This window comes from Cnephaeus nilssonii, assembly GCF_951640355.1.
Source record: "Cnephaeus nilssonii genome assembly, chromosome: 22".
Lineage (NCBI taxonomy): Eukaryota > Metazoa > Chordata > Mammalia > Chiroptera > Vespertilionidae > Cnephaeus > Cnephaeus nilssonii.
The window spans coordinates 28,364,543-28,484,539 of record NC_137093.1 but is presented as its reverse complement, the minus strand read 5'-3'; the positions used below and the strand labels follow the sequence as shown (position 1 = coordinate 28,484,539).

Below are 119,997 nucleotides of genomic sequence, written 5' to 3'. Positions count from 1 at the left end.
GTGCAAAATATTGGAATAATGTAAGGTCCTGCTGAGTAAGAAAATCCAGAGGAAAATGACAGGATGGCTGCCTCTTTTTTTTTTTTTTAATTCTAACTAAATAATTCAAGGACGGTTGGGTAAAATGTACGATACAAAATAAAACGACCCGGAAATCGTTCAAGGCCGTCCACGATCGCAGACCAACGTCTGTGAATTCTGAAGAATGTCGTGAGCTTGTGCCAGGCGGGGTCTGTTCCCACGCGGTCACTGATGAAAACGGGCGTCAAAGGCGCCGAGAATCGAATGAATAAATCCTTCGCCGGAAATTCTTGACCGGACCTTCCTCCTCTCGGGGGGAGAGCGGGAGCCAAGGATGCTGGGCAGTGAGGGGGGACGCCAGCTGGGAGCTCGGACTCCTCCCTCCCTCCTGCACCTGCGTGCAGGCTCAATAAGCGTCATTAACCAGACAAGCAGAGCCAGGAACACACGCGAGAGTTTTCTCCCCGTTTCTGTATTTCTCGTGTCTTCCCGGGCTCTTGGGAACCTCAGAAGTCATTAGGGCTGGAGGTAGGGTTAGGGCTGGGGCTGGGGCTGGGGCTAGGGCCAGGCTTAGGGTTAGGGCAGTGGTTGGCAAACTGCGGCTCTCGAGCCGAGGTTTGCCGCTCTGTTGACGAATGAGTTTGCCAACCACTGACCTAGACTCTCGATTCCAGTAATTACAGGCTGTTGTTGTTCCTTGTGATTAAGCCCCTATCCCAGTGGTCGGCAAGCTCATTAGTCAACAGAGCGGCAAACCGAGGCCTGCGAGCCGCATGGGGCTCGTGAGCCGCAGTTTGCCGACTACTGGGTTAGGGTTAGGTTAGGGTTAGGGTTAGGATAAGTTTGGGGTTAGGGTTAGGTTAGGGTTAGGGTTAGGGTTAGGGTTGGGACTGGGGCTAGGGGTAGGGTTATGGTTAGGTTAGGATTAAGGTTAGGTAGGGTTAGGGTTTGTTTGGGGTTAGGTTAGGGTAGGTTAGGGTTAGTGTTATGTTTAAGGTTATGGTTAGGTTTATAGTGAAGGCACCAGGAGCTCAGAGGTGGCCCGGCCAGGGGGGTGCTGGTGCCGAGGGTGAAGGCTGTAGCTGGTTGAGACCGCTCAGGGCTCGGTTAGGGTTAGGGTTAGGGTTAGGGTTAGGGTTAGGGCTCAGGGCTGGGGACAGCTGAGCCTGGCCTGGTCGACCTGGTTCCCCCTGGTGGGTGGGCTCCAGGCTGACTCCAGAAGATTAGGGTGGTGCCCTAGCCGATGCGTCTGAAACGCCTCCCCAGGTGGTCTTAGGCAGGTGAGCAGCTGATCCATGTTCCTCTCTCCCTCTCTCTCCCTCTTGCTCTAAAATCAATTAAAAAAAACATGTCCGGCCCTGACCAGTGTGGCTCAGTGGATACAGCATCGGCCTGTGGACTGAAGGGTCCCGGTTCGATTCCGGTCAAGGGCATGTACCTTGGTTGCGGGCACATCCCCAGTGGGGAGTGTGCAGGAGGCAGCTGGTCGATGTTTCTCTCTCATCGATGTTTCTAACTCTCGATCCCTCTCCCTTCCTCTCTGTGAAAAATCAATAAAATATATATTTTTTAAAAAAAAACAGGTCCTGGGTGAGGATTCTTTTTAAAGGCTCCCCAGGGGTTCTCGCTCCAGAGCAGCTGAGCTGGGTCCCGTGGGGAAGGTGAAGCCTCATCCGTCTGAGTCCCTGTGCCCAGAGGCCCGCAGGAGCTCAGGGTGAGGCGTCCCTGTGGACGAAGGAGGAGGCTCCGGGCTCTGCGGGAGGAGGGCGCTGGCGGGGGAGTGGGGAGGGGTGGAGGGGAGGGGTCATTTGCTTGTTAGTAATGGGTCCGTGGAGTCCCCAGGAATTTGCACACGGGTCCGCGGAGGGAAGTCCGGAACACCGTCGCCCCCTGCTGTTGAACCCGAGAAAGTGTCTTCCTGCTTCACACGCCGAGCGCTGGGATGGTAACACCTGATTTGAAATGACCCCAACCTGTAACCGCCGATACCCTCGCTCCTAGGGAAGGTCCATGCCCTGCCGGCCGGGCTCAGTGGAGAGAGCGTCCGCCTGCGGCCTGAAGAGTCCCGGGTTCGATTCCAGTCAAGGACACATGCCCGGGTTGTGGGCTCCATCCCTAATAGGGGGCGTGCAGGAGGCAGCTGATCCATGATTCTCTCTCATCACGGATGCTGCTCTCTCTCGCCCCCTCTCCCTTCCTCTGCACGGTGTTCAAAGCTAAATGGAGCCAGTCATCTGTGTGTAAAAATAGGGAAACGTAACTCGAATTCCAGGTCTCTGGCCTGAAGAAACCGGGATTCCCATGACGGGGCGACGGGAGCCCCCCCACCCACCCACCCCCCCGCCCCGTGTCCTGGAAAAGTGGGGGAGGAGGATGACAGTCGGAGGCAGAGGCCGAGAGGGCGGCTTTAAGAACTCTGAGTTCTTTCTAATCTCCTGCGACCTTTCCCATCGATCCCCTGTCCCAGGTGGCTGGGCAAACGCTGCGCCCCGAAGTGAAATTTGGGGTACTCAGACCCCCCCCCCCCCACGCCGCCTAAATCCGCCGTGAGCGTGAGCGGGTGCAATAAACGCGCGGCCCTTGGCATTTCATGATCTCAGGACTTTTATTGAACTGGCTGTTTTCACAGTTTATCTGCTAAGCTGTGTGTGTGTGTGTTTTCTTGATATTTTGCGTGAGCTTCTGGCCACGGGAGGATTACCCAAACCTTTGGATCTGGGAACAGGACTGAAGCTTCCTGACCTCGGTTACACGTACATCACATGAGGGTTTTCGTTCTTTTTGTTTTCAAAATCGCTTCCCTTTAAACATGATGCTTCTGACCGAGAATGTGCTGCTGAGAAATCCTTTAGCAGCACCACTGGGCACGAAGCATCCGAAGGAGCCCTGACCGCGTAAACTTCTTCTTGCAAAAATGTTTAAAGATAAATTTTACCGTCGTATTCGCTTAACGGCCGTTACTACGCGGGCAGAGGACGCACACAGAGGATCCATAAAAGAAGAACAAAACACAGGGAGGACACCGCTACGCGGATCCGTCTCATTAGCAGTCACATCCCTGTGTTTTTTAAATGATCTTTTCCCGAGTGACCCTTGGTACGTCATAGGCGTCTATAACGTGTGGAGATGGTTTCCGTTTTGGATTCGTGGCAGTTAACGGGTTAAATCCGTGGTCGGCAAACTGCGGCTCTTTGGCCCCTGGCGTGTGGCTCTTCCACAAAATACCACGGCCTGGGCGAGTCTATGTTAAAGAAGTGGCGTTAGAAATTTATGTTTAAAAAATGTGTCTCTCCAAAGAAATTTCAATCGTGGTCCTGTTGGTATTTGGCTCTGTGGACTCATGAGTTTGCCGACCACTGGGTTAAATAAATTAAAAAAAAAACATTTAAAAATAAATGCTGTTTTTCAATTGTTCATCACGGCTGTGAGAAAATAGCAACTATATATATAAAAGCCAGCCGAAACCGGTGTGGCTCCGTGGATGGAGCGTCGGCCTGCGGACTGAAGGGTCCCGGGTTCGATTCCGGTCAAGGGCATGTGCCTTGGTTGTGGGCACATCCCCAGTGGGGGGTGTGCAGGAGGCAGGTGATCGATGTTCCTCTCTCATCGATGTTTCTAACTCTCTGTCCCTCTCCCTTCCTCTCTGTAAAAAATCAATAAAATATATTAAAAAATAAAAATAAAAATAAATAAATAAAAGCCAGGCCCCGGGAACGGTGGAACAACCAGAATGACTGGAACGCCTGGTCACATGACACACGCTGTGGTGGCCAACCGGCCCTATTGGAGCCCTGATCACCCCCCCACACACCCCGCAACCTCCCGAGGCCCCTCCCCCTGGCTGGCCCGGCCCCATCAGCCCCCATCGGGGTGGGCCGGCTGGACCCCATCCATGCACGAACTCGTGCACCGGGCCCCTCGTGCAATAATAATGACCATGTCAACCCCTTACCAGGTCCCGGGCTCTTTCCTGCATTCCGAGCTCTCTCTGCAGCCGCTCTCGTCCTCGGTGCCCCGGCCCCTGAGAACTCCGGCCGCCTTCAGCCTGGGTGTCCATCGGTGCGAGCTACGCGAGAGCTGCTCGCCGCGTGTGGGGCGCCAGGGTGCTTCCTGTCGTGAAACTTGAAAACGCCGTCCACCCTGGGAAGCGGGGATACCCGGGAAGGAGAGGTCACCCCTGCTGTCTCTGGGGGGGACGGTCCACTAACACTTCGAAGGAGGAGGTTTCACTGCACGCGGGTCTCCTACATTCCTGTAACCAGCCGGCTGACGGCGTGGTAAAGGCTTTTAAAATATTATTGGTCCGTATCGAACCTGTCGTAAATCTGCCCGCACGTTGGAACGAAGCCCAGCAGCTCATTTTGCCTCGCTCCCTGCCAACGACCCGTAATTCACGGTTATCCTCGCCTGAACTACAACAAGGTAATAAGTCCTGTTAAGCGCAAGTTTGTTGGGATAAAAAATGATTCCCCTTTAATTATAAGTGTTGATTAAGCTGATTTCACAAATTGCCGTGCCGTCGGCTGCAACACTTTTTTTTTTTTTTTTAATGAATGTGGGTGAGGAGGGCCTTTTTTTTTTTTTATCCTCACCTGAAGATATCTTCCCATTGATTTTTTTGGGAGAGAGGAAGAGAGGGGGAAAGACAGAGAGAAACATCGATGTGAGAGAAACACGTCGATGGGTTGCCCCCTGCACGAGCCCTGACCAGGGCCCTGGCCGGGGAGGAGCCTGCAACTGAGGGTACGTGCCCTTGACCAGAATCGAACCCGGGACCCTTCGGTCCGCAGACTGACGCTCTATCCACTTAGCCCAGTGGTCAGCAAACTCAAATATCAACAGGACAACAATTGAAATTTCTTTTGAGAGCCAAATTTTTTAAACTTAAACTTCTTCTAACGCCACTTCTTCAACAGAGACTCGCCCAGGCCGTGGTATTTTGTGGAAGAGCCACACTCCAGGGGCCAAAGAGCCGCATGTGGCTCGCGAGCCGCGGTTTGCCGACCACTGACTTAGCCAATCCGGCTAGGGCTCTCTCACCTTTTTTTTTTTTTTTTAAAGAGAAATACCAAGGCCAGTTAGCAGAAACTGTGGAGTATTGATTGCAAATATTGACATTTTTCTAAGTAAATATTGGCAACCCTTGCAAAAGCATCGTGATGTAATGGAACCGGTCACGAGATAATTGTGGCATTTTTTCAAAACGTTGCTTGGACAGCCAGTGCAGGCGTATCCTGGAGTCGTGAGCGACGTAAGCGTAGAGCCCTCTTCCCGCCGTTCGGTGGGCTCTTCCGTGGTGTCACAGCTTCCTTGACCTTAAAAGTAAAAGTTCTCTTGCCCTCGCTCAGTGGTCGGCAAACTGCGGCTCGCGAGCCTCATGCGGCTCTTTGGCCCCTTGAGTGTTCAGCAAAGGCCAGCTCAGGAGGGCCCTAATTAAGTTAATAACCATGTACCTGCCTATATAGTTTAAGTTTAAAAAATGTGGCTCTCCAAAGAAATTTCCATCATTGTCCTGTTGATAGTTGGCTCTGTGGACGAATGAGTTTGCTGACCACCGCCCTAGCTGGTTTTGCTCAGTGGTTAGAGCGTCGGCCTGCAGACTGAAGGGTCCCAGGTTCGATTCCGGTCAAGGGCACAGGCCTGGGTTGCCGGCTTGATCCCCCATGGGTTGGGGGGGTGTGCAGGAGGCAACCGATCAATGACTCATTCTCATCATTGATGTTTCTACCTCGCTCTTCCTCTCCCTTCCTCTCTGAAATCAATAAAAATATACTTAAAAAATAAATAAATAAAAGTTATCTTACCAGCCAAAATGGGCGTACGCAGGAAGAGGAAAGAATTAGAGTTGGGAACATGTGAACTAAGGCAAAACCAGGCCAAGTCCAGAGAGCCCAGGAGAGGAACTTGGTTTCGTAGAAGAAAGGGGGAGTTAGGAGGAGCTGTTGTAAACAGAGTCCGGTTCAGGAACCTGGGAGTTCATAGTATATGTCAGAGTGGCTTTTCATTGGCTGGGCTGTGACCGTCTCTCATTGGCTGGGCTGTTGCCAGGGGAAGAGAAAATCTTCCTCCTGCTGGGATGAGCCCACAGGCACAAGAGCTCCCCCTGCAGGCCCTCCACACTGCAGTCTGGGTTGAGGTCTCCTTTAGTTTCTCAACGATGCTGAAGGCATACACCTGAGGCCCTTGGGGGACGAGGGCGGAGTCAAAAGGGTCCTGCCTCCCGCACACGTCCCCCTCACACACGCATTTACCCGCATCCCATGGGACGACCCCGTGATCAGTCGGTCGTCAGGGTGACCAGCAGGCCTTCGGAGTCAGAGGACTGAGTCTCGTTCCCGACTCTGAGCCTTTCCAGGGAAATGCTTGTGTCCTCAAGGGGAACGTGGAGATTTCAGCCCCTGGTCCACTGGATTGTTGGGAGAATATAGGAGATTCGGGGGGTAATTAACACCACCAATGTCTCTTCCGTATACTTCCCGGTAACCGCTCTCATTACTATAAAACGGTAGTATTAAAACTGTTCCAGCAGTCAGAGTCATTATTAAAAACTAGAGGCGCGGTGCACAAAATTCGTGCACAGGTAGGGTTCCTAGGCCTGGCCGGCGATCAGGGCCGATCGGGGCCTTCCTTTGTTCTGCACCGCCCCCTGGTGGTCAGCACACGTCACAGCGAGCGATCGAACTCCCGGTCGAACTCCTGAGGGGACACTTTGCATATTAGCCTTTTATATACAGAGATGACTTCTGCTCTGCGCTTTGCCTGTGAGTGTCAGAGGGTAAAGGGCTGGTTTTGTCTTCATTGCTGGTCCCGGCCCAGCACTGTAGGTGGTATCGGAAACTTGCGATCCGAGAGCAAAGCATACCAGCACACCCAGCATAGTATGTCTCTAAAAATAGTTACGTGGCAAACAAAAATCTTCTAATTATCTAATCAAAATATGTACCAAAATGTGAGTAAATCCCCACCCCAGACTGAGCTCACGTGGTAGTTACGGCTGACGGCAGGACTGGAAAACCGTTATTATTTCATTGTCAAATATAATGCCTCTCGCTTTGTTCAACCACATAGGCGATCATCATTCCTATTGGTTTGTTTTGGTTTGGTTTTTTTTTATTTTTATTGATTTCAGAGGAGAAGGGAGAGGGGGAGAGAGAGAAAGAAAACATCAGTGATGAGAATCGATGGGCTGCCTCCTGCACAGCCCACCCTGGGGATCGAGCCCGCAACCCAGGCACGTGCCCTGACTGGGATTCAAACTGTGACCTCCTGGTTCGTAGGTCGATGCTCAACCACTGAGCCATGCTGGCCGGGCCATGGATCCTTTTTTTAAAAACTAGAGTGCATTGGGATTCTTTAGGGTTTTTTTTTTTGGGGGGGGGGGGGAGGTGTTAAGTCTGGGGAGGATGCCAATGCAGTGGGCAGATCGAAGGAGGAAAAGGGGGTGTATTCTGGGCGCTATCCTTCCCAGCAGAGCCTGTTGAACGACATGGTCTCTGCGTCCCCAGCGCCCACGCGGCTAACGGTGCGGGGAACGCGGCGGAGCTGGGGCTGGCCGGGGCCTACGCCCTCCCTCTGTGTCCGGGTTCCTGTCCGTAGCAGAGGACACCGGGGCTGCAAACGCTGAGGTTGGGAAGGAGAGGCTGGATGTGGGGGTGTAGGCATGTTGTAGCCTCGGATGCATCAGTTTTTGTATAAGGACGTCTCCGATGTTGCTTTGGGGATGCTTTTATTAAAATTACTAGGGGCCCAGTGCACGAAATTCATGCACATTCAAAGGGGATTAATTAGAGGAAATATTTTAATATTGCTATTTGCCCTTTCTCTGTAATAGAAGTGTCAGAGATGAAAGAAAATTAGTAAAATGTATATGAAAATCTCCCTCCTGTCAGAGTCTGGGGTGTGCCGCAGGACCCAGAGTCAAGTCCCTGCCCACCCACATGTGCCTCAAAATTCCTCGAGACCCAGACCCAACCCCCCCCGCAATTGGGCTAGATCTAGACCTGGCCGGTCCCACCCTTGTCAAACCCCGCTGGGGGGGGTGCAGCCTCAGGTCCCCTGGCCCGGTGCCGGGGTGGGGGGCATGGCCTGAGGTCCCCCATCAAGCCCTGCCAGGCAGGGGGAGCAGCCTGAGGTCCCCTAGCCCAGCATCGGGGTGGGTGCACACCTTGAGGTCCCCTGTCAAGCCCTGCTGGGTGGGGGGCACAGCCTGAGGTCCCCCTGCCTGGCACCGGGGCAGGGAGGGGAGGTGTGGCCTAAGGTCCCCTGTTAAGCCCCACAGGGGTGGGTATGGGGTTCGAGCAGCCTCAAATCCCTGCTGGTTGCTCGTTAAGGCTCGTTACGGGAACTAGGCCTTCGCTGTGGTTGCAGCCGTCTTTGTGGTGGAGTGATGGTCAATTTGCATATTCCCTCTTTCTTAGTTAGGATTGCTTCTTGCCCGGCTGCCATGGCTCACTGGTTGAGCATCCACGTATGAACCAGGAGGTCACGGTTCAATTCCTGGTCAGGGCACATGCCCGGATTGCAACCAATGATTCTCATCATTGATGTTTCTCTCTCTCTCCCTCTCCCTTCCTCTCTGAAAGCTATATATATATATATATATATATATATTTTTTTTTTTTTTTTAATTATTGATTCTTGCCCTAACCAGTTTGGCTCAGTGGATAGAGCGTTGGCCTGCAGACTGAAGGGTCCCAGGTTCAATTCTGGTCAAGGGCATGTACCTTGGTTGCGGGCACATCCCCAGGAGGGGGTGTGTGGGAGGCAGCTGATCGATGTTTCTCTCTCATCAATGTTTCTGACTCTCTATCCCTCTCCCTTCCTCTCTGTAAAAAATCAATAAAATCTATTTTTAAAAATTGATTCTTTATCTGACATTTAAAGTGATTGATTACTGATCAATTATTTACATTTCACGGGGGCCCTGCATTGTTATTGGGTAAATCCCATTCACATACTCACAACCCACCTCTCCCTCCTCCTCCTCCTCCTCTTCCTCCTCCACCTCTTCCCTCTCCGCCTCTTCTTCTTCCTCCTCCTCCTCCTCCTCTCCCAGGCCTGCACAGCCTCTACATAATTATCCTCATTTTACAAATTGATGCAGGCAGGAAAAGCTGGGGGGAAGGTTTTAAATAATTCCTTACTACATTTTTTACTCACGCCTCCAGTCCCAAAGGGGAGAGAGAAATCAAACTGTACAGTTAACGCGTCTTCCAAACGCCGGACGCAGAATTGCGCTCGCTTCCTTTCATAAAGGCCGCTGTGAGCGAGGGGTTTGCCGGGAGGGAATGTGTTTTTGAAGGCCCTGAGAGTCAATGCCGGGTTTGATATTTGCAGCTTCGAGCAATGACGTTCAGAAAGGACGAGACAAAGGCAGGCGCCTATTGTGAGCGACAGAACAGGACGCCCCTCATCAAAGTGCCTACAAAGTGCCTACGAGGCCGCGCTAAAGGACAGAGCCGGAGGGGGGACAGGGAAGGGGGGGGACTGTCAGTACCTCCCGCTCCTTAATCGCTCTCCCCGATTTCTGAAGCCGCTCAGTTACAGCAAAGGGAGCAGCGATGAGCGTGCCCGCAGGCGCCAGGCTGCGGGCGGCTCCCCCGGGCAGGGGGAATACACAGGGAGGGGAGGCCGGCTCGGTTCCCTCAGAAGATGAAGAACTGGAGTTGTTTTCCCCCTGAAGGGAACAGACAGGCCAACGGGGCCGCTCGGCCTCCTCCCTACAGAGTTGGGGGGAAGGAGGGGGAACAAGCCGCGTCCCGGGCGGGCGGGAAGGAAGCCCAGCCCGCATACTGATGCGCTTTTTTTTTTTTTAATATATTTTTATTGATTTCAGAGAGGAAGGGAGAGGGAGAGACAGGTAGCAACATCCATGATGAGAGAGAGTCATGGACCGGCTGCCTCCTGCACGCCCCTTACTGGGGATCGAGCCCGCAACCCTGGCCTGTGCCCTTGACCGGGAATCGAACCCGGGACCCTTCAGTCCGCAGGCAGATGCTCTATCCACTGAGCCACACCAGCCATGGCCATACTGACTCTTTAAACCAGTGGCCGGCAAACCACGGCTCGCGAGCCACATGCGGCTCTTTGGCCCCTGGAGTGTGGCTCTTCCACAAAATACCACCACGGCCTGGGCGAGTCTATGTTGAAGAAGTGGCGTGAGAAGAAGCTTAAGTTTAAAAAATGTGGCTCTCCAAAGAAATTTCAATCATTGCCCTATTGACATTTGGCTCTGTGGACTCATGAGTCTGCCGACCACGGCTTTAAACAAACACCCCCCTGGCCACAGGTCCCTCACGTCATTACGTCATTATGGGGGAAAGGTCCCTGGCCTTGCTGAGTGGAGATGTCTGATTGGGGTGAACAGCTGTCAGTCACACCCAGGCCAGCCCTCGGGAACTGCCCCAGGAGGGGAGTCAGCAGAGACCAGGATGAGCTGCAGGAGCGGAGCCTGGGGGCATCTGTTTTGGTTAATTCTCACCCCGGATGTTTTCCTATTGACTTTTTTTCTTTCTCTTTTTTTTTAGAGAGAGTGGAAGCGAAGGGGGAGGGAGGGAGGGAGGGAGGGAGAGAAACACCAATGAGAGAGAGCCGCATTGCCTCCCACACGTGCCCCCGCCAGGCGGGCAATGGAACTGCAAGCCAGGTAAGTGCCCTTGACCAGGAATGGCAGGGGCCAACGCTCTAACCGCTGAGCCACACCAGCCAGGGCTGGGGTCAGCCTCATTTTGGAAAGCTTTGTCCTCCTAGTCTGTCCGCACAGTAAAGCCCAACATCCTAAAGCGCCAGGACTTCACAGGGAGTTCTGGGGCCCAGGCGGCGTGGCTCAGGGGCTGAGCGTCGACCTAGGAACCAGGAGGTCAGGGTTCGATTCCCGGTCCGGGCACCTGCCCCGGGGTTATAGGCTCGATCCCCTGCAGGGGGCGTGCAGGAGGCAGCCCATCCGCGATTCTCCCTCATCATGGATGCTTCTCCCTTCCTCTCTGAAATCAATGAAATAACATAAGTTTAAAGTGTTCCTTCTGTGAAGGAAAATGCGTGTAAAGTTGTTTGACGACATCTCTCTGCAGACAAACGAGTGAGAACACGCACCGTGTGGGGAGGGGGGTGTCCTCGGGGCGGCGTCCTCCTGGGGACACCCGTGGGAACGCAGAGGCGAGGGTCCCGTTTCCCAGCAGCCCCCGCGGCCTCCCCGGGGACCAGGCTGCAGGCGCCCGTGCTGGTGGAGGAGGAAGGAGAGAATCCCATTCAGACCTGCAGGGGCCCTGGGAGCCCACAGGACCGCCCTTCTCCCGGTCCTCAGAGGAGGAGCGAGCAGGAAGGCAGGGTCTGGGTGCCCGCGGCGCCGACGTAAAAAATAAAATAAAATAAATAACGTAAAAAACACGCCCCGCGTTTGGACGCATCAGCTGTGATCCCAAGTGTGGGCGCCAGCAAAGGGCGGCTCTCAGAGGCAGGCGGTTCTGCGGAGCTTCCCACCCCCTGGAGCCGGCCGGGCTTCCTGCATTAAAGCCTTTTAATAAAAACACCATTAAAGCCTTTTAACAAAAACACCTGCGGGCGGCTCTCCCAACGCAACTCAGTAACCAAAAGGCATCGCCTCCCCGGAGCGGAGCGCGCACACCCTCTGCACACCCAGGGAGGCCCCGGCTCCGGCCACGGTCCTTTCCTCCCCCAGCGTCACATGCAAAAGCAAAGGCAGGCCCTGGCCGGTGCGGCTCAGTGCATGGAGCATTGGCCGGTGGGCTGAAGGGTCCCGGGTTCGAATCCCAGTCAAGGGTACAGGCCCGGGTTGCGGGCTCCATCCCCAGTGAGGGGCGTGCAGGAGGCAGCTGATCCAGGATTCTCTCTCATCAGGGATGTTTCTCTCTCTCTCTCCCTCTCCCTTCCTCTCTGAAGTAAAAAATACATTTTTTTTTAAAAGAAAAGGCATAGTGTGTACAAGTGGCTTTCATGAAAGAGGGTATTTTCCTGCTGAACGTGGGCCTGAGGGAGAGGAAATAAATGGAGACGTGTAGCTGCTGGGTTCCCCGTCGCTGCTCCTTCTCGGGGCTTCGGCGTGGCCTGTGTTGGGAGCAGCAGGGGCGCCGGAACCTTCTGGGGGTACAAGCTCAGCGCTGAGCCCCCGCGGCGAACTCCTGGGCGGGGGGTGCGCTGGCGTCCCCCCAGCTTCCTCTCCGGGCACAGAGCCTCCCGCCAAGTTCCTGAAGTGGCTCATCTCCCACATAAACGGGCTTTGATCAGGGTTTTGTTCCTAATTCTTCTCTGTCTGACGGGCCCCACTGACTCCCCCCCCCGCCCCCCCAACCCTCCCGGGGCTCACTCCCGAGGGGCCTGTGGGCTGGCTTCCCTGACCCCACAGCTGAGTGTCGGCCGCAGGGAGCCCGCGGGGTCGGGTGGGAGGGAGGCGGCTGCTCTAAGGTCACTCCATCCACATCCCCAACGTCTCACCACCTCGGGACCTTTATTCCCCCAAAACGCTGACGAGGCTGCGACACAGCGGAACCTGCTTTTTATTTATTTATCCTCGCCCGAGGATACTTTTTATTGATGTTTAGAGAGAATAGAAGGGAGGGATGGGGGGGGGGGAGAGAGAGAGAGAGAGAGAGAGAGAGAGAGAGAGAGAGAAACATCGATGTGAAAGACATACTAGTATATGCATTGCCTCCCACACGCTCCCCAACCGGGCCAAGGATCGAACCTGCAACCCAGGTATGTGCCCTTGTCCGTACCTGGTGACCTGGACAGCCGTGATCGAACCAGCCACCCCTCGGTGCTCGGGCAGACACTCTAACCACCTAGAGCCGCATGCGGCTCTCGAGCCGGGGTTTGCCGCTCTGTTGACTAATGACTTTGCCGGCCACGGACCTAGACTCTCGATTCCAATCACTACAGGCTGTTGTTGTTCCTTGTGATTAAGCCCCTACCCGGTAAACTCATTAGTGGTCGGTAAACTCATTAAGCCCCTATCCGGTAAACTCATTAGTGGTCGGTAAACTCATTAGTCAACAGAGCGGCAAACCGCGGCCGCAGTTTGCCGACCACTGACACGCGGGCCAGGGCCTAACCTGCATTGCTAACGGGATCGCTGGAATAAGCCACGCCTGCCGTCCTCCAGGTGCTCGATGAAGTGTGTTAGGGCCCTAATCAGTGAGACAAAAATAAGCAAATCGTGAAATAATAAAGAATTCAGTCATTGCCCGGCCGGCGTGGCTCAGTGGTTGAGCACGGACCTATGAACCTGGAGGTCACAGTCGGATTCCCGGTCAGGGCACAGGCCCGGGTTGCGGGCTCCATCCCCAGTGGGGGGGCGTGCAGGAGGCAGCCGATCCGTGATTCTCTCGCATCATGAATGTTCCTCTCTCTCATCCTCTCTGAAATCAATAAAAATATATATTTTTTAAAAAGGTAAAGGTGTGTTTTCTTTCAACTTGGGAGCAACGTTTTCCTTTGGTTCCCAGGTGCTGCTGTACGAAAGGACTGAAAACCTCGGCTAGAAATAAAATAAAATAGACCCATGGGCCCATCACACAGACGCTGAGGCTGAGAAGGCAGCACGCGGGCAGAACAAGGCAACAAGAAGGTTTCCATGTTTATTTGCGTGTTAAAAAGGAAGCGTTACCCTGTGGTTAGAATATAGCTTGATGCTGGAAAATGGAGTCACTTTATTTCTGAAATAGTTCCGGAAAAAAAGAAAAAGGAAAAAAAAAAAAAACACCCCAAAAGTCATGACGAGGGAGATGAAGATGTCCCGGCAGGTCCCAGTAACCGTATGGGCGAGCCACGCCCTCCCCAGCGCCTCCCGGATGCCCCGCCCCTCGCCTGCACCTGGAGGCGCTACAGCTCTGCATGCTTTTGACATGCATGTATCCCGGCACGCCTGGCGGTGCTCCCAGGGGCTGCTCATGTTACATACAAACATCTCTGCTGTCCGTGCGTCCGCACAGCCCCGCCCACGGTCCCTCTCCACAGCCGGGACAGGGGGCACCGCACACGTGGGCGCTGCGGGAGCCCCTGGGGTGCGTGGACGGAGACCAGGACGGAGAAGGGAGACCGTTTTTGAAATGATCAGAGCAGAAAACCCGGGAGGAGGGGGGGGGGGGCGACACGCAGGACCCACCGAGGGCAGACGGAATGGCCCCCGCTGACAGACAGACAGACGGACAGAGCCTGGGCTGGGGCCAGCACCCCAACATCGCAGACGCGGCTCTAACACGTTGGACGAGACAGCGGAGCGACACCCACAGAAGCGGACTTTGTGGGCCTTGCACATGAGCGAGGCGCCCCCTCGGCGGACAGGCGTGGGGGACAGGCGTGGGGGACAGGCGTGAACCCCGCTTCCCTGCGTGCGGGTCTGTGAACAGAAACCCCGCCCGGAGCCGAAGGGTGGTCAGGGGACCCAGCCGGCCAGTGGGTGAGACAGGACAGCCGGGTGGGCAGGTTCCCTCCTGGGGCGCGCAGCTCTCTGGGGTTCACTGGGGGACCCCGGTCCGCCCAGGGGGGCTGCTTCTGCTTCTCTCAAAGGCCACACCCCGGGGCGGTCCAGGTCACCTGGGCTTCGGGGAGCACGTGCGCCCCCCCCAACCCCCAGGACTCAGGGTCCACAGCTGGGGTGGGGGGTTGGGGGGGCGCGCGAGGCAGGGCTGCGCCCACGTTGCTTCCTTCGGGCCATCGGCTCCGCTCCCCGGGGCGTCTGGGCCGGAAAACCCTGGAAAACCGGGGCGCTGTGCTTCAGGCGAAGGATCCTCTCGTCCCGTCTCTGCTGTGGGGCTGGTTTCCTGCTGGTTTTTAACGGAACCGCTGGGCGACACGCGGACAGAACCGGACAGAACCGCGGCTTCTGCTCCTCGGGGCTCCGCTGCCCACGCCGCGCACGTGGGGACCCGCAGGTGCGCCTTGTGTGGCCAGGGGACCCCCCCTCCTCCATCGCGCACTTGGCCTTCATTTCGTACCGTCTCCGCCTCGAGGTCAAGCCAGAGGGGACCGCACGCCCGTGTCCCATGGGAGGCCGGGGGGGCGGGGGGGGGGGAACCTCGCCGGCCCGGGGTGTCCTCTCCACGTGGCCCTGCGCGCCCTGCTCCGCACCTGCAGCCCCGCAGCATTCTGGGGGTTTCCATGAGCACGTGACCTTCGCCCCGCCCCTCCCACCGAGCAGCAGGGACCCCGCCCTTCGTTCGCCACCGGAGCAGCTGGTCCGGCCGGGGTGTCCCGGCTGCATTCTCCCATCCCCGCTCCGCTCCCGCACCCCCATGTTCAACGCGGGACCAGCGGCCTCGGGGCGCAGGCTGACGTCATCGGTGACGTCATCGGTGGCCTCCGCCCCGGGGTCCGCTGTGTCGCGAGCGGGTGGGGCTGTGCGGTCACGGGCCAACCTCAGTCCAGCGCCTCCCTTTGCACAGTCAGTCCTCGGCCGCTTGGGGTCCAGCCCCCCCCCCCCCCGCCCCCGGGTCTCCCGCAGGTGCGCCCCCCGCAGGGGCCAGGTGCGAGCTGTTCCCGCCTTTAAACTTGCATTTCTCCGGGGTGCACGTGGCTCAGGACGGTGGGGAATGAGACCTCGCAGTCCAGTGTCCAGTGTCCGGGGACCCCGCCTTCGTCCGTGAAACCGTTGCCATGGTTTCCACCCTGGAATTCCTGGTTGACGTCAGACGCCTCGCTGCCCCGGGGGAGCCGCTTTTCTTTGAAATGAGGCAGGATCCTGCTCCCGGGCGCTGCCGCCTGGGTTTCCACCGCGGCTGCTCCTGAGCTCCGTAGTCGTCATTTGTTGGCATGAATTTGGGGGGGCCCGTGGCTGTTCCCCGTCAGGGCGCACCCTGTCGGGTCTTCTCTCCACCAGAGTCATTTCTGGGGAATCGTTTGGGGGAGGATCATCCTATGGGGGGGGGTTCTAGGTATTATGTATTGCTAAGTGAAAACTCATCCTACCTTTTAAAAAATGGGTTTGTTCTGGGGAAATGGGGCGTTTAGTCTGAGGCGCGTCCCTAGGCAGCTGCCGCTGTGTCTGTCCGTCTTACATCGGGGGTCGGCGTGGCCAACACGCCGTGTGTGGCCCAGCACGGTGCGCCCACAGCCATCCGAGCTCTTTTTGCCCCAGAGATGCGCTCGGGGGCCCCCCGCGACCCCCCGACGGGCAGGAGACAGAAGAGCTGTTTGCGGGTCAGGACTATTCTGCAAAGCGTTCCAGTTCCGTGTAGAAAACCGGAAAGGAACGCCCGCCCCCCCCCTCACGGTACCGTCACCGTTTCGTAGAACCCCGTGTCCCCAGGCGGCCGACACGAGAGGGTTCGACAACAAAACGGAGGGAAGACGAGGGAGGGAGAGCGGGCTGGCGGCTCCCAGGACGGGGAGGGCGCGTGGGGGACGGCGAGACCGTAAACCAGACGAGGGGGACCTCCCGGGACCCCCGGGGAAGCACGGCGTGACTGAGACGCGTGGAAATGGAACGGATGTCAGAGGGAAAAGACGTTTCTGTTCTTCATGTCTCCGAAAGGCCGGCCGGCCGAGGGCGGAGGCGGCTGTGAAGGCGGATAGAAAGCGCGCAGGCCCCGGGCCCAGGGCCGCACAGTCAGCGTCTTCGGGGCGCCCACCCCAGGCCAGGGCAGCAGGCGCCGCTGTGCTTCAGGTTCCAGGGCCGGGAAGGTCAACACCCAGTCCTTCCCGAGTCCGGTGGCCCCGCGTGCGTCCCGGGACGACGAGCCATGTCCTTCGGGCGGGTTTGTCCCAGCGGCACGGCGCCGGGACCGGGCAGCGGTGAGACTCGTGGGAGCGTTTCTCCGGGACCCACAGGCCTGTTTCAGGGACATTTCCCAATGTACACACCCTTCACGGTGCGATTCCCCGTCAGGGCACAGGCCCGGGTTGCGGGTTCGATCCCCAGTGGGGGGCGTGCAGGAGGCAGCCGATCCATGATTCTCTCTCATCATGGATGTTTCTCTCTCTCTCTCTCTCTCTCTCTCTCTCTCCCCCTTCCTCTCTGAAATCAATAAAAATTTATTTTTAAAAAAAAAACAAAAACAAAAAACACCCCAGCGGCTCTCCTCCCCGCGCTCTGACCTGCTCCGGGTGGGACCCGGCGGACTGGCCCCCCAGACACCGCGCTGTGCCACCTGGCGCCCCGCGCCCTCCCCGCTCCCCCGCCGCGAAGACAGAAGGCATAACGGTGAATCCCGGCGCCCCGCGGCTCACATCTGGTCCCGCAGCCTCTCCATGTAGTCCCGGAAGTCCCGGGGGTCCCCCCGCCCCAGGTCCGGGCACACCCACTTGACGCTGTCCTCGCCGTGGAAGAGGATGGAGTCGGTGTAGGCGCCGCCCTCCTCGGGCAGGATGGTGGTGTAGGACGTGAACTTGACCCGCTTCCTCTTGGGGCCCGCGGGGGTGGCCGGCGGGCGCCGCGGGTCCGTCTCGTAGACGTAGTCGGGGGGTCGGAGCAGCTGGCTGGGGAGCGCCTCCTGGGAGCCCCCGTTCAGCAGGAAGTTCCTCTCCTCGAAGGGCAGCCCCCGGTCGAGCGCGGCGCCCTCCTCCGACGGCAGCGTGATGTCCACGGGGCTCTCCAGCAGCTCCACCTCGTGGCCCAGCCACACCCAGTCGTGCGAGTGCGGGAGGGCGCCCTGCTCGCTCACTGCCAGCCGCTTGTGCCGGTACTTCCAGGCGAACGCCACGCAGTTGGCCAGGAAGACGAGGATGGCCAGGCAGAAGACGCCCAGCAGCGCGTACATGCCGATCTCCAGGTCGGTGAGCCCCCGCGCGGTCACCGTCAGGTCGCCGGCGGCGGGGTGGGGTCCCTGCGACCGCCCTTGCGCGGGGAAGCTCGTGGAGGCGTCGGGGGGGCCGCCGCCGCCCTGGGGTCGCTTCGTGTCCTTCCTCCCCAGGGGCCACGGCGGCAGCGGGGTGGCGCTCCGGTTGGCGCTGTCCTCGGGGCCGTGGCCGGAGGGGGCGCCGTGGGGGGGCCGCCCGGGGGCCGCCCTCTCCCGGCCTCCCCCGCGCGGGATGGAGTTGCTCAGCGGGTCCTGGTACTCCCGGCTCACGCCCTCGATGTCGTTGGTGCCTCCGTGGCCCCGGTCGACGTGGGGGTCGAACTTGACCTTGACGTTGCCCTTGCCCGCGGCGAGCACGCTCTTCCTCTTGGACTTCTGGCAGGGCTCGCTGATGAGCAGCTCCAGCTTCACCAGGGGGCCCTGGCCCTCGCCCTCCGCGGCCACCGCCGGCCACTGGGGCTGCGGGCTCGGCCGCACGGACGCCACCATTTCGTCCAGCGACGAGAGGGACACGGAGAAGTCCTGGGGGTCGTAGATGTCCAGGGGGGTCACCGCGCCGTCGCTGAACAGGATCCACGAGCTGACGATCGCCTCCTGGGGGAAACGAGACCAGAGCGCCCGTGGGGGTAAGCGGGTCCCTTCGGGTCGCGACCGGGAATGAGAGTCCCTGCCTCGTGCGGAGGAAAGGGGACGTCCTGAGGGTGTTTTGGGGTTGGTTTTTATGAATCCTCACCCGAGAGTATTTTTTTTAATATATTTTTATTGCTTTCAGAGAGGAAGGGAGAGGGAGAGAGAGAGAGAAACATCCATGATGAGAGAGAGGCATGGATCGGCTGCCTCCTGCACGCCCCCTACTGGGGATCGAGCCCGCAACCCGGGCCTGTGCCCTTGACCGGAATCAAACCCGGGACCCGGTCTGTCCACTGAGCCACACCAGCTGGGGCATGAGGGTAATTTTTTTTTTCAATCATTTTCAGAGAGAGTGCAAGGGAGGCAGGAGGGGGAGGGAGAGAGAGATCGACGTGAGAGAGACACGTGGGTTGGCTGCCTCCGGAATGCAGCCGCGGGTCAAACCTGCCGCCAGGGACGTGCCTGTGACGGGGATCGAACCTGCCGCCCTTTGGCGGAAGAGCCAACGCTCTAACCACTGGGCCACGCTGACCGGGGAGAAACCTCTCTATTTTCTCGCTTTGCACAGCCCTGGGCACGCCCGGCCCACTGGCGTGCAGAGCGAACGCCATGCTCTCGTTAGCACGTGAGGCACATGCTAATTCACGCGTCCGGGCCGCGGGATTCGGCTTTGACCTTTCGGAAAACACTCGGAAAGGTCGGGCGATGGATCTGAGCCAAACTCAGGCGCAGCCCATCAGCCTCCTGGGCAGCCAACACCGCCTCCCCCCACCCCACCCCCCCGCCCCAACCTTCCTTCTCAGGAGGCCGCGCGGCGGGCTGAAGGGGGTGTTGGGTGGAGGAGCCGGGAAGAGGCTCCGATGCCCACGGGGCCCGGGTGCTCTCGCCGGTGACGCGGGCGGTTTAAAGGCGGGAGACTGTCAGAGGTGGCGATACGGTAAAGACGTGAGGTGCTGCCCTGGCCGGTGTGGCTCAGTGGATAGAGCATCAGCCTGTGGACTGAAGGCTCCCAGGTTCGATTCCTGGTCAGGGCACAGGCCCGGGTTGCGGGCTCGATCCCCAGTAGGGGGCGTGCAGGAGGCAGCTAATCAATGATTCTCTCTCATCACTGATGTTTCTATCTCTCTCTCCCTTTCTCTCTGAAATCAATAAAAATATATTTTTTTAAAAAAAGGCGTGAGGCACGGGGTGGCGGGCGGCTCCGGGTCGCCGTGCTCGCTCAGGAAGCTGCCGGGGAACGTCCGCGCAGACAACCACGGGCTTTAGCAGTGGGCAGAGCTGATGGCACCCGGGCACAGGGCCGACGGATAGAAACAGATTCGAGGAGGCCCGGCCGGCGTGGCTTCGGGGCTGAGTGTCGACCTCTGAACCAGGAGGTCAGGGTTCGATTCCCGGTCAGGGCGCAGACCCGGGCTGCAGGCTCCATCCCCAGTGGGGGGCGTGCAGGAGGCGGCCGGTCCATGACTCTCTCTCATCACGGATGTTTTTCTCTCTCTCCTCCCGCTCCCTTCCTCTCTGAAAAATCAATAAAAACATGTTTTTTAACAAACGACGTAGGACAAACGCGTCCGCTCCCCCGAGCGCTGCGAGACGGCACGGACGGGTGCCGAGCAGGAGGCGCCCGAGAGCCCGGCCCGGATCCGAGAGCTGTGCTGACCGCCCGGGGGCACGGCGGGGGGGCAGGGGGGACAGGGAAGGGGTCTCCGCTGACCGAGGACAAACGGACTCCGGCCTCACCTGCCCAGGGGCCTGGAGGACATCCTGGGCCGTCACCGTGGAGACGATGGCTCTGCGGTCGGCCGGGTGCGGCTGCAGGGACAGCGACAGCCCGGCCACCAGCTGCACGCCCAGGTCGGCGATGGCCACGCGGTCCTCCAGCACCGTCACCGTCTTCTCGGCCAGGATGGAGTCCGACAGGGGCGAGAGGACCTGCGGCGGCGGCGGGAGAGCGGCCGTGGGGGCCCCACGCTCCACGTTCACACCGCCCCCCGCGGCCCCACCCCCACGCTCTCTGCCAACGGAGAAGGCTGGTGGGACCCTGTGCAGCTCGGCGCTCACCCGCCTGCCGCCTGCGAGCCTGAGAGGCATCGCCCTGGTCCGCGTTCCTCCCTTTCCTCCAGCCCCTGGCAGCAGCAGGGTGTCCCCCAGGGGGGGGGGCCTGCGTGAACTGGAAGGCAGCAAGTAGCCCTGGCCGCGTGGCTCAGTGGTTAGAGCGTCGGCCGGTGCACCAAAGGGTCAAGGGTTAGAACCCCCAGGTCGGGCGCATGCAGGAGGTAACCAATCTCTCTCCCTCTCTCTCTCCCTCCCTCTCTCTCTCCCTTCCTCTCTGTAAAAAATCAATAGAATATATTTTAAAAATAAATAAATAAATAAAATGTTCAAGAGTTGTTTTAAAAAAAATAAAAATAAAAAGCTGGTGAGCACGGAGCAGAATCTCGGGGGGGGGGGGGCGGGGGAGGGTGTGTGGGCGGGAGGTGATCCACCAAGGCCCTGTGTGCATACATGCATCCCCCGCGGACACGGACGACAGGGAGGGGAAGGCCGGGGAGGGGAGGGCCTGGAGGGGGTCCATGGGGAGAAGGGGGGACATAAAAAAAATAAAACAAATGGGTGACTGCACCTGAGCCGGTGGCTCTCACAGGTGCGTGCACACACACACACACGCACGTACACACACGCACACACGCACGTACACACACACACACGTACACATGCACGTACACACACACACACGCACGTACACACTCACACACATGCACATGCACACACACACTCACACACACACACACACACATGCACATGCACACACACACCCCTGCCCCCCTGCACCTGCCAGGCGGGGCCGGCAGGGGGCGCGCGTACCTGCACGGAGGTGATGCCCGGCTCGCGGCCCGCCAGGGTCCGGCCGCCCTGCAGCTGCGCGACCCGCGGCTCCTCCACCTTCAGGAAGTCCAGCACCAGGTCGGTGACGTCCAGCTGCCAGTCGGGGCCCAGCAGGTGGCTCAGCCGGCCCGGGTCGGGCGCCTCGGCCACGAACTGGGTGAGGACGCGCACCAGGGCGTGCTGGTACTGCAGCGAGCACCCCCGCCCCCGCCGCTCCTCGTCCTCCTCGTCCTCGCTCTCCCGCGTGGGCCTGGGCACGAGCAGACCACCGAGGGGTCACCGGGCGGAGGCGGCACGGGCCTGGTGTCCCCCCCAACCCTGCCCTCCCGGCTCCCTGGCCCCTCAGACCGCCTGCCCCATGCTGCCCCCTGCGAGGAACACGGGAGGCGAGCGCAGGCCCGGCCCCGCCCGCCCTCACCGGTGGCGCCTCTCTCCGACCTGCGGCTTCGAAAGCCTCCCCCACGCCGCGCCCGGGGCGGGGAGCCCGAGGTCGGGGTCAGGAAGCGCCGTTGGCCGCCGATGTCCACGCCTGTGGCCGCGAGCGGGTGCCCGGGCCCCTCACCTGGAGGTGGGCAGCACGGCTGCCCCGGGCCTGGCCGGTGTGGCTCAGTGGTTAGAGCAGCGGCCTGTGCACCAGAGGGTCTCGGGTTCGATTCCCAGTCAAGGGCTCCTGCCTGGGCGGCAGGTTCCATCCCCGGCCCCAGGCAAGAGTCACACTGATGTTTCCCTCTCTCTCTCTCTCTCTCTCTCTCTCCCCTCCCGCCCTCCCACTCTCTCTAAAAATCATTAGGAAAATATCCTCGGGTGAGAATTAACAACAACAAGGAGAATGACTGCCCTGCCCTGGCCGGTGTGGCTCAGTGGACAGAGCGTCGGCCTGAGGACTGAAGGGCCCAGGTTCGATTCTGGTCAAGGGCACGGACCCGGGTTGCAGGCTTGACCCCCGACCCTGGTTGGGGCGCAAGTGGGAGGCAACCAATGGATGAGCCGCTCCCACAGCGATGACTCTCTCTCTCTCTCTCTCTCTCTCTCTCTCTCTCTCACTCCCTCCCTCCCCCACTCCTGTCCTCTCTCCCTAAAATTCAATGGGAAAACATCCTCGGGCGAGGCTGAACAAAAACAAGTAAATAAATAAACAAATAAAGAGAATGGCTGCCCCTCGCCTCCCCCAGGTGCGTGGGGCTCGGGCGGGTCCCGGCGTGAGGCCGACGCCCCCTCCGCTCGCTCGGCCCTGCCCTGGGGCTGTGACCACCGGGGCTGCCAGAGGACAGGACGTGTGTCCGCAGGGGGGGCAGCCACGTAGGCGTTGTTTTTAATGTTTTCTTTTTTAAGAAATACGTGTTTTATTGATCTTTGAGAGAGAGAGGAAGGGAGAGGGGGAGGGAGGGACAGAGCCATCCGGCAGCTGCCTCCTGCACGCGACCCAGGCATGTGTCCCGCCCGGGAACCGAACCCCGACCTCGTGGTTCCGGGGCCGATGCTCGACCCCTGAGGCCGGCCGGCCGCCGCGTCCGTCCAGGGCATTTTCCCGTTTCATTTCCTGTCCCGCAGGCTGTGTCACCGGGAGGTCTCCGTCTGCCTCCCGCCAGGATGGGCCCCAGACCAGGACCCCCGTCCTGCCTGCCGGCCGCCCCCCCCGGGCGCCTCACCTCCTGTTGGGGGCCACGGGGACCCTCCAGCCCTTGACCTGGCTCAGCTCCGTGTCCGAGATCTCGATCTGCAGGGGCAGCCGCGGCGCCCACACCGTGAGCTCCAGCTGGGCGGTGAAGTGCTGGTGCGTGAAGCTCACGGGCGTGTCCACCCGGCCCCGCATCTCCTTCCCGTTCACAAACACGGCGTCGCAGCGCTCGGAGACCTGGGGGGGGGGGGACCCCGAGACGTATCAGCGGGAAGGACAGTGAATGCTGGGGACCCTGACAGAAAAGGGGGCCCCAAGGAGCCGAACCCCAAAGGGCCGGGCTGCGGGGAGAGCCGGGGGAACGCGGGCAGCACCTTAACGACGTCCTCGTCCGCGGACCGGCACTCCAGCGCCTCGGCCACGGCCACCACGGAGCCGTCCTCCTGCACGGCCACCACCCGGACGGGCACCGAGACAGCCGTGCCGGTCAGGATGGCCGTGTTCAGGATCTCCGTGTCCTGCGGGGGAGGGGCGCGTGTCAGCAGGCGGGACGCCGGGCGCGGGGGCGTGCGCAGGGGCACGGAGCGGGTCCCCTCCCCCCGAGGTCTCCTTCTGCGACTCCCACCGTCCGTGCCCCTGAGGCTCACCTCACACGGCCCAGGGCCCCCCCCTGCTCCCCAGTGTTCATCAGGCCCCCCCCGCCCCCCCCCAATGTTCATCAGGGCCCCCCCGCCCCCCATGTTCATCAGGCCCCCCCCCTGCCCCCCATGTTCATCAGGGCACGGGCTCAGTGGGTGAGCGGCTTAATGGTTTTTCGCTGAGATTAAGTCTGAATAGAACAGCTCTGGGCCATAGAAAACATCAACTTCGTAATGAATGTTTGAAAACAATCTAAATACATTAAAAAAAAAATAAAGCCCGGCCGGTGTGGCTCAGGGGCTGAGCGTTGACCTAGGAACCAGGAGGTCAGGGTTCGATTCCCGGTCAGGGCACAGGCCAGGGTTGTGGGCTCGATCCCCAGTAGGAGGCGTGCAGGAGGCAGCTGATCCATGATTCTCTCTCATCATCAATGTTTCTCTCTCCCTCTCCCTCCCTCTCTGAAATCAATGAAAACATTTCTTTTCTAAAAGAAGTAAAACATGACCAGCCCGTTGTCAATGAGACGCCGGGAGAGACGCTGGAGACAGCCTGTGGCCTCGGGGCGGGGAAGGCGGGGAGACGTGTTCCGTTCTCTTCTGTGTCTGTCTGTGTGTACCCAACGCTCCGCGCGGAGAACACGTGTTTGGGGGAGGGGTTCATCCGCCCGCGTGGCTGTCCCCATCCCTGGCCGGGAGGGCACGAGGCCGCCTTCGAGGCCAGGAGCGCCGGAGCGGAGCGGGAGGGGACGCGGGCGGGAGGGAGAGCTTGGGGTCCGGCCCCCGGGCAGGGATCCACATGGCCAGCCAGTCCCCTGTGATTCTGAAGCCAATGAGTAAGGCTCTCCGGTTTAAATGATCAAAAAATAAATTGTTTTTAAAAAAGAAGAAGAAGAAGGGCTCCAATCCGCGGCCTGCTTTCACCACAAACCCCCCCCCCCGCCGCCCCCCCCCCCGCCTCGGCGCGGTGTGTTAAACACCAGTGTCCCGTGCAGCCAGTCATGGTTTCCCAGGTTTGAAAATTCCAGGCGAGAACTTGGTCTTCCCTGTGTCGGAGGGAAGGGGGGTTCCTGCTTAGGAAGCGGCGCGCGGTGTGGCCTCTTGTCACAGAGTCTGGGGTCGTCAGCTCTCGGTCCAGCCGGCTCTCCGCACACGTGTGGGCTTAGAACACGTGTGGGCTTAGAATACGTGTGGGCTTAGAACACGTGTGGGCTTAGAACACGTGTGGACTAGGTGCAGGCACAGGTTCCAGGTGCAGGTGCAGGAGCAGGTGCTGGGAGGAGTCCTGGGCAGGGCAGCACTTCCGTCCAGCGGTGGTTCTACAATACTGCTCAGTCCTATTGGGGCTGCTGGGGTTTTTATTTCTCCTCACGTTGTTTAACATTTTTATAATAAACGTACATCCTTTTCGATGAAAACTATAAAACATTTCAAGGGGGGAAAGGCACACGCAGGCATCCATCCAGCTGCAGGGCAGGCAGAGGTGTTGGCTGAGGGAGGCTGCACCTTTCCAAGCGGCCAGGAGCAGATGCAGGAGCAGGAGCAGGAGCAGGTGCACAGGAGCAGGTGCAGGTGCAGGAGCAGGAGCAGGTGCAGGTGCAGGTGCAGGTGCAGGAGCAGGTGCAGGAGCAGGTGCAGGAACAGGTGCAGGAGCAGGAGCACAGGAGCAGGAGCAGGTGCAGGAGCAGGAGCACAGGAGCAGGAGCAGGAGCAGGTGCAGGAGCAGGTGCAGGTGCAGGAGCAGGAGCACAGGAGCAGGTGCAGGAGCAGGAGCAGGTGCAGGAGCAGGAGCAGGTGCAGGAGTAGGAGCAGGTGCAGGAGCAGGTGCAGGAGCAGGAGCAGGAGCAGGTGCAGGTGCAGGAGCAGGAGCAGGAGCAGGTGCAGGAACAGGTGCAGGAGCAGGTGCACAGGAGCAGGTGCAGGTGCAGGTGCAGGAGCAGGAGCAGGTGCAGGTGCAGGAACAGGTGCAGGAGCAGGTGCACAGGAGCAGGTGCACAGGAGCAGGTGCAGGTGCAGGTGCAGGTGCAGGTGCAGGAGCAGGAGCAGGAGCAGGTGCAGGAACAGGTGCAGGAGCAGGAGCACAGGAGCAGGAGCAGGAGCAGGAACAGGTGCAGGAACAGGAGCAGGTGCAGGAGCAGGAGCAGGAGCAGGTGCAGGAGCAGGTGCAGGTGCAGGTGCAGGAGCAGGTGCAGGAGCAGGAGCAGGTGCAGGAGCAGGTGCAGGTGCAGGAGCAGGTGCAGGAGCAGGTGCAGGTGCTGGAGCAGGTGCAGGAGCAGGTGCAGGAGCAGGTGCAGGTGCAGGAGCAGGTGCAGGAGCAGGTGCAGGTGCAGGAGCAGGTGCTGGGAGGAGTCCGAGCCTCGATTCTTCACACGTGGAGGAGTTGGGAACCACAGGTGAATAAAGGGCTTGATGCATATGGTTTGATGGGCAGCCAGTTAACTGGGGACAGGACGGGCCAGAGGCAGGTGTCCAGGGAGCCCTCTGGGGAGGGGAGCCCAAGGCAAGTATGGCCACAAGCTGGTCTGTGCGCGCCACCTAGTGGGCGCCCCAGGAGGAGTCGCCTGTGAGTCCCTCTCCCATGAAGAGGAAGCTCCAGTCAGTGCTGCTCCCGCCCCAATCAGCCGGGGTCTTGGCGCCTGGAATTCGTGAAGACGAGGTCACACTGGGTGAGGCGAGGGTGGGCCCTACGTCCAGAGGCTGGTGTCTGGCTGGTGTCCTCACACAGAGCGGAGACAGAGGCAGGCGCCCAGGGTCAGCTGGTCACTCAGCGTCGAGCGGCTCTGTCCTGGGAGCCACTTCGGAACCACGCTTCAGAGCGGCCCAAGTTACATTGTAACCAACAACCTCACTCAGCCGATCCGAGAGTTACATTGTGACACACGACCTCACTCAGCCGACCCAAGAGTTACATTGTGACACACGACCTCACTCAGCCGACCCAAGAGTTACATTGTGACACACGACCTCACTCAGCCGACCCAAGAGTTACATTGTGACACACGACCTCACTCAGCCGACCCAAGAGTTACATTGTGACACACGACCTCACTCAGCCGACCCAAGAGTTACATTGTGACACACGACCTCACTCAGCCGACCCAAGAGTTACATTGTGACACACGACCTCACTCAGCCGACCCAAGAGTTACATTGTAACACACGACCTCACTCAGCCGACCCAAGAGTTACATTGTAACACACGACCTCACTCAGCCGACCCAAGAGTTACATTGTGACACACGACCTCACTCAGCCGATCCGAGAGTTACACTGTGACACACGACCCATCAACCAATCCAACCCTGGCACTTTCCCGCCAATGGGAATTAAACCCAAATGCAAGAAGCCACGCCCACGTGCAGCACAGCCAGCCGGGGGGACGCTAACAGTCAGGAGTGTGCAGTGTGCACAGCACACACACCCACCTCAGGGCACAGGCCCGGCTGTGGGCTCGATCCCCCGTGGGGGGCGTGCAGGAGGCAGCTGATCCATGACTCTCTCATCATTGATGTTTCTCTCTCTCTCCCTCTCCCTTCTTCTCTGACATCAATAAAAAAACACAACGTACTATTTAAAGCGCGCAAAGAAAACTCCGCGACGCCTCCCCGGAGCCGGCCTTGCTCACCATCGCGAGGGGGACGATGCCCACGAAGCTGGTCTGGCTGACGAAGATCTCCGAGACCACGAGCTCGCTCGCTGCATCCTCCGCCGGGTACTCCACCTGCCACGTGACGGGCTGGGCCCCGGCCAGGTCGCTGCTGTTGTCCACCCCCAGGTCCACCTGCAGGATCTCCGAGAGGGAGCCGTTCACCCTGGAACAGAGACGCGTGTCAAAGGGCCACCCACCCCCGGGAACAAGCGTGCGATGAACGGCCACGTCCCCTCGGTCAGCACGAAGAATGGCCGCCACCCGACCTCACTCAGCCGACCCAAGAGTTACATTGTGACACACGACCTCACTCAGCCGACCCAAGAGTTACATTGTAACACACGACCTCACTCAGCCGATCCAAGAGTTACATTGTGACACGACCTCACTCAGCCGACCCAAGAGTTACATTGTGACACACGACCTCACTCAGCCGATCCAAGAGTTACATTGTGATAAACGACCCATCAACCAATCCAACCCTGGCACTTTCCAGCCAATGGGAATTAAACCCAAATGCAAGAAACCACCCCCTGCAGTGGATAGAGCCTCGTCCTGTACACCGAAGGGTCCCGGGTTCGATTCCGGTCAAGGGCACAGGCCCAGGGTGCAGGCTGGATCCCCAGTAGGGGGCGTGCAGGAGGCAGCCGATCCGTGAGTCTCCCTCATCACTGATGTTCCTCTCTCTCTCTCCCTCTCCCTTCCCCTCTGAGATCAATAAAAATATTTTAAAGAAATAAAGAAAGGAGTATCACACACACAGCCAACTGGAATCACTTCTTCTCCAAGAGTCCGCTCTGTCCCGCTCTCTCCTGTGCCGGGAAAGGGCCTCATTAGACGGGGACCTGCCGCTGCCTGGCGGGCTGCTCGGCGCCCCGGTGAGAGCGGCTGCTAATGAAGCCGGGGTCCCGGGGTCGCGCCCGTGCACGCTGGCCGGCTGGGCTCCCCCGGGGGCCCGCAGAGTCCTGCCGGCGCCTGGTCACCGGGGGTCAGCGATGCCTGTCATTATCCCAGTTTATTCCCGTCCCCGCGTTCCCCTGCTGAGATGCGGGAGCAAGGTCCTCGCCAAGGACACAGCGGCCGTCCGCCGAGGGGCTGTCCACCCATGTATGTGTGTGTGCACGCTCACATGTGCATGCATGCAAACACACGTGTGTGTGCGCGCGCAGTCACACATATGTGCTGCGCACGTATGACTCCTGGCTTACGCGGTGCCCCCTCTCCCTGCACACTCGGCCTGAACAGGCCCCGGTGAGCGCTGAGCCGGGAGAGGGAGGCAGGGGGGCCCACGCTGCGCTTCCTCTCCTTCCAGACGCGGCCGTGTCCGCCCGCACCGTCCGCACCGTGCCCGTCGCCGCCTGCTGCTGGCAGCGGAACCCTGGCGCCCTCCCAGGCCTGGCGGGCACCGCGGCCGCAGCCGGAGCCGCCCCGAGCTCCGAGGAGCCCTGGGTGAAAGCGCCATTCAGCGCCCGGCCACGTGCGGCAGCCGACCGTCGCCCAGGCAGCCGGGACAAGGGCGGCTTCTGTGGGGCCTGGCCCCGCGCCCGGGGCGGGGGGTTCCGACAAGCTGCCCAGACCGTGCCCGACGAGGCCGGGCGGCCCCGAGGCAGCGTGACTGGCCGCACGGGGGCGGGGGGGGGGGGGGGGCGGGGGGCGGTCACCTGTCCCAGGACCCGCAGAGCCGAAGAGGCGACTTGCCCATGGCATCTCCGGGGCAGCGTGGAGGAGAGGACACCAGAGAAGGCGTTTCCCCGCTCGGCCCCCGCCGGACGCCGTCTCAGCCTCCAGACAGACGCTGTCCGTGACCTTCGGGAAGGGGTCACGCTGGGGAAGCTTTTCAATAACGCGGGTTTTAGTTGGTTTGTGTTTATTGTTGTTTTTTTAGATCCTCACCCGGGGATGTTTTTCCCACTGATTTTCCTTTCTTTTCTTTTCTTTTTTTTTTTAATATATTTTTATTGATTCATTGATTTCAGAGAGGAAGGGAGAGGGAGAGAGAGAGAGAGAAACATCCGTGATGAGAGAGAATCATGGACCGGCTGCCTCCTGCACGGCCCCCACTGGGGAGTGAGCCCGAAACCTGGGCCTGTGCCCTGACCGGGAATCGAACCCTGACCTCCTGGTTCAAAGGTCAACACTCGACCACTGAGTCACCCCGGCCGGGCAGGAACGTGTATTTTTAAGTCAAATCTCCTGATGGGTTCAGTGGTGGCCCACAATGAAGGGGGGGGAACGGGGGGGGGGACACTCTCCAAGTCAAACAAAACGGGCTCGTGGGCCACCCATGAGCCGCCTGGACACAGGGGACCCGCCCGCCCCGGGCCGGGCCGCGGCCGCTCTGCGGTGACGCAGGTCGGAGCCTGGGGCTCGGGGAACACGCCGTCCTCCTCGGCGTCTCACCGAGGGCAGCGCAGGGTCCCCGCCTCCCTGGGAACCACGAGGGACGCGCTCGGCGTCAAGCTGCCCCCCACTCGTCGCCGCCGCTGTTAGGTTTTGAAAATAATTAAATCGCATTTTCCTCCCCTTTCCAGCGAGAGGCCGGTGACAGCCGATCCGTCAGCTCATCGGCCGGCGTTTAACCACAGCCCCTGGCGTTCCTCATTTCCGACTGCAGTCGCCCCGTTCAGGGAGCGGTGGCTCCATCCCGCCTCGTGACAGCAGAGAGATTAACACCGGGGGTTCGTGACGAGCCCTCCTCCGGCTCACACCACACACACACACACACACACACACACCCGCAGGACGTCCGCCCAGCCCGGCCGGCCGGGCTCAGGGGCAGAGCGTCCACCTGGGAACCAGGAGGTCAGGGTTCGATTCCTGGTCAGGGCACAGGCCAGGCTGCGGACTCCATCCCCAGTGGGGGGCGTGCAGGAGGCAGCCGATCCATGGTTCTCTCTCATCCATGTTTCTAACTCTCTATCCCTCTCCCTTCCTCTCTGTAAAAAATGAATAAAATATATATTTTAAATAAATAAATAAAATTTAAAAATAAAGGATAAGAAAAGAAATAAAAAACTTAAAAATAGGCCTGTCCCAGGGTTTTAGCCCGTGAGTCCCTCTGAGCTTCCCTCCACCTCTGTTCCGGCGGACAACGCCCTCCTGGCAGCCGACAACAAACGGGGTCGCAGCTCATTTCTCTGAGGTCGGGGTCCCCCCACCCCCGCGCCCCGCCCGGCGGGAACCCTTCCACGCACAACCTCGCCCCGAGCCCTCGGGCCACACGTGGCCTCGAGGCAAATCGCCCACCGCCGTCTCGCCCTCCTCCCCCGCGGTTCCGTGCTATCTGTTGGGAACACGTTCCCATTTGCTTATGTTCCTAAGCGCCTCTCCTCGTGCGTGCGGCAGCGCCAGGCCTTATCGGCCGGCTCTCATCTCCCCCCTCACGTGCCCTCTCGCGGCGCGCTCATTAAAATGCTCCAAATTAAGACCTTCCCCGCCTCGCCCGCCGAGCGCGTCGGGGCTGCCCGTACATCACATTTTCAATCCTTATCGCAGGGTGTCAGGCGGTGGGTACATTGTATTCTGTGAAAAGGCCGATGCCGCCCGAGGTTGTCACAACCCGGAGACGGCCGCTCTCCGCCGCGGGGTTTGGGAGGGATACATTCACAGGGCGGCGCGGCGAGCCCGTATTTCACACCTCATTTGATAGCACAATCCAACAGAAGAGTGTCTAAAGATGCAATTGTTTATGCAGATGACGGAGCGGGTGTTGGAGGGACAGGAGGGGAGCATAAATCCCCGTGCATCCCCGTGGGCCCCGGGGAGGTCAGGGACGGAAGGAGACTGAGCGAGCGCGGGGAGGCGAGCTGTCCAGGAATTATGTAACCACTTATGCAGCCACTTTGCTTCTCTTGTAGCCTTTTCATCGCTTCTGCAAAACCCAACGTGGTAGCCACGGCCCGCACAGCCCCCCTGGGAACGGCAGGCCCCACCCGGTCTCCCCATTCCTCATGCTCCCAGCCCCCACCTCGTCCCTCATTCATTCATTCATTCATTCATTCCCTCTGTGCCTGGCATGATGACTTCAAAGAGTTTAGATCATCAAGAAGAAGAGAGAGAGAGCCAGGTACGAGAGTGGGTGATGAGCGACAGACAGTTAAGGGGCAAAGACACTGCAGAGGGGAGCCCGGCTGGCATGGCGGAGCGTCCACCTGGGAACCGGGAGGTCAGGGTTCGATTCCCGGCCAGGGCACAGGCCCGGGTTGCGGGCTCCATCCCCAGTAGGAGGCGTGCAGGAGGCAGCTGATCCATGATTCTCATCCTTGATGTTTCTCTCTCTCTCTCCCTCTCCCTTCCTCTCTGAAATCCAAAAAAATATTTTTTTATTTTTTTAAAAAAGCGAAGGCTGGAGAAGACCGGTGCCGGCCATCAACGCCCAGTTCACCCAGCTCAGCGTTCCGAAGCCGTAGGCCCGTACCCAGGGGTGACGTCCAGGAAAGGACAGCACTGATGCACCCAGAGACGGTGACCCAGCGGCCGTCCCCCCATCTCGTCCTTCGACCGTCAGGGCAAACGGCAGCGATCACGAAAACAATTGCTTTCACACTTTTTGTGGGTGAATCCTCAGCCAAGGAGATTTCTCCATCGGTTTTTAGGGCGAGTGGGAGGGAGGGGGAGAGACACAGAGAGAGACACGCCGATTGGTTTCCCCACGAGTGGGCCCATTGATCGAGCCCGCAGCCAAGCTACATGCCCTTGACCGGAATCGAACCCGGGACCCTTCAGTCCGCAGGCCGACGCTCCATCCACTGAGCAACACTGGCCGGGGCCCCATAATACCACGAAATTCTTCAGCGGCGGTTGTCAACGCCGGCGCGGTGGCCAGGGGGGCTCAGGGCATTTCTGAGACTGTCACTCCGGGGACCGAGCGCAGAGAGGATACACGCCGCCCCGCGAGGCGTCCCTGCAGCCGCCGGGCCGCTCGAGGCTGCGGCTGGGGTCGGCCCCGAGGAGCGCGTCCCTCATCACAGGCGGGCGTGGCTGCGCATGCACACCTGTTAGCCGCCCCCAGCTTCTGCAGCCACGCCCGCCCCCCGCCCCCACCCCCGCCCCCCCTGCCCAGGCAGCCGGTGGCCCTCGGCAGGCACGTACCTGCCCTGCGGGCCCAGGCGGGGACCCGCACAGGTGAGCGTGGCCGTGGCTTGAGCGCCGCTGTTGTCGATCTCCTCCTGGACGGCCCACTGCTCCTCGCTGCTGACCCTCACGGCCACGATTTTCACGCCCGCAGCCGCCTTGATCCTGTGGGAGGAGGGGGAGTGAGCACTTCCGCCCGAAGCAGATGGCGAGAACGTGCCGGTAGAGCCCGGCAGGCGTGGCTCAGGGGTTGAGCGTCGACCTCTGAACCAGGAGGTCAGGGTTCGATTCCCGGTCAAGGGCACAGGCCCGGGTTGCGGGCTCCATCCCCAGTGTGGGGCGTGCAGGAGGCAGCCGATCCATGATTCTCTCTCATCACTGATGTTTCTATCTCTCCCTTCCTCTCTGAAATCAATAAAAATATATTTTTTAAAAAGAAACATCATTGATGAGAATCATGGACCGGCTGCCTCCTGCACGCCCCCCACGGAGGATCGAGCCCACAATTCGGGCCTGTGCCCTGACCGGGAATCAAACCGTGACCTCCTGGTTCCTAGGTTGATGCTCAACCCCTGAGCCGCACTGGCCGGGGCACGAAGACTAGTTGTACCAGTTACTAATGCGGATTTTTTCCAGTACATGGAGTCACACGTATGCTGACATACATGCGATTTGATGTGTGTGCTGTTCTGTTGTATTGCTCCTCCAGACGACCACGTGTCCCGATCGATGGCACACGCACTGTCTGAGCGGCACTTCAACACGGACTAATCTGCACTTTTAACTGGTTGACAGCTAATCCACGTACCGGTTAAAAGTGCGGATACCGGTTAAAAGTGCGAATTAGCTATTAACTGGTTAAAAATGCAGATTTTGTAATCAAAGAAAACATGATAATTTCAAGAGAAACATCAAACGTGCTTTCTTCAAAGTACTGTCCATCGCTGGCCACACATTTCCCCCATCTTTCGGGTGATTTGTGGGTACCGTCCCAATAGGACTTTTCTTGTTTTGAGGCAGACCATTCAGAGACCCCATTTCCCACGTCTGCGTCCGTGTTGAAGTGCTGCTCAGACAGTGCGTGTGCCGTCGATCGGAACACGTGGTCATCTGAAGGAGCAATACAACCGAACAGCACACACATCACATCACATGTAAATCGACATACGTGTGACTCCATGTATTGGGGGGGAAAACCCGCATTAGTACCCGGTCCCCCTGGCACGGTTCCACGTGCTGCGAAGCCCGGAGCCAGATGGAGCCCAGCCCGGGAGCCGCCCGTGTGAGCTCCGATTTGCCGGAACAATGGAGCCCAGAGGCTCCGGCCCGGAATACTCGCTCCGCGTGTGCGGGGCTATTTTTAGGCCGGGATATTCTGGACGCCTGTTCCTTTGAAAGCGCAGCGTGTTTGAAAGCCGTGTGACCGTGGTCACGGCCTCAGCACCCGCCGGGGCGGGAGGGACTCGGGGGCCGAGCCAGGAACCGCCGTGGCCACCGGGGGGCCGTGCCCGCAGCGAGCGTTCGCTGACAGGCTTGCGGGAGGGGGAGTCCCTCCCGAATGAACGCAATGGCGGGCGGCCACCACCCAGAAGGGCCGAGGGCCAGGCAGTGTGGGGAGGAGGAGGGTCGGACAGGGGGCTCCCGGGTCCAGAACGGTCTCTCTGCCCACAGTGGGGGGGGGGGGGGGTCCCCGGGTCAGAGAACCCCAAAATGCAGCTGTGGCTGGGGGAGGGGGGGTCTTAGAGCTCCAGGACACATGGTCTCTTTAGAGGGCCCCCCCCAGGCGTCGCTGAAGGGCGGCTTGGCCCTGGGTTCGAGGAGCAGACACTTCTCCCGGAGGCTCAGCTCCCGCCTCGGAGCGCCCGCCGCGGATTTTAACGAGCCCGGCCACGGCGATGGATGGCCGGGCCGATGCCGCGTGGGAGATGGCGTTTCTCACGGGACGCAGCCGCGCGCTGGTGATGTATTCGCGCGTCCGCCCCCGGAAGCGGCTTTTCTCTTGTATCAGATGCTCCGCTCTCCGCTGCCATTTCCATAATCGCACATTTCCATGCGGATGGCACATCCATAACCCCTCGCCGCCGGCGGGCCTGCGCGCTGGGGGCCAGCGAATCCTATTAGGGGCTTGGGGCGCCCGCCGCGCCGCGATGGAGACGTCCTGCCTGATCTATGGGCCCTCCCGCCCCCCCCCCCCCCCGGGCAGCGCTAGAGACAGCCAGCTCCTCGCGCATCGCATCCCGTCCCCGAGGCCTCCTCCTCCGCTGCGTGCTTTCCAAAGGCACGAGATTGCAATTAGCCACCGAGCCCGAGAAGGGCCTGTTGGCCAACACATACGATGGCCGAGCAGCAGAAAAGACTCCTCGGCCCCCCAAGGAAGAAAGAGAAATCTGCCCCCGCCTCCTCAGCGTGGCTCAGGGGTTGAGCATCGGCCTATGAACCAGGAGGTCACGGTTCCATTCCTGGTCAGTCAGGGCACACGCCTGGGTTTTGGGCTCCATCCCCAATAGGGCAGGAGGCAGCGAATCCATGATTCTCTCTCATCATGGGTGTTTCATCTCTCTCTCTCCTCTCCCCTCTCCCTTTCTCTCTGAAATCAATTATATATATGTATATTAGAGGCCCGGTGCATGAATTCGTGCATGGGTGGGGTCCGGCCAGTCTGGCCAGGGGGAGGGGACATGAGCGGTTGGCCGGCCTGCCTGCTGGTCGAACTCCTGGTCTAAGGGACAATTTGCATTTTAGCCTTTTATTCAATAGGCTATACACGGAGTGGCCAGGTGATTATGCATTTAGAGATCATCATCTGGCCACTCTGTGTATATATTTTCTTTTATTTTTATTTTTTATATATATATATCTTATTGATTTTTTACAGAGAGGAAGGGAAAGGGATAGAGAGTTAGAAACATCGATGAGAGAGAAACATCAACCAGCTGCCTCCTGCACACCCCCCACCGGGGATGTGGCTGCAACCAAGGCACATGCCCTTGACCGGAATCGAACCTGGGACCCTTCAGTCCACAGGCCGATGCTCTATCCACTGAGCCAAACCGTTTTCGGCTTTCTTTTATTTTTTAAAGAAGAAGAAGAAGAAAATACAGGTGCCCCCCCCCAAAAAAAATAATAATAATAATAAAACAGCCTGCCTGCCTCCATCTGGGCCCCTGTGTCTGTTTCTTGCTTGAACGTGTCCTCACCCCCCTGGCCACTCAGCACACGGTCCCCACCCGCTGAGCCCCCGCCCGCCCGCGCCCCGCGCCGCTCACCTGAGAGTGAAGTGCTCGGCCTCGGCGCCGCTGGCCAGCGAGACCAGGAAGGTGGCGGTGTCCCCTTGGCGGACGAGGTTCAGGGGGACGGAGAGGACCACGTTGCGGTCCAGGCTCCGCGGCGACCAGCGCAGGTCGTCCTGGGTGGGGTAGACCACCACGCTGCCGATGCGCTGGCGGGCGGGCGGCGCGGGCGGGGGCGCCCCGGGGCCGGCGTGGATGTGGTTGGCCCACTTGCCCTCGTCCTCCAGCGGGCAGCGGCCGGCCGGGTCGGCGGGGAAGAGCGAGAAGAACAGCTCCATGGCGGTGCCGCCCAGCTGGGCCGGGATCTCCTCCGCGGGCTCCAGGTCCAGGCCCGAGCTGAACCACTCGGGCAGCAGCTCCAGCTCGGCCACGCACAGCCCCGGCGCCCCCCGCAGGCGGCAGCTGGCCGCCACCTCCCGGGCCTCGGGGAAGGCGAACATCTTGACGCAGGGCAGGCCGTCCGCGGGGCCGCCGGCGCCCCAGTCCATGCCCGTCACGTAGAACAGCGTCTGCACCTTGGGCCGGTTCGCGTAGATGGAGCCGCCCAGCACGTGGGCCCGCAGCCTCCAGTTCAAGGGGAAGCCGTCGGGGGCGGGCACGGCCGGGGCGGGCAGCAGCAGCTCCCGCGGGACGGGCCGCGCGGCGGAGAACGGGCCGTAGCTGGCGTTGACGGCCGGGGCCGACCGGGCGCGGAACACGAAGAAGGGCTCCACGCGCGCCCGCAGGCTGGCGTTGCCCGTGACGTCCTGCTGGGCCTCTCTGAGGAAGAACGCCTGGTCCGCGCCCGCCAGCCGGACGCGCGCCGGGAGGTAGGCGGGCAGCGAGGAGAACCTGTGCGGGCCGTCCGCCAGCCCGCGGCCCTCCGTCTCTGCGGACAAGCACAGCGGAGGGAGAGTGAAGGCCGAGTCCCCACGGGGAAGGAAATAAGCGTCACACCACCTCCCCTGCCCCCCTTCCCCCCCCCCACCCCCGGCATCCAGGGCAACTGGAGGAGCCCCCTCTGCCACGGATCCAGGGGTCCTGTGGCTGCCCCGGCCGGTGTGGCTCAGTGGATAGAGCGTCGGCCTGTGGGCTGAAGGGTCCCGGGTTCGATTCCCGGTCAGGGTTGCAGGCTCCATCCCCAGTAGGGGGCGTGCAGGAGGCAGCCGATCCATGATTCCCTCTCATCATGGATGTTTCTATCTCTCTGTCTCTCTCTCCCCCTTCCTCTCTGACATCAATAAAAATATATTTAGAAATAAAAGAGAATATATCCGTGGTCTGAAAAGCTCACACCCCTCCCTTTCGTCCCCCGTCATGCGCCCACACGCCCCCCCCCCGCCCCCCCACGGCCGGAGGACCCGCTGGCCCGCTCTTACCACGTCCCGGAACCCTTTCCCATCCCGACAGCGCCTCCCGGTGCCCAAGTCGGCATCCCAGGCCCCCCCCCGCCCCCGCCCGCCCCCTCAGGAACCATTTCCCTTTATCGAGGTCCCTCTGAGGAAACAGCTCCAGTGATCTCTGGTTTATTGGCCGCCGCCTGGTCCCGCCAGCCCGCCGCTAATCACTTCATCCCGTTACATTTCCCCAAAGCCGCCCTCGCGGCTGAAACAGCCTTTGTGGTTTCGCTTGTTTACACATCAACTCTCCACTTCCTCTACTGACATCCCCGTTCTGGGAGAGCCAGCCGGATCGATGGCGGCTTAGGGCCGAGGCTCCAGCCGCCCCGGGGGCGGGGAAGAGACCAAACAAACTGGCGGGAAGAACATCTGCCCGTTAAGAGGCCGCGCTTTAACGCCCGCCCGAGGGGATAAACCTCCCGGTGCCTCTCAGCCTCCCCGTGGCCTCTCCCTTCCCCGGGTTGTGACAGAGGCTGTGAATGTGAACAAGTCCTGTGCCCGTCCCACGCTCGCTCCGTTCACCTCCTCCTCGGAGTCGCATCGCCGCGGCCACGCGCCGGTTGCTAGGTTTGCTGAGCCAAGCCCTGGACCTCGCACACGGGAGGAGGAAATACCTCTTCAAGGGGAAACACGCCGCCCCATCGCACTGCTGTGTGTCCGTCCGCACACCGGGGCCGCCGGCGTGGCTCTGGCGGCCGAGGAGTTAGCTCAGTGCCCACGGGGCCCGGTTCCGGACACCCAGCGAGGTTCCCATCGCTCTGCGGTCACGGGTGACTCTGCCCCCCATCCCGGCTCAGCCCGGGTTCCCAAGTGGAACAAGAAAATGGGTTCTCAGGGCCTCTCAGCCCCGTCTGCCAAGACAGCCAGCGACCCACACCTTTTAGGTAGTGAGTGATGAATAGGGAAAGAATAGGATCATGGTCGTCATCGTCACCATCATCACTGCAATCACCACCTTCACCGTCGTCTCCATCACCACCACCATCATCATCATCATCATCATCTCCATCACCACCATCATCACTGCAATCACCACCTTCACCATCGTCTCCATCACCACCACCACCACCATCATCACTACAATCATCGCCATCACCACCATCACATCATCATTATCACCATCACCACTATCATCACTACAATCACCACCTTCACATCATCTCCATCACCACCACCACTGTCATCATTATCATCATCATCTCCATCACCACCACCATCATCATCATCATCTCCATCACCACCACCATCACTGCAATCACCACCTTCACCATCGTCTCCATCACCACCACCACCACCACCATCATCATCATCATCTCTGTCATCACCATCATCACCATCATCACTATAATAATCACCATCATCCTCATCACCATTATCACCACCATCACTATCATCCTCATCTCTATCACCACCATCATCCTCATCACCATCACCATCACCATCTCTGTCACCACCACCGTCATCGTCATTTCTAGAATCCTATGGAACACCAAGCTCTATTCTGAGCGTGGTACAGGTAGTCGCTCTCTTAACCTTCACAATGTTCTTGACCCTGAGGAGACGATGATTACCGCCGCGCACAGATAACCTGAGGCACAGGAGGCTCCGTGGCGGCCGACCGCCCCACAGTGCGCGAGGGGCGGGGGTGGAATTCACGCCACGCCCTCCAGCTCCCGGCCACGATGACCTGCTGCCCGAGGGAGCCTCAGCCAGCCACGTCCCTCTCGTCAGCGCTCAGACAACGACCCTCGGAGACGGCCAACGTGCCTCCGAATGGCCCGGCTCTCAGAGCCCACGATGAGGTCACCGCTGGACACCGGCCACGCGGTGAACGCAAGTCGCAGACGCTGCTCCTGGCTCTGAGAGCAGCCCCTCGGGCGGGCGCTCCGGGGAGGGGGGGCCTGGGGACACAGCCTCCCTACAGTGCGTCTATCCGCGTCCTTCCCACCCACCCCTCCTCCCCCTGCAAGGCCCGACAGAACAACAGAAACCAGCAAGAGCCGTTCTGCCGAGGACGGAGGAGTGGCAGCCAGGACAGCGGGCGGCTCGTGGAAGGTCCGTCCTGGCAGAGAAATAAAATCCGGAAGGCGATCCCAAAGGTTCTCCACAGACAATCCAGGCCCGGGCACAAGACTGAAAACATAACAAAGAGCCCGGCCGCGTGGCTCAGTGGTTGGGCGTCGACCTGTGAACCAGGAGGTCAGGGTTCGATTCCCGGTCAGGACACAGGCCCGGGTTTCAGGCTGGATCCCCGGTGGGGGGCGTGCAGGAGGCAGCCGGTCCATGATTCTCTCTCATCATCCATGTTTCTCTCTCTCCCCCCTCTCCCTTCCTCTCTCTCTCTCTCTCTCTCTCTCATCAATAAAAAGTTATTTGCAAAATTCTATGAGTTTCGTCTTGCCTCTCTGTGTCCAGGTGGACTTCACAGTTGTTAAGTTGGCCACGCCTTCGAAACCCAGCCGGCCCCGCCCCTGAAGGCCAGCGTCCGCCGGTCGGGGTTAACGGATGCCTTTCACCTTCCGCCGTGTCCTTCCCGGCGTTCTCTACTTCTCCAGAAAACACGCGTCTTGCTTATTCCATCGAAGAGAAATACTGACATTTCTCCCTTCACAAGGGAGACTCGGAATTTGATCTTAAGTGGCGGCCTGAGAACATCCATCTCCTCGCTTCGCCACAGAAATGAAAGCATAAAACGCAAACAGGAATAACGCCGTTATCCCCACAAGTGGGAGAAAACGGGTGGATGGAAAGTGTGTTGATGGGCACGGCGGGCGGAGGAAACCTAGAGCAAGAACACGCTGTGCGCGCCAGGCAGAGAGGGTCGGGGGCGGCTCTGCCCACGGGGGCCCCGGACAATCCGCCTCGATGGCGAGGACCGAGCCCAGAGCCGGGGGGAGTGACTGCAGTCTGTAGGAGGGAGACGGGACACCGCCTCCAGGCCGGCCTCCTCCCCACGCCCCCGTCTGTCTGAGTGACAGGCAGAACGCGTGGTATTTGCGCCCCAGTCAGAGCTCAACCCTTCTCTGAGGAGCTTGAATTCACCCGGGTGCTCACGTGCGGGTGCGGGTCCTCACGTCGCGAGAGAGGGGGTGGACGTGGAACAGCCACGTGGGACCGCGGGGACCCACACGTCACCCACCGAGAAAGGAACGCGGGAAGTCAGAAGGAGCTGGCCACCACGAGATTAAAGAACAAATCCCATCAAACAGGCTCCTACCGGCCTGAGCCACGGCGGCCAGGGGTCTCTCTCTGCTACGTGCAGCCAGACCCAACATCCACCGGTCAGAACAGAGAGTCAGAAGGTGCGTCCATGAACTCGGTCCTCCTCTCTCCTTTAGAAAGCGCTGGGGCCCAAAGGTGCTCATGCGGGCCCGGCTGCCGTGCCTCAGTGCTTGAGCATCGACCTAGGAACCAGGAGGTCAGGGTTCGATTCCCGGTCAGGGCACAAGCCTGGGTTGTGGGCTCGATCCCCAGTGTGGGGCGTGCAGGAGGCAGCTGATCCATGATTCTTCTCACCACTGATGTTTCTCTCTCTCTCCCTCTTCCTCTCTGAAATCAATACAAATATATATTTTTAAAAATCAAAATAAATGTGCTAACTCGAAAAGTAGAGAGAGGGGGACCGGATAAAGAAGTACAGAAATAAGCCCGGCCGCCGTGGCTCGGTGGTAGAGCATCGACCTAGGAACCAGGAGGTCAGGGTTCGATTCCCGGTCAGGGCACAGGCCCAGGTTGCGGGCTCCATCCCCAGTGTGGGGCGTGCAGGAGGCAGCCGGTCCATGATTCTCTCTCATCACGGATGTTTCTATCTCTCTCTCCCTTCCTCTCTGAAATCAATAAAAATTTAAATTTTTAAAAAATAAGAAGTCGGATCAAATGGCTCGGCTGCTCCCTAATGCACGCTGTGCCCGTCGGCGAGGAGGCGATGAAGATAGGCGGGACACGGGCGTGCGGAGCGTCCGGGCGGCGTGGAGGCTCGGCGGGCACCAGGTGCGCGGGCGCGGTATGGATGGACGGTATAGATCGCGGTGACAGCCATGCCGACCCCCTGCCGGCACGTCAGCTGCTGCAGCCATAGGAAGCGAGGTGACCTTGTCTGCTTTCCGTGCACGTTTATTCTACATTGGACGCCTCGGCGATACGTTGGCTGAGAGATGGAAATGCACCCAGCGGCCCTGGCAGCTCGGCCCCGGGCCAGCAGGGAGGCGGCGGAGGCTCCCAGGGAGCGGGGAGCACCCGGGCCAGAGTCCCCGGCCAGCCGGGCTGGATGCATGGACCGAGACCCCTCCCCACGGCCCCCTGAGGTCCCACGTCCCTCTGTGCCAAACGGAGTCCCCCCTGGCCACCCATCGGGGACACACCCTGAGGGAACCGGCTAGGGCGGTGGTCGGCAAACTCCTTAGTCCACAGAGCCAAATACCAACAGCACAACGATTGAAATTTCTTTGGAGAGCCAAATTTTTTAAACGTAAACTTCTAACGCCACTTCTTCAACATAGACTCGCCCAGGCCGTGGTATTTTGTGGAAGAGCCACACGCAAGGGGCCAAAGAGCCGCATGTGGCTCGTGAGCCGCAGTTTGCCGACCACGGTCCTAGCTCGCCCAGCGCCCGGGGGAGTCTCTCTCCAGACACGGGAGTCGCACAGGTGTGCGCAGTTACAGCCGCTGGTTGTTGGAGGAGGTGGGTCTCTGGTAGATGAGCTGGTAGTTAATTGTTTGATGAGCCAGGTAGTTTGTTGATGAGCTGGTTAGTTGTTTGATGAGTTGGGTAGTTGGTTGATAGCTGGTTAGCTGTTTGATGAGTTGCGTAGTTGGTTGATAGCTGGTTAGTTGTTGGATGAGTCAGATCAGTGGTCGGCAAGCTCATTAGTCCAGAGAGCCAAATATCAACGGGACAACGATCGAAATTTCTTTTGAGAGCCACATTTTTTAAACTTAAACTATATAGGTAGGTACATTGTTATTAACTTAATTAGGGTCCTCCTGAGCTGGCCTTTGCTGAAAACTCAAGGGGCCAAAGAGCCGCCTGTGGCTCGCGAGCCGCGGTTTGCCGACCACTGGCTTAGGGGAAGCTGGACCTTTTTTAAATCAAATTTCATTCACTGCTTATTCCGTGTGGGACAGGGCCAGCCTGGGAAGGCAGGGGCCCGGAGGACAGTGTGCTGGGAGGCGGTGTGGGCGCCTGGACCCAGCCAGGATCCCCGGGGGTTCAGGCACTGGGCGGTACCCCCCCCCCCCGCCACCCCCTGGCCCTGGCCCCTCTCCCGTGGCCTCCACAGAACCGCAGCCTCAAGCACAGCAACACTGCCACCTAGTGGCCAAGGCCATCATCATGGTGGGAGCCACGGGTGGTTTGTTTGGGGGACGGTTGATGGCGATTTGGGGACTTGAACCCAGACCCACTGCTGCTTTCGAAAGAAAACCAGCCCGGCCGGCGTGGCTCAGTGGTTGGGCATCGGCCTAGGAACGCGGAGGTCAGGGTTCGATTCCCGGTCAGGGCACAGGCCCGGGTTGCGGGCTCCATCCCCAGTGTGGGGCGTGCAGGAGGCAGCCGATCCGTGACTCTCTCTCTTCATGGACGTTTCTCTCTCTGTCCCTCCCCCTGTCCCTCTGAAATCAATAAAAATACATTTAAGGAAAACCATTCGTTCCAGCATAATGACGTCATCTGCCCGGATTCTTTGTTGGCCATAGAAACCCCACGGGGGGGGGGGGGGGGGCCCTCCGTGAGAAAAGGCACCCCGGCCCCCAGGCCTCCTCCGGGGCGGAAGCACCCACCACGGCCATCCCCTGTGCACCCCAAATGGAGGAAGCACCACCTCCCCCGCCCCCAGGACCCCGAGACACGGCTGGCCTTCCCGGCGATGGCTGAGGGCGGACCGCAGGACGTCCTGAGCTCCAGCCTGCCCCTCCCAGCCCCCCCCCCCCAAATCCCTCCAATCCCTCCCTGCTGGGAACCCTTGTCCCCTCCCCTCGGGCACCCCGAGAAGTCTCTGAGCGAGCGGGGGCAGAGGACTCGCTGAATCACTCATGTTCCCTGCGGGCATGTTTTATAAAAGGGCTTTTCTTCCCTCCGCTCAGCTGCACTGGGGGGCGGGGGGGGGGGGGGGGGCTCTGATGGAGACTGTTTGTCCTTCCCTCTCAGAGACCACGGGGGGGGGGGGAGGGGGCAGAGGGCCCAGAAAAGCCACCCCTAACAGAGAGACTGGGGGTGGGGCGTCCCTTAGGAACTGTGCCCACGGACCCGGCCGGCCCCTCGCCTGCTCACCCACCAGCCGGCCAGGGGTCCCCCAGGCCCTGCCCAGCCTCCCTGCGTCCTCCAAGCTCCCCAGACCCGAGGGGGGAGGAGCCTGGTCCCAGCGCAGAGTTCTGGGGGTTCGGGCTTGGGCCAAAGGGCGGGCCGGACTCTGAGACGGAGAGGGGGGCCGGGGAGGGGGGAGGCATCTGGACGGAGATAATGAGCTCCCCTTGGGCGTGTGCACCATTACGTTACAGATGCCCGTGAGCTCGTGAGCTAGAAGCTGACGCGCAGGCCCGGCTGGTGTGGGTCAGGGGCTGAGCGCCGACCTATGAACCAGGAGGTCAGGGTTCGGTGGCGGGCTTGATCCCCAGTGTGGGGCGGCGTGCAGGAGGCAGCCGGTCGGTGATTCTCTCTCATCATGGATGTTTCTGTCTCTCTCTCTCTCCCTCTCCCTTCTTCTCTGAAGTCAATAAAAAAATATTTTTTTTAAAGGGAATACAGCCTTAGCTGGTTTGGCTCAGTGGATAGAGCGTCGGCCTGTGGACTAAAGGGTCCCAGGTTCGAGTCCCACCAAGGGCACATGCCCGGGTTAGGGGCTCGATCCCCGCCCCCCCCAGTAGGGGGTGTGCAGGAGGCAGCCAATCAATGATTCTCTCTCATGATGGATGTTTCTATCTCTCTATCCCTCTCCTTCCTCTCGGAAATCAATAAAAATAATTTTTTTAAAAAAAGGGAATAGGCGTTAGAGGGCCCTCCCCCTGGGGCGGGTCCCCAGCCCTCTGGGGCAGCTGCGGCCCAGCCGCTCCGTCGCCCCCTGCTGGACACTCCCTGACTATCTCCCGCAGGACTGAGCCGGGGAGACCAGGGCACCAACCCTCTGGGCCTCACTCTAACCCCCCCAATTCCTCCTCCCGGCCGCCCGCTCCCAGAGCATCAGGCTGATGTTTACCACCTGGGTTGCTATGGCGACGGGATGTCAGCGTGCGCTCGGCTCTGAGCTCCCGCACACCGGCTCCTGAAAACAGGTCAATGAGGAGGGTGGGAGCCTTTTCAGCAGAAAATAAAACACTGAAACGGAGACGGTGGCAAACCCTGGCCGTGAAGAGGATGGCTCCCGCCCCCCACGCGTGAGCAGCCGCACCCAGGCCCCCCGAAGTCCAGGGCTCAGGCGGCGCCGGGGGCTCCACGCCGAGGGCTGGGCCCCCGGAGTCTTTTCCTTTTTCTTCTTCTTTTTTTTTTTTTTTGAAATGAGGTTTGCCTGATTCTTTTTCTTCTTCTTCTTCTTTTTTTAAAATGTATTTTTATTGATTTCAGAGAGGAAGGGAGAGAGAGAGATAGAAACATCAGTGATGAGAGAGAACCATGGATCGGCTGCCTCCTGCACGCCCCCCACTGGGGAGCAAGCCTGCAACCCGGGCCTGTGCCCTGACCGGGAATCGAACCCGGGACCCTTCAGTCCGCAGGCCGACGCTCTATCCACTGAGCCACCCCGGCCAGGGCTTTTTCTAATTATTGAGGCATTTGCTGTTGCCATCACTCCCCACCCCCAATACCTACCTCTCTTCTCTCCCTTTAGGGAGAAGCTTGTGGGTTTGGGCATGAGGGGGCGCGTGACCCAGCGCAGGACCCCAAGGGCGACAGAAATCTCTGGTCAGGCGCAGAGGGTCCTCCCAGGGCCGGCCTCGTCCCAGGGGGCTGGGGGCTGGGAGCGGGGAGAGGGGGGCGGGGGGGCGGGGGGCGAGGGGCTGGGGATGGGGTTGGGGGTGGGGCGCGGTGCGGCCAGAACCGTGGACAGCACCGGAAGTCAGCCCGCCACCTGTCCTGGGGGGGGGGGGGCGGCCGGGGAGGGGACGGGGGTCAGGCCGAGGCCTCCGGAGAGCAATCCTTGGGCGCAGACGCCTGCTGAGGCCCAGGACAGACAGCTCCATGGGCCCAGGGAGGTGCCCGACTTCCGTGTAAGAGAAACTCCCCCCCGAGGCCGGGACGCCAGGACGCTCCGACGGGGAAACTGGGAAAAAAAACCCAGGAAAGTCCTTTAAAAAAACACCCACAAAGGGTCCGGGAGACGCGTGCTCGGAGGGAACCCCTTCTCCGCAGCACAAAACCCAGCGGCTTCAGCCCGGGGCACGCAGGCCCCGCGTTTCCGGAATTCTTTCCAAGAAATGCCAGCCCTCCGCTGGCCGGCGAGGCCCGGTGACGAAGCGGCGACCTAGGAACCGGGAGGTCATGTCGGGCACAGATCCCGGTCAGGCACAGATCCCCGGTCGGGACCCAGATCCCGGTCGGGGCCCAGATCCCGGTCGGGGCACAGATCCCGGTCGGGGCACAGATCCCCCATCGGGGCACAGATCCCGGTCGGGGCCCAGATCCCGGTCGGGGCACAGATCCCGGTCGGGGCACAGATCCCGGTCGGGGCACAGATCCCCAGTCGGGGCACAGATCCCGGTCGGGGCACAGATCCCCGGTCGGGGCACAGATCCCGGTCGGGGCACAGATCCCCCATCGGGGCACAGATCCCGGTCGGGGCCCAGATCCCGGTCGGGGCACAGATCCCGGTCAGGCACAGATCCCGGTCGGGGCACAGATCCCGGTCGGGGCCCAGATCCCCGGTCGGGGCCCAGATCCCGGTCGGGGCACAGATCCCGGTCGGGGCACAGATCCCCCATCGGGGCACAGATCCCGGTCGGGGCCCAGATCCCGGTCGGGGCACAGATCCCGGTCGGGGCACAGATCCCGGTCGGGGCACAGATCCCCGGTCGGGGCACAGATCCCGGTCGGGGCACAGATCCCCGGTCGGGGCACAGATCCCGGTCGGGGCACAGATCCCCCATCGGGGCACAGATCCCGGTCGGGGCCCAGATCCCGGTCGGGGCACAGATCCCGGTCGGGGCCCAGATCCCGGTCGGGGCACAGATCCCGGTCAGGCACAGATCCCGGTCGGGGCACAGATCCCCGGTCGGGGCACAGATCCCGGTCGGGGCACAGATCCCGGTCGGGGCACAGATCCCCCATCGGGGCACAGATCCCGGTCGGGGCCCAGATCCCGGTCGGGGCACAGATCCCCGGTCGGGGCACAGATCCCGGTCGGGGCCCAGATCCCCGGTCGGGGCCCAGATCCCGGTCGGGGCACAGATCCCGGTCGGGGCACAGATCCCCCATCGGGGCACAGATCCCGGTCGGGGCCCAGATCCCGGTCGGGGCCCAGATCCCGGTCGGGGCACAGATCCCCCATCGGGGCACAGATCCCGGTCGGGGCCCAGATCCCGGTCGGGGCACAGATCCCGGTCGGGGCCCAGATCCCCGGTCGGGGCCCAGATCCCCGGTCGGGGCACAGATCCCGGTCGGGGCACAGATCCCGGTCGGGGCACAGATCCCGGTCGGGGCACAGATCCCCGGTTGGGGCCCAGATCCCGGTCGGGGCACAGGCCGGGTGCAGGCTCGATCCCAGTGGGGGGCGTGCGGGAGGCCGGTCCCTGGCTCTCTCCGGCTTAGGGAGGTGCACGTCACAGACCACAACGGCACGCGTGTCAGGCGGGCGGCGCCACGGGAACCCATACAGCTGGGCGACCATCCCCACCGCCCACTGCCTTCACCCCAAAACGCCCCCTAGGCTAGTCCGCAGGGACCCCCACCCCGGCCACAGCCCCCGGCAGCTACGGTCCGTGTCTGTCCCTGCAGCCGTCCGTCCTCGGAGACAGCGTCTAAGACCGCGCGACGAACACCCGTCCCCGTGGAACAAAGCGACACCGGCATCCAGGTGAGGGGTCACCCAGCGCGCCTGGGGGGGGTCCCCCAACATCCGGGGATTTGCCTTGCAGAGAGGAGATGGGGCTGAAACACGCGGGGGGTGGGGGGCGCTAAAGGAGGTGTGGGCTTCTCCTACGTGGGGGGACGGTGCCCAGGCAGACGGCGGCTGACCCAGAAGCCGGGTGCCTGCCCCCCTCCCCTCCCCACCCCCGGGGAGCAGGGTGCTCCAGCGAGCGGGCTCGGGGTTCATTCCCGTGGGTTTGTTTCCACTGAAGCCGGTCAACGAGGCGGAGACCTGCTCGGCTCCCCGCCCCCGGGGCCTCCGTCCTCACGGGCGGGAGTGAGTCTGAACGCCTCGCCGAGCCAACACGCCCGTCCCTCCGGCTCCCGGGCTGATGAGTGCGGACGGTTTCCAAGCCCCCGCCCGGCCACCCTCATTACGCAGCCCCCCTCCCCGAGCCCCGATGATTGCCGCCACCTTTATGGCGGAATAAAAATTAATTTTCTCAGCTACAATAAGAACGGTAAGAATGAATCACTCGGGAGCAAATAGAGATGACAATGAACTCCGACAGGATAAATCCACCATTCACGCCGCTGCGATTTCTCAGCCCCCGCGTCCTCCTTCCGGGGGGGGCCTGCGTGAAGGAGGCCTCGGGGTCAGACGCCCTCGCCGCTGGGCCGGGGTTCACCCGGCTCCTCCCGCGAGGGGTTGGGGGCGGGGAGGAGGACCAGGAGCCGAGTCAAAGCCCCAGAGGCTGGAGGCGTGATCCAGGGCCCAGGGACCGGACGGAGAGGCCTGGTCGTCGGAAGCCGTGACCGGGGGCCCGAGACCAGCAGCTCCTGGGGACCCCTGTGGGCGTGGGCGCTCACTCAGCCACCCGCCCCCATCCTTCTGCCGGTACCCGCACCCCACTTTTCCTGTGGGAATGACCTCCTCCCTCGCTCCGTATTCCGGGCCCTGATGCCGCTCTCATTTCCAGGAATGGGCCCTTGACCCAGGCCCGGCCGCTCGGAGACCCGGCGCAGGTCCGCGGTGACGAGGCCTGGGATTTGTGTTTGAAATAATCGACCAAAACGCTCTCTTCCCTCCGGGCTTGGCCACGCCCCGGGTGGAGGAACAGAATGAAACCAGTCCTGTGGGGGGGGGGGGGGAGATCCGAGACAAGAAGAGCGATCAGGTCCTGGGGACACGATTGGAGCTGCTGGATCAAGCCGCACCTGAAGCTTCCTCGGGTTGGATGTTTTCTGTCTCTTGAAACCAAAAATGCACATGTAACCCCCCCCCCACCTCCCCCAGCGGAAGAAAGACGTCATCGCGAATACAGCCGAAGGCCTCCAGGGCTCCCTCCCCAGCCGCATCCCCCTCCTGAACTTGGGGTTCCTGAACTGGGGGTTCCCCGTGGCTGCGTCCGTGTTCACTCACAGTGTATATGGCATCTGCCTCTGCTACGCCACCTGGAACCATTTCTAGAATTGCACACTTTGCATCCATCGCATCAGACTCGGTTCTCCCGCAACCAGCATCGTCCCCCACGTCACAGCCGGAAGCTCACATCCACGGAGCTCTCCGGGCGACAGAGCTGCGCACTGCACGCCAATCCCATCTGGACCCTCTCCTGCCCGAGCAGGTTCCAAGTCCCGGCGATGAGGTACACATGAGAAACATTGTTTCAGGAAACAGTTCTCGCAAGTGTCTCCCCGCCTATATTTGCATTCACACCCGAGTTGTTTAAGGGGAGACCTATATGGGAACGCCCCTCGCGGTCAAGCCCGCCCACCCCTCCTGCCGGCCCCGGAGGCGATTGGCCAGCAGCCACACATCAGGCAAATGGCAGGACCAGGCCCTGGCTCCCCGCCCGGGACACGGCCGGGACAAGAGAGAGGACGCCGCCCACCTCCCGGGTCTGCCCAGCTGGCCGCCCCGTGAGCACGTGGCCTGGAGCTACTGCACATCCGTCCCCTGTGGGAGGGGAAGGCCGGGCGCCAGATCACCCCCCCCCCCCCGCAGGTCCAGCACCCACTGCGTCCAGAGCCCACCCCATCCCCCCAGCCGGGTGGCGGCTAGTGGTCCAGCCGCCAGCACCGCCCCCCCTCCTCCCCCCTCCCCCCCAGGGCAGCGACCAGGCCCAGGACAGACCCTGCACACACTCGAGTCCGCTCTCCTCTGGGGAAGAACCGGGCGGCCTGGCCATTAGCGCCAAAGACAGAAAAGTCCGCCCAGCGCCGAACCCTGGGCCTCGCTGAGAAATGACGGCGGCCTCGGGCAACGCCCTCCTTCCGGCTGAAGAAACGGCCTTGGTGCCTCTCGCCGGGTGCGTGACCTCGTGCTGTTCCCAGCCCCCGACCTGCGGGTTCGGGCCGGTTCGGGCCTCGCAGGGGCTGCCCACGGGGGTCCGTCAGGTCCGGTCCCTGCACTGGGCACCACCCATTCCAGACCCCACCCCTCCCCCGTCCACCCCGCAGCTCCGTGGGGACGGACAGACCATGGGGTGGGAGAGCCCCGTGGCAGACAGGCTGCGAGGCCCCTGAGCCACACCTGAGTCTTTTTTTACATATATTTTTACTGATTTCAGAGAGGGAGGGAGAGAAACATCCACGATGAGAGAGAATCATGGACCGGCTGCCTCCTGCACGCCCCCCACTGGGGATCGAGCCCACACCTGGGCCTGTGCCCTGACTGGGAGTCGAACCCTAACCTGGTTCCTAGGTCGATGCTCAGCCACGGAGCCACACCAGCCGGGCCACGCCTGCGTCTTGATTGATGTCTGCCAGATGACGCCCGTGGACCAGCTCTTAGACCAGGGGTCCTCACACTTCTTAAACAGGGGGCCAGTTCACTGTCCCTCAGACCGTTGGAGGGCCGGACTATAGTTTAAAAAAAAAACTATGAACAAATTCCTATGCACACTGCACATATCTTATTTTGAAGTAAAAAAACAAAATGGCAAAAACACCCGCATGTGGCCCGCGGGCCGTAGTTTGAGGACGCCTGACTTAGAGGATGCGTTCGCCCCGGGGTGGCTGCCCCGCGGACCACAGCCATCCACCTCCATTACGTGGCTCTCGGCCTGGCCCCCAGGGTCCCCCGAGGGCTGCGCCAGGAACAGACCGGCCGCCGCGGGCTCCGTGCCCGCCTTTAAGCACCGGCTCGGGGTCCAGGCTTCGTGGAGAAATGGCTGGTCCCCCGTGGGGAGCAGGAAACGCAGCCGATGGACCCGGAGTGGCTTCTGCCAGGGAACGGGAAAGCGCGCCAAACTGACGGGCACGCGGCGGAGGGCACGCGGCGGAGGGCACGCGGCCGAGGGCACGCGGCGGAGGGCACAGCGGGAGCCTGCGAGAAGGGGGCCTGCTGGCGGCGCAGGAGAGCGTGGGGGGCGGGTAGAGCATTCCAGCGAGTGACGCCAGTATGTTCAACCAGGTGTTTGTAATAAAACTCACACAAGATCAGGGAGAGGCAGCGAGGCTGGGGTCCTGGTTCTCTTTAAATTAAAAAAAAAAAAAAAATGGCCCGGCCAGCATGGGGTCCAGGGGTTGAGCATCAACCTCTGAACCAGGAGGTCAGGGTTCAATTCCCCGGTCAGGGCACAGGCCCAGGTTGCAGGCTCCAACCCCAGTGGGGGGGTGTGCAGGAGGCAGCCGATCGGTGATTCTCTCTCATCACTGATGTTTCTCTCCCTCTCCCTCTCCCTCCCCCTTCCTCTCTGACATCCATAAAAATAAATTTTTAAAAAAATAAATAAATAAAAATAAACTTGAGACCCATCCCCACCAAACAGAGACACCTGCTCGCAACGTGTGAGGACGCGGGCACCGCCCAGCACGGAAACGCCCGTTTTCCGCCCCGGGTTACCCCCATGAGCATCCGGGTGTCCACAACACGCAGTGACGTGTTAAGGCGAACCCTAAAAAAGATCAAACGCGTGGGATCTCGGTCTTAGGAAAACCCGATAAAGAATTAACCGTCGGCGACACCGCGGCGTTTCCCCGGGGTTTTGCTTTGTGCCGGGACTTCTCGGGCCGTTAGCCCCCAGCGGACAGGAAGCCTGTTGTCACGGACCATCCTAGGGGCCCCAACTCGGACCCGGGTCACCCCCAAGGACCCCAGTGTCTCCGGCAAAGGCCGCCTTCCCGTGGGCGTTGACCTTCAGATCCACACACGGACCCCAGGGTTCCCACACGCCGGGGCCGCCCGGGCCAGGCCGGGGAGCGGGCCGGCGGTGAGGCGAAAGGGCGCGGCGGGGACTGCGGCTGACCCGGGACGCCCGGCTCCTCCCGGCAGGCGGTTCCTCAGCGCCAGCCCCCGTTGCCAAGCAGAAAGACCGGCCCCACGAGGCTCCTACGCACGGTTTTTCCGAGAGAAGCTAGAAATCCGGGTTCTTATTTGAAACCTCTCTATTTTTACAGTTTGGCAACTCACTCCTTTTTTCTTCTTCTTCTTCTTTTCCATTTTCTGTGGCCAAACAGTCCGCGGGCCGAGGAAACCACACGTGCAGGCAGGAGCCGGCCGCCGCCCTGTTCCCCCGGGGACGGGTCGTCCGTGGTTCTGAGGGAGGGGTTGTCCGTGGTTCTGAGAGGGGGGACGTCCGTGGTTCTGAGGGAGGGGACGTCCGTGGTTCTGAGGGAGGGGTCGTCCGTGGTTCTGAGGGAGGGGTCGTCCGTGGTTCTGAGGGACAGGATGCCCGTGGTTCTGAGGGAGGGGACGTCCGTGGTTCTGAGGGAGGGGTCGTCCGTGGTTCTGAGGGGGGGGACGTCCGTGGTTCTGAGGGAGGGGACGCCCGTGGTTCTGAGGGAGGGGACGTCCGTGGTTCTGAGGGAGGGGTCGTCCGTGGTTCTGAGGGAGGGGACGTCCGTGGTTCTGAGGGAGGGGCCGTCCGTGGTTCTGAGGGAGGGGTCGTCCGTGGTTCTGAGGGAGGGGACGTCCGTGGTTCTGAGGGAGGGGTCGTCCGTGGTTCTGAGGGAGGGGACGTCCGTGGTTCTGAGGGAGGGGACGTCCGTGGTTCTGAGGGAGGGGTCGTCCGTGGTTCTGAGGGAGGGGTCGTCCGTCTGAACGAGCGGCGGGCGCAGGCCGGAGGGGCGAGGGCTTTGCCACGAGGACAAACAATAAAGGGTCACGCGTACAGACCTTCTGGGGACCAGGCGTGTCCACTTCCATCGCCCACCACCTCACCCCCTTTGACAAATGGAGATGGAGGCCCGGAAACCACCTTCCCGCGGCCGCACAGCCACCAGGCGGCAGGGCGGGGGGCCGGGGGGGGCTGGGGGGGGGCCTGAACGCGCAGAGTGGAGGCCGGGGTCTGCGCCCTCAGCCACCACGGGCCCTGCCTCCCAGACGGGCGGGTGCTGGCAGCGCCAGTGGCCTTGGCTCCTGTCGGTTCTTACAAACCACGTCAAAGCTGCACGGCGCCCTGGCCGGTGTGGCTCAGTGGATGGAGCGTTGGCTTGCAGACTGAAGGGTCCCGGGTTCGATTCCCAGTCAGGGCACGTGCCCAGGGTGCGGGCTCGATCCCCAGTAGGGGGCGTGCAGGAGGCAGCCGATCCATGATTCTCTCTCATCATGGATGTTTCTCTCTCTCCCTCTCCCTTCCTCTCTGACATCAATACAAATATATATTTTTTTTTAAAAGGCGTTAATTCACACATTCTGTGAAGCCCGGGTACACAGCGGCTACCAGGTCCCTTTGCTGATGGCATCGTGCACCCGGCCCGGTTCCTGGGGCTTTGGGTTCGTCCTCAGGGCTCCCGGAAGTGCTGTTACTGCAGCAACCCCCATCGGCCAAAGGGGCTCAGAGAGGGTAAGGAGTCACACAGCAGGGGCGTGGGAAAGACGGAACCCAGGCTGGCAGGTGCTGGCGCCCACAGGGATCCCCTCCAACCCTGTGCTGTCCAGCTGCCTCCTGTCCCTGCCCCCCACTGGGGGTGGAGCCCACAACCCAGGCCTGTGCCCTGACCGGGAATCAAACCCTGACCTCCTGGTTCCTAGGTCGACGCTCAACCGCTGAGCCATGCCGGGTGGGCTCCATTGATTTTTAGAGAGAGTAGAAGGGAGAGAGAGAGAGAGAGAGAGAGAGAGTTGAGAGAGACACATCGATTGGTTGCCTCCCACACACACCCTGACCGGGGCCGGGGATCAAGCCTGCAACCGAGGTTCGGGCCCTTGACCGGGATCGAACCTGGGACCCTTCTGTCCGAGGGCCGACACTGTCCCCTGAGCCACACGGGCCGGGGCTGATGTTTTTGTCTTTACCAACAAGCGGCGTTAGCGCTCTGTCATTGCGTCGATCACGGACGCTGGACTCAGCAAACTGGCTCCCTCCTCTCGGCCCGTTCCCTCCGCAGCCTCTGCTTCGGGCGGAGAAGCTGAAAGGCAGCGCCGACGGCTCCTGGGAACGCGGCCCTGCGCACGCCCCCCCCCCCTCCCCCAGCGGCTAGCGGTCGGCCTTTTCCTGCTCTCCCAGCCCCGGTGCCGCCAGCTGACACCTCATTGTCCCGCCGGCTCTCACGGCATTTCCCCTCCTGCAGACCCACCTGCGGGCCGACCGCGTGCACACCTCCCCTGCAGTGACTGCCCCTCCAGCACGTCCTCCGTCCGTGAAGACGCCCAGGGCTCCCCGATGGCTGCGCCCGGGGCGTTCCAGATCCTTCTGCCGCCTGAGTCAGGGCCACGCACACTGAACAGCCCGGCTTCGGAGTCAGCTACAACCCCAGCCTCCACGCCACGCGCCTCCTGCGGGGAAATGGGGGCCTAATTCCTACTCCAGGGCCGCTGGGAGCGAGGAGAGAAGATGGAGGGGCCGCCGCCCAGGCCTCGAGGGCGCGGGATTCTTTTTTTTTTTTTTTTTTTTTATAATTTTATTGATTTTTTACAGAGAGGAAGGGAGAGGGATAGAGAGTTAGAAACATTGATGAGAGAGAAACATCGATCAGCTGCCTCCTGCACACCCCCCACTGGGGATGTGCCCGCAACCAAGGCACATGCCCTTGGTACATGCCCTTGGCCAGAATCGAACCCGGGACCCTTCAGTCCGCAGGCCGACGCTCCATCCACTGAGCCACACCGCCCAGGCCTCGAGGGCAGGGGATTCTTTTAGCAGGAACCCCACCCCCAGGCTGGGACACGAGGCTGCCTCCCACGTCTCCCCCACGCCTCCCCGTCTCCGCCTGCGCTGAACGCACACGCCTGTGCGGGAGGCTTGACCCATTTCCACGTCTGGGATGAGCTCCTTCGGATCCATTTCCAGCCGTGGAACGAGGAGACCGCGCAGGACGAGGGAACCCTCACCTCCCCGCCCGCCCCGGCTCCCCGCCGCCTAGGAAACCTCCGGGGCAGCGAGCTGTGCACCAGCCCCGCGTTACTGTGTTCCTACGTCATAGCGCGAGGATGCTGGGGTCGGGGTTCGGGGCGGGCGCCGAGGGCAGGGGCTGGCTGGTCCTGGGGCCGGAGGGCTCGGCCCGGGGAGGCCGAAGGGCTGGGTCGAGTCTAGGACGTGGGACCGGGTCCATCTGGAGGCCCTGCCCCTCCACGCCGGGCGCCTGAGCTGGGCGGGCGGACGGCTCGGCGGCCAACCTCAGGGCCCTCAACAGCGAGGCCGCACCCCGAGGCTCGGCGAGCATCCCGAAGGGGAGCGTCCCGAGAGAACCGGCCGCCTGGCCCCTACGGACCCGGCCTCCGGCGTCACCCACTGTCACGTCCACCCCACGCGCAGGTCGGGGGGTCACAAGTCGGCCCGGGTTCCAGGGGAGCGGAGCGCGGAGCCCACGCCCTCCCGTGGGAGGCGCCGGGAACGTGTGGCCAGCGTCTCCGTCAATCGGCTCCAGAGAGGCAGGGAGAGGGAGAGGGAGGCACACCAACGCCGACACAGGCCCGACGACTCCGCGTGGCCCCTGGATCCAGCCGCGCCTGAAGCTGTTTCTCCCCGGAGGCAGTTTGGCGAGCCCGCCTTCCCCTGAGGCCCGTGGTGGGTTGCGTTTCTGTCCGCGGCAAACAGGACCCCTCGCTCCTTCACTGTCGCATCGTCGTCATGTTTTTGATCTTGGTCTTCGATGCAACAGCGGCCGATCGAGGATGTTTTCCGTGGACATGAACTTAGAAAGAGGACACGCGTCGCCCACGGCGGGCCCCCGGCCCAGGCGAAGAGACACGGGACTCCACGTGTGTCGCCGCTTCGTAAAAGCTTTCCCACGGACCCCGAGCACCCCCTCCCGTCCTCGCTGCCACAGGAACCTCGCAGGTGGAATGGGACCAGAACGTGTTTCTAAGCAACGAATTACACGCGTGGGGGGGGGGGGCGGGAGGTGCTCGAAGGTGGAATCTGGCGAGAAACCGTTTCCTTTTCTTCCTGAAGTTGCTCCCGGCACGGAGCCTCCGCAGGAGACGAGGGCTGAGCTGTTTTCATTCTTCCCCGTGAACGCGGCCCGGCGAGCGGGGACCCCCTGGTGAAGCCACTCCTGTGCGAACCCTTACAGCCTGGGACTCTGTCCCCATCGTCTTCATATATTTTTTTTTATTGATGTCAGAGAGGAAGGGAGAGGGAGAGAGAGAGAGAAACATCTGTGATGAGAGAGAATCCTGGATCGGCTGCCTCCTGCACGCCCCACACTGGGGATCCAGCCGGCAACCCGGGCCTGTGCCCTGACTGGGAATTGAACCCGGGACCCTTCCGTCCGCAGGCTGATGCTCTACCCACTGAGCCACACCGGCCAGGGCCCCCGTTGTTGTTTAAACGCTCAATCCCGGCAGCCGATCCTCGGGGAAGAGAAGGGAATGCGACGCGGGCGCCGTCCACGGAAGCATCGGTTGTGACGGCCCCGCTCGCTCCTCCCGCCGGGTGCTGGGCGCGGGGTGCTCCTCGGGGCATTTCCCCGCCCCTCGCCTCTGCCGGGCGCGCGTGGCCTTCGCGGGGTGAGGGTCCCTGCGCCAGGTGGAATGGGGCGTGGGCACGGAGACTGCAGGTCTGCCCGCCGCTCGGAGGCCGCGGCCCGTGGGTGCTTCCCGCGTGAATGAGCCGTGAAGGAGCCAGGGCCCCGCCAGCCAGGACTCACCGAGCGCCCCCTGGGCTCCCGCGGGATCGTAAACCCACGGCGTCGTGGGTCCCGAGGGAGAAGCGATCGCCGCTGGGAAAACGCTCGCTGCCCCTCGGGGCTGCCTCCTGCGGACGGCCGTCTGTGACTGAGGGGGCGCAGAGAGCCGAGGGGTTACAATCGGGGATCACAGAGCGCCCAGAGCCCTGGCCGGTGTGGCTCAGAGGATGGAGCGTCGGCCTGCGGACGGAAGGGTCCCGGGTTCGACTGCGGTCAAGGGCAGGCTCCTGGGCCCTGGTCGGGGCTCGTGCAGGAGGCAGCCCATCGATGTGTCTCTCTCACATCCATGTCTCTCTCTGTCTCTCCCTCTCCCTCCTCTCTCCCTAAACATCCCGGGTGAGGATTCACCAAAAGGAAGCGAAGGGGGACGCGATTTCCCAGCTGCGCGGGAGTGATGGCCACCGTCCCGCCTCACCCGGCGCCCCCTCTCCTCCCCGCGTCCGAATGTGGGGTCTGTGGGGAGACACGTCCACACCTCGTCTGCAACCCTCCCAGCCCCCCCAAAAGCAAAACGCAGGCCCTCCTGAGCCACTCGCCGTCCCTTCCCGCTCTGCCGCCCCCCCAGGTTGGCACACGCCCCTCCCTTCCCCCTCCGTGCCCGCGGGGCCGTGTCCCGTCCCCTCTCGGCCCCCAGGCCAGGCCCCGCCCGCCCGGTCACGGTGGCACATCCCCCGCCCCCCCCCCCCCCCCCCCAGAGAACACGGTGTGGCTCTAACACGGTTGTTGTCATGGAAATCACTCTCCTTCTGCAGGGACCTAACGCACGGCCTCCCGCGCGCACTCGCGCCCTCGGCAATGACACACTCCCGCCCCCCTGCTCCCCGTCCCTCCCCTCCGAGCAATCTTCACCCAAACAGCCACCCCAAAGGAGGCTTCTTATTGTTTCTTTTCGCTAATCCTCGCCGTAGTGTCCATGCCGCTCGCTACGTCGCTACGTCGCTCTCCTCTGCCCTCTGGGGCCCTGGCAGGGTCATGTCCTGCTCCTCGTGGGGGGCGGGTTCCTGGGGCTCCTGGCCAATGGGAGGTGAGTGGTCTGAGCCGGGCTGGACGCCAGGCCCGCCCTCCCCAAGGCGCCCAGCAGCCGGAGGGACAGAGCGACGGGGCAGGGGATGAACCACCGGAAACTCGAGGTGACCTGGCCCGGCCGATCCTCGCTAACACCCGCTCCGTGGGAAAAGGTGAGGATGTACCCCAAAACCAGCCCGGCAAGGGGTCCCACTCCCAGCGCCACATGTTAGCACTCGGACCTCCCTCTGGGGGGACCCCACCACCCCACCCCTGCAGCTGGGGTCCTCCCGTGTGCACGCTCCGCCTCGCAGCAAACGTGGGGAGCCGGTGTGACGAAGAGGAGACGCCGAAGCCGCGTCCAAATCGGAGCCGGGACAGCCCGTGCCCGCCCCTCGCCCGGCCCATCCCCACTCCGTCCTCTTTCCAGACTGAATCATCCCGCGTCCCTCGGCGGGCACGGGGGGCGCCCTGAGGTCCTGACACTGACCAGCCTCCTGTGACCGCTGTCGGCGGAGAGGCCGGCGCTCTGTCCGTTTGAGTGACGACCCGGGAGGTCGGGTCCGGGCCGGGGACGCGGCAGCGTCGCTTCACAGACCGACAGCCCGGCACGCGGCGCTCACGGCCACACAGACCCCCTCACAGGGCTTCCCGCCGAGAAAAACACCTCGTCCCCAACGCCCACCGCCTTCCGCCTCCACTCCCACCCTCACAGCCCCAAGGGGCTGGAGCCGGCCCGCCCGGCCCAACCTTCCCGGATCCCCTCGGACGGACGCGCGTCCTGGCGAGGCAGGGACAGACAGCCGGCCGGCCCGGCCCAACCTTCCCGGATCCCCTCGGACGGACGCGCGTCCCGGCGAGGCGGGGACAGACAGCCGGCCGGCCCGGCCCAATCTTCCCGATCCCCTCGGACGGACGCGCGTCCCGGTGAGGCAGGGACAGACAGCCGGCCGGCCCGGCCCAATCTTCCCGATCCCCTCGGACGGACGTGCGTCCCGGCGAGGCGGGGACAGACAGCCATCGCACCGGCCGGCTGTTTCATTCGCCAACATGACCGCAGTTCCAGCGTCAGAGCTAAACAGCCGGGAACACTGGGGGTGCCCTCGGGGGGCAGCGGGGCCCCCAACAGGAGCCGTCTGCCCCCCCCCGCCCTCTCCCCCCGCGAGGGCCTGGCAGCCGCAGGGCCAACCACGCGGTGTGTTCTGTTCTCCCCGACGTTTAGCCCAAACAGCCGGCAGGTGCGGGCGATGCGTTCACAGGAAAGGCGGCGTGAGCGGGAGGCAATCGCACCGGTTTCTCGTCACGTCCAGCGTGTGAATGACCGAGTCAACACGCCGTGGACACGTTAACGTTCGCCTTTAAAGGAGTTTCCTAGTCACAGGTTACACTCACGGCCCGCAGTGCCCCCCAGAGGCGGGGAGGGGGAACGCAGGTAACTTCACCAGATGGTCCAGCTGCGAACTCCTGCTCATCCTTCAAAACCCACGTCAGAGTCACCTTTCCTCCGGGAAACCTGGCCCAACGCCTCCCGTCTCCTCAGCCGCCGGCTTACCCCTCCTCTCCAACCGACACCACACCGCCCTCGCGTGCCCTTCATTCGACCGAGAAGGCGCGCCCCCGACAGAGGCCAACGGTTCTGTCTTCGTATCGCTGTCGTCGTCACGCTCGTCCTCGGCCCTTACCGGCAGGCCTGGCACACGGTGGGCGCTGCCAAGCGTTTCCCGGAAGAATGAGCCGGCACACAACACTGGGCGCGGCTCCGGGGCGGAGCGTCGACCTAGGAACCAGGAGGTCACGGTTCGATTCCCGGTCAGGACACAGGCCCGGGGTGTGGGCTCCATCCCCACCAGTGGGGGGCGTGCAGGAGGCAGCCGAGCCATGATTCTCTCTCATCATGGATGTTTCTCTCTCTCTCCCTCTCCCTTCCTCTCTGAAATCAATGAGGAAAATATATATATCCTCATTCAAGGATATTTTTCCATGGATTTTTAAGGAGAGGGAAAGAGAGGGAAAGACAGAGAGAAGCATCGAAGTGAGAGAGACACATCAATTGTTTGCCTCCTGCACGTGCCCCGACCAGAGTCCCAGCGAGGGAAGAGCCTGCAACCGAGGGACGTGCCCGTGACCGGAATCAAACCCGGGACCCTTTGATCCACAGGCCGATGCTCTACCCACTGAGCCACACCGGCCAGGGCAAAATATATATCTTCTTTAAAGTCAATATATATATATATAGTATATGATTTTATATATATATAAAATATGATTTTGTATGTAAAATCTTTAAAAAGACATATATACACACACACACGTTGCTACGTAGATCTACAAACTCACATTGAAAACAGCATCTTCCGGAATGTTCCGTGGCAGAGAGCACCTCCCGGGGAGGTCACGGGGCCCTCCTGACCCCCAGCATCCGGCTGCATTTCCGCCGGGCGTGACAGTCACACGCGCGTGGATGAGCCCCACGCGTTGGCAGGCCCTGGGCGTGGGAACGCGGACGTCCGTGCGGGATGGGCGCTGAGCCGCGGGCGCGGCCGGCGTTAAATTAAGCCTCGACGTGCGTGAGCGCTCTTTCCTGCGGTCGGGTCACTTAATAACGCCACCACTCGCTCCTTCCTCCCGCCTCCGGCTCCCCCATCGCCATGGCGACGGCTGTGAATCAGCGACCACAAATAAAAATAACCCGCCCGCACGCGCGGCGCCACATGCCGCCGAGATGGGGTGCCAACTCGGGCGATGTTTCCGCGTGTGCCGGCCTCACGGGAACTCACGCCGCCCGGCGCCCCCGTGGCACCTGCGGGAAGGCAGGCGCGGGCCCTCGGGTCCCCGAGCCCGGACCAGGGGCGCCGATTGCCGAAACGGGAACATCTCCGTGGGGACGCGGGAGCTCCAGCCCTCGATATTTTCTCTGTGGACACAAACACTCCAAGCCCCCCACCATCCCCCAGCCCCCCAACCTGTCCGGGGGCTGCCCGCCTCTTCTGGCCTGGCATCCAATGTCCTCGCCAGCCCTGCCCAGGTGCCCCCGCCCGCGGGAGGACCAGCTACCTCAGTGCTCAGGAAGGGCAGTCAGAAAGCTACTCCAGCCCTGGCCGGTGTGGCTCAGTGGATAGAGCGTCGGCCTGCGGACTGAAGGGTCCCGGGTTCGATTCCGGTCAAGGGCATGTACCTCGGTTGCAGGCACATCCCCAGTAGGAGGTGTGCAGGAGGCAGCTGATCGATGTTTCTCTCTCATCGATGTTTCTGACTCTCTATCCCTCTCCCTTCCTCTCTGTAAAAAAATCAGTAAAATATATTTTTTAAAAAAAAGAAGAAAAGAAAGCTACTCCAGCCCGGCTGCTGAGCGTCGGCCCGGGGAACCAGGAGGTCACGGTTCGATTCCCGGGCAGGACAGAGGCCCGGGCTGCGGGCTCCATTCCCAGCGCGGGGCGTGCAGGAGGCAGCCGGTCCATGACTCTCTGTCATCATGGATGTTTCTCTCTCTCTCTCTCTCTCTCTCCTCCCATCCTCTCCGAAATCAATTAAAAAATATACATTAAAAACTAAAAAGAACAAAGCTACTCAAAGCAACTCGCTTCTTCGGTCTCCTGCAACCCTTGCCCTACGGGAGGAGGCCGCCGTTGCGCGCTCACAGGCTCGCACCCGGGCCACCGCCCTGGCTAACCCGGACGCCGCGGGCCTCCGTCTGGGAGTCTCCGGCGAGCGGCGGCGCCGGCTGGCGCGCGAGACCGTTGTTTTGTTTCTATTGTCTCTTCATCTCGGGGTTCCCGTCTGTTTGTGGCGAGCGCTACCGCCTTTCCGTGTGTGATGCACAGAGAGGTGCTTTTAAAATAAACATGTTTAAGTAAAACCAACGAGCCCGTTTAACACGACGCGTTCCGTTGAAAATAGCACAGGAATACCCCAGAGGGGGCGGCAACCAACGTGCAACGAAGACCAACGCGGAGGCATCGACCCCGGGGCGAGCGGCGCACTCAGTAGGTCTGCAGCTCCAGGCTGCTGGGAATGTAGAGGAAGGTGAGCCCGAGGCGGCCGGGAGGGGAGGCGTGGCTCCAGGTGAGCTCCACCATTTGGGGGGGGGGGTGTCTTTTTAAAAAAAACACATATTTTATTGATTTTTTACAGAGAGGAAGGGAGAGGGAGAGAGAGTCAGAAACATTGATGAGAGAGAAACATCGATCCGCTGCCTCCTGCACACCCCCTACTGGGGATGCACCCGCCACCAAGGTACATGCCCTTGACCGGAATCGAACCCGGGACCCTTCAGTCCGCAGGCCAACGCTCCATCCACTGAGCCAAACCGGTTAGGGCAGGGGTCCTCACACTTTTTAAACAGGGGCCAGTTCACTGTCCCTCAGACCGCTGGAGGGCCGGACTATAGTTTAAAAAAAAAACTATGAACAAATTCCTATGCACACTGCACATATCTTATTTTGAAGTAAAAAAACAAAACGGCAAAAACACCCGCCTGTGGCCCGCGGGCCGTAGTTTGAGGACGCCTGGGTTAGGGCATCGCTGCCCGATCTTTTAAACGTGTTTCGCTTGACGCTGACCGAGAGCTCCACACCGCCCTCCCAGTCCCCGCAGCCGTACCCACCGCGGACATTCCCGACCAAGCGCAAACTCTCCCACAACCCCCGGCCCCGTGCCGGCGAGGTGGACGTGAATGTCCGACCACTGAGAATGCTTTAATGCGCCCGTTGGGGCCTTTTTCTATTTGTTCTTAATTCACTGGGTGACACTGGTTAATGGATTATACCGGGTCCGGGGCAGGGTTCCCCGGCACAGCCTCTGTGCACCGCGCTGTGTTCACCCACAACAACCTTTCCTGGACCAACCACGGGGACGGGGAGCTGTCCTTGGTCCTGAAGTTACAGCGTGACCAGAACTGCTCTGAGGGCCGGGCACAGTGGCTCAACAAGCACACACAAGGCTCAGTGACTGAGCGTCGACCTAGGAACCAGGAGGTCAGGGTTCGATTCCCAATCGGGGCACAGGCCCGGGTTGTGGGCTCCATCCCCCGTGTGGGGCGTGCAGGAGGCAGCTGATCAGTGATTCTCTCTCTTCATGGATGTTTCTCTCTCTCTCCCTCTCCCTTCCTCTCTGAAGTCAATAAAAAATACATTTAAGCCCTAGCCGGTTTGGCTCAGTGAATAGATCATTGGCCTGTGGACTGAAGGGTCCCGGGTTCGATTCTGGTCAAGGGCACATGTGGGAACCCCTTTCACGTCCCGCGTGGTTCAGGGTTCCAGTTCAGAGTTCGGGTTCTAGAGAAGGCCGCACACAAATGAAAAGAGACTTTAGAAAATATTTAATTTGGGAAATGGGGGCCAGGGGATAGTCCAACTCTAGTGGGAGGACTATTCCTCACTCTGGCTTTTCCATCCCTTTTATTAAGATTAAAATGATAGGATCCACCCATTGCCCCTGGGCAGGAAGCTCCAATAGAAGCTAATCAGTGAATGTAGGACTCACAGGTGGGGGCTGCTTCAGCTACCAATTAATTAGCTCTGACCCTTTAGGGCAATTAAGGTTGACCCGCCCTCCGGATTCCCTGCCCACAGCTCTCTGTTGTTAAAACAATGATCGGCTTCCGGCAGGCACAGGCCCGGGTTTTGGGCTCCATCCCCAGTCGGGGGCGTGCAGGAGGCAGCCGATTGGTGATTCTCTCTCATCATGGATGTTTCTCTCTCTCTCTCTCTCCCTTCCTCTCTGAAATCGATACAAATGTATTTTTTAAATATATACATTTAACACGCACACGCACAAACACGCACACGCACACGCCCCGTTCTTGCCGATCACAGCGGCCTCACCGGGACAGCCTGTGACTGTGACGCCTCCGGTGCGAATGAGGAAACTGAGGCCCACGCGGGCCAGCTCCCACGACGCCTCGAACCGTCTGCTTTCCTTCCCCTCCGCCCGCCGGCTGGGACACGCTCACACACGAACATCCCTTTCTCTCTGCGCCGCCGTCCGTGTCCGGTGGGGGTTCACAGACATGACAAGAAAAGCCTGGCCTCAAACTGGGGGAGTCGGTGTGTCCCCCATCCCCGCCCATGGAGAGCCGCCACCCCCGATTCCGCAGGACAACACCCAGGAGCGAACGGCTGCTCGGTGCGGGGGGACGCGCAGTTCTGAGTGGGAATCCGCGGGGTCGCAGCTCCCCCGCTGGGCGCGATCCAGTCCACGCATCACGGATGAAACAGACTCCGGTCCGCTCCATCTCCACGCCGCCCGGGGAGGCGTGTATCGCATCTGGGGCCGCGGACGCTACCTTCCCAACAGGCACCCGGCCCGGCCCAGCCCCTCCCTGGCCGCCCAGCCGGACCCGGGATCAGAAAGTCAGATGCTGCGGGAGGCAGCGGCGCCCGCCGGGACGTGAGCAGAGGCGGCCAGCGCGCTCCGCCTGGATACGAAGTGCAGAGTCATCGTCTGCGTCCCTACGGGGTGTTCCCTCCCGCGGTTCTGGGGACACACGGCCCTCGGGAGTCACTTCTGGGTTCCGACAGAGTCTGAGGGACTTGTCTACCGTGTGAGAAGCTCGAGGTCGAGGAGGGTGGTAAATGATCAGATGGCCTCCGTGCGAGGCAGGCGAGGGGGGGGGGGGTGGCGATTGCGGCCGAGGTTCCACGACAGACCGAAAGCCCGGATTATGTTCAGGGCCTTTCCTATGTTGGCCCAGATCATCTCAGACACTCCGTCAGCAAAACAGAAGTCTATCCAGCCCTGGCTGGTGTGGCTCAGTGGACAGAGCATCGGCCTGCGGACTGGAGGGTCCTGGCGTTGATTCTAGTCAAGGGCACATAGCTTGGTTGTGGGCTCGATCCCTGGCCCTGGTCAGGGCACAGGCCCAGGGTTGCGGGCTCCATCCCCGGCGGGGGGCGTGCAGGCGGCAGCCGGTGCATGACTCTCTCCTCATGGATGTTCCTGTCTCTCCCTCTCCCTTCCTCTCTGACGTCAACAGAAGTATTTGCTTAAAGAAAGAAAGAAACACGAAGCCCCCCGGGGACCACCCACACCCACCTCCCTGGGGACGTGGCTGCTGACCCTCGGCTCCTGGCCGGATGCGGGCTCCCGCCGACGGGAAGGAGCCGAGCGACAGTGGTGAGCACTGGCACGCGGCTTCCGCCGCGAACAGGCGAGATGGATGCCGTCCGGGCGCCGGTCCAGGCCATTTGTCTCTGTTTCTGTGAATAAGTGACGGGCGCGCAGCCGCCGCCGCCGGGTTCGGGGGTTAATCACAGACACCGTCCACCAGGGCTCCGTCCCGCCCGGCCCTCCGAGGGTTTTTCGATCCAGGGAAAGAGGATTCCGTGTAAGTGACCCGCGGCCTGTGTGGGCAGCGTCATTACCGGGTTTCGGCGCGGCCCCGAGGCAGGTCCCCAGCATCCGGAGGCGGACGGCATTCGGGGGCGCGTCTCTCGTCACTTCACCTCGGGACAATCGCTGCGGCCAGTCGCCCACACGAAGGGGAACTAGAAGCCGGCGGCGAGGCCGTGGTGGGCGCTGACCTAGGAACCGGGAGGTCAGGGTTCGATTCCCGGTCAGGGCACAGGCCCAGGTTGTGGGCTCATCCCCAGTGGGGGGCGTGCAGGAGGCAGCCGGTCCGTGATTCCCTCCCCCCATGGATGTTTCTCTCTCCCTCCCTCTCCCTTCCTCTCGGAAATCAATAAAAATGTGTTTTTTAAAAAAAAAAACAGGCTGGGGGCCCGTGTGGCTCAGGGGTCGTAGCTCACCAACCTCAGCTCTAAGGGGAGGTTTTGGATTTCCACCCTAAACGCCCGTGGGAGCTTTGCAGCACACACCTGCACAGACACACCTGCACGCACGCACACACATACACACGTTTGAGCACACTCGTGCCCGACCTTCCTTGGGACATTGCACACGCCTCCCCGTGGCCTTCAGAGGCCGTGTTAACAATACATGAAGCTGGTGACTGACAGCCTCCTCCGCAGGCTCCACGGTGATGGCCAAGCGGCCGCCGTCTCCCAGCCCGGCTGTCAGAGAGAAGAGAGCAGCGGCGTCCGCGCCCTCCCCCCGGCTGCGGGGCTCATCATTCTCAGCCGCGAGATCTGGGCGCTGCGCTGACAGGTGCCAGGCCGGGAGTGAACCGCCTGACCCAGAATCGCTGCTGTGAAATCAGAGATCAGACGTTCAAACGCCGCTTTCATGACACAGGCACACACGCACACTCATGCACTCACACACTCACACACACACACTCTCACACACTCAAACACACACACTCATACACTCACACACACTAACTCACACTAACACACACACACACTCATTCACACACACTCACACACACTCTCACATACACATTCATACACTCACACGCTCACACACATGCACTCACACACACACACTCACACACACACACACTCACCACACACTCATACACACTCACACATGCTCTCTCACACACTCAAACATACACACTCATACACTCACACACACTAACTCACACTAACACACACACACTCATTCACACACACTCACACACACTCTCACATACACATTCATACACTCACACGCTCACACACACTCACACACATGCACTCACATGCACTCACACACACTCACACACACAATTCAAACCGCGGTGATGAGGGTTGACGGCAGGAGCCTAACGCGGGGCCCAGGTGACTCCGTTAATTGTCCCCCAGCACGAGAGACAGGAGTTTCATCTCGGCTGCCATCCGTCGCCATGACAACTCCGACCAGAGGAAGGACTTCGCAGCCGCCTTTGCATCCTGACTGTGGGAAGGTGCTCTTCTCTCGGACACACTGGCTCTCCAGAGCACTTCCTTTCACCGGCCGGCGGGGCCCAGGGCTGAGCGTCCGCCTAGGAACCAGGAGGTCAGGGTTCGATTCCCGGTCAGGGCACAGGCCGGGTTGCGGGCTCGATCCCCAGTGGGGGGCGTGCAGGAGGCAGCCGGTCCGTGACTCTCTCTCTTCACTGATGTTTCTCTCTCTCTCCCTCTCCCTTCCTCTCTCTGAAGTCAATAGAAATATATTTTTTAAAAAGAAAGGAAGGAAAAGGTGTTTGAAAAAGGCTCCGCTGTGCTCCTCTGGTTAGCACTCAGAAAGGAGCCTCTCGGGTGACTGAGGATCTGTTTCCTTGGACGTGTCTCCCACCAGCTCCTCGGTTCCCCTGCGGGAGACAAGGGAGGGGACCCCAGAGCCGAGCTCCCTCGCTGAGACGTCCAGCCATCGGGCTCCACGGCCTCTCTCCCGGCCTCTCCCGGCCTCCAGCTCCGAGACCTGCTTCTGGGAACGAGAGCCGTGCAGCGGGGACCGGATGTCAAGCTGCTGCGTATCTGAGGCGGCACCGGCTCCGCGAGCAAATCCAGAGGAACGCTGACGCTGTGCCCCGAGGCAGTGTCTCAGGATGAGGCTGAGCCTCGAATCACAGGGAGCCCGCGCAGCCTTGTTAGCGGGCGCGGGAGCGCCTCGTCTACGGGAAAAGGGAAGGGAGGGGGGTCCCCGCCATGTGCCCTGAGGTGGGCACCGCATCCCCGCACTTCCTGCACACATTCTCTTTTTTAATATATTTTTATTCAGAGAGAAAGGGAGAGGGAGAGAGAGAGAATCGTGGACCGGCTGCCTCCTGCACACCCCACACTGGGGATCAAGCCTGCCACCCCGGGCCTGTGCCCTGACCGGGAATCTAACAATGACCTCCTGGTTCATAGGTCAGCGCTCAGCCACTGGGCCACGCCCTGGGGCCCAGCACAAGTTCTGGGATTAGGACCAAGAGGTCACGCCTACGCCAGAGCCAATGACAGCAGCTGGGAGGGGGATGCTGCGCTCTGATTGGCCAGGGTGTTATACCTCTGATTGGCCAGGAGAAGACAATGCTCTGATTGGCCAGGGAAGACTATGCTCTGATTGGCCAGGGGAAGACTATGCTCTGATTGGCCAGGGGAAGACTATGCTCTGATTGGCCAGGATGTTACCTCTGATTGGTCACATGCCTCCCTGAGGCTAAAGGTACGTCAGCTGTGATCACTGGGGCAGGGGAATGGTTATCCGACTGGGAACCAGCCAAACGGCAACATATTCAAGACCCATCTCCACCCAGTGCAGCCAGGAGGGGCTGACCGGGCCTAGAAGACTAACCCCATCCTGTCTCCTGTGCACAAGCAGAACCTGGGGGACCACCCCCCCCCCCCATGCGTCCCCTGGAACCTATCTAACGGGAGGTTCTGGACTTACGTGGAGCCTTTTGTATGAAACTGCCCGAGACGAGGCATCATCCAACCAAAAGCTAAAGAACAGGGAAAGGGGAGCCCGGGAGGGGATGTGATGCCTGTTTGTCAAACAGGTGAGAGGGTCAGGCTGGTTCTGAAGAACGGCAGAAGCTCAAAAGGCACGGATGGTTGGAGAGAGAGAGAGAGAGAGAGAGAGAGAGAGAGAGAGAGAAGGAGAGGAAGAAGAAGAAGAAGAAGAAGAAGAAGAAGGAGGAGGAGGAGGAGGAGGAGGAGGAGGAGAAAGGAAGAAGGAAAGAAAGAAGGAAGGAAGGAAGGAAGGAAGGAAGGAAGGAAGGAAGGAAGGAAGGAAGGGAGAAGGAGGAGGAGGAGGAGGAGGAGGAAGAAAGAAAGAAAAGAAAGGGAGAGAGAGAGAAGAAATGAACCTGCAGCAATCAGCTCCGAACTGTGATGGAACGAGTCGCCTCTTGGGTAGTGAGTGCCCCGTCGCTGGGAGCAATCAAGCAGCACACGGAAGGCATGTCCCTGCGCAGGGCGGGGCGGGAACCTCCGGGTTCCTGCCACTTGGTGTATTGTCTCCTGTCAATGCCCCTCCCAGGCCCCGGAGCAATGACGTGAAAGGAGCGGAGAAGCCGCCGTGCACCTGGGCCCCTCGGTGGGCGACGTGACAAATGCTACAACGCCGAGCAGTGTCCCGGCACGGACCCGGAGCTGCCGACAAGAAGATGGAGTCAGGATGACGGATGCCTCCCGACGGCGCATCCATCACGCTGCTCCCGGGAAAAGAGGGCGCGAGGAAACGCGCCTGCAAGCCAGGCGGGCTGAGGGGTCCGAGCACCCGTGCGTCTCTCCAAAGAGCCCCGAGTGGAAGCGTGGGGGGGGGGGTGCCCACCAAGGTGACCCTGGGCCCGGGCTTCCTCCCTCGCCAGCGCTGGGTGTGCGGGACACGCCGACCAGGCCCCCAGGTCCCACACGCTGTGTCCATTCGGAGGCCAAGGGAGTCGCTTAGTCAGGGCTTCCCGATGGCACACGTCATCACAGTCATCCCCGCCCTGGCCTGGCACACGGCCTCCACGTGGGAGCGGCATGTTCATACACGGCGCGCCCGCCGGCGTGGCTCCGCGGTTGAGTGTGGACCTAAGCTTTGCTTTTCTTTTTTAATCCTCACCCGGAGATATTTCCCCATGGATTTCCAAGAGAGAGGGGGAGAGAGGGAAAGACCGAGAGACACATCGATGCGAGAGAGACTTGGTGATTGGTTATCTCCTACACGCGCCCTGACCGGGGATTGAACGGTGACCTCCTGGTTCCTAGGTGGACGCTCACCCTGAGCCACGCCAGCCGGGCCACTCGAAGCGAAGACACGGGATGAGGGGGCATTTCAACCAGAAGAACAGGAACCGTGTGATCGGGACAGGCAAAGGGTCAGAGGTGGGCAAAGGGTCAGAGGTGGGGAAGGGTCAGAGGTGGGGAAGGGTCGGGGTGGGGGAAGGGTCAGAGGTGGGGAAGGGTCAGAGGTGGGGGAAGGGTCAGGGGTGGGGGAAGGGTCAGAGGTGGGGAAGGGTCAGAGGTGGGGAAGGGTCAGAGGTGGGGGAAGGGTCAGGGGTGGGGGAAGGGTCAGGGGTGGGGGAAGGGTCAGAGGTGGGGGAAGGGTCAGGGGTGGGGGAAGGGTCAGAGGTGGGGAAGGGTCAGAGGTGGGGGAAGGGTCAGAGGTGGGGAAGGGTCAGAGGTGGGGAAGGCTGAGGTCCAGCAGGAGGGCGGTCAGACAGGCTCCACCCACAACGTCCCCGGGCCAGGACGTTTTATCCCAAAGCAACCTCCATCGGAACTGTCTGCCCGTCCCCAGAGGAGTCCATAACAATGCTGTTGCCAGAACTAAAAACAGAAGAGAACAAGACACTCTCTCCGAACACCTCCCTTAATTAATTGCCCAGAGACGTCGAGCCTGGGTCCTTGGGAATGACACGGGAGCTGTTTGCATATTTATGAGAGAGAGAGAGAGGGAGGGAGGGAGAGAGAGAGAGAGAGAGAGAGAGAGAGAGAGAGAGACACGCCGGATGTGACTCTGCACATTTAAGAATGTCCCGATGGTGACAGCACACCCCTGTCTGTCTTGGCAAGCAGGTGGCGGGTCTATATTTGGGCCTAAAACTTCCTCCTGATGCCGACGTAGAATCCCACCAATCCGGAGCTACCCATGGGCTGGCAACGCATCAGGAGATTTCCAGGATCTGGGACGGTCTGTTGCCACCATTAGTCTAGCCCCGTGGTCGGCAAACTCATTAGTCAACAGAGCCAAATATCAACAGGACAACGATTGAAATTTCTTTGGAGAGCCAAATTTTTTAACCTTAAGCTTCTTCTAACGCCACTGCTTCAAAATAGACTCGCCCAGGCCGTGGTGTTTTGTGGAAGAGCCACACTCAAGGGGCCAAAGAGCCGCATGTGGCTCGTGAGCCGCAGTTCGCCGACCCCGGGTCTAGGGAAGATAGTACATCAAAAGTTAGAAAAATAGCCCTCGCTGGTGTGGCCCAGTGGTTAGAGCATCGGCCTGTGGACTGAAGGGGGGTCCCGGGTTTGATTCCAGTCAAGGGCACATGCCTGGGTTGTGGGCTCCGTCCCCAGGAGGGGGTGTGAGGGAGGCAGCCAATCAATGATTCTCATCATTGATGTTTCTCTCTCTCTCCCTCTCTCCCTTCCTCTCTGAAATCAATAAAAATATTTTTTTAAAAGTTAGAAAAGTAAAAAGTTGCTTTTGTGAAGAAGAAAGAGGAGGAGGAGGAGGAGAATTTCTTGGAAGAGGACATTTTATTTTTTAAATATATTTTATTGATTTTTTACAGAGAGGAAGGAAGAGGGATAGAGAGTTAGAAACATCGACAAGAGAGAAACATCGACCAGCTGCCTCCTGCACACCCCACACCGGGGATGTGCCCACAACCAACGTACATGCCCTTGACCGGAATCGAACCTGGGACCCTTCAGTCCGCAGGCCGACGCTCTAGCCACTGAGCTACACCAGTTAGGGCAGGAAGAGGACATTTTAAAAAGCCCATGGACACTTTCCGATGTCCACCTTCCTCAGAGGGGTCACACTGTCATGGAGTTGCTCTGAAAAGAACGGAGAAAGGAGACGGGACCCAGCGAAGGGACTGGGAAGCGGCGATCACGGTGAACAAGGCGGAGATGTCCGCACCAGCGTTGTTTACAATGGAAAAATACTCTGGAAACAACGTGACACCCGTCGATGGGAAGATACTTTGTTTCATTTTTTTAATATGTTTTTATTGACTTTTTTAGAGAGAGAGGAAAGGAGAGGGAGAGACGGAAACACCCATCAGCTGCCTCCTGCACGCCCCCTGCTGGGGATCGAGCCCGAAATCCAGGCATGTGCCCTGGGCCACAATCAAAACCGGGGACCCTTCGGTCTGCAGGCCGACGCTCTATCCACTGAGCCACACCACCTAGGGCAGGTGTTGTTCTTTCACCAAGGGTTCTACATCTGGCGAGTCTAAGAAGCCGCCAGGGGAAGTCAGCAGTGTCTCTCTCCTCCCGAAAGACCTTAGCCTGGAGGAGACATCTGCTGTTTTTGCCGGCCCAGGCCCCAGCCCTCCTTCTGTTCATCCCTCCCCCTTCCCCCCGGGGGAGCCATCCTTCCCGGCTCCTGGCCCATGGGGCTCGGGGAGATGGATGCCACCCAGCACGTGACCCGGGCCAACTGGTGTTTCCTGTCCTCTGAGCCGAGTGCCAGATTTCAGGATGGACCCAAGCTGGATGACATTCTGCAAGAAATCAGTGAAACTTCTTAAGAAAATGCCCTTCTCTCTCCACTCCGAGGATGGGGGCCTGAGGGCCAGGGAGCATGGGCAGCTGTTCGGACGCCTCCCGAGGAAAACCCGCCCAGGCACACAGCCGACAGAGGACAGCAAAGCCAGGCGCTGGAGAGGAGACGCCCAAGGATACTGTCTGAGCGCCTGGATGCAGCTATGCCTGAAGCTGCCATAGAAAACCTATGCCTGGGTTTTTCCACTGCAGAGCCAATCCATTCTTTCAATAGATAGAAAGATGCCAGATGGATAGATGATAGCGATAGATAGATGATAGATAGATACTTTATTTCTCCAGTTTAAGCTGTGTTTCTCTTCAAGGCAACGACGAGATTCCTGACTAAATGCAGATCTTAACACCGTCTTCGAGGAGGCAGGGACCTGAGGCTCGATGACCACGTCACACGAAGGACCCTTTGTAGCCAGGATTCAATGACCTCGCATCTCCCAGGAGCAACATGGAAGTCCATTCTCGTTTAGCCAAGTGTAGAGAGCTTAAAAGCCAGTCCTGGCCCGGCCGGCCTGGCCCCGTGGTTGAGCATCGAGCTAGCAACCAGGAGGTCACGGTTCGATTCCCAGTCAGGGCACAGGCCCGGGTTGTGGGCTCCATCCCCAGTGTGGGGCGTGCGGGAGGCAGCTGGTCCATGATCCTCTCTCATCACTGATGTGTGTGTGTGTCTCTCTCTCTCCTTTCCTCTCTGAAATCAGTAAAACTATTTTTTGAGGGGTGGGGGGCGGGCCCCACATTTCCATTACCAGTGCTCCTTCTGTTTTTCCTGTTTCTTAGTTCGTCCACTCTTCTTCCGCCCTTTCTTCTCCTTCTTGCCCAGAACAGCTTTTTCTCCAGTAAATGAACTTTCTAGAACGTTCTACACTGTTGGTAGCAAAATTAAGTCCCTTCGTAGGCTTCCTGACATTCTCCAAACTCCAAACTGGGATTTGAATTTTGTTTCAAGTTGTCTTTAATTAAAATATATTTAAAAAAATAAAATAAGCCCTAACTGGTGTGGCTCAGTGGATAGAGCGTCGGCCTTCGGACTCAAGGGTCCCGGGTTCGATTCCGGTCGAGGGCATGTACCTTGGTTGCGGGCACATCCCCCAGTGGGGGGCGTGCAGGAGGCAGCTGATCGATGTTTCTAACTCTCTATCCCTCTCCCTTCTTCTCTGTAAAAAATCAATAAAATATATTAAAATAATAATAAAATAAAATAAAAGCCAGTCCTGGATGCGGGGTTGGAATATTCGAGAAGTCCTAGGAAAGACCCCTCGGAGGGGTGACCGCACGCCGCAGGATGCCACCGCAGGAAACGCACCTCCCAGCGGATTCACTTAACGAGCGGCCCGGCGGGGCCTGGCGGGGCCGTTTCCGGGGCTGGCAGCGGCCTCGGGGAGCTGGGCGCCGGCCCAGCGCGGGGCTCCCTCCCCTCCGGCGGCCAGGCTGTCCTCGTGGTTACCGGTGTCCCCGGCGCCCAGGAAGGGGCAGCAGCACTTCCTCCCACCGGCCTCGAGCCAGAGAGATCTTGGCCAAGAAGCCCCTAGAGCACTGTTCTTCCATCTCATTGGCTACACCCTGGGCACGTGGCCACGCCGTAACCAATCACTCGCAAGGAGGGAGCTGATGGACACTGGCTGAGACCAATCCGGACTCGCCTCTGGTAGCTGGGCCCTCCAGCTCCAGAACACGTGTTGTTGAGGCAAAAAAAAAAAAAAAAAAAGGAGGGGGGCGCGGTGGCCGCTGAGCAGTTGACCCCCGGTGTCCACGGTGGGACACTCTCTCCATCCCTCCGTGCACCGCGCACCCACTGCAGGTTTCCAGGCACGGAACAGCCTTCCAAGCTTTGGAGGTTCCGCCCCCCCTGCTGGCCCCGTTGCAAAAGCATCCGAGCTCGCCCAGCCGGGTGGCTCAGTGGTAGAGCATCGCCTAGGAACCAGGAGGTCACAGTTCGATTCCCATTAAGGGCACGTGCCCGGGTTGCACTGGATCCCCAGTAGGGGGCGTTCAGGAGTCAGCCAATAGATGATTCTCTCTCATCATTGATATTTTTACCTCTTTCTCTCCTCCCTTCCTCTCTGAAATGAATAAAAATCTATTTAATATATTTATATATTTTTTAAGGGCATCTGAGTTCCACTCTCCTTGAGCCCCTGTCCATCCTCAGGGACACAGTAGCAGGTCCCAAAGGCTGAGGTCGGGAGACCATCCAGGCCCGAACGGTTCCACTTTCCCCCAAAATCTTTTCAGGGTCAGCAGCCCAGGCGCCTACCACCAAAACCCTCCATTCATCAAGATCCAGGAGGCAAATCCCTCCTCGCACCCGACCATCTGCAGTTGCTAACACGTGTGTCCAGGTCCCGGGAGCCTCGGAGGTGCTGATGGAGGCAGCAGGCGGGGGATCCAGAGGCCCGGCGAACTCCGGCCAGGCCAGCCTCCACGAAGCTCCTCAGTCCACCTTGTGCGGCTCAGAAACCCAGGGCGGGAGGGAGGGGGGCTCCCCCGGCCCCTGGCTCCAGGTGCGGGGGCACCTCTGACCCTACCCCCGTACTTGAGTGAGTTACTCAGCCTCTCTGTGCCTCAGTTTCTTCCTCTGTAAAGTGGGGACAATAACAGCTCCTTCCTCGTGGGACTTGAGTGAGGATTCAAAGAGTCCATGTAGCCCGGCCGGTGCGGCTCAGTGGTTGAGCATCGACCTATGAACGAGGAGGTCACGGTTCTATTCCGGTGAAGGGCACATGCCCGGGTTTGGGGCTCCATCCCCAAGGAGGCAGCCGATCCATGATGCTCTCTCATCATTGATGTTTCTATCTCTCTCCTTCTCCCTTCCTCTCTCTGAAGTCAATAAAAAATACATTACCACGCCCTAACCGGTGTGGCTCAGTGGGTAGAGGCCTGCGGACTGAAAGGTCCCAGGTTCGATTCCGATCAAGGGCATGTACCTTGGTTGCGGGCACATCCCCAGTAGGGGGCGTGCAGGAGGCAGCTGATGGATGTTTATCTCTCATCGATGTTTCTAGCTCTCTATCCCTCTCTCTTCCTCTCTGTAAAAAATCAATGAAATATATTTTAAAAAGATACATTACCAAAAAACAGAAGAGTCAATGAATGTGATACAAAGTCATCCCGTGCCCGCTGTGCCCACACTGAGTCCCCGGGCACCGGGGCCTCCCCATCGCACCGCTCCTGTCACGGCTCCTGTCACGGCTCCTGTCACGGCTCCTGTCAGTCATGGCTCCACCCACAGCCTGAGGGACACAGAGCTGCATTCCTGCCTCACACTCGTGTAGCCGTTTATGGGGCGTGTGATCATCCACGGGAGCAACTGCCAGTCCCTCGGGCCGGAGCCCCGGGCACAGTCGGGCATGAACTGTGCTTCCGCTGGAACCCCAGAGAGTTTCCCTGGAGAGCCGGGCTCCAGGAGAGCCGGCACCTGGTCCGTGGCTGAGCGCCGACCTAGGAGCCAGGAGGTCAGGGTTCCGTTCCCGGTCAGGGCCCAGGCCCGGGGGGTGGGCTCCATCCCCAGTGCGGGGCCCGCAGGAGGCAGCCGGTCCCTCGTTCTCTCTCCTCATGGCTGTTTCTCTCCCTTCCTCTCTGAAATCCATCAACAGCTCAAAGTGCAAAGCAAACAGGCAGGTTTGCACGTGCCCACGAAGGTGCCCCCACGGGGACCCTCGCCCCGGCATTCTTTGTAAGAAGGCGGAGGCCCGAGTCCGCCACAAGATGATATGGGGTGGGGGACTGTTTTTAATTCTTGGGGGTATAAAGCGTGTAGTGCCGTGGCTGAGAATTCTGTTTTAAAAAATAAAAAAGCTTCACACGAAATAGATGCTCCGCGTCCCTCCTAGCCAGCCTGCGCGTTCCTCTCTCAAAGATGAGGAGCACACGGGACCATTAAGGTTCACTGCGGGGTACCCCCCACCTCCCCCCCCAGCCCCAGCCCCGCCCCCTCCCCGGCGGCCCAGCGGGAGGGGCTGATGGGAACACGGGGTTCTTCTCTCCCAGCCTGGAGCGCAGGCGTGGGTGTTTGAGATTTTCAGATCTCATTTCTGTGCTGAGCGTGAGGAAGCCAGAGGCAGTGCTACGAAGCCACAGCAAAGCAAACCCTCCACACAGCGTCCCCGTCCCCGTCCCTGTCCCTGTCCCTGTCCCTGTCCCTGTCGCCGGAGCCAGGAGGGGGTGTCTGCAGAGAGCCAGCTGAGCCCTCTCCCTCACTCTGGGGGGGAAAGGGGGTTGGGCGGTGACCTTTCTCATTTTTCTTTGAAAAATACTGTTTAATGAAATGACTCAAACCAGTGGACATGGCTCACAAGTGACAAGGTAACAATAAGTCCACGGTAAGAATTGAGTCTCATCTGGGCTGGCGAGGCTCAGGGGCTGAGCATCGACCTGGGAACCAGGAGGTCACGGTTCGATTCCCGGTCAGGGCACAGGCCCGGGTTGTGGGCTCCATTCCCAGTGGGGGGCGTGCGTGAGGCAGCCGATCCATGATTCTCTCTCCTCATGGATGTTTCTCTCTCTCTCCCTCTCCCTTTCCCTCTGAAATCAAGAAAAAAAAATATATATATATATATATATATAATATATATATATATATATATTTTTTTTTTTTTTAAGAGAATTAGTCGCCTCCCATCCTGTGCTGGGGGACCTCCCTGTCCCGGGTCACCAGGAGGTTTCGGACGTTGCCAGTTCCACAGGATCCCTCAAGGGACGACCCCCCCACATGTGCTAACATGCACACACACGTGTGCTCCTTGGTGTGCACACGGACAGCGTTCTCCACCCCTTGCTGCCCATCACGTGTTAGCCACGAACAGCACATGCCACTCCCCATGTCACACCCGCTTCGTTTTTGTAAAAGCTGCAACATTTTCCCTTGCTTGGAGAGATCAGAATTTATTTTCGTGTTTTTTTAGTATATTTCTATTGATTTCAGAGAGGAAGGGAGAAGAGAGACAGAAACATCCGTGATGAGAGAGGATCATGGACCGGCTGCCTCCTGCACGCCCCCCACTGGGGATGGAGCCCACAACCCGGGCCTGTGCCCTTGACGGGGAATCGAACCCCGACCTCCTGGTTCCTAGGTCGATGCTTACCACTGAGCAACACAGGCCGGGCTGGATCATATTTATCTAACCACTGCCGGCTCTTCCCAAATCTCTGCCATCGTGACAATGGCTGTGGGCCCGACAGGGACGTGGGCGGGGGGGTGCCGCCCAGGCTTCATCCGGGAATCCCTGGGTCCCAGGTGCGTCCGCTCTTACTGTTAATAGGCCACGCCCATCCTGTACTCAACGTGAAGGGCGGGGCGGGGGGGGGGAAGGGGGCGGGTCTGTGGGGATGGGAGATTCTCTTTACGCAAAATGCGCGCAGGCTCGGGGCCCAAGAGCCCGCACCCCCATTTTCAAGATGGGAAGACTGAGGGGTTCAGAGATATCCACGAATGACCCCGCGGGGTCACCGACCCCCAGCCCGGCCGCCTGGAAGTCACACTCCCCGGCCCCAAGCCCCCCCCTGGCGGGCGCTCCGCCCCCCAACCCGGGACCCCCAGCGCCCGAATCTGCTGGTGGAGGGTCCTGCCCCGACACCCCAATAATCACCGTCACGTCTCATCGCGCTCACACCCTCGGGTGGGACCAGTCACCCAGCGCCGGGGCGGCCTCCCGGGGCACCCGAGTGGCACGTCGTGTTTTAATGACAACCCAGGACGGATGGACGGACGGACGGACGGACGCGCGGCTGGGGCTTGGGAAACCCCGCAGGTGATGCCAAGGGCGCAGGGCGGGCGCATGGAGGAGGCGCGCCAGGCCTCGTGCACGTCCCCAGCCCCGGGCGCCCCCGCCCATCTCCCGGGTCCCCGCACCTGTGCGCCCGGGCAGCGCCCGCCCCCCTGTCTGGGCCCCGGAAGGAACCCCGGCTCTTTCCCGGGAGCTCATGCGCGGTGCGGGGTGACCTTCCGGGGCGCCCTTCAGCCCCGGTCAGTCCGGCGGTAATGGAGTCACTCCGGGGCGATGAGGCGGCGGAGGACATGGCTCCTGCCTTCTCCACAGAGAGGCCCTGGGGGTGGGGGGCAGGGGGCGCAGGGGAGACACAGCGGCTGAAGGCTGGTGACCTGGTGACCTCACCCCAGTTCACATGGGGAAGTCCCCCGCGAGGCTGTGTGTGAAAACGGGGCCTTTAGGGAGGAAATTAAATAAATGAGGTTGTGCCTGGCTGGTGGGGCTCGGGGGTGAGCGTTGACCTAGGAACCAGGAGGTCAGGGCTCCATCCCCAGTGTGTGTGTGTGTGGGGGGGGGGGGGGGGGGGTGCAGGAGGCAGCCGGTCCATGATCCTCTCTCATTATTGATGTTTCTCTCTCCCTCTCCCTCCCTCTCTGACATCAATAAAAACATATTTTTAAATAATGTATAAATAAAAATAAACTCAGTAGCACGAGAGAAAGGAAAACTCTCTTTGGAGCAAGAGGCGCCCTCCTGCCAGCGGGGCCCGGGGTTCAGCCATTGGCCGGCGGGGCGTTTGGAAAACAAGGGCCGAGTGTCTCCCCGCCCCCCTCCCCCCAGCACCGCGGTGGCCGGAGGAGCGGGCGGGAGGGGCGCCCAGAGGGGACGGGTGGGCCCTGCCGTCAGGCCCCGCAGCAGAGCAAGGCCAGCCAGGCCTGTCCCCCAGGACCCGAGCGGTGACTGGCTGCACCCCAGTAACCGCCCGCCTCCCACCCGCTTAGCAACAGCAGCAGAAAGGGCGGGCCTGCTCCCAGGGCTAGCAACCAAGATCCCAGGGCCGGCCCTCATTGGCCAAGCTTGGGTCATGTGCCCAAGCCTGGTCCAATCCTTGAAGGCCTAGTAGGAGATGAGACGCTCTGATTGGTCAGGCACAAGTCATGAGCCCACCCCTAGAGGGGGAGGAGAGTTAGCGCTTCCCAGACCACACGGCCTCCAAGCAGGGGAGCCAGTGACCCCACCCCCACCCCCACCCCCACCCCATCCCCCCCCAAAAAAAGATCAGGGTGTTCTCAGAGGAAGGAAGAAATAGCAGACAACGCTATCATCTGACGGGTTTGGGTCTGAAGTTAGGTGGGAGGAGAGGTGAGCAAAGCCACAACAATGAACACGAGGGCGCGTAGTAGGGGTTCAATGAAACACTCGACGGAGCAGAGGAGTCATGTCCTGCTAACACCCAGAGGAGACCCATTGACTGCTTACCCGTCTCCCTTCATCCTGACAACATCCCCCGCAGCCGGAGCTCGTACCCTGTCTCCCAGGTGAGAGTGCGACAGCACAGAGAGGTTAAGCAGCTCACGCAAAGTCACACAGCAAACAGGTGGCGGAGCTGGGATTCGAACCCCGGCAGCCGGCCACCTGAGTCCCAGGCCTTTCATTTCAATGAGGCGCCGGAAACAGGGAGAGGGAAGGAGCTGGAGGAGGAGCAAACGGAATTTAACTAAGCGGCGGGAGGGAGCGAAAGCTAACAGGAAGTGCTAGCAAAGCTCCTTCCAGCCCGGCCGGCGCGGCTCAGGGGTTGAGCATCGACCTATGAACCAGGAGGTCAGGGTTCGATTCCCAGTCGGGGCACATGCCAGGATTGCGGGCTGCATCCCTAGTGAGGGGCGTGCAGGAGGCGGCCCATCCTTGAGTCTCTGTCATCATTAATGTTTCTCTCTCTCCCTCTCCCTTCCTCTCTGAAGTCACTAAGAAAATATATTAAATCGGGTTTTTTTTAAAGTTCATTCTACAACTGAATGAAAACTTTCACAAAAGATGACAGTGCTCCTGGCGGGTGGGGTGCCCCTTGGCAACTCTCTCTGAACCCCCTCTCTATGTCTGGGGAACCCCCATCTCTATGAGGCAGCAGGAAATCACTCAATATACTTTTCCATGGCCTGGAATACTATGCAGCCATTAAAAAAACAAGATGGTTCAACTCGGTGAGACAGTTCAAAGCGGAAGAGCAGAAGCTCTCGTTAGGAGAGAGTTAAGCCCCTGGATCCAGCCGTGCCTGAAGCTGTATCCTCCGAGAACTCCCCACCTCCCAGGACCAGGACATGTCTGACGTTGTTCTTGCAGCGATGAGAATCCAGACGAATATGCTCTTGCATTTGCTACCTCATCTCCATGGGCGCCCCCAACGTCTTAGTGTGGAAAACAGGCCTGGGTGTCCCACATACACTGGCGACGGAGGCTCTGGTCATCTTTAACGCAACCCGCAGGCGGGAGTCATCGGAGGATAAAAGAGCTAACAGGTGGGCCCTCGCACCCTCGCGTGCTGGTTCCCTCCAGCAGCGTCCCCACGAGGGGTCTTCGGAGCTGGGAGCCAGCAGCGCGCTTTGCCTGCGGAGCGGAAAATACCCCGCGTGCGCGCACGTGTGGCACTATTTTTACAGCGTTACATAAACGCTCCTGCAATCAGCCAAACCCACTCGCTCAACACCATCGCAGAACCGATGGCGGCGTCCGATCAATATGTTTTTCTTTTTCAACCAAGACCCACAATTCTTCTCACTCAGACACGCTGGGTAACGTTTTCTCCTGTTCAAAGGGCTTGTTGTTCTTGACCACAAAGGGCTGTAAACGCACGTTTACAGAGCAGTCCCTGCCTGACGACCGAAGGCAAACTCGATCTTAGAAAAAAAAAGGCCAGCGTGTAGGGCATTTACTGGGGCTTTGCAGGCCATAGGATCTCTGTCACAGTGACCTGCGTCCCTGTGGTGAGAAAGCAGCCACAGACAGTATGCAAACACACAGGCGCAGCTGTGTTGCAATAAAGCTTTATTGAAACACACAAGTGGAGGGCCGGGTTTGACCCCCCGGGGCCATCATGGGGTGCTGCCTGGTTTAAGGGGTGCAGAAAATAACAAGCAACGTGTTGGAAGCCCAGGCCAGCACGGGGCCTGACTGAATTTACACGTCGCTAAAGTATTGCGGGAGGAGGTGGAGAAAATGGAGTTTGATTGACGGGAAGAAGCCCAGGGCGCTGAGCATCTTAAAGTTGCAAACCCGGCGCGGTGGCCGCCTTCTCTCCGGGACGCGCTGAGGCCTCCCCGGGGGAGTGGGCAAAACTCAGGGCGCCACGGAAGCCGCCCCGGCCGTGGCCTCGGCGAGGAGCCTGGCCAGGCCCTCGTGGAGCTGCGGGCCCTGGTTCTGCCCGCAGACCCTCCGCTCTGCGACTGGGTGAGGAGGTGAAGCTCATCGGGAAGACGGGCGGCACCTGCTTGCCTCCGCAGGCTGCCGGCGGGCGGGGCGGGCCAGGGCCTCTTCGAAAGGCTCCCCCTCAGGCACCACCAGGAGCCTGTGGACCCCAGAGGCTTTGAGGGACCCCCTGCACCCCCCTGGGAGAGGGCCTCGGGGCGCCGGGTAACAGAATGGCTAGGAGGTTCGGGGAGAGACTCAGGCAAAAGCCAGACACGGGGGCAGGTAGTGCCCCGGAGCCCGGCGTCCTCCGCTGTCCCGACCACGTCATGCTCATCGCCGCCACCGCGGGCTGAGCACCTACTATGCGCTGGGCCCCGAGCAGGAGCAGGAGCATCCGTGTCTCACTGGGTCCTGGTCACCGAGGTCTCGTTCGTTAGTGATGGTCACGGGTCACGGACCTCACAGACTGCAGGAACAGGCTCGGCACCCCCACCTTCTCCCCGGGGCGTGGGCGGGTCACGGAGGAGGCGACGCCAAAAACTCACGGACATGCGTGTGTCCGTCCACTTCGTCACGAATGCGTCGTGATTGGGGCCAGTCAAGCTCAGGCACAGGCAGGGGCGGGCGCGGCGGTGGCATCGGTGAGAACCCGCCAGGCGGGCCCGTCCCTCCTCCCTCCTCCCACCTCCCTCCTCCATCCTCTCCAGTGCTGCAAAGGCCCGGGTTGCGGGCTTGATCCCCAGTGGGGGGCGAGCAGGACGCAGCCGATCCATGATTCTCTCTCATCACTGATGTTTCTCTCTCACACTCCCTCTCCCTTCCTCTCTGACATCGATAGAAATATATTTATTTAAAATGAATAAATACGTGCCAGCCACTAACAAGCGACGTCTGCGCCAGATACGGCCCAGGCCCCGCGGCCCTCGCTCCCTGCCCCGCTGGGAGCAGCTTTGTCTGCCATCTGTCTACACCTGCCCTCCGACCCCGCTCCCCATGCCCTCCGACCCCCGCTCCCCATGCCCTCCGACCCCGCTCCCCATGCCCTCCGACCCGCTCCCCATGCCCTCCGACCCCGCTCCCCATGCCCTCCGACCCCGCTCCCCATGCCCTCCGACCCCGCTCCCCATGCCCTCTGACCCCCGCTCCCCATGCCCTCCGACCCGCTCCCCATGCCCTCTGACCCCGCTCCCCATGCCCTCCGACCCCGCTCCCCATGCCCTCCGACCCCGCTCCCCATGCCAAATCTCATGGCTGGGAGCTCAGGGTCCCCTCGGACAGGCCGCCCCTGGCCCCGGCCCCGGCCCAGCTGCCCCCTCCCCACTGCCTGCCCCTCAGCTCGCCAGCAGAGCCAGGCCTGCAGCGGGAGGAGCCACGGCCACAGAAGAACCCCAGGCCGGAGTGGAAACACGTCCCCGCACCCCACACCAGAGCCGGGCAGACGAAGGCACCCAAGGATGCCGGGGCCGGAGCTGGCAGAGCCCGCCGCCCCCCCTCCCGGGCCCCCCCTTCCACACCCACCCCCAGCCCGCACCCCGCAGGCCCACGGATCGGCGGCCACGGCGGTATTTCCCGTGTCCATTTGCCCGATGCGGAGGGGAGGCCTTGGCGCCCGGAGCAGGGTGAGGGGCGTTGGCGCTGTGTGCGGGGCGCCCCAGGAGTTAGGACCCGGGGGGCTCATCCGGGTTAGTGCCCACAGCACCGCGGTCATGGCGTGCAGCAAGTCCAATTGGACTCCATCGATTTTTTGGTAACAATTTTGGGGCCGAAGCGTAAGGCGAGGGGATTGATCAGTTACAGAGTCAGGTGCCGGGGGAGGGGGTGGGGCGAAACCTGACTGTGGCGGGCGGGGCGGCAAGAGAAGGAAGGGGTCCAACCTGGTGAGGAAACGGGGGGTGGGGGGGCGGGTGCAGGAACTGCCCTCCGTCAAGGGTTGCATGCCCCCCAAACCCATATGTTGAAACCTCCGGGACCCCAGGTGATGGAGTTAGGGGGCGGGGCCTGCGGGAGCTGAGGAGGTCTGGAGGGAGGAGCCCCGATGGGATTAGTGCCCTTCTGCCCCCCCCCCCCCCCCCCCCCCCCCGCCAGGTGAGCACAGAGAGAAGTCCTCCTCGGGGTGTGACCACGCCCACACCTTCGTCCTGGGCTCCCCAGCCTCTGGAACGGGGAGGAACACATGTCTGCTGCTCATCAGACGGCCCGTCCGGGGCACTGGGTCACAGCAGCCCGGTGGGCGGAGACAGGGCCCATTGTACAGATGGGCAAACTGAGTCTCAGTGAGCTCCAGGGGCTGGACCGGATCTCCCCGTTTCAGGAGAGAAGCCAGACACTGGATGGTGATACTGACATCTCCCACTGGGCTCCGCATTGGCACCGAAGCCCACGGCCATGGCTGAGACAGTCCTGAGGACGTTTTAACACAGAGAACGTGTGTGAGCCCCAGCCCCGATCGGACACCCGCTCCCGGTCAGGCTGCGTCTCCTCTGTCCCACGGGCGAAGGGGCTGATGGAGGATGTACTCTGAGTCCCATGCTTTTCTTTTTTTAAAAAATTATCTTTTTTTATTGATTACAGAGAAGAAGGGAGAGGGAGAGAGAAACATCCATGATGAGAGAGAGTCATGGATCGGCTGCCTCCTGCACGCCCCCTACTGGGGATGGAGCCCACAACCCGGGCCTGTGCCCTGACGGGGAATCCAACTGTGACCTCCTGGTTCATAGGTCAAAGCTCAACCACTGAGCCACCCCGGCCGGGCTCTGAGTCACATTCTTGCTCTACAAGTCCACTCACTCACGCTGGGGGAGGGTGGGTGGCTCACTGTCCATCACCGGGGATGCTGCCTGGGGTGCAGGCGGGGGGGGGGGGGGTCCCCCGTGGTGAGCGGGGGGGAGGGACCCTCTCCATCGCATTCAGTTCAGACCCAGCACAGAAGAAAGGGGCCACCCAGACACAGACAACTGGGGAATGGGGGGGCTCATCCGGGAACCAGGCCCCAGGACGGCCTTTGCCCGCCGGGGGAACACCCCCCCCCCCCAGACTTCCCGCCAACCAGCGAGGGGTTTCTTTGGTGCTCCTGGATCCAGGCAGCCGCCATGCCCATTGTTGGCTCCAAGCCCCAAACCCAAACAGAGGTCCCCCGCCCCCCCTGCCCCCTGCCTCCTGCCTCCGGTGGGGGGTGGGTGGTGCTGAAATGATTTACTCTGGGAACGTCCCTGTCCCACCATTAAATCACTCAGGGGAGGCCTCGGCATTTGCATACCACTGCCTGCCCCCCCCCCCAAGGCCGCCTCTCCAAAGAGCCCCCCACACACAGAGGCACCCCCATCCCTGTTGTCAGGGGAGTGCAGTGTGCCCCATGCCAAGGTGCCAGGCGGGGCTGCGCGCGCCTCCGCCCGGAGGCCCCCTCCTCCCACTCCCAGGCGCTGCCACTCACAAGGCCCTTCTGTCAGCCGCTCCCACCCACACGCATCGCGGGTCACTGGCGCAGGGCGCGTCCCCCCCACCCCACCCCCACCCCCACCCCCAAGCGGGGATGCCACCGCGCGGCCCTTTGGCAAAGCCTCAGCCGGCACTAAAGCGCTTGGCCGCGGGGCCGGCCGGGGCGGTGCTGACGCGCCCCAAGCACAGGCCCATCTGGCTCAGCCCTTGCGCGGCTCCAAGAAGCGCACCCACCTCGCTCTTTACCAGGCAGCTGCCCACGCAGGAGGGGGCGCGGGCACGGGTGGGCGCAGGCTGCCCCGCGGCGACACGGAGAGCAGGCCCTTCTTGCCTCTCAATTCCGCCAACCCCTCCGCCCAACGCCGTGGGCAGATCTTGCCCACAGGACCCCCCAATCCCACCTGCTCTGAGGGACGCGCTGGCTCGTTTGCTGCAAACCTTTCTAACCAACCGCAGGCAACTAAGTATCTTTCAGGAATTTCAGCCTTGTTCCTCCCCAGCTCCCTAACTGCGGCTAAATATAGGTATCAAACTGCCTCTGTATGTCCCCGGGGAGGAAGGGGGGGTACACATGAGCTTCCCAAGGCATGGCGATGGGGGGGCGAGGGGCAGGGGGGGCAGCAACAGATTTCAGGGGTGGCACGCCTTCCCTCCCGGGGCCCAGGCCTCCCTGAGCCGGGCACCAAGCTCTCCCGTGTCCAGGGGAGGAGATGGGGTTGGGGGGACAAGGGGGGGCTCGCCATGTTCTCTTACACGGCACTAGGCAGGCCGCTTCTCCAAGAAATGTCCAGCGTTCGCTCAGGAGCGCACCCAGGTCAGCGCCGACCCCCGTGGAGAAACAAAGCGGACACCAAGCCCCGAGGCCTGTGCGTTCTGGAAACGGGTCCCGGGGAGCCGCCTCGACCTCCTGGCCACAGCGGCTCGGCCCTCAGGTGCCCTGGCGCTGCGGACCCGCCGGGCAGAATGGAGAGTGGGATGCGGATGGGCAGGCGCCTCGGGCCGCCGGGGCCTCCGGGCCGGAGGTTTTCTGACACATTCGGGGTCACCGGGGGGCACCTCACAGGAAGACAGCGCTCACTCTCCCACGCACACGCACCGCACAGGAACGCGGACGGACACGCCGGGCTCCTAAGCCGCCTTCCCAGACGTTCAAGCTGAAAAGTTCAGGCTGCGCGCCTCCCGCACCGAGTGCCTGCGCGGCGGGGCTGCGGGGAGCCCGGGAAGGGGGTTTTCTGAGGCCGGAGCTGCCCGCCGGCTCGCCGCCCGCACGTCCCGCTCCGAGAAGGTCTGGCGAAGGGAGCTCTCGCCTCGCGCGCCAGCCCCGCCGGCGGCTGCGCCCCGTTCCCCGGCGCCTTTCGGCTGCGTCTCCGCGGCTGGCGGTGGGGGGAGGGGAGGGATCGGCATTTTAGGAGCAGCTTTTCCTCCAGAACCGACACGGAGCCACGCCGCGGCGGCAGAAGGCTCTCCGAACTCCGGCGGAGACGGGGGGTAGCTGGGTAGGTTGCCTTTCCCACGCACACCGCGCCGGTGCAGGCGGAGCCCGGCTCCCGGACCCAGGCGCCGGCTGCGGGCATCCCCGCGTTCCCGGAGGCCCTGCGCGCCCGCCCGGGGCTGCCTGGCGGCCTGGGGGTCCGGGCGCTGGGGCCGCCGGGTGTGCGGGAGGCCCCGCGGCAAGGCCACTTGGGGAGGGGTCCCGGAGCGCCGCGGGGCGTGGGGAGGAGCTGGGGACGCGCCAGACCGCGCGGGTGGAGGCGACCTGAAGTCGGGCCCGGCCCGCAGGTGTCCTGGGAACTCAGGGCCCTGCGCCCACGGGCAGGCGGAAGCCGAGAGAGGGGGTCCACCGACGCCCGCCACAGCGAAACCCCGCGAGAACCAGGACCCGGGGGGATGGCGCCCCGAGGCGGGGCGGGGAGGGGGCTGGATTCCTGGAGGCGCGCCCCCACTCGCCTCCGGAGGCTCGGCGCTCTCCGAGGATCCGCAGGGGAGCTGGGGAGGAGGGCGAGCGGGCTCGCGCTTGGAAAAGGGGTCTGTGCTGGGGACCCCCGGGTTCCCAGGGTCTCCCCAGACCTCTCCAAGTCCGGAAGAGGCGAGCAGCCGGGGACTTGAGAAGGAGGTGGCCGCCCCGCGCCGGAGCCAACTTTGTGCGCGGCGGCCGGGGTCGGGGAGGGGGTCCCGGGGACGCGTTACCTGGGCACCGGAGCGCAGTCAGCGCCAGCAGCAGCCCGAGCGGCGGCGCCCGGCCCGGGGGCGGCATGGTCCTCGGCGCGCGGGGGCGCGAGGGGCGCCGCTCCGGTCGCGCGCCCGGCCCGGCCCGCGGCTCCCGGGAGCGACCCGGGGGGCTACGCTGGGGCTGCGGGCATGGCTCTTCCCAGGGCGCAGGCGGCCGGCGCTTCTCGGGCTGCGCCAGGCGCGGAAGGGAGCGGGGTCCAGGCTCAGCGCCCCGCATCCTCGCCGGCAGCCCTGCGCTTGGTCCGAGTGGCGTGGCCCCGGCCGCCGCCGCCGCCGCCGCCGCCTCCGCGGCTCCTGCGTCCCAGCGCCCGTGTCATCCCGGCCTCGCCGCCGCCGCCGCGCCAGCTGCCGGCCGCCCCTGAGCCGCGGAGAGAGTGAGCGAGGCGGCGAGCGAGCGCCCGGAGCAGGGAGGGGCGCGGAGGGAGGGGCGGCGAGGCCGGGGGAGGGGCCGCCGGAGCCGGGGCAGCGGGCGGCCGCCCGGTGATAGGCGGCGGGACATGCCACTCCCTGGCGTCCCCGGGGGAGGGCGCCGGGCCGCGGAGGCCTGGGGAGACCCGCGGGGGCGGGCAGGGGCGGGGCACGGGCACAGACGCGGGTGGCTCGCCCCGGGAAGGGCAGGGGGGTCTGGGCGTGCTCGGGGCGTCGCGGTAGGAGTTCCCAAGGTCGGGGCTGAGGGCGGCGGGGCAGGTCCTGGGGTGGGCAGGTGTCTGCAGGTGACAGGGACGGCGAGAGGTCCCGGAATAGATTTGGCGCGGCTCAGGGTGCCTGGGGGAGGGGAGGCAGAGGTGGCCTCGGGGAGCCGGGGGTGCCTGGGTGGGGGGCGGGGAGGGGCGGTCAGGGATCCCGGGACAGATCTGAGGTGTCGTGGGCTGTGCACCCAGGTGAGAAGCAGCTCCCCCCCCCCCTCCCCAGGCCCTTTATTTACTGGAAGGAAGAGCGCGCGAGGCGCAGTGGGGGCGAAGGCCGAGCGGGTCAGTGACCCCGGGGCGGGGGGCGGGGTGGGGCAAAGCGGGGAGCAGAGGCAGAGGAGGACGGGGGCCTTAGAGGGCTCCCGGGTGCCCTTTATCCACCAGCCCTGGCTCTTCCTGGGCGCCCACCCCACCCCCCAAACCCGGGCCAGGCCCGGGGCGTGGCTGCGCGGCGGGGCCGGGCGGGGCACCCCGCCAGCTCTCCGCAGATGCCCTGAAAGTCGCCGGCACGGCTGCAGGCGCAGGGGGCCTGGGGGTGGGGGCAGGGGGCGCCTGGGGTTGGAGTCCGCGCCCGCCCCAACCCCCATCCACCCGCCCCCCGGGCGCCCCCGTCTCCGTTTTCCAAGACGAAGTGGGTCAAACTCTGCGCGGCCAGGATGGAGGATGAGGCTCTAGAAGGACGTGGCCGCCTGGAGTCTGGGCCGAGCACCCGGGGGCCCTGCAGCTCCCCTAGCTGTGCGCCCTGGAGACGGGGGCCCGTGGCCCCTCCCGAGCCTCAGTTTCCCCCTCTGAGAAGCGGGCGCCGTGGCGGCCTCCACCTGGGGCCCCAGATCAGGCACAGAAAACTCCTGCCCTAACTAGGAAGCAGAGCTCCTGGGAAGGGACCCGCCGCCACATTATTATTCTCCTCATCACGGCCATTATCACTATGTCTCTGATTCCCCCGCAGGCCGGCCTGCGCACCAGGCAGCCCTCCGCCCCTCCCAGCTGGCGCGCACCTGCCTCATTAGTACCGACAGCCTCATTAGCAGAGCCGCGCTCAGCTCTTCTGAGAGGAAAGGGGGGGGACAGGGCTGGGGCAGGTGGGGAGGCCAGGCCCGGGTTGATTAGGAAACATACAGGGATTTTCCCAGCCCTGGCCGAGCCCCCCCCCCCCCCCCCCCGCCGGCACCCTGGCAAGGCCTGGGGTGCACGGAGACCCACATACCAGGCTGGACCGTGGGTGGCCTCCTGGAGGCCCCCACGGTCCCCGCTCCGGGATGAACCCCCAAAGCTGTCAGGCCTTTCTGGGGACCCTCTGGTTAGGCTGCCCGCCACCTCCTGTCCCTCCCGCTCTCGTTCCTGAGTGCAGGCTGAGCTGAGCACCTACTGTGCGCCAGGCCTGTGCGGGGTGAGGGTGGCCAGGACCACACGCATGGAGTTCCGTGTGGCAGGTACGAGGGGGACATGCACACGCCGCTCATCGGGAGGGGCTGCCTCCTCGGGGACACGTGCCCGGCGCGGCCTGGCGTGATCCTGTCAAGGAGCCCACGTGTCTGACGGGCGGCAGGCCCGAGAAAGCGGGGCGTCTGTGACCAGAGATGAGTCCTTTTCTGGCAGGGTGCATGGGGGGTGTCTGTGTCCCCCAGCAAGGGTCACACGGGACCAGGCCCTCCTGCTCCCCACTCAGGACCACCCGCAGAGGCACCCCATTTCTCAGGGCGGAGCTGGGGCTGGGGGCAGGGGCGCCTCACTCGCCTGCCTCTGCCAGCCGGTCCCTGGCCCGTGGCCCTGCAGCCTCCCAGCCTCCTGGGGACCTGCACCCCCGTCCCACCTGCACACCCGTCCCACCTGCACACCCGACCCACCTGCACACCTTCGCCCTGGAGTCTCCTCTCCTCAGCCCCCCACCCCTTCCAGGTCCTCCCAGGACCCGCCCCTTCTCCCTTCAGCTCTCAGCTCAAATGTCACCTCCTCCGGGAGGCCTTCCCAGACCACGCCATCTAAAATAGACACTCCCGCCCGGCCGGCGTGGCTCAATGGGTGAGTGTCAACCTATGAAGCAGCAGGTCATGGTTCAATTCCCAGCCAAGGGCACATACTGGGGTTTCGGGCCCAATCCCCAGTAGAGGGCATGCAGGAGGCATCCCATCCATGATTCTCTCTCATCAATGATCTCTCTCTCTCTCTCTCCCTGGCTCTCTGAAATCAATAAAAATACATTTTAAAAATAAATAAATAAATAAAACATACCCCCTCCACTCCCTCGCTAGCCCTGTCCGTGTGTTTGAGGTGCTGCTGAGACAGAGCGAGGTAGACGGGCAGGCTTCCGGCCCCCGGACTCAGGATGCTGATGGCGGTTCTGAGGGTGCCCTCACGGCTGTGTGACTTTGGGGAAGCCCCTAGCCCTCTCTGAGCTTCTCTGTGAGCGGAAATGACAACCCCAGCTCCGCCTCTCCTGGGCCTGCCCCACGATTGGATGAAGACGCCTGCATATTAACAAGTCTGTATCTAAGCGGGTATTTCTGGCGTTGATCTGAGCAGGACGAGGCCTTCCCTGATCTTGAAGGGCTGCTGGGGGGTATGGGGGGTGGCGGCGCCGGCAGCAATGACCTAGGAGACCCCCAGGGCTGGGCAGAGCGGGCCTCTCACTCCCACCCTATCCCCCCGCCCAGCGAACCCAGAACCCCACCCCCAGCCGGGGGGAGGCTCAGAACCACACAGCCCAACTCCCCTGTGCACAGAGAGGGACACTGAGGCCAGGAGAGGTCCCGCCCCCGCTTCTGGAGGTGTGGGGAGGCAGATCCAAGCAGGAAGCAGCCGGGCCCCCGCCCAAGGCCCGCGGCGCGGCGCCAGGCTCCACCCTCCAGGCAGCTGCCCCCACGCGGGCCCTCCCCCGCCCCTCGCTGCGGCTCAGCCCACGCGCGGGGCTGCAAACGTAGGGCGACACTGCCATCGCGTGGCGGTCGCTGGTACTGCGGGCCCGACCTGCGCAGCAAAAGCAAGGCGGGGACCTGGAGGGGTGGGGGTCCGAGGGGAAGTAGGGGGCTAGGCAAAAAGATTGCCCCTCCTCCCCGAGCGCCCAGAGGCCTTGAAAGACCCCTTCACCCGGTGCACCGCCAACTCTTCCAGCACGCAGGCGGCGACCCCGACGTGACCACCCGTTGGATGGATGCTCCTTGCAAAGACGGGCAGCCTTCCTTTTCCCTGCAAAGGGGACCGGAATCCACTCAAATCACCTTCCCACCACCCCGAGAACGGTGCGGGGAGGGGCCTCCCGAAACAGCGGCGGCGCTCACCTGCCCCAGCTCACCTGGCCGCCTAGACCCGTGGAGGGAGGCGGGCTCCTTCAGGGCAACCACTCTGGGAGCCCCGGCCTCAAGCATCCTCTCTTCTCTCTCTCTCTCTCTCTCTCTCTCTCTCTCTCTCTCTCTCTCTCTCTCTCTCCTTCTCTCTGTCCCGTTTCCCTATTTTATTTTTCTGCAGAACAGCTGTGACTACCTGGTGCCGGATGTGCAGGGAGAGAAACTCCATCCCTGCTCATCTCCTGCCTTGGACACCAAGCAGCCCGCTGGGCACAGGGCAGTATCCAGTACATGGTGGGTGGATGGATGGATGGATGATGGATGGATGGATGGATGGATGGATGATGGATGGATGGATGGTTGGTTGGATGGATGATGGATGGTTGGATGGATGGATGATGGATGGATGGATGATGGATGGATGGATGGATGATGGATGGATGGTTGGATGGATGATGGATGGATGGATGATGGATGGATGGATGGATGATGGATGGATGGTTGGATGGATGGTGGATGGAGGGATGGAGGGATGATTGATGGATGGATGGATGGATGGATGGATGGATGGAAGGATGGATGGATGATGGATGGATGGATGGATGATGGATGGATGGATAGATGGATGGATGGATGGATGGATGATGGATGGATGGATGGATGATGGATGGATGGGTGGATAAATGGATGGATGGATCGTTAAATGGATGGATGGATAAATGGATGGATGGATGGGTGGGTGGATGGATGGAGGTTGGATGGATGGATGGATGGATGGATGGAACTCAGGGCTGGACGAGAGACCCAGGGGGTGGGGTTTGGGAGCCAGCTTAAAGTGTGCTAGAAGCCCAGCCAGTGTGGCTCAGGAGGTCACGGTCAGGGCACAGGCCCGGGTTGTGGGCTCCATCTCCAGGAGGGGGCGTGCAGGAGGCAGCAGACCCATGATTCTCTCTCGTCATGGATGTTTCTCTCCCTCTCCCTTCCTGTCTGACATCAATAAAAACAACTCTATGTTCTAATGTGTCAGAAGAGCTGACTTTGGGTGGTGAGCGCACAATGCAATGTACACATGAGGTCCCCTAGCATGGTACCCTGGAAACTAGACGATCTTACTAACCAGGGTCACCCCAATAAGCTTCATCTTAAAAAGTGGGGGCCGTGTGCCAGAGCATTTTAAGCGGAAACAGAAAGACGAGTAGCGAGGACTGACCCAGCGTTCGGTCCGGCCTGGCGGGCCCGCTCTGTCCCACCCGCGTGTGGCTGTGGGGTGCACACGACAGAGACGGTGCCGCTGGGACCCTTTCGGAGGGCGCGGCTCCCTGGCGTCCGTCCATGCACGGGGCTGTGACCGTCACCGCCATCCGTTCCAGAACATTCTCATCCCCCCAGACAGAAACCCTGTGCCCAGTCCCCCCCCCCGCCCCCTTCCCACCCGCCCCACGCAGGCTGCCCCTGTGTGGTTACCGAGGCCGGGCGTGTCGGTACACACGGGCCAGGAAGGAAGGGGTCTGAGCCGGCTCCTTGCACCGAGCAGGCTGTTTGCAGGGTCCTGGCCCACTGGGGTGCGAGTCAGCACCTCCCTGCCTCTCAAAGCGGAACCGTACACCCCGCTGTGGGGCGTGGGGGGGGGGGGGGCCCGCCTGCTGGAATCCCTGGGCTGCGATGAGTATCGCGCCTATGAACACGGTGGACGAGTTCTCGTGGCAACACCCTTCCTCTGCTCCTCACCACCAGCCACTGGCTGTGTGGCAGGGGAAACTGAGGCACGGCAAGAGGAAGCCATCTCCCCTGTCACACGGCCGGCCGGCAAGCGGGGGAACCGCACGGGACCCCAGGCCGTCTGACGCCAGGGCCTCTCAGCCTCTGGCAGCCCAAGGCGCGACCCCGGAATCTCCCTGCAGGCCTGTCTTCCTTCCCCACAGCCCCCCCGCCCCCACCCCCGTGGGTGTGAGCGGCAGCCCTGAACCCTGGGGCCGGGAGGGAGTCCCCATCTCGGTGCCTTGGGCCCGGGGCTGTTCTGGAGGGGGCATGTGACCCCGTCCCGGCCAGTGGGGTGCAGAGGGGACCTGTGGGAGGACTGCTCTCCGTGGCCAGGGGCCAGGGCAACAGGCCCCTGTCTGCCTCTGGGCCCCCGTGACCCCGTGACCCCATGACCCTGTGAGGGAGGTGTGATGGGCGGCGCTGGCAGCCTCGTTGGACCCTGAGGCACCACGGCCCTGGGCGGCGGAGTGAGCCCACAGGCCAGGACTCCAGGCCCCCCCCCCCCCGAGGTGAGGCCCCAGGGGTGAAGCCCTGCTATTGGGACACATGAACCCACAGCAGCTGATGGGTGGAGGCGGGTCCGGGGACCGGGAGAGCCCAACCGGACCGGATGCAAATCCTCTCAGCGCAGCAGCCTCCGGCCAGCGGCGGCGAAAACAGAAGAACGCGTGTTTCCTCTCCAGGGACCGCCTCTCAGAGCCAGTGCCCCCCCTGTACGCCTCCTTGGACCCACACTTCCCACAGGGCACTGCCGTGACCTTGACCTGGACAAGATCATCAGGTCTGAGAGCCACCGGACGTGGACATCGCTGTTAATTGCATAAAAGAGAGGGCGCGTGGGGAAGTGAATAAACCAGACACACACGGATGCGATTGCAGATAAACTGGCCGTGGGAGGCGCCCTCGCCCACGTGTGACTCCTGGGGCGGAGGCCAGCCCACCCCCCAGCCCCCAGGGCCACCCCGCCCCTGAGGAGCCCCCTCCACCTGCTGCGGCGAGGCCGGCTCCGGGCTGTGGGGGGCGGGGGGGGGGCTGCCGCTGAGGGAGAAGCAGAGCAGCCAGGAGAGGCCTCCGGGGAGGCTGGTTACATAAGAGGCTGCCTGGGAGGGAGATGAGCCTGTTTGGGGTTTTTCCTGCAGAGAGAGAGAGAGAGAGAGAGAGAGAGAGAGCAAGAGAGAGAGAGGGAGGGAGAGAGAGAGAGGATAAAGACAGCCCAAACTGCCCTCCTTGAACCTCACTCATTCGTTCTTCCGCCAGATGTGTGTTAGCCCTACTGTGTGCCAGGCACCCTGTAGGCGCTGGGGTGCCCAGGGCATCAGACAAAGTCGCTGCTCGCGCGAAGTTGGCACTGGGGGGGGGGGGGGGCGGGAGACCAGAGCCCAGTAAACGAGGCAAAATCCTGGGCGTGGGCGGGGTCGGGCGCGAGGCAGACAGCTGACTCTCCACATGGCTCTGGTGCGGCCTCCACCTCTCAGCAGCTGGAGCTCCATCATCATTTCAGCAACGCACAGCCGGCCGCCCCGCTGCTCGCCCCCCTCCCGGCTGAGGGGTGAGGGTGCGCCCCGCTCCGTGGCCGCCGTGCCCATGACACCTCCCTCGTGACTCGGGCTCCTGGCCTCGGCGGCTCAGCCATCCCGGATCCAGGCGGCCCCGGGGTTTCCCGGCTCCGAGGCTGAGCCAGGAGGGGGACCGAGGCCGCAGGTGAAGCCCGGCCCCGGAACCATCCATCACTCCGTCCTGGCGGCGGCGACCGGGCAGCGCCCACCGGCCCGGGCATCTCCACCCGGAGAATGAGCCCGTGCCGACGCGCACCAGGCCGGCAACTCAAACCCACCCGCCATCTGGAAGGGGACGCTGGTGGGAGAGCTGGGCGCAGACCCACTGAGGGGGGAAGACAAGCAGAGAGAGAGAGAGAGAGAGAGAGAGAGAGAGAGAGAGAGAGAGAGAGAGAAACAGACACAGAGTGACACAGAGACACAGAGAGAGAGAGACAGAGAGGGACAGAGACAGGTGCAGAGAGACTGAGACAGAGACAGAAAGAGAAGCAGAATGGGATCGAACCACTCGCCATCTGCCCATTTCACAGATGTGGACACTGAGTCTCTAAACCCTTTCGGGCCCGCAGGCTGGGGGCCAGGCTCCTGAGCACAGCCATGTCCCTCCCCATCTGTCAGGGGGATCCCGGTTTTCCTTCGGGGACCACTGGGGGCTGTGTTTGAGGTCCTGGATCCAGCCGTGCTTGAAATCCACCCTTGGGCTTCCCAGTTGCATTCATAAAAGCTCTCACGTGTTGGGCTTCTGTTCTTTAAATATATTTGATGTCAGAGAGGAAGGGGGGGGGAGAGAAACATCAATGGGAGAGTATCATGGATCGGATGCCTCCTGCACGCCCCCACTGGGGATGGAGCCCACAACCCGGGCCTGTGCCCCAGTCCGGCGCCCTATCCACTGAGCCGAACCGGCCAGGGCACTCGATTTTTTATTTTATTTTATTTTTTTCTGCTCAAGTTCAAGCGACCACTACGGGGTCAAGGCGTAGAGCACCTCCTGCCCCCCAGGGGGCGCCCTCGCGGCCGGGATTGTTGAAGGGCTGCCGGCCGCCAGGGTGGAGATCCCCGCCCTCGCTCCTCCGAGGTCCCGGCTCCGGGGAGGCCGGGGGCTCCCAGCCTGGAAATGCCCCTGCACCCCACCCCTGGGGGCTCCTAACGCCGGGGCGGGCGGGACCCCCGCCTCAGGGCGGCCGTCTGTCTGCCTGTCTGCCTGGGGGCGGAGGGGAGAAGGCAGGACGGGACGGACGGGACAGGTGCCCGGGCCGGAACCTCAGCCCCACCGCCCGGGCCCTCCCCGCGCTGGGAACGAGAAATGGAGCCGCGGGCGGAGGGCCTGACCTCCCGGATTCAATTTGCAAGGTCAGCCATGCAGACCGGGCTGATGGAATCGTCACGGCTGCCGCGGGCCCGGCCGAACACGAGCGCAATTATGTGCTACACGCGCGGGCGAGCCCCTGCCGCCGTGGGGGAGGGGAGAGGGGGAGCCCCTGCCGCCGTGGGGGAGGGGAGAGGGGGAGCCCCTGACGCCGTGGGGGAGGGGACAGAGGGGGAGCCCCTGCCGCCCTGGGGGAGGGGAGAGGGGGAGCCCCTGCCGCCGTGGGGGAGGGGAGAGGCGAGCCCCTGCCGCCCTGGGGGAGGGGAGAGGGGGAGCCCCTGCCGCCCTGGGGGAGGGGAGAGGGGAGCCCCTGCCGCCCTGGGGGAGGGGAGAGGGGGAGCCCCTGCCGCCCTGGGGGAGGGGAGAGGGGAGCCCCTGCCGCCCTGGGGGAGGGGAGAGGGGAGCCCCTGCCGCCCTGGGGGAGGGGAGAGGGGAGCCCCTGCCGCCCTGGGGGAGGGGAGAGGGGAGCCCCTGATGCCGTGGGGGAGGGGAGAGGGGGAGCCCCTGCCGCCCTGGGGGAGGGGAGAGGGGAGCCCCTGCCGCCCTGGGGGAGGGGAGAGGGGGAGCCCCTGCCGCCGTGGGGGAGGGGAGAGGGGAGCCCCTGCCGCCGTGGGGGAGGGGAGAGGGGAGCCCCTGCCGCCGTGGGGAGGGGAGAGGGGAGCCCCTGCCGCCGTGGGGGAGGGGAGCCCCTGCCGCCCTGGGGGAGGGGAGAGGGGAGCCCCAGAAGCGCATCCCTCCTGAGGAATGTGGGGTTCCCACGGCCCTGGCCGCGCCACGTCTTGAGGGTGTACGAGCCGCCGTCTCAGGCTGGACAAGGGGGCGCCAGGCGCGGCGCTGGCTTTAACCTTTCCTGACACGCGAACTGGTCCCCCCAAATCTGACTGGAGGCCGCAGCACGGGCGAGGGCTGGTGCCTTGGGAACGTGCAGGCAACTGAGGATTGCACCGCGGTCCGCTGTCAATCCGTCTGGACATCGCAGAACCGCCCAGCCCTGGCCCGTGTGGCTCAGGAGGTTGGGCTTCGTCCCCTGCAGGGCAAGGTCACTGGCCGGATCCAGGTCAGGGCGCACGCCCCGGATGTGGGCTCCATCCCCAGCAGGGGGCGTGCGGGGGCAGCTGGCCGATGTCTCTCCCCCTTGGGTGTTTCTCCCTCTTCTTCTCTAAAATCACCTTTTAAATTAAACAAACAAAGCACGTCGAGGCCTTCTAACGGTGTGTGGGGGTGCGGGCGGTCAGCCGGTGTGAGCGTCCGGACCAGGCGATTTCAAGGGCAGCGGTGAAACCCCCGATTTCTAAACTGGATCCAAACACCCAGACGGGCGTGGGAGGCGAGCAGGACCCAGGTGCCGCCTAGACCTGCACCCCGCGCCCCGGGCTCCACACCTCGGTTCCCTGTCGCCACGTTGTTGTGTCTCCATGGCCCCATGTTCCAGACGGGAAAGCTGAGGCCCCAGGGGCCGGGCCACGGACTCAGAGCGGCCCAGCCGGTCCAGCCGGGACTTGGGCTCAGGCAGCGGCTCTGAAGGCAGCGCCCCGGGCTGTGCTCCCCACGAAGGACTGGCTGTCACCCGGGACCTGGCGGGCTCCTGCCTGCGGAGCCGGGAAAGCAGGGAGCACGAGGCCGGTGGTGCGCACAGTGTTTATTGCACGGCCTCCGGGCGCCTCCCCCGCAGGTGTAACCGGAAGGAAAGGGACTCGGGAAAGCACTGCCCTGCGCTCCGGTTAAAGAACGCAAAGTGCCAGCTGGAGACAGAACACGCAACCCGCCGACCCTGGGCCCCGGGGCGCCGGCAGGAGGGTCACCGTCTCCGTAGGAGCGAGGCGACCGCCGCCTGGGGCCGCCCGCAGGAGGGACGGCCGGTTCTCCCAACGCCCGCGCACCCGACAGTTCCCCTGAGAGACTTGAACCCGTTCCGTCCATGAAATAACGCCCCGATGCCTCCGCAGAGGGCCCGCCGGCTCTGGGCCACGCCCACCGGGAAGGGCGGGAACCCTCCACCCCAAGGGGGCGCCCGCGGTCCTGGCAACCCGCAGACAGACCGCCCCGAGGCCCACGGCCAGAGCCGGAGACCAAAGTGAAGGGAGGCAGATCCGCCCCTGAACAGCGCGGGGTGGGCCCGGGAGAGACGGAGGGGGTGCTGCGGCCGAGCACGGGCGCACGGACTCCCCTCCACGCACACTCCCCGGCCTCCAGGGCAGGGCCACCACCAGGCCTCCCGGATGGAGGGCAGATCCTCCCCAGCCCGCGATGTCCCGGATCCCACGCTGCCGCCGCGGGTGCTGGAGGGCGCATGGCGGGCGCACCGCTCAGAAGCCCTGCAGCTCGGGCACGTGGCGGTACAGCTCCAAGGCCTCGGGGTTGGAGAAGGCGCCGCGGTGGTCCACCGCCTTCCCCGCGATGACCTGCTTCACCGCCACCTCCACCTTCTTGCCGTTGAGGGTGTACTGCGGGGGGAGAGCAGGCGGCGGTGAGCGCCCCGGGAGGAGCCCCGCGCTCCGCCCCCGCACAGCCCACCCAGGGGCCCACCCAGCGGGGCCTGAGGGGGCTCAGGTCCGAGCTTCCCGCCGCGGGACAGGCCTGGCCGTGGGCGCTAGTAACTCCCACCGCCCAGCAGCTGGCGAAATGAACATCCATGTCAGGGGGAGCCGCTACTGCTTCCGGGTCAGCGGGGCTGTCCCGCCGTCACCGAGAGCCGAGCCGAGGGGAAGGGGAGAACTCCCAAGCTGTGGGGCACACCCCGGCGCCACCAAAACGGAAAAGAAATGTGTGGGCACCGTTTAAAACAGGAGCAAACCCAGTGAACACGGGACGGGGAAGCGGGGAAGCAGTTCTCGGAGACACTGCTCGCAGCAGCCCCGGGGGTGCTCCCCCCCCCACCCCATCCCGGAAACGCAGCACAGATGTTGCTGGGGCAGCTCCGAGGCGCAGCGCCACCTGCTGGCCCCGGGGAACAGCTGTTCCGCAGGCCGGCTGGTCTGTGACTTTACATGGCTGTGTGCAATGCACACACGCGTGCACACACATGTACACAGCACCTCTCTCGGCTGGCAGATCCCCCCACTCACTCACACACGGGGAGGGGGTACACGGACACACTCAGGCCCCTAAACAGGCGCAGGTCATCCCCAGGCGGCACTTAATGAACCGGCGAGAGGCCGCACCGGGCAGCGCGTGGGAAAGCCGGAGCTAATCTCCTGGTTGGGAATCCGAGGACCCGCTACACCCGCTGGGACCACGGGGAAAGCCGGGGCGGGGGTGCAGGGCTGGGCCTGCTTGCTCTCTGAACGGGGTGTCTAGCAGAAGCTGCTTTTCGGTGCAATTTAGGAAGGGTTAAAAAGGGGGGGTGGCAGGGGAAAAGGACTTGTTGCCAGGCAACAGGGACAAACTATATATAAAGCCTGAGCCAGCCTCGCGATGAGTCCCCAAGCGCGTGGGCCCATGGGAGGTGCCGGTGCGCAGGCGGCCGCCGCCAGGGGGCAGGGGGGCAGGGGTAGGGGGCAGGCCCGTGGGGGCCGGACGCACCGGGATGCCCTTGGTCTCCAGGATGACGCTGGGCACGTGCCGGGCGGACAGGCCGCTGCGGATGGCGTCGCGGACGCGCTGCACCAGGGCGGGCCGGAAGGCGTGGCCGGCCGCCATCCTCAGGAACAGCACCACGCGCTCCTCGCCGTCCTGGTTGTGCTGCGGGACGCACAGGCTGTCGCTCACCTCCTCGAAGGCTTCCACTGCGGAGGGGGGGTGCGGGGGGGGGGGGCGGGTCAGACTCCAGCCACGCGCCTCGGCCAGCCCGGCCCCCAGGGGAGGCGGAGGGGAGGCCCGCCCTGCGGGACCACCAGTCCCGTCTCCCAGCCCGCCCAGTGGGAGCCCTGGGGGTGCGGGAACAGGTGGACGACCACCCCCACCGGGGAGACAGCTCCCCCTAAGCTGGACGGTCTGCAAGGAGGAGTCATGCGCGGCCCTCACTTTACAGATTAGATTGTTTTAAGGAGGCTGGTCCGGGCCAGTATCTCAGTGGTTAGAGCCTCGGCCCAGGCACTGAAGGGTCACAGGGTCGATTCCCGGTCAAGGGCATGCACCTGGGTTGCAGGTTCCATCTCTGCTCCAGTCGGGCGTGCAGGAGGCAACCAATCCATGTGTCTCCCTCACATCAATGTTTTTTTCTCTCCCCCCGCCCCCACCCCTTCCACTCTCTCTAAAAAAATTAATGGAAAAAATATCCTCGGGTGAGGATGAACAAAAAATAAATTTAAATTTAAGGCCCCACCGGTGTGGCTCAGTGGTTGAACGTCAACCTACGAACCAGGAGGTAATGGTTCGATTCCCGGTGGGGGCCCATGCCCGGGTTGCCGGCTCAATCCCCAGTGTGGGGCGCGCAGCTGTGAGGCCCAGGGGCCCACCCTGTATGGTGCTGTGTGACCGTCAGCACTCATGCACCCTCTCTGTGCTCTGTACCTTCAGGCGCAAGGAGCAGGCACAGGTAACCAACCTCACACAGCTCACCATGAGCACAGCAGCGACAGGGCGGGGCCGGGCCCGGTGGTCCCAGGAGCCCCCTCCTGAGGTACGTACTGGGAAGGACACGCTCATCCATGTCCGCTCACACGGGGAGGCAGGGGGCAGAGGGGAGGCCTTGGGAAAGCCGACCTCTGGGCTCCCGGCCAGGACACCCTCCCTTCCGGGGACTTGACAACGACCGTGGAGAGGGAGCCGCCTACCGATGTTGTAGATCTCCGAGCTGCCGAAGCGCACGCCGTTGGGGTTGAGCGTGCCGTCACTGGGGAGAGAGACGTGGGCATGAACGCGGAGCGGCTCAGAGCGAGGCCTGTCGCCTGTGACGGTCTCCCTACGCCCCCACCCCCGGCTCCCGCCCAGAAGGTGAGCCAGGCCCGCGGGAGACTGGCACGGGCAGCGGCCCCTCAGTCCGGCCTCGGGAGGCGGGGCTCCAGGGAAGGGGGGCGGCCAGACCCTCACCTCCGGCCCAGCATGACGATGCCCCCCGTCTTGGGGTTGATCTTGCAGTAGTCGCCGTGCGCCCAGACACCTGCGGGGGCAGAGGCGCTTGGTCACCCCGAGGGGAAGGGGTCGGTCACCCCAAGAGCCTGGCCGGAAACCCACATGGTATGGGGTGGGGGTGGGACAGGGCAAGGGTGCCGGTCGCCGCCCGCTCTGATTCTGCACGTGTGGTTTATGCCAAACCAGATTCCCTCTAGAGCAAGCACGTCAAACTCAAAGGCTAGCACGGGCCAAACAGACGAGGCACACGGCCCGAGGCCGGCGAGTTTGACGTGCTCGCTCTAGAGTCTGCAGGAAGCAAGCACCTCGCACAAAGCCCTGGACAGGCGGCTGCGATTACAAGCTCTGCGCCGCTGGCCGAGGGCGCTAAGGGCGGCGGGCGGCAGGGCTTAAACCGGCGCCTCCCTGCCCAGGGCCAGGCCCGCGAGGTGGAGTCTGTGCGGGCGGCCGCGAACCATTGGGCCCCAGAAAGCCCTCACCCGGCTTCTCTGTGGGGCCGGGTGACGGGGTGCGAGACCCCAGGCAGAGGCCCAGGCGGCGGACCCCTCGCAGGCGCCCTCTCTCTGAGCGAGCGAGCGGGCCTCGGCCTCCCGCGGGCCATCGTGTGGCTGGTGCCAGGTGGGGCCACGGGGCTCTGGGCACTGACGGTGGTTAAGATGAAACAACTCAGATTCCGGCCGCACAGGACGGCTTCGCGGAAGGGACGAGGGGCTCCCCAGAGTTACTGGTCAGCGGCCTCTCTCAGCTTGGGGTGGGGGGGGGAGGGAGAGGGGAGCTGTGGGGGGTAGGGGGACGAGGAGGGGACGGCCAGAACTGGACCCACAGGCCCGCCCAGCGGCGTGGGCAGCCCCGCGCCCGCCTACCGGGGAACTTGGAGAAGTAGGCCTTCCGGTACTTGCTGCCGGTCTCGTCGTTCCAGAAGTGCGTGGGCTGGCAGGGGAAGGGCCTGGTGCACACCAGCTCCCCGCTCTCGCCCCAGACGGCTCTGCCTGGGGGAGAGGAGGTCAGCCGAGGGCACGCCACAGCCCCCCCTCCCGCGCCCCCCAAAGCATTTGGGACACGCACGCTGGCACAGAGCTGACCTGCCCCGCGTGCTCCCACGTCACCGCGCCCACCCCGTCCCGGAGCCGCTGCGCCGTACCTGCCTCATCCCAGGCCTCCACGGCCATGCCCAGGTTGCGGGCCTGGATCTCGCCTCTGTAGACGGGGAGAGAGACGTTCTGGCCCATGAAGCAGGAGATGATGTCGGTGCCGCCTGGACAGCGAGAGACAGATTCCGATTCAGAGGACGGAGACAGAGTGCTTGTTCTTCACGAGGGAGCAAGGCGGGGGGAAGACCCCACAGCATAGACGGCCACCGCTCCTTCCCATCAGCACTGGGACGGCCCGGCCCGGCCAGCGTGGCTCAGTGGATGAGCATCAGCCTTGGAACCAGGAGGTCACGGTTCGATTCCCGGTCAGGGCACAGGCCCGGATTGCGGGCTCCATCCCATGTGGGGCGTGCAGGAGGCAGCCGATCCCTGATTCTCTCTCATCACTGATGTTTTTCTCTCTCTCTCCTTCTTTCTTCCTGTCTCTGAGATCAATACAAGTATATATGTTTTTTAAAAATACTGGAAAGTTCTAGGCAGACAGGCCGCTTTACAGGAGGAATGCAGAGGAGACCGCGACGGTGGCACAGGCTCCCGTGTCTGGGTGACGCTCCGACGTCTCCCTGGGGGAGTGGAGCCTCAATGAACCACCTCTCGGGCTCCGCGGGACGGTGAGACCGGGCTCACAGGAAATGGCTTCTTCGCCCATCAGATCCACCTGCAGGCGCCGCGGGGCCCGGGGGCGTGTGCGCGCTCCTGGGGACCAGCCTGGTCGAGTGCCCGCCCGCTGCGCCCTGCAGGACCCGGCCCGGCAGCCGCACCTGAGATGGAGCCCAGCAGGACGCTGCTCTTGACGCACGTGTACACGTACTCGTAGCTCTGCGCTCTGAGCGGGGAGCCCGTGGACAGGATCGTGTGCAGCGTCTGCAGACTGTGGGTTTCCGCTGCGCGAGGAAGCAGAAAGGTGAACCCCGCCTGCACCTGCAGGTGGGCCTGCACGCGGGAGACACGGGCTGGCCTCCCCAGGGGAGTGGGAGGAGGGAGGGGGAGGGGGAGGGAAGAGGAGGGGGCTGGCCTCCCTGGGGGACGGGGACACGGGGTGGAGTGGGGGGGGGCTGCCTCCCTGGGGGACGGGACACGGGGTGGAGTGGGGGAGAGGGGGGCTGCCTCCCTGGCTGGCCGTCAGGGGCTCACCTGGCTTCAGGTCTCTCTCCTCCAGCACCGACAGCCACTTGGCCCCCGTTCCCAGGATGGTGATGCTGGGGCACAGGAGAGAAAGGGGTCACCACAGCTCTTCGAGGTCCCTCCCCAGCGAGGGGCTCGCCTCCGATCGCGTGCTGAGTGGGCGCTTGGCTCCCGGATTGAAACCCGGCTGAATGGGCGCTCGGTTCCCGGACGTGATTAACCTTTCGCGGGAACGGCCTCCTTCGGGGGGAGCGCCCTGGCTGAGCCGAGGAGCCAAATGTTGGGATTTAAACGCCGCCCCGGCCACACGGTCTGTGAAATGTTGAGGGCCGAGGGGCAGCCATGCCGGCGGCCCTGTCTGCGCTCCGAGCACGGCTCCAGCTCAGCGGGGAGTACAGAGCGCGCTGAGCCCAGACCCTCGGTCCGCCCGCGGGGAGCGTGAAGCCATCAGCGAAGGAATCGCTCTGACAGGTTCCACAGGGACCCGGAGGAGGGCGCAGGGGGGCGGGGCCGCCTCCCACCCGGAGGAGGGCACAGGGAGGGCGCAGGGGGGCGGGGCCGCTCCTCCCTCGGGTTTCACCATCCAGGGGCCAGGAGGGCAGGACACCCCTCTTAACTGGCTTCCGCTCTGCTCCTTAGCACCCCCCGCCCCCCCCCCCACCCAGCCGAGAGCCGCAGGCAGCCGCACGCAGGGCAGAGAAGCTGAGCACACGGCGAGGGCCCGGCCGGCGGAGGGGGCGGGGGGCAGCTCACCCCAGCCTGTCCACCAGGTCCCAGAGCACGTTGGGCGTGGGCACCAGCGGGGAGCCGTCGTACAGGACCAGCGCGGCGCCCGTGGCCAACGCGGACACCATCCAGTTCCACATCATCCAGCCCACCTGCAGCGGGCGGGCGGACGGACGGACAGACAGACAGACGGCGCGGGTCAGCCAGCCGCCGCCCCCTCGCCCACCGCTCAGCCTCGCACGCAGGGCCCTAGAAAACCGCCCCAAACTGGGCCAGACGCGGGCGAGAACTGCCCGTTGCCAATGCGCGGCTCGGCCCCAGCAAGGTCAAGGCACAGCCGGGCCCGGCGGGGGGCGCAGGCCCCATCCCTCCCGGTCCCACCAGCCGGTCAGTCCGGTGAGGCCTGGCAGGGCAGGGACTTGCGGACATGGGCCCTGCTGGTCAGTCAGCCTCTCCTGGCCCTTGGACCCCTCCTGGGGGGGGGGCGCCTTTGCGTGGTTCGGGGCAAACGCTTCAGCGAGAGGCACCGAGATCAGAGGGCAGCCGGCCGGCCTAGGCGAGGCCAGGACGCAGGCATGCGGGGTGGCACCTGGCCACAGGCCCTCGCTCCCGGGACACGGACAGGGGCCTGGTCCCCACACCTGATCCCCAGCTGCACCCTTCTTACTGCTGCTGTGATAGCCAGACCTCCCGGCCCCAAACACCATGATCCTCCGAGACCCAGGGCCCTGAAGGCCATCAGGGGTGGGCAGGCTGCCCCCTGCCGGAGGCTCACGGGAAGCGCAGCGGGAGCGGAGGCCGGGGAAGCCGCTCCCCGCACAGCCCAGTCCTGGTGCGGCTCCCCGCCGACACCTGCGCCCCAGCGGCCAGGAGGCGAGGAGCCCAAAGCCGCCGAGGAGGGCGCCGCTCTGAGCACTGCCCCCGCCCCCCCCCACCGTGTCTCCTGGAGCCACGGCCCACCCCCCCCCACGGCCCGCCCCCCACAGCTCACCGCCCCACAGCTCACCCCCCCACGGCCCGCCCCCCACAGCCCGGCCCCCCCAGCCCGCTCCCCCGCCGCCCCGCCCGCCGGCGCGCACCGTGGTGTAGTAGAGGAGGATGTCGCTGCTGCTCATGTCGCCATGGAGCATGTGCTCCTTCAGGTGCTGGATGAGGGTGCCCTGCAGTGGGGGGGGCCATGTGAGCGAGCAGAGGCGGGGCAGGAGCACTGGGGGCGGGAACCCGGGGTGGGGGGCGGGTGCAGGGACAGGGCTGTGAGCAGGTCTAACCCAGGGGCGGGGAGACACTGGCAGGAGGTGTGGGGGAGCTGCGGGGGGCCCGCAAGGCCAGGGGCACTGGGAGCGCTGTCCCCATCACAAACTGCCGCCCGCCCAGCCCGTCTGCCCAGCCCGGGCCCAGAAGCTCCCCCGCCCCTCCATTCCAGAGGCCGGGGCACCGCGCTGGAGTCCAGGGCCGGGGTGCAGTGGGAGGAGGGGGTGCGGCGGGGTGACAGGGTGCGGCGGGAGGCCGGGAGCCCGTGGGGGAGACCCACCCCTGCGGAGTGCACCATGCACTTGGGCGCGCCGGTGGTGCCCGAGGAGAACATGATGAACAGCGGGTGGCTGAAGGGCAGCTGCTCGAACTCCAGCTGGGGCGCCTGGTCCCCTCTCCCCGCCGCCAGGAAGTCCTCCAGAAACACGCTGCGGGTCCGGGGTCACAGTGACACCCCTCCGCCCAGACGCGGCCCTCGCGCCCTCCCTCCCTCCCTCCCTCCCGTCCAGCCCTTCCTTCCGGAGGGGAAGGGGGGGGCACGCCTCCCAACCTCGGGGACCTGGGGGCCAGGGCACAGGTGGACATTTCCAGCTGCTTTAACAGCCCGACAGCGGCGGGCTGGCTCCTTCCTAACGCGCTTCAACAGCCCGGCCGGGGTGGCTCAGTGGCTGAGCGTGACCTATGACCCAGGAGGTCACGGTTCGATCCTGGTCAGGGCACAGGCCCGGGTTGCGGGCTGGATCCCCAGCGCGGGGTGTGCAGGAGGCAGCCGATCCGTGATTCTCTCTCCTCACTGATGTTTCTCTCTCTCTCCCTCCCCTCCCTCTCTGACATCAATAAAAATATTTTTAAATAAATAACAACAACAACAACAATAATAAAGTGCTTCAACAAATACCCCCGTGAGGGAGCTCTGAGCGCTAGCTCGTGGCTGCTGGACAGGGAAGCTGCTGAGGGAGGTTGAGAGGTGCTACGTGCAGAGCCTGGGCGCCCCGCCTCCCACACGCACCCATGCACACAGGCGCCCGTCCGATCGCTGCGCCCGAGAAAACGCCCTTCTCCCCGGGGTCCGCAGCGGCCGCCGCGGGCTCTCACCTGCCGGGGACCTTGGAGATGTCCACCTCCTCCCGGGGGGTGACGTACGGGATCACCACCACCTGCTCCAGGTCCGGCAGCCCTGCGGGGGGACAGAGACGGCACCGGCGCATTGGCGGCGGCACCGGGCACGGGTCCACAGGGTCTGTTTGTTTGTTTAATGCATTTTTATTGGTTTCAGAGAGGCAGGGAGAGGGAGAGCTAGAGAAACATCCATGAGAGAGAATCGTGGATGGGCTGCCTCCTGCATGCCTCCCACTGGGGATCAAGCCCGCCACCCGGGCATGCGCCCTGACCGGGAATGAACCGTGACCTCCTGGTACATAGGTCAACGCTCAACCACTGAGCCACCCCGGCCGGGCCACAGGGAGTTGTGTGCAGCTTGCAGAGGCCTCGGTGAGTCCTGCGGGGCTCCCATCTCCACTGCCTGCCCCGCCCCGCTCAGGCCCCGCCCCCAGACCCGCTCAGGACCCGCCCCCAGGCCCGCTCAGGACCCGCCCCCCAGGCCCGCTCAGGGCCCGCCCCCAGACCCGCTCAGGTCCCGCCCCCCAGGCCCGCTCAGGCCCCGCCCCCCAGGCCCGCTCAGGCCCCGCCCCCAGGCCCGCTCAGGTCCCGCCCCCCAGGCCCGCTCAGGCCCCGCCCCCAGGTCCGCTCAGGTCCCGCCCCCCAGGCCCGCTCAGGCCCCGCCCCCAGGCCCGCTCAGGTCCCGCCCCCCAGGCCCGCTCAGGCCCCGCCCCCAGGCCCGCTCAGGTCCCGCCCCCCAGGCCCGCTCAGGCCCCGCCCCCAGGCCCGCTCAGGTCCCGCCCCCCAGGCCCGCTCAGGCCCCGCCCCCAGGCCCGCTCAGGTCCCGCCCCCCAGGCCCGCTCAGGTCCCGCCCCCAGACCCGCTCAGGCCCCGCCCCCCAGGCCCGCTCAGGCCGCGCACCCTTCACCACCCGCTGCAGCTTGTCCAGGTGGCCGTGCACCCGGCCGTTGTACACCACGGCCTCCACGGAGAAGAGGAGCTTGGGCTGGATCTGGGAGAACCGGTCCAGGACACCCTGAGGGGGAGGGTGGGCGGTCACCCCGGTGCCCCCTCGGCAGCCCCTGGGCCCACGACCTCGCCCCAGGCCGCACCCCGCTCCCCACTTCCTCCCAACTGGGTCGTGGCTCCCGAAACGACCCAGTTTGACTCCGTGAACCCGTCTCCCAGTCACCGCAGCCCCGGGCCCGGCCCCGCGGGGGGTCAGCGCTGCCCGGCCCTGGCACCCCACCGGCCTTCTCTCCGAGGTCTCCTACCGCTCGGCGCTGAGGCGCCCGGGGACCCGGTCCCGACCTCCCGGACCTCCCGTGAGGACCCCGCTGGCCCCGAGCGGCTCGCGTGGCCACACAGGGCCCTGGGGACCGGGCTGCACACGCCGGGCACACAGGGGCCCAGCGGCCCTCCCTCCCCAGGGGACCCCGACTCACGTTCACCCCGAAGTCGGGGGACGTGGCGCTCCAGATGGCGCCGATGCTGGCAGCGGCCAGCATGGCCTCCACGGCGTGCTCGCTGTTGGGGAGGTAGCCTGCAGGAGAAGGGGAGAAGCCGGGGTGTGGGGAGGCACCCTGCAGGGGATGGGAGAGCCCTGGGTGTGGGGAGGGACCCTGCAGGGGATGGGAGAGCCCTGGGTGTGGGGAGGGACCCTGCAGGGGATGGGAGAGCCCTGGGTGTGGGGAGGCACCCTGCAGGGGGAGGGGAGAAGCCGTGGGTGTGGGGAGGTAGCCTGCAGGGGGAGGGGAGAAGCCGGGGGTGTGAGGAGGCACCCTGAAGGGGATGGGAGAGCCCTGGGTGTGGGGAGGGACCCTGCAGGGGGGATGGGAGAAGCCGTGGGTGTGGGGAGGTAGCCTGCAGGGGGAGGGGAGAAGCCGTGGGTGTGGGGAGGTAGCCTGCAGGGGGAGGGGAGAAGCCGGGGGTGTGAGGAGGCACCCTGAAGGGGATGGGAGAGCCCTGGGTGTGGGGAGGGACCCTGCAGGGGGGATGGGAGAAGCCGTGGGCTGGGGCTTTCAGATCAGATGCTGGGCAGGGCCTCCCAGCCGGTCCTGCCTCGGACAGGGGCGGACAGGCCTGGCCCCTGATGGTGACAGGCGATAAGGCGCCGGGCTCTCCGCCCGCTTGGCAAACACACCGGAGTGCCCACGGAGCCGGCTCGCCCCGGAGAGGCACTCCCAGGCCCTGCCCTCTGCCGGTCTCTCCCCAAACACTCACCCACGACGCGGTCTCCTTTCCTCACGCCCATTCTCCGCATCGCGGCCGCGAACAATGCCACCTGCCGCCGCAGCTCCTCGAAGGTCACCTTCCCGACCTCCTCCCTGCCCTCCCCTGGAAGAGAAAGGGACGCACGCGGGGCTCAGGGCTGAGCGTTGCCCTGGGAACCGGGAGGTCACGGCTGGAGTCCCCATCAGGGCACAGGCCTGGGTTGTGGGCTCCATCCCCAGCGGGAGGCGTGCAGGAGGCAGCCGGTCCATGATTCTCTCATCATGGATGTTTCTCTCTCTCTCCCTCTCCCTTCCTCTCTGAAATCAATAAAAATATATTTTAAAAAATAAAAGTTCTGGAACCGGACAGGGGTGATGGTTTCACGGCCTGTGACTGTGCTGATACCCACTGGAGTCTACACTCCCATGGGGTGATTTCCTAAAGGCTCATGTGCTGGGACCTGAGTGACATCCCCGGGAGGGAGGCAGGGAGGAGGGAGGGAGGAGGGAGGGAGGGAGGGAGGGAGGGGAAACAGTCACACGGGCGTGGTTCCCGGGACTCACTGGCCACGTAGAGGGCGACCTTGTCGTTCTGCCGGTGCCGCAGCAGGTTCTCGGCGTAGTTCAGACGGCTGCCCGCGAACCACTCGGGGACGTCCGCCACCCCCTTGGAGGGGTCCACCACCTACAGGGAGCGACAGGGAGCCGGCCCGCGGCTCCTGAGGCCCACCCGGCACATGAAGACCCGCCATGCCTCGTCCCCGGAAGCCCACCCCGAACTGGCCTCAACCAGAAAGTGCCGCCTCTGGGGAGGAACCGTGTTCACTTGAAAGTTATCAGAGGGTCAGCCGGCCGCGGGGCTCAATCCCCAGCAGGGGGGGGGGGGGGGGGGGCAGGATGCAGGAGGCAGCCCATCAAGGGCTCTCTCTCATCATCGACGTTTCTCTCTTCCTCTCTGAAGTTGAAAACAATATATATTTTTTTTTAAGAAAGAGAGAAAGAAAAGCTAAAAATGAACACTTCACTTGGGAACAGAACCATAAAGATGACACGTGACCAGAATCTCCCCTTACCTCGTCATACATGCGCGAAGACACAATGCCACTGAACTTCCAGAACTCGGCCCAGAAGTCTGAATAGGACTCCACTGACCACTGGTACAGGTCGTGGTAATTTCCTGGAAACCACGGAAAAGGGCTCAGGGCTCAGATAAACCTCAGAAGGAGTCTGAGCAGTTCCGTAAGCAGACGGGCACCCCTGAGGAACCCCTGAGGAACCCCTGAGGAACCCTGGGCCCCTCTGGGCGGTCCCCGGGCGTCCGATGAGGATGGCCAGGTGGAGGGGGATCTTCATTTCTGGTGAAGCAAACCCACCCCCGCTGGTCCCCAAAGGGCACAAAGCAATGAAGAGGGACTGCGTGTCTGAGCCGGCAGCACCCCGAAGACCCGGGATCCCAGAGCCACGAGGCCGGGGGTCCAATCCGGGCCTGACCATTGACCAGCTGTGGGACCTCAGGCAGGTTACTTCCGCCCGCGCTGTGCCTCAGTTTCCCCTCTGTAAAAGGGAGGGGATAAACAGCACCCTCTCTTCACAGGCACCGCAGCGGAGGGACAGGAAGTCAGCCGGCCCGGCGGGGCTCAGTGGTTAAGCGTTGACCTATGAACCAGGAGGTCAAGGTTGGATTTGAGGTTCAGGTTCGATTCCCGGTCAGGGCACAGGCCCGGGTTGCGGGCTTGATCCCCAGCGGGGGGCGTGCAGGAGGCAGCCGATCCATGGTTCTCCCATCATTGATGTTTCCATCTCTCTCTCCCTTCCTCTCTGACATCAATAAAAACATATTTACCAAAAAAAACAGTGCTCACCCAATATTGACTCCCATGAAAGCCCGTCGGTGCTCAGTGCCCGCCCGTAGGCACCTGGTTTGCAAGCCCTGCCTTCCCTCTGCCCACTCTTCCTGTCACTCGGAGGGTTCTGACCAGCCTGCACCTTCAAACCTCAGCAGAGATGCTGTCGGCCCTGGGAACGGAACAGGCACCCCGCTAGCCCTGGGGTGCAGTGAGCACCAGGGGGTGGGCAGCTGACACCCCAGAGCGTGGCTGTTTTTGCATGAGCTCCCCACCCCCAGCTCCACTGGAACGATTGGAGAGCAGGGAGGCGGCCCGCGACGGGCTGGCACTGCCCACAGCTGTGTGTCCATGGACCCCAAAGCAGGGCACTCCCCTCATGAGGGGGCGGCCCACGTGGCATGTCCGGCGGGGCCCGAGGCAGGGCCGGCATCGCCCGCCACCCATGCCCGCTGGCCCGGCTGCAAGCCGCGCCCAAGGGTCCGCCTGGCGGGCAGGGCGTCCTCAGGGAGCTCTGCTGGGAGAAGCGGCGAGAACCGACCTGCCGCCCAGCCCGTGTGGCTCAGTGGTTGAGCACTGACCTACGAACCAGGAGGTCAGGGTTCGATTCCCAGTCAGGACACAGGCCCAGTGGGGGCATGCAGGAGGCAGCCGAGCAATGATTCTCTCTCCACGTTGATGTTTCTATCTCTTCCTCCCCCTTCCTCCCATAAATCAATAACAATAATTTTTTTTTTAAAAAGACCCCGCCCTGAAGGCCTGGACGGGGCCGGTGCGTCACCTGCAAGTCCACGGTCAGCAAGCGGCCATGGGAGCCTCTGGGCCACGGAGTGACCAGTCAGACCTGCTCCAGCGGCTCTGGCAGAGCCCGCGGGCACTGAGCACCGAGCGGGCACTGAGCACGGAGCGGGCACTGAGCACGGAGCGGGCACTGAGCGCCGAGCGGGCACTGAGCGCGGAGCGGGCACTGAGCGCGGAGCGGGCACTGAGCGCGGAGCGGGCACTGAGCGCGGAGCGGGCACTGAGCACCGAGCGGGCACTGAGCACGGAGCGGGCACTGAGCACGGAGCGGGGGTACTGAGCGGGAGGGAACGCAGGAAGCAGGGGGACCAGCCAGGGGTGGAGGAAGAGGTGCAGGGGGGGTGGAGGGGGATGGGGGAGGCGGCAGAGCCAGGTGGACCCCCGTGCAAGCCGGGTGACAGGTGATGCTGACCAAGGAGAGGGGTGCAGCCCGCCCAGGGGGGAGAGGGGAGGAGAAGCCATGAGGAGCTGAAGACCCCAGAGGCGGGGAGAGAGGTCGGGGGGTGTGGGACAAGCCAGCAGGAGCTGGGGGGACACAGGCAAGGAGGCCTCCTCCCAGCCCACCCCCCGCCAGGTGGCTCCCACCGGACCCTCCTCCTCCTGGGCGCCCTGAAGGTCCTCGCTGGCCTTCTAGCAGGGTCAGCCTGGGGGTGGGATGGGGTGGGGTGGGGGTAACAGGGGGCAGCACAGGGTACTGAGGGCTGGCGAGCGACCCCCACAAACAGGGAAGAGCTGCCAGGCGGAAAGGAAGCCTCAGGCCGCACCCCAACCCACAAGCAGGAACCTCGGGAGCAGGGGTCCCCTGTGGACTGAGGGGTCCGCAGGCCAGAGGGGGGGACCCTCCCAGGGACAGGACGCCCCACACGCAGGGAGAAGCTGCGGGCAGGAGCCCAGCGCCCTGAACGTGGGGAGGTGACGCCCCGCGCAGACAAGGGGGCCACCCCCACAGTCGGAGGCGCCCCACACCCTGGAGAGGGACCCCAGTCCGGCGGCTCCTCCGACCCCCAGAAGAGGGAAGCCGCACATCGGGGGCCCTTCGAATGACTAGGAGAGGCTCTGAGAGCGACGTCCGGGAGAGGGGGCGCCCCGGGCCCCAGGAACGGGCCCCTGGGCCAGGGGGTCCCCCGGGCCGCCGGCTGCACTCACCCAGCACCAGGCCGCAGGAGGCGCCCACGGCCGCCCGGAAGCGATCCATCTGCGTGTTCTTCTTGCTGTCGGGCTCCCACATCATCCGGCACCCCACGATCTCGTTGGACATGGCTGCGGGGGGCGGGGGGCGGCGGGGCGCGGGCTGGCGGCGATGGCGCGAGCGGCTCGGCGGAGCGCTACACTGAGCAGGGCGCAGCCGCCCACCACGCGGCACCGGCGCGCCCCGCCCACCGAGGCCCCGCCCACCGGAGGGCCCGCCCATTGAAGGCCACGCCCCTCCGCGTGTAACCTTCCGCGGTGGAGGGGGAGGGGCGCCTCGCAAAGGAGTCCAGGTCGCCGGGGTCCGCGCCCACGCGGCGGGTGGGGCAGCGCAGGCGCGTTGGACCCGGGCTCCCCACGCTCCCCGCGCTCCGCTGGGGCGGGAGGCGGTTCAAGCAGACCCGGGAGCCAGGAGCCAGGAGCCGGTGGATTGTCAGGGGTTCAGTCATTCGCTCTTTTTTTTTTTTTTAATACTTGACTTCAGAGAGGAAGGGAGAGAAAGAAACATGGATGATGAGAGCGAATCATGGACCGGCTGCCTCCTGCACGCCCCCCCACTGGGGATGGAGCCCGCAACCTGGGCCTGTGCCCTTGACCCGGCATCCAACCGTGACCTCCTGGTTCCTAGGTCGGTGCTCAACCCCTGAGCCACCCGGCTTGGGTCTGGACTTTTTTTTTTTTAATTTTTTTTTGGAAGATTCATATGACATCCTGTATTTGTCTCCATTTCTTTATTTGTGCATTTTTTAATATTTTATTGCTTTTTGTTTATTTTTTTTAAAAGAGAGGAAGGGAGAGGGATAGAGTTAGAAACATTGATGAGTGAGAAACATCGATCAGCTGCCTCCTGCACACCCCTCACTGGGGATGTGCCCGCAACCAAGGTACATGCCCTTGACCGGAATCGAACTCGGGACCCTTCAGTCTGCAGGCCAACGCTCTATCCACTGAGCCACACCGGTTAGGGCTGGCTTTTTTATTTTATTTTATTTTTTATTGAGCATTTGCTAACCAAGTGGGATGAGGCTCTGCTGTCCTTGGAATGAAGAGGCCCTGGGGTGATTAAATAAAACACATTCTTATTCATCTTAGTGACTCATCACAGCAAATCGGGAAGAAGCTGCATTTTTAAACGTATTCTTTGAGGTCCCTTCGTGTATCCGGGGAAGCTTACGAGTATTGGAGACACTGCGTTTCCCGTTAAAAGAGTCGGTGCCAGTAAATGTCACTGTCTCCGCCGTTCCACAATCAGAACATGGCCATCCGGGCCAGACTGGACCCTGAGGCGAACTGTCCGAACCAGAGAAAGAGGAGGGAATGGGGGAGGGGGGTGGTTATTCACGCAGACTTGGGGGCCGCTGGCTATTTGCACTCCAGAACTGGGGTGCGTTACAAGGAGCCTGTGCCATTGTCGCTCAGTGGGTGCAGGACCAATGAACACCCCCTCCTGGAAATTCTTTGACTATTCCCCCCCCCAGGGATCAATATGACCCAATTTAAAGACCCAATTTAAAGACCCACTCGCCTAAGCCAATCACAGAGCTCCTTTTTCTCCTTAGCCAACGATTGGCCCGCGGGACTCATGAGACCGAATTCTAGCCAATGAGACCAAAGGGGAGTGTAATGGGGGCGGGGCTCTGGGATGGGGGTTCTCTATCTCCCCGCCCCCCCCCCACCCCCACCCATGAAGGGGGGACGTCCTTTTGCAGGGAGCTATGATGACAGACACTTAGAAACAACCTTGAAGAAAGCCCATAAACGGAGCACCACGGGGCAGAAGGGGGGAGCGGGGGTGGGGGGGGGGACCCAGACTTCCCACTGAGCTGCCAGAGCAGGCCCGTGACTAGCCCCGGGCTTCCGGCCGAATAAACAGCGCCTGTCATCAAGGTGAAAGTCACGGGGCCGTGTTGGCATCACAACCTCTGCCGAAAGCATCCCAACCGTTGCCAAAGGTCATCTCACCTGCCCTGCCCTCCCCCCCCCCCCGCTCCCTCCCTACCCCCCGGGGGGGAGCTTCTCTTCCCTTGGGTACATCCATCGCCCACGGGGGATGGCGAGCCCACCTGATCCGAACATGGGAAGCTATTAGTAATTCCTGGGGAGGGCCAGGCCCCAGGCATCTCTACGTACAGTCTGTGTAACTAGTAAAGATCTATCTCTCGCCCTAGCTGGTGTGGCTCAGTGGACAGAGCGTCGGCCTGCGGACTGAAGGGTCCCAGGTTCGATTGCGGTCAAGGGCATGTACCTTGGTTGCGGGCACATCCCCAGTGGGGGCGTGCAGGAGGCAGCTGATGGATGTTTCTCTCTCATCGATGTTTCTCACTCTCTATCCCTCTCCCTTCCTCTCTGTAAAAATCAATTTTATATATATATATATATATATATATATATATATATATATATATATATATATAAATCTGTCTCTCCATCCCTCTTCTTATCGTCCCCATCTCTCCACCTAGTCCAAGCCACCACCATACCCCAAGTGGACTATTGCAAAATCCCCTTAACACCCCAAACCCAACCCCCCTCAATCAACCTTAGGGCAGCTAGAATGTTCCCTTCGCCATGGGAGTCACATCACTCCCTCCCTCACAACTTCCCAACGGCTTTTAGCCGCACTTTGCATACAAGCCCCAGGCCCTCTGAGGCCAGCACCATCAGGCTGTGCCCAGTGTGCCTCGGGGCCTTGGCACATGCTAGGCCACCTGTCCGGAAGGGTTCTTCCTCCACCCTCAGCCCTGGGCCGGACGCTTCACTTCCTTGCAGGTGGGGAGCGTCTTCCGTTCCCGTCTTCCAAGCCTGTGGAACCCTTCGGCTCAAATCACCTGACATTTGTCATCAACATCACCCCCATTCCTCCCGCCCCCCGCCAGGCTGCCTGCACGCTGCTTCATCTTGCTTCCTTGCCAGGGCGAGACCAGATCACCCCGATTATGAACATGTTTGCTTTTTTATCTCCCGCCTGCGCCTTGGACAGCGAGGTGGCGTGGAAGCAAGAAGCTTCCTGCTGGTGTTGGCACGGGGCGGGCACGCACTGAACGTCTGTCACCACGAATGCCTCCTCCGCGCCAGCAGACACTCCCATCCTCTGCCTTGATTCCGCTTCCTTCTCCTCTCTTTCTGCAGAAGCCACACTTCCAGAGAAAAGGAACACGGTCCGGCCAGCGTGGCTCAGGGGTTGAGGGGAGACCTATGAACCAGGAGGTCACGGTTAGATTCCCCGTCAGGACACAGGCCCGGGTTGCGGGCTCGATCCCCAGTGGGGGGCGTGCAGGAGGCAGCCGATCAATCCATGATTCTCTCTCATCATTGATGTTTCTCTCTCTCCCTCTCTCTTCCTCTCTGAAATCAATAAAAATATATATATTAGAAAAGGATCATGAAAAATTAAAAGTCTCTAGTGTATTCATCTGGCACAAGTGGTTAAGGAAAGGGCTAGATCCGTGGTCGGCAAACCGTGGCTCGAAAGCCACAGGCGGCTCTTTGGCCCCTTGAGTGTGGCTCTTCCACAAAATACCACGGCCTGGGCGAGTCTATGTTGAAGAAGTGGCGTTAGAAGAAGTTTACGTTTAAAAAGTTCGGCTCTCCAAAGAAATGTCAGTCGTTGTCCTGTTGATGTTTGGCTCTGTTGACTCATGAGTTTGCCGACCACGGGCCTAGATGGTGTGACAAGACGCAAAGAAATCTCGTTTTCTCTCACGTGCGTGCGCACACACACACACACACACACACACACACACTTTCCTTTTTCACGCTCTACTTCCTCCTCCGCACCTGGTAAAAGGCCTCCAGAGCCGGCTCCTCCTTCGGAAACCTTCCCGCACCCCGTTTTATTGCATGTGGGTGCAATCCACACTGCCCCCCCCCCCCCCCCGATCCTCCGCCCACAACCCTGCTTCCGCCCCAGCACTTAGGCCCCTGAAACGGAGCCCGGTGTGTGCCTCCAGCGAGCTGCCCCCCCCCCCACCCCACCCCCCACTTCGTTCTTGCCCATCGGGTCCAGGCGGTGGAGCGCACAGCAGCGGCTCAAATATTTATGTAAATTAGGTTAAAAATACTGGGGGAGGCGGGGATCAGAATTTGTCTGTCTCTCTCCTCTCGTTACAAGGCTATACTGGGCATTTCCTTTGAACATTGTGGGCAATTTTAACCTCTCTTTTATTTTTATTATAAGGGTTCTTTTATTTATTTGTATTCATGATTCTTGGGGTGGGGTTTTTAAATTCTTTGTTGTTTCATTTTTAAATATATTTTTTATTGTTGATAGTATTACAGACAGCTCCCATTCCCCCCATCCCCCCTCATCTCCTCCCAACCCCTCACCCCCCCCCCCCCAGGTCCTCCTGCCCTATTGCCCGGTCCATGGGCGGTGCATGTGAGCATACAAGGTCTTGGGTTTATCTCTTCTCGTCCCCCAGCCCCACATGGAGGTGTGGCCTCTGTTCATTTTGTTCATTAGATCCCACACAAAAGTGGGATCATGTCTTTCTGCGTTTGGCTTATGTCACTCAGCATAGTATCTTCCAGGTCCATCCATGCTTCCCCAAAGGGTAAGCGATCCCTCCTTTTAATTATTATTATTATTATTATTATTATTATTATTATTATTATTATTATTTTGGATGCCCAGCCAGAGTTTCAATTTGCTTAGAAGCAGGCAAAGTCCGCTCTCATAACGCTGCCCCGTGCAGTTCACTTCTCCTCCGCTGGGCACCCCAGCGCGCCCCCAGCCTCCCCGGACCCGCCCGGCTGGTCCCGCGGGTCCCGCCCTCCCCCGCTCTCCCTCGCCCGGCAGCGGGGGCCCCAGGGCGAGGGCGGCGGCGGCGGCGGCGGCGGCGGATGGATCCGCACCGCACGCACGCACCACTCTCAGCTCGCACGCTGATTGGCTGCTGGGGAGCTGGCCCCACATCAGCCCAGACCGCCGCGCCACGACCTGAGCGCCGACCAATCGCAAGTCGTTCCGGTACATGGGGGCCGCGCCTATCCGCCAATCCCAGGGGAGATCCTGAAAAGGGAGTGTCCAATGGGAGCTGAGCGGCGGGGCGGGGCCACCCCTCGCCGGTGAAGGCCGCGCGCGCTGTCACCTTGACAACCTGACGGGTGCAGAGCGAGCCGGTCCCGCCCCACGTGCGGGGCGCCCCGGGTTCCGCGGGGCCGAAGGGGGGTGTGCGTCTGGGACGCGGTGACGCTAACGTGTCTACACTCGGAGATGCACGGGGCCCGGGGGGGGGGCGTGTTCCTCATATGGGAGGACCCAGAGCACTTGGGGGCTGGGGGGGACCCCGTGACGTCAGAGGGAGGGAAGTGAGCATCAGCGAACTCGGGTTAGTGAGAGGTGACAGGGGTCAAGGGTCACAGAACAGAGAAGCAGGAAGCTGCCCCTCACCAGACACCAAACACCCAGCACCCTGATCTTGGACTTCCAGCCTCCGGAGCTGTGGTAAATGAATGTTTGCTGTTTGGGCCAGCCAATCCACGGTATCTATACTAATAAAAGGGTGGTATGCTCATTAGACCGGGAGACCTTCCGGACGTCCTTCCAGACAAAGCCCCATGGTGGTGGGGCCCAGGCAGAGGCGGTTAGGGGCGATCAGGCCAGGAGGGGAGGGCAGTTGGGGGCGATCAGGCCAGCAAGGGGGAGCAGTTGGGGGTGAGCAGGCCAGCATGGGGGTCAGTTGGGGGCCAGCAGGCCGGCAGTGGGGGTGATCAGGCCAGCAAGGGGGAGCAGTTGGGGTCGAGCAGGCTGGCAGGGGGGGCAGTTGGGGTTGAGCAGGCTAGCAGGCAGAGTGGTTAGGGGCAAGCAGGCAGGTGAGTGGTTAGGAGCCAGCGGTCCCGGATTGCGAGAGGGATGTCCCAGATCGGAGAGGGTGCAGGCCGGGCTGAGGGACCCTCCCTCCCCCCGTACACAAATTTCGTGCCCTAGGCCACTAGTTTCTGTATACAGCAGCCCAATCAGACCAAGGCAAGGACCTTTTCATATCCTTTAACCCACCCTAGGGCACTTCCTTCTGTGGGTTATAGCTACCGATTAGCATTTAACAACAGCCCAGCCGGCTCCGTGGTTGAGCTTCCACCTTGAACCAGGAGGAGGTCATGGTTCGATTCCCGGGCAGGGCACAAGCCCGTGTTGCAGGCTTGATCCCCAATGCAGGGGCATGCAGGAGGCAGCGATGGATGTTTCTCTCTCAATGTTTCTATCCCTCCCTCTTCCTCTAAAAATCAATGGGGGTGGGAAATATCCTCAGGTGAGGATTAACAAAAATTAAAGTATGTTTGCTGTTTACCTGAAATGCACTCTGAACCAGGCATCCTGTATTTTATCGGATAGCCCTGCCTCTCAGTGAACACGTCCAATGAAAGATGGCCTGATCTTCTCGGATGGGGAACAGAATCACAGAATCACCACGATGTGTCGAAACGGGGGTAACGCCACGTGGGGTTGGCCAGGAGGACATAGATTTAGGCAGTCGTACAACAGCCAGTTATTACAATAAAACATTTATTAAGCTGTCATTTTCACAATAGTTTAATTCTGTTCTGAAATCAGTCTACAAAGATCTCTACATAACACCAAAGCCAGTTATTTTCATAAATAACAGGAATGTATCGCTTTGCCAAAAAAATACAAACAAGCCTTATACATTTAGGTCTCTATGCGATATTTGTAGAATCAATTTCCCCAAGGCTCATGGCACTAAAACTGTGCACACACCACACACACACACACACACACGCACACACACGCACACGACTATATTCAAGTCAGGTGATTTATAGTCAATGTCAAATTGAATGCTCTATCAAATGTATAACCAGGTACACAAAGTATTGAATCAGGAATGCGCTGTGGACAATGGGCACCACCCCTCACCAAGGGGGTTTCCAGTTAAGAAGAGAGAAATGGCTTTGCTGAATTTGGAGGGAACGCTAATCACCGTCTCCATCACCGGAAATCAACGCAATTGCCCGGCCCTCGGAGAAGGAACTCACACGCAGACATCCAATGGACCCTCACACCTTTAAATCTGCGAGAAGACACGGACACTCGCTGCCCCAGGTTTTCAGATGCAACGGACGGTCCGCTTTGCCTGCCCCCACAAAGGCAATGCTGGTCCCCGTGTGGCTGCCACAGGTCAAGGGGTCATGGGCGAGCAGCGTGTGGAAGGCAGTCCTCGGACCCGTGTGTCGGTGTGCCCAGGTGCAGGGCCTCAAACGACGGCCGCCTGACACTAAGTGTGAGGGGACTGCGTCAGATCCCGCCCAACTAGATATACACGGAGCGGCCAGATGATGATGATCTCTGAACGCGTAATCATCTGGCCACTCAGTGTCTATCCGATACAATAAAAGGCTAATATGCAAATTGTCCCCTCAACCAGGAGTGCGACCAGCAGGCAGTCCGGCCAACCGTCTATGTCCCCTCCCCCTGGCCAGGCTGGCCGGACCCCACCCATGCACGAATTCATGCACCGGGCCTCTAATATACATATATATACACTGAGTGGCCAGATTACTATGCGTTCAGAGATCAGAATAATCTGGCCGCTCAGTGTAATTCTATTATTCACAAGCAAAAGTCCAACAACTCAATTGGCCAAGAACAAAAACTGTGCAGGACAGGGATCTCTTGTTAGAAAAATAAAGTTGGGGGGAGGGGAAGGTTGACACCTTAGGGTCTCAGGAATCTCTTCTTGTGTGTGTGTGTGTGTGTTTTGTTTTATTTTAAATATATTTTTATTGATTTCAGAGAAGAAGAAAGAGGGATAGATAGAAGCAAGAATGATGAACCATTTATCGGCTGCCCCCTGCAGGCCCCCTACTGGGGATGGAGCCTGCGACCTGTGCCCCGACCGGTACTCAAACCAGTGACCTCTGGGTTCATAGGTCGACGCTCAACCACTGAGCCACACTGGCCGGGCTCGAGAATTCCTTTCAACGTGAGCCAGCTGGGTGGCAGAGAGCTGGGGTCTGGGGTAAGTCCACACCTGGCCGGGGCAGGTCCCGGCATCCACCACGAGGCAGGTGCCATTCATCCGGAGCGTCTGGAGCGGCAGGAAGCAGGGAAAGGAAGCGATGTCGGATCTCTAGCGTCGGCGGCGTTGGCTATTGGGTGTGTCATCCCGAATCGCCGCACAGAACTGCGGCACCAGAGACAGACTCACAGCCCACGTGGTTTCCGTGGTCCCCGCGGGCCAGTCCTCGTGGGCGTGCCAAAGGCATGAGCCCCGCGGCCACCGACCCTGACCTGGCACAGTCCCCAGTTCGCCTCTGTCTCTGCTGACCCTGCGTGTGACAGGTTACGTGTGGCCCTGCGTGGCGTGGCGTGGCGCGCCTCATCTTCAGGCACCTGAGCATTAAAAACCTTCTTTCCCTGGCATTAACCCCTACCTGTCCTCATGCAGTCACCTTTATAAATGAAGACCCCGGCCCAGGCCCTGGCCGGGGTCGCTCCATCGGTGGGGCGTCCTCATGGGCACCAAAAGGTTGCCGGTTCGATTCCCGGTCAGGGCACACACCCGGGTTGCAGCCTCGGTCCCCAGCAGGGGGCGTGCAGGAGGCAGCCGATCACGGCTTCTCTCTCCCTCTCCCTTCCTCTTTCTAAACATCAATAAAAACACATTTTAATAAAATGAAAAGACCCCCAGCACCATCCACAGGGCAAACGCTCAAGCGGTTCTGTCCCTGCAACGTTGTCCTTGGGAAGGATGTCGGGGACCCCCGGGACCTGGAAGCCAGGCGGCCGGGGAGAGGCAGGTCACGCCGACTAGTATTGGGATCAGAACCTGGACGCGGGGAAGGCTCCCCCGAGCGCATCAAGCACGAGGTCCCTGCAAACATCGGTCCCCACGCAGCCCGCCGCACACACCAGCCTTTTTATTTTTATTTTTTCTGGACTGTTTTCTGCTCCTGGCACTTCCCGCAGCCTCGGGAAGTGAACACTGATGGAGACACGCAGAGCGCAGGGCCTCGCTGACCACGGCGCCCCGGTGGCTCTCACCACGATGTTTATGTCACATCGGGCGAAGCGTGACACGCCCCCGTCCTCAGCCCCCTGGAGATATAAAAAGGTTTCTCGTCAC

General features: G+C 62.0%; 2 protein-coding genes across 2 annotated transcripts; both read right to left on the bottom strand.

Moving 5' to 3' along the window:
* Positions 1-17,198: 17,198 nt before the first annotated feature.
* On the bottom strand, positions 17,199-85,867 carry TMEM132B (transmembrane protein 132B; the record flags this gene model as incomplete). Its single annotated transcript, XM_079762636.1, has 9 exons — positions 17,199-18,365; positions 20,139-20,330; positions 21,264-21,534; positions 22,934-23,139; positions 23,277-23,420; positions 27,163-27,349; positions 32,278-32,424; positions 35,526-36,417; positions 85,801-85,867. 9 exons carry the CDS (start codon positions 85,865-85,867, stop codon positions 17,199-17,201), a joined length of 3,273 nt encoding a protein of 1,090 aa, XP_079618762.1.
* Positions 85,868-95,195: 9,328 nt separating this feature from the next.
* On the bottom strand, positions 95,196-111,095 carry AACS (acetoacetyl-CoA synthetase). Its single transcript, XM_079762552.1, has 19 exons — positions 110,870-111,095; positions 108,152-108,255; positions 107,643-107,763; positions 107,089-107,202; positions 106,311-106,408; positions 105,787-105,901; positions 104,863-104,944; positions 104,048-104,195; positions 103,596-103,676; positions 102,544-102,668; positions 101,800-101,864; positions 101,427-101,549; positions 100,656-100,769; positions 100,378-100,503; positions 99,473-99,542; positions 99,217-99,275; positions 98,024-98,226; positions 95,884-96,945; positions 95,196-95,670 (listed from the first exon to the last, which is right to left on the bottom strand). The coding sequence occupies exons 1-18, from the start codon at positions 110,979-110,981 to the stop codon at positions 96,808-96,810; spliced, it is 1,998 nt and encodes a 665-aa protein (XP_079618678.1). The 5' UTR covers positions 110,982-111,095; the 3' UTR covers positions 95,196-95,670; positions 95,884-96,807.
* Positions 111,096-119,997: the final 8,902 nt, after the last annotated feature.

Bases quoted from the DNA above. Each gene is read 5' to 3' on its own strand.
- AACS (XM_079762552.1), bottom strand. From the start codon at position 110,981: ATGTCCAACGAGATCGTGGGGTGCCGGATGATGTGGGAGCCCGACAGC. The intron at 105,902-106,310 runs GTGAGTCGGGGT...CCTCCCCCTCAG, and splicing joins CCCCCGACTTCGGGGTGAAC to GGTGTCCTGGACCGGTTCTC. The intron at 99,276-99,472 runs GTGAGGGTCTGG...CTCTCTCCCCAG, and splicing joins ATCGTCATGCTGGGCCGGAG to TGACGGCACGCTCAACCCCA.